At 46.3% G+C, this 144,179-nt stretch overlaps 3 protein-coding genes across 4 annotated transcripts in view; 1 reads left to right on the top strand and 2 right to left on the bottom strand.

Annotated features, from left to right (window-relative positions):
- Positions 1–16,735, bottom strand: part of ABCB8 (ATP binding cassette subfamily B member 8) — a 24,382-nt gene extending 7,647 nt beyond the window's left edge. The window contains exons 1-13 of the mRNA XM_040431373.1: positions 16,538–16,735; positions 15,583–15,892; positions 13,848–14,003; positions 11,860–11,954; positions 7,297–7,402; positions 7,019–7,180; positions 6,851–6,936; positions 6,635–6,732; positions 5,731–5,836; positions 4,499–4,532; positions 3,246–3,376; positions 2,650–2,744; positions 2,373–2,506 (exon numbers count right to left, since the gene is read on the bottom strand). Of these exons, the coding sequence (XP_040287307.1) occupies positions 2,373–2,506; positions 2,650–2,744; positions 3,246–3,376; positions 4,499–4,532; positions 5,731–5,836; positions 6,635–6,732; positions 6,851–6,936; positions 7,019–7,180; positions 7,297–7,402; positions 11,860–11,954; positions 13,848–14,003; positions 15,583–15,892; positions 16,538–16,590 (1,566 nt within the window). The 5' untranslated portion in view covers positions 16,591–16,735. The remainder of the gene's footprint in view (positions 1–2,372; positions 2,507–2,649; positions 2,745–3,245; positions 3,377–4,498; positions 4,533–5,730; positions 5,837–6,634; positions 6,733–6,850; positions 6,937–7,018; positions 7,181–7,296; positions 7,403–11,859; positions 11,955–13,847; positions 14,004–15,582; positions 15,893–16,537) is intronic.
- Positions 16,736–26,480: 9,745 nt separating this feature from the next.
- On the top strand, positions 26,481–43,996 carry LOC121000748 (autophagy-related protein 9A-like). Of its 2 annotated transcripts, XM_040431372.1 has the most exons (16): positions 26,481–26,644; positions 31,347–31,545; positions 33,017–33,153; positions 33,522–33,565; positions 33,898–33,962; positions 34,969–35,136; positions 36,203–36,344; positions 36,490–37,238; positions 37,440–37,593; positions 38,960–39,139; positions 39,444–39,689; positions 39,772–39,986; positions 40,281–40,389; positions 40,501–40,585; positions 40,730–40,868; positions 42,732–43,996. In XM_040431372.1, the coding sequence occupies exons 3-15, from the start codon at positions 33,045–33,047 to the stop codon at positions 40,852–40,854; spliced, it is 2,391 nt and encodes a 796-aa protein (XP_040287306.1). In that variant the 5' UTR covers positions 26,481–26,644; positions 31,347–31,545; positions 33,017–33,044; the 3' UTR covers positions 40,855–40,868; positions 42,732–43,996. The 2 variants fall into 2 exon arrangements, with proteins under 2 accessions (XP_040287306.1, XP_040287305.1); XM_040431371.1 differs by lacking the exon at positions 31,347–31,545.
- Positions 43,997–45,075: 1,079 nt separating this feature from the next.
- On the bottom strand, positions 45,076–140,189 carry NOS3 (nitric oxide synthase 3). The gene is given in 28 exon segments (XM_040431370.1): positions 45,076–45,220; positions 47,171–47,365; positions 49,832–49,980; positions 50,234–50,355; positions 55,437–55,524; positions 56,499–56,709; positions 57,143–57,324; positions 57,403–57,593; positions 59,890–59,968; positions 60,307–60,439; positions 61,714–61,888; positions 62,151–62,267; positions 77,410–77,477; positions 77,570–77,674; positions 78,246–78,390; positions 78,580–78,659; positions 79,326–79,520; positions 80,236–80,337; positions 87,104–87,278; positions 88,548–88,687; positions 88,781–88,922; positions 91,084–91,176; positions 91,288–91,449; positions 91,668–91,690; positions 91,693–91,772; positions 91,775–91,817; positions 92,448–92,545; positions 139,917–140,189. Coding segments are annotated over 27 exon segments (3,369 nt in total). The 5' UTR covers positions 92,520–92,545; positions 139,917–140,189; the 3' UTR covers positions 45,076–45,118.
- Between the last annotated feature and the right edge of the window lie 3,990 nt (positions 140,190–144,179).

Here is a 144,179-nt window from a genome sequence, read left to right as displayed (position 1 = left end):
AGTGATAGTGATGTCATGGTCCCGTCTGTGACAGGGACTAGAAGATCGAGGAGACTGGCTGCACGTGATTGACAGCCCTGTTTGGTTTCACTTTTCTGTGTTGTTGCTGGGGATGACCACACCTCTTGTCTCAGGTGTAGCTTAATTGGTCATTCCTTCTCCTCTATTTAGTCTGGCCTCACTCATCATGCTATGCGGTTGATAGCTCCTTGTTTGTCCTAGTCCTAGTGTTGGTGCTCTCTGAATTCCTGCTCGTCCGCATACTTCTGGAAGTTAAGTTTATCTTCTTTGTTGTTTTCCCCTACCTGCTGATATTAGGCCTGAGGGGTCTCCTACTCCTTCATCTGGGAAGGAATAGGCCATCCGTGTCCTGACACTATCTGCAGGGACCTGTTAGGGTGAGATTGGGCTTCGGTTTCTGCGTATGAAAATTCCTACCATCAAGGTCTGTTCTTACTGATAGCAGTCAAGGCTCGGCGTAGGGACTCACTAGGTGTGACCATTTCCCTTTTCCTAGGTTCCAGGCCTAATACCTTTTGCCTTCCCTTCTGTGTTCAGTGTGGAGTATATTTACCACACTGCGCTGTGACAAGTGAGCTCCTCTACCATGTGATTACAGAGAGGTGAGCTCCTTTACCGCCTTAGTACAGAGCAGTGAGCTCCTCTACCAGCTTATAACAGAGAGGTGAGCTCCTCTACCGCCTTATAATAGAGAGATGAGCCCTCTACAGCCTTATTACAGTGTGATGAGCTCCTGTACCTTCTTATTAAAGCGCGATGACCACCTCTACCCCCTTATTATAGAGCGGCGGGCTCCTTTATCTCCTTATTACAAAGCGGCGAGCTCCTCTACCTCCTTATTACAGAGAGGCGAGCTCCTCTAACTCCTTATTACAGAGCGGCGAGCTCCTCTAACTCCTTATTACAGAGCGGCGAGCTCCTCTAACTCCTTATTACAGAGCGGCGAGCTCCTCTAACTCCTTATTACAGAGCGGCGAGCTCCTCTAACTCCTTATTACAGAGCGGTGAGCTCCTCTAACTCCTTATTACAGAGCGGTGAGCTCCTCTAACTCCTTATTACAGAGCGGTGAGCTCCTCTAACTCCTTATTACAGAGCGGTGAGCTCCTCTAACTCCTTATTACAGAGCGGTGAGCTCCTCTAACTCCTTATTACAGAGCGGTGAGCTCCTCTACTGCCTTATTAGAGCGGTGAGCTCCTCTACTGCCTTATTAGAGCGGTGAGCTCCTCTACTGCCTTATTAGAGCGGTGAGCTCCTCTACTGCCTTATTAGAGCGGTGAGCTCCTCTACTGCCTTATTAGAGCGGTGAGCTCCTCTACTGCCTTATTAGAGCGGTGAGCTCCTCTACTGCCTTATTAGAGCGGTGAGCTCCTCTACTTCCTTATTAGAGCGGTGAGCTCCTCTACTGCCTTATTAGAGCGGTGAGCTCCTCTACTGCCTTATTAGAGCGATGAGCTCCTCTACTGCCTTATTAGAGCGATGAGCTCCTCTACTGCCTTATTAGAGCGGTGAGCTCCTCTACTGCCTTATTAGAGCGGTGAGCTTCTCTACTGCCTTATTAGAGCGGTGAGCTCCTCTACTGCCTTATTAGAGCGGTGAGCTCCTCTACTGCCTTATTAGAGCGGTGAGCTCCTCTACTGCCTTATTAGAGCGGTGAGCTCCTCTACTGCCTTATTAGAGCGATGAGCTCCTCTACTGCCTTATTAGAGCGGTGAGCTCCTCTACTGCCTTATTAGAGATCGGTCAGTTCCTCTACTGCCTTATTACAGAGCGGTGAGCTCCTCTACTGCCTTATTAGAGCGGTGAGCTCCTCTACTGCCTTATTAGAGCGGTGAGCTCCTCTACTGCCTTATTAGAGCGGTGAGCTCCTCTACTGCCTTATTAGAGCGGTCAGCTCCTCTACTGCCTTATTATAGAGAGATGAGCCCTCTACCTCCTTATTACATGAGCGGTGAGCTCCTTCACCGCCTTATTACGCCCTCTACCACCTTATTACAGAGCGGTGAGCTCCTCTACCGCCTTATTACAGACTGCGATCTCTTTTACTGCCTAAATCACAGAGGAGTGAGCTCCTCTACCACCTTATTATAAAGTGGCAAGCTTTTTTACCAAATTATTGAAGAGCGGTGAGCAACACTACTGCCTTATTACAAAGCGGTAAGCTCATTCCTTCCACATCTTATTACAGAGCAGTGATCTCCTCTAGTGCCTTATTACAGAGCGGAGAGCTCGTCTATCACCTTATTATAAAGTGACAAGCTTCCTTTACCTTATTACAGAGCAGGGCAGCTTCTTGGCCACCGTATTAAATATACTATTATGCCCTGCCCTTCACCCAGCATAGTCACTTACCTGGTTGATGAATCCGATGACCTCCCCTCTTAACCACGATGGGTCCAGTGAACGGATGTCAACTCCATCTAACTCCACTGTACCCTGGACGGGGTCGTAGAACCGCTCCACCAGCGCTGCAACCGTAGACTTTCCTGGACCCCCCCAAAAAACATGGTCAGTAAATAATGTACAGATGTCTATGAAGGAATGAAAACTAAGTGAAACTCATCTCCTTCCCTTCTTCTGGATCCACGCCTGCCCCCATTCCTGAGCTCACAGTATTGTATTTTCTTACCTCCCCCAGACTGTCCCACGATGGCCACTGTCTTCCCAGGGGGTATACGCAAGTCAAAACCCTTCAAGACTTCTTGACCCGGTCGAGTGGGGTAACTGAAGGAGCAGAATTATATGTATTAGTGTGCGGCCATGTCAGTCCGCTTACTGACCTCGCCAATAGAGGAAACAGTAGGGGGTCATTCAAGATAATCAAATCATAGCTTCTTCCAAAAACAGCGCCACCCCTGCCCACAGGTTGTGAGGGGATTGCAGCTCAGTCTGAATTACTTCAGTGTAACTGAGCCGCAATCCCAGACATAACCTGTGGACAGGGGCTGCGCTGTTTCTCTTTTACTTACTTGACATGACTTATGGGACCCTCAGATCTAGGGGCGGTGTACCCCAACACGCCAGGTGTAGAGTACAAAGGGGGCGTGGCTAAAAGGGGTCATAAAATGCGACTTTTTGGGGTTTCTACATACAGCAGCCATTAGATGGCATAGGAGCAGTGTGCGTCCATCCTGCGATGCATAATCTGTCATTGACACATTTTTGCGCTGTTTTGGCGAATTATCTATAAATCTCCCGAAGTGCAGGACGGTTTTCCGACCTCACCTGAAAGAGACGTCTCTGAAGCGTATTTCTCCTGTCAGCTGCGGAAGTTTCTTCCCTCCTCTCAGTGGGATCTCGGGCTGTAAACGCATAAACTCAAAGACGCGCCCCCCCGCGCTGAGACCCCGGACCACCTAAGGGACAGAATGAGGAAAGTATAACAGTTTTAATCACCACACTGCCCCCCACTGATCTGCTAAAGACGGCATGGAGGATCCCTGGGAGGGGGAAGGGGAGGCGCCAAGCTTTTAGGATCCATTCGATTAACGTGATCATAATAAACTATAAGACGATCCCTTTAAAGGCGTTGCTCGTCTTCTAGGGGTCTTTCAGCAGACTCCCCCCATGGAGGAAAGTGTATTCACCCGCTCCTTTTCTCTCCCGCCACCGCACCAATGTTTGGGTCCGTCGCGCTCAACATCCGGTTTGACACGTCTGCAGCCAACGACAACCCGCAGCGGCGACCTGCCTCCCACCGTGCGTCACATGACCAATTAAAGCATGCTTCCCTCTGCAGGTCCGGCCAAGACTGGCGGCTGCCGAACAGCCCCTTTAAATATGCAATTGTTTTGATTTTTAACCCTTTGTGCGAGGGCTTTTTTTTTTTTGACAGGGCGACCTGTTGTTTTCATTGTTACTATTCTGGCGACTTTTTGATCCTTTTTACTCAACCTTTTTGGGAGATGGTGGAGGGGGGAAAGTTCTCCAAAAACAGCAAATTGTCCATTTTTATTTTTCTGTTACTGCGTACGAGAAATAGTTTTATTTTTTAATCATTCAGATATTTTACTAATTATGGTTGTTTTTTTTTTCCATTGTTTATTTTTGTGTGTAAAATTGGGAAAAGAGGAGGGTTAGTGGAATATTAGTTTTCTTTTTTTTATTTCCTAAAAAGTTTTGTTATTTTTTTACTGTATTTCAGTTCCTTAGGGGACGTGAACGTGCAGCTCTCTGATCACTTGTACCACAGACAGCAATAGTATACTATAGCAGTCTATGGGTATTTCACTGGCTGCCGTGGGGATCCCCTCTGTAACCGCTCTGACGCCTTGGTCACGGCATCTGAGGTGTTAAATGACTGGGACTGGAGTTCTCTCAGCTATGGTGCCCGTGTGCTGCCAGTACACCCTAACAGCAGGTAATACGGTCCGACAGCCCACGAGTCCTTTAATGGCCGCCCGCGCTCGTCCTGACTTAGGGTTCAGAGATCCCCCTGCGTCAGGTCATTCCTACCAATCAGATCTCCCTGAGCTCACCTGTCCAAACAGCACCGAAGTGCTTGCCATAGACCTGTGTAGGATAAAAAAGACAGTTAGGAGCTACCACAGTCACTGCTCCTCCCCCACAGTCAGGAGCTACCACAGTCACCGTGCCTCCCCCACAGTCAGGAGCTACCACAGTCACTGCGCCTCCCCCACAGTCAGGAGCTACCACAGTTAAAGCGCCTCCCCCACAGTCAGGAGCTACCACAGTCACCGCGCCTCCCCCACAGTCAGGAGCTACCACAGTCATCTCGCCTCCCCCACAGTCAGAAGCTACCACAGTCACCGCGCCTCCCCCACAGTCAGGAGCTACCACAGTCACTGCTCCTCCCCCACAGTCAGGAGCTACCACAGTCACTGCTCCTCCCCCACAGTCAGGAGCTACCACAGTCACTGCGCCTCCCCCACAGTCAGGAGCTACCACAGTCACTGCTCCTCCCCCACAGTCGGGAGCTACCACAGTCACTGCTCCTCCCCCACAGTCAGGAGCTACCACAGTCACCGCTCCTCCCCCACAGTCAGGAGCTACCACAGTCACTGCTCCTCCCCCACAGTCAGGAGCTACCAGTCACTGCTCCTCCCCCACAGTCAGGAGCTACCACAGTTACCGCTCCTCCCCCACAGTCAGGAGCTACCACAGTCACTGCTCCTCCCCCACAGTCAGGAGCTACCACAGTCACTGCGCCTCCCTCACAGTCAGGAGCTACCAGTCACTGCGCCTCCCCCACAGTCAGGAGCTACCACAGTCACTGCTCCTCCCCCACAGTCAGGAGCTACCACAGTCACTGCTCCTCCCCCACAGTCAGAAGGTACCACAGTCACTGCTCCTCCCCCACAGTCAGGAGCTACCACAGTCACTGCTCCTCCCCCACAGTCAGAAGGTACCACAGTCACCGCGCCTCCCCCACAGTCAGAAGGTACCACAGTCTCCGCGCCTCCCCCACAGTCAGAAGGTACCACAGTCACTGCTCCTCCCCCACAGTCAGGAGCTACCACAGTCACTGCTCCTCCCCCACAGTCAGAAGGTACCACAGTCACCGCGCCTCCCCCACAGTCAGAAGCTACCACAGTCATCTCGCCTCCCCCACAGTCAGGAGCTACCACAGTCACCGCGCCTCCCCCACAGTCAGGAGCTACCACAGTCATCTTGCCTCCCCCACAGTCACCGCGCCTCCACCTTAATGACATGGAAATGTGGCAGTACAATAATCGCCGGGCAGGCAAACCTCTGTACGGTCTGAGAAGCCACCAAGAAGGACATGAGTTCCCCGGCCGAGAGTTCATTTCCTGCCACCAGAGATCCGCCAGCAAATATGGTTCCCAGGACAATACCTGCAGGAAAGGAAGAGAGGATCAGTATACGGTATAAACATCTACAGACCCTATAGACGGTACAGACAGAGGACCCTCGTAGTCAGAACCTCATCTACTATACAGTCCACAGAGCACTGAGGCCCCTACAGACAGAACCTCACGAATCTTACATCCAGCACAGCCCCGGCCCATATAGCCCTGCTGACCCTACAGACATGCACGTATACTGCACCGACGTCTTCTAGCAGAGACGACCCTTATAGTCAGAGGACTGAGGCCCCTATAGACAGAACCTCATATGTCCCTTACAGCACAGATACCCCTGTATCCAGAACCTGCCCCATACTGAGCCGACACCCTATAGACAGGAGATCATATATAGGACTTACTGCACTCCTCTCACCTATATTCAGTGCAGCACTCAGTACCCTATAGACAACCTATATACAGCCCAGGGCTCGGACAGAACTGCAGGCTGTAAGGGCATAATGGGAGTTGTAGTTTCTTATACAGGTGGGAATCATCATAGACACATGACATCCATGCACATTCCCTATAGACAGCCCATATATAGGGCTAGCAGGCTGTTGGGACATGATGGGAGTTGTAGTTTTGTAACAGTGGGGTTACACAGGCCTCCTGTACAGCCTCATGCACATTCCCTATAGACAACCCATATATAGGGCTAGCAGGCTGTTGGGACATGATGGGAGTTGTAGTTTTGTAACAGCGGGGTACAGCCTCATGCACATTCCCTGTAGACAGTATATGTTACTCTGGGCAGGCAGCGCTGATGACCCTCGCCCCATAGCTTACAGTTCAGAGCGATGTTGGAGAGACCCTGGAACACGGCGATTCCGATCCCCAGGACTTCGTTCACGTGAGCGGACTTGTCCACCTCGGCGGAGTACAGCCTGCATGGATGACAGACATGGCAGTCATATAGGACTCTGGGAAAGCTGGGTTACCGTCAAGATGGCCGCCTCAGAGCTGCGCCAGTCCTAGTGTAATGCTGCGCTCCCCAACACTCACTCCACCTCGCGGTCCTCCATGGCGAAAGCTCTCACCGTGCGCACATTTCCTATCGCCTCGTCGGCCACACCCGTCGCTTTGGCGATCTGCAAACGGGAAAACCAGATACATTGGAAATACGACCGGTCTCGCGGCTCGTGGTTACACCCACGGGGAAACTCTCGTTACCTGTTCCTGCGCCCGACGCGACAATCCGCGCAGGAAAGAGCCAATGACAGCACCGGCTCCCACCAGGACGGGCATCACCACCACCAGGAGGCCGGTCAGCTTCGGGGAGATGTAATAGAGCGACACGAAGCAGCCGAACGTCTGGGTGATGTTCCTGAGGCCCTGCAAGGTGTAACACAAGGAGTCGCCATTACAGCAGCCGTGGGCGATCCACCCAGCTTTCCCATGACCCTGAACGGCACACAGATCTGCATCATGTATTCCATTCGCCGACTCACCTGGGATATGACCTGCTTGAAGGCGGATTTGAACTCCTGGACGTCGGAGGTGAGACGATTCACCAAGAGCCCCGTCTTCTGAGCGTCAAAGAAAGCGACATCCTGGCTGTGAAGAGATGAAGAGGGTTTGTTACAATGTATCAGTACAGCTACAAGCAATCAGCCTAGAGTCTAAGACAGAGTGTGCAAAGTGTGCACGTTGTAACAAAACCCTCAGCTGTGGGAACAGGACTAGACCAAGAAGTCATTTTTAGCCTCTAAATGTCAAGAATGTTCCTTTGTTCACTGACAGCAAGCAGAGATCCTGAAAATGGTATAGAATTTAAATACAATGTACAACTTTCCATTATACACTGGCAAAGCTTTTTCCATAGGACTGAACGAGCCCTTTAAGGGGTTGATTCAGATCCAAAACAGCGCCACACCGGTCTGTGGGTTGTGTGCGGTATTGCAGCTCAGCTCTATTGTAATAAATGGGAATGACAGCCTGCGGACAGGTGGGGTGCTGCTTTGGAAGGCAGCGGCCATGTTTTGTTAAAAGGGTTTTCCAAGACTTCAAATAGTGATGTCCTATATCTGATATTGATGACCTCAGGACAAGTCATCAATATCACACTGGTGCTTGTGCGACGGCCAGGCACCCGCTCCGATCATCTGTTTGAGGGGCCCCTAATGCTAGGGCAAGTGCTGCAGCCTCTCCAGAATATACTAAGCACAGCGCCGTACATTGTGTAGTGGATGTGCTTGGTATTGCAGCTCAGCCCTAGTCACTGGGGACTGATGGACATGAAATCACACGCCGAGGAAGAGGCTGCGGCATTCACTCGAGCTTCAAGCAGCCGATCAGCGGGGGTGGCGGGACCCGGAGTCCCACCGATCTGATACTGATGACCTATTTAAGTCCTGGACAACCCCTTTAATACTGGATCTGCAGTCGCCGGGTTTGAGGTGGCCCGAAGGCTAAGCTGGGTCCCCCGGACACCGTTGAGGTGTCACCACGTGGTGCTGCTCTCCGGAAGGGATTGTAAGGCGTGGTGCACCCCAAAGGGAAATAAGTCCAGATAGTCAGGGTGCTTCTTTATTGGAGGAATTCAGGTACAACACAATACAGACAAGGCATAGGGCCGTCTTCTCCAGTCTCCTCTCTGGCAGAAGAAGGGTTTGATGCTGAGGAAAGGCCTGAGCTAACGGTCCCTCTATCAGAAGGCTGGTACCCTGGACAAAGGTCCATGGTTTGTAGCTCGTAAGTCCGAGTGGTTCCTTGGTCACAGGACTAGTGACGAATAGTCTGTAGCTCAGTAGTCCGGGTGGGTCCTTGGTCAATGGTTGGTGACCCATGGTCTGTAGCTCAGTAGTCCGGGTGGCTCCTTGGTCAATGATTGGTGACCCATAGTCTGTAGCTCAGTAGTCCGGGTGGCTTCTTGGTCAATGGTTGGTGACCCATGGTCTGTAGCTCAGTAGTCCGGGTGGCTCCTTGGTCAATGGTTGGTGACCCATGGTCTGTAGCTCAGTAGTCCGGGTGGTTCCTTGGTCACAGAGCTAGTGACCCATGGTCTGTGGCTCAGCGTCCCCATCTCAGCGTCTTCTTCTGGTCACTCAAGCAGACTGGCAGAGTCTTCCTCTCCAAGCCCTGGTCCCTACCTGCAGAACACTAGGGGCTCTGACTGCTCTCCTAATATACCATTTCTAGCTAGACTGGAACCTTCTAGAGGGAGGGGTGGAGTGGAGAAACTCAGCACAAACAGATACATTGTAACACTTTCCGTCTCTCATAGACTTTAATTACAGCTTCAATGATACTCAATGGCAATGACACAGCAGGTTTTCCGACAAAAACAAGTTTCCAGACATAACAACAGAGCTAAACCAGACAGTCACAAGGTCAGTCCGTCTGGTTTTGGTGGTAAATGACATCTGGCTTTTTCCCTCCAAAACATTCTCTTCTTTAAACTCTATGCCAGCTGTGGAAAATTACCAGCTTCTCATTCAAAGTCCCAAAAGTCTCTCAGTATTCATTAACCCTTTCCCTAAGCCTTGCAATTACAGTGATAATGAACAGGATATATATATCACAGCATATAAAATGCAGTTACACAGTATAAGTTAACCCTTTTCGAGAGAAATAAAGTAAGAAGTTTTAACTTTGCATAGAGGAAAGTGTCCACAAATGTCCAAACTTCACAGTACCCCTGTTCCAGGGCACTACAGATCCTTTAGAACAGGGGTGCACAACCTTTTTTGGTCTGAGGCCCGCAGTGCTCAATTTCAATTTCAAGGGGCCGCAAATAAAAAAAAAATTTAAAAGTTAATTGCCGCTCATTTGCATCAGCCTATAACACAGACCAATGTAAAGTCACTGGGGAGGAATGATCGCTATCAGAGTCATTCCTCCTTCATTTAGTTACATTGATTATCGGTAGGACATCCCCGATTACACAGAGAGATGTGCGGCACAATTATACCAGCCAGTATCAGGAATGAGCGCTCCTATGGAGACTTGTTCCCAGTAATTGACCTGAATATCTCAGTGTAATAGGGTCTTAAAGGGATTTCCCAGTAAAAATAAATTTTTAACAAGTTCTTGCAGCATGGCCCCTGAAACCGAAAAGTTATACTTACCCGCTCCGGTCCTCCGCACTGCCCCCGCTTCCCCCATCTTCCGGTCCCCGCTGTTTTTACTCGCCAGTGCATGGCTATGGTCACATGCACCTCTCCAGCCAATCACTGGCTTCAGCGGTGATGTGGCCACAAGCAGTGTGTCACTGCTGAAGCCAGTCATTGGCTGGAGCGGTGTATGTGACCATGGACTGCCAGGTGTAAAAGTGCAGGAACTGGAAGATGGAGGCAGAGGGGGCATGGAGCAGGGAGGCAGAGGGGGTAGGGCGGCATGAAGCAGGTAAGTACGCATCTACTGGTTCAGGGGCCACGCTGCAGGAACCTGATAAACATTATTTTTACAGGAAAAGTGGCGACATTTCCTTCCTGCCTCCTATTCATTAATCAGCGATTTCCTTCACTGCAGAGGCCGCGCTCCCTGGTTATTACCTCCTCCTGCCAGTTACAGGCGCCATGCAATAACCAGTAAGCATTTTCCCTTACTGGTGGGGAGAGCGCTGATTGGTTAACACTTTAATAACCAGGCCTGAAAAGACACTTTTTTTTTGTGATTTATCGCACCTGGTGGTTCGAACGGTTGTAACTTTTTTTTGTGTTGGGGCTACCAGAATAATTTTTGCAACAATTTTTCACTTGACGCATAGGGCCTTATAATTTATTTTTTTTGTTTTATTTGGGGGAAATTGTACAAAACATCTTTAAAAAGTTTATTTTTTTTCAAACTATAGCTCCTTATCCTTTAAATAGGCAAACTGAAAACCAAAATAAATGATTATAATTAGTTACCTATTTTGTGTCATTTTGTTATATAATATGTATCGTTTCACGTGAATTGGGCGATAATGGCAACGGTTTTGATTGGTGTATATATATATATATTTAATTATTATTTAATTTTTAATATATTTCTGCTACAAATAATATCCCCCAAGAGGTCAAAAAAAGACCTTTTGAGGGACACTGACCCTTTTTGTTAATTTTTCACTTTTTCCTTTTATTTGTATTTTATTAATATTTTATTGTATTTTTTTTATAATTGGTTTATTACTTATTATTTAAATATATTTTTGCTACATAATGTCCCCCCAAGGGATCATAAAAAGACTGTTAGGGGGCAGTGAACGCTTTTATTTTGCAAATTTTCCTTTTATTTGTACTTTATTTATTTTTTTTATAATTTTCTATTTTTTTGCCACATCATATTTTATTTCTTTTTTTTTCTTTTATTTGTGTTTTATTATATTTTCAAATTATTTTTTTAAATCATTTTTTTACTTATTTTTTTATATATTTTTTTCCACATAATTTGTCCCCAAGAGGTCACTGAAAGACCTTTGGGGACATAGACTTTTTTTGCACTATTTCCACTGTAACTGGAGCATCCAAAGGAGCCCCAGTTACAGGGGAATCCAGTCTGCTGTGGGGGCCTTGTACACAGGCAGAGCTGATCAGGGTCTCCTGCAGCTCTGCGCTCCTCTGCCCACAAGCGGGGTCCACCCTGCATAGCGCTCACCTGTGTGAGGAGAAGCTGTTACACTGCTTCTGCCTTCTCTTCAGCTCCCCCGCTGTCACTGACAGCCGAGGACCCGTCCTGCTTCTGCGCGGCGCTGCCGCCAGAAAACACAGCTGATCGCACGACCAGCGGTGTGTCTGTCCAGGAGGACGGGGGCCGCAAACCATGGCTCTGGGGTATGCACCCCTGCTTCAGGGTATGTGGATGCAGGGCTGGTGCTCGTGAGTCCTTGTCCTGCGCAGTCTATCTGCGTCCCCAGGGATGAATGGCTGAGAATGTGACACATGTGGTGCTGATGGCGAGCGCCCTGCCCGCCCGGGGACAGCACCGGCCTCAGCAGGAGCAGACGTGGGGGGCTGATGACAATATGAAGGAAGCCTAAGGGTGAGCAGGCAGGACACGGGACCAGTCATGGTGGCCCCTACAATACTCACTGCAGAAGGGATGTGAACAGAGCTTTCCTCATACTCCCGGCAACTCGCTCCCCGACCCGAGACAGCAGGATGATATAACCGCATGTCAGCAAGCCCTGGGTGATGCAAGCAACGCGTCAGTAATATTAAATTATTTATTATACTCACTTATATAGCGCTGACATATTCCGCAGCGCTGCACAGACATCAGCATCACGCTGTCCCCAGGAGCTCACAATCTAAGTTCCCCATCAGTCTGTCTTTGGAGTGTGGGAGGAAACCGGAGAACCCGGAGGAAACTCACACAAACACGTCATGCAGATGTTGTCCTTGGTCGGATTTGAACCTAGGACCCCGGCGCTAACCACCGAGCCATGCTATATATATTATATACTATAATACACAATCTCATAGAAACATTGCCCTCTACTGGTCAGAAAAGGAAGTGCCTGCGTTCTGCGCCACTAAACATAAAAACGAGACGTCTTCTTATCACTTACAGAATTGTCTGAATGAATACACGGATATCTGTGACATTCGTACATCTCATCATAATGCTGGCTCCAGCAGTACCGTCTCTGGCCACTAGAGGTCTCTATTCTACAGCACATTCTCTATATACAGCACATTCTCTCTATATACAGCACATTCTCTATATATACAGCACATTCTCTCTATATACAGCACATTCTCTCTATATACAGCACATTCTCTCTATATACAGCACATTCTCTATATATACAGCACATTCTCTCTATATACAGCACATTCTCTCTATATACAGCACATTCTCTCTATATACAGCACATTCTCTCTATATACAGCACATTCTCTCTATATACAGCACATTCTCTCTATATACAGCACATTCTCTATATATACAGCACATTCTCTATATATACAGCACATTCTCTATATATACAGCACATTCTCTCTATATACAGCACATTCTCTCTATATACAGCACATTCTCTATATATACAGCACATTCTCTCTATATACAGCACATTCTCTCTATATACAGCACATTCTCTCTATATACAGCACATTCTCTCTATATACAGCACATTCTCTCTATATACAGCACATTCTCTCTATATACAGCACATTCTCTATATATACAGCACATTCTCTATATATACAGCACATTCTCTCTATATACAGCACATTCTCTCTATATACAGCACATTCTCTATATATACAGCACATTCTCTCTATATACAGCACATTCTCTCTATATACAGCACATTCTCTCTATATACAGCACATTCTCTCTATATACAGCACATTCTCTCTATATACAGCACATTCTCTCTATATACAGCACATTCTCTCTCTATATACAGGGCATTCTCTCTATATACAGCACATTCTCTATATATATACAGCACATTCTCTCTATATACAGCACATTCTCTCTATATACAGCACATTCTCTATATATACAGCACATTCTCTCTATATAAAGCACGCTAGCCCTACAGACGTTCTGGAAATACCTGCGAGATTGTGTTATTTCCAACAGCTCCAGAAATGCTCTTGGCACATACACGATACTCAGATGTATGCAACGGAGTGTCACACAGCTGCATACTCTGCCCACTCAAATGCAGTAAAAAATAAAAAGTAAGCAAATAATATTTTTTAAACAATCCCACAATACGGGAATATTTCCTTACTCTGCATAGAAATAAAACCTGAAAAACGGTATCATCGCTGTAGCTAAATGCAAGGTTTTTATGCTGCTGCCTGTAATACTGCCACTAACCACTAGAGGTCACAAGCATGTGTCTATCTATACAGCCACAGGCTTCATGGACAGCGTATGGCGGAGCGTGGGCACAGCACAGTGATCGGCTGGCTGTGGTCTCCCATCTTATGGCTTCTTACACATAAAGGCATAGGGCCATGTGCAAGACCCTTAGATTGTAAGCTCTTCAGTCCTGGAAGGCTTTCCCTGAGCATTGGTCCTCACGTCCTCCGGTCCCTCATCGGTTGTCAGAACTTACCTGGGCGGCATACAACGAGAGCAGCTTCATGGCCGGGCCCCGGATTTCCTGCAGGTAGTCCCCGGCATGTTCCCTTGTGTAGTGAGACACCACATTCACCAGCTCCCCAAGAATGAGAGGGATCTGTATATTCAGCAACGCTGCGCCGAAAGCCAACTGCGGAAACAAGAGCGAGACGGGGGATAGGAGCCGGGGCGACCGGGTGACTGCATGACACCTGCTAATAATGGATCCAGCAGAGGAGGTCATAAGAGTAACGGAGGAAACCAGAACTGTCAGTTACATCCTGTATTATACTCCAGAGCTGCACTCACTATTCTGCTGGTGCAGTCACTGTGTACATACATTACTTATCCTGTACTGATCCTGAGTTACATCCTGTATTATACTCCAGAGCTGCACTCACTATTCTGCTGGTGCAGTCACTGTGTACATACATTACTTATCCTGTACTGATCCTGAGTTACATCCTGTATTATACTCCAGAGCTGCACTCACTATTCTGCTGGTGCATCACTGTGTACATACATTACTTATCCTGTACTGATCCTGAGTTACATCCTGTATTATACTCCAGAGCTGCACTCACTATTCTGCTAGTGGAGTCACTGTGTACATAAATTACTTATCCTGTACTGATCCTGAGTTACATCCTGTATTATACTCCAGAGCTGCACTCACTATTCTGCTGGTGCAGTCACTGTGTACATACATTACTTATCCTGTACTGATCCTGAGTTACATCCTGTATTATACTCCAGAGCTGCACTCACTATTCTGCTGGTGCAGTCACTGTGTACATACAATACTTATCCTGTACTGATCCTGAGTTACATCCTGTATTATACTCCAGAGCTGCACTCCCTATTCTGCTGGTGCAGTCACTCTGTACATACATTACTTATCCTGTACTGATCCTGAGTTACATCCTGTATTATACTCCAGAGCTGCACTCACTATTCTGCTGGTGCAGTCACTGTGTACATACATTACTTGTCCTGCACTGATCCTGAGTTACATCCTGTATTATACTCCAGAGCTGCACTCACTATTCTGCTGGTGGAGTCACTCTGTACATACATTACCTATCCTGTACTGACCCTGAGTTACATCCTGTATTATACTCCAGAGCTGCACTCACTATTCTGCTGGTGCAGTCACTGTGTACATACATTACATTACTTATCCTGTACTGATCCTGAGTTACATCCTGTATTATACTCCACAGCTGCACTCACTATTCTGCTGGTGCAGTCACTGTGTACATACATTACTTATCCTGTACTGATCCTGAGTTACATCCTGTATTATACTCCAGAGCTGCACTCACTATTCTGCTGGTGCAGTCACTGTGTACATACATTACTTATCCTGTACTGATCCTGAGTTACATCCTGTATTATACTCCAGAGCTGCACTCACTATTCTGCTGGTGCAGTCACTGTGTACATACATTACTTATCCTGTACTGATCCTGAGTTACATCCTGTATTATACTCCGGAGCTGCACTCACTATTCTGCTGGTGCAGTCACTGTGTACCTACATTACTTATCCTGTACTGATCCTGAGTTACATCCTGTATTATACTCCAGAGCTGCACTCACTATTCTGCTGGTGCAGTCACTGTGTACATACATTACTTATCCTGTACTGATCCTGAGTTACATCCTGTATTATACTCCAGAGCTGCGCTCACTATTCTGCCAGGTCAGTGTGTGATCAGTGCTGCTTACAATGACGGCTGACAGCAGTGCCAGGAGCTGCGGGCGCAGAAGCTTCCAGAACTCTCTCCAGCTGAACTCTGGTTCCGGACTCCTGGACACGGCGGGCGGCTGGCACTGCCCCTCCAGCTGGCACAGGGCGACCTTCCCACCCAAACCCAGAAAGGCCGGGCCCAGCAGGAGAGCCAGCGTCCGGCCCTTGGTGGCAGTTCTGCCAGTGCAGCGGGTGGAGTAGCGGGCAGCATCTCGGAGGCGGGCAGCGTACAGCTGCAGGCGCGGCGGTGCAGGGGGAGAGCGGGCGATGCTGGAGAGATGGAAGAGCCTGCAAGAGAAGGAGAGGAGTCACCCGCTCTGTCACACACATCCGCCCTATGTCCTGCACAGGTGTCAGTCTACACTGCCACTCTCTCATTCTATCCATGAACCAGCAAAGCCATTTCTATGTATGAAGTGACAACCAGCATTCCTGGCTAGATCTCTGCTTCCTGTCAGGGAATGGAGACATACATATATATATATATATATATATATATATATATATATATATATATTATTATTTTTTTTTACATGACTTTTCCATTCATTGACAGCAAGCAGATCTCTTCCTCATATATGCAGCAGCCATACTGAGAGTTGTAGTGCTTGTATAACCACTTCATTCTATTTTATTGAGAGTTGTAGTCTTCAAAGGACTGCCGGGTATGATGGGACTTGTAGTCCACACAAGACTCACAAACCGATCCTGAGACAAGGAGGTTATCCTGGGACTTATAGTCCACACAGTTCTCCTAATGCTGGGAGCTGTAGTTCCACACCCTTAGATACGACCTCTCAGTCTGGGTCACATGGAAGGACAGTAAGGACACTCCAGGCTCATCCTCCCCGGTGCATGCCGGGAGTTGTAGTCCGCCACTCGCCCACGAGACTACACTTCCCGGCAGGCTATGCGTGTGACGTCACTTCTTACCTGACGGGGCCCGGGCAGCGGCGGAGCCCGGCCTGGAAAAAGTGCAGCAGCATGACCGGCACAGTGTACCGGCGACCCTCCGCGCGGCCCCGCCCTCACTGGTCATAGTCCCACCCACTGCACGTGTGATGATTGGCTGAAGGTTCATCATATGACCCCCACCCAGGAAAGGAAGGCGGCGGTCATTGGCGGAATCAAGGGCTGGTGTGTCACGTGTCTAATACCGGGGAATAGTGAGCGAATTAGCGTGAGTCCAAGGGCCAAAGAGTCAAGTGTCCAGACCGGAGGAGCTCCAATCAGGAAGAGGAGGCTGGGTCATGTGATCTTACGTGTGACGTCACGGGGCGGGAATGTTATTTGTAGCGCCCTGACTGTGCGTGCGACAGCCGGCTGTGAGAGGCCATAGCGCTGCAGTACCGGGCCCAGCCACAGCGACATGTGCGGCGCTGTACCTGATGTAAACCTGAGTCAGAGCCCCCATCCGAGGATAGCCCAAAGACAGTATCACACAGGAAAGGATTAGATACACAGCTCAGCAGACTGTATCACAGGACAGGATTAGATACACAGCTCAGCAGAAAGTATCACACAGGATAGGATTAGAATCACAGCTCAGCAGACAGTATCACACAGGATAGGATTAGATACACAGCTCAGCAGACAGTATCACACAGGATAGGATTAGATACACAGCTCAGCAGGCAGTATCACACAGGATAGGATTAGATACACAGCTCAGCAGACAGTATCACACAGGATAGGATTAGATACACAGCTCAGCAGACAGTATCACACAGGATAGGATTAGATACACAGCTCAGCAGACTGTATCACACAGGATAGGATTAGATACACAGCTCAGCAGACAGTATCACACAGGATGGGATTAGATACACAGCTCAGCAGACTGTATCACACAGGACAGGATTAGATACACAGGTCAGTCAGCAGACAGTATCACACAGGAGAGGATTAGATACACAGCTCAGCAGGCAGTATCACACAGGATAGGATTAGAATCACAGCTCAGCAGACAGTATCACACAGGACAGGATTAGATACACAGCTCAGCAGACAGTATCACACAGGATAGGATTAGATACACAGCTCAGCAGACAGTATCACACAGGATAGGATTAGATACACAGCTCAGCAGACAGTATCACACAGGATAGGATTAGATACACAGCTCAGCAGACAGTATCACACAGGATAGGATTAGATACACAGCTCAGCAGACAGTATCACACAGGATAGGATTAGATACACAGCTCAGCAGACAGTATCACACAGGATAGGATTAGATACACAGCTCAGCAGACAGTATCACACAGGATAGGATTAGATACACAGCTCAGCAGACAGTATCACACAGGATAGGATTAGATACACAGCTCAGCAGACAGTATCACACAGGATAGGATTAGATACACAGCTCAGCAGACAGTATCACACAGGATAGGATTAGATACACAGCTCAGCAGACAGTATCACACAGGATAGGATTAGATACACAGCTCAGCAGACAGTATCACACAGGACAGGATTAGATACACAGCTCAGCAGACAGTATCACACAGGAGAGGATTAGATACACAGCTCAGCAGACAGTATCACACAGGATAGGATTAGATACACAGCTCAGCAGACAGTATCACACAGGATAGGATTAGATACACAGCTCAGCAGACAGTATCACACAGGATAGGATTAGATACACAGCTCAGCAGGCAGTATCACACAGGATAGGATTAGATACACAGCTCAGCAGACAGTATCACACAGGATTAGATACACAGCTCAGCAGGCAGTATCACACAGGATAGGATTAGATTCACAGCTCAGCAGACAGTATCACACAGGATAGGATTAGATACACAGCTCAGCAGACAGTATCACACAGGATAGGATTAGATACACTGCGCAGCAGACAGTATGACACAGGATAGGATTAGATACATAGCTCAGCAGACAGTATCACACAGGATAGGGTTAGATACACAGCTCAGCAGACAGTATCACACAGGGCAGGATTAGATACACTGCGCAGCAGACAGTATGACACAGGATAGGATTAGATACACAGCTCAGCAGACAGTATCACACAGGATAGGGTTAGATACACAGCTCAGCAGACAGTATCACACAGGATAGGATTAGATACACAGCTCAGCAGACAGTATCACACAGGATAGGATTAGATACACAGCTCAGCAGACAGTATCACACAGGACAGGATTAGATACACAGCTCAGCAGACAGTATCACACAGGATAGGATTAGATACACAGCTCAGCAGACAGTATCACACAGGATAGGATTAGATACACAGCTCAGCAGACAGTATCACACAGGATAGGATTAGATTCACAGCTCAGCAGACAGTATCACACAGGATAGGATTAGATACACTGCGCAGCAGACAGTATGACACAGGATAGGATTAGATACATAGCTCAGCAGACAGTATCACACAGGATAGGATTAGATACACAGCTTAGCAGACAGTATCACACAGGACAGGATTAGATACACAGCTCAGCAGACAGTATCACACAGGATAGGATTAGATACACAGCTCAGCAGGCAGTATCACACAGGATAGGATTAGATACACAGCTCAGCAGACAGTATCACACAGGATAGGATTAGATACACAGCTCAGCAGACAGTATCACACAGGATAGGATTAGATACACAGCTCAGCAGACAGTATCACACAGGAAAGGATTAGATACACAGCTCAGCAGACAGTATCACACAGGACAGGATTAGATACACAGCTCAGCAGACAGTATCACACAGGATAGGATTAGATACACAGCTCAGCAGACAGTATCACACTGGATAGGATTAGATACACAGCTCAGCAGACAGTATCACACTGGATAGGATTAGATACACAGCTCAGCAGACAGTATCACACAGGATAGGATTAGATACACAGCTCAGAGACAGTATCACACATAATAGGATTAGATACACAGCTCAGAGACAGTATCACACAGGATAGGATTAGATACACAGCTCAGCAGGCAGTATCACACAGGAGAGGATTAGATACACAGCTCAGCAGACAGTATCACACAGGATAGGATTAGATACACAGCTCAGCAGACAGTATGACACAGGATAGGATTAGATACACAGCTCAGCAGACAGTATCACACAGGATAGGATTAGATACACAGCTCAGCAGGCAGAATGACACAGGATAGGATTAGATACACAGCTCAGCAGGCAGTATCACACAGGAGAGGATTAGATACACAGCTCAGCAGACAGTATCACACAGGATAGGATTAGTTACACAGCTCAGCAGACAGTATCACACAGGATAGGATTAGATACACAGCTCAGCAGACAGTATCACACAGGATAGGATTAGATACACAGCTCAGCAGACAGTATCACACAGGACAGGATTAGATACACAGCTCAGCAGACAGTATCACACAGGACAGGATTAGATACACAGCTCAGCAGACAGTATCACACAGGACAGGATTAGATACACAGCTCAGCAGACAGTATCACACAGGACAGGATTAGATACACAGCTCAGCAGGCAGTATCACACAGGACAGGATTAGATACACAGCTCAGCAGACAGTATCACACAGGATAGGATTAGATACACAGCTCAGCAGACAGTATCACACAGGATAGGATTAGATACACAGCTCAGCAGACAGTATCACACAGGATAGGATTAGATACACAGCTCAGCAGACAGTATCACACAGGGTAGGATTAGATACACAGCTCAGCAGGTAGTATCACACAGGATAGGATTAGATACACAGCTCAGCAGGCAGTATCACATAGGATTAGATACACAGCTCAGCAGACAGTATCACACAGGATAGGATTAGATACACAGCTCAGCAGACAGTATCACACAGGACATGATTAGATACACAGCTCAGCAGACAGTATCACACAGGACAGGATTAGATACACAGCTCAGCAGACAGTATCACACAGGACAGGATTAGATACACAGCTCAGCAGACAGTATCACACAGGACAGGATTAGATACACAGCTCAGCAGACAGTATCACACAGGACAGGATTAGATACACAGCTCAGCAGACAGTATCACACAGGACAGGATTAGATACACAGCTCAGCAGGCAGTATCACACAGGACAGGATTAGATACACAGCTCAGCAGACAGTATCACACAGGGGAGGATTAGATACACAGCTCAGCAGACAGTATCACACAGGATAGGATTAGATACACAGCTCCGCAGACAGTATCACACAGGATAGGATTAGATACACAGCTCAGCAGACAGTATCACACAGGATAGGATTAGATACACAGCTCAGCAGACAGTATCACACAGGATAGGATTAGATACACCGCTCAGCAGACAGTATCACACAGGACAGGATTAGATACACAGCTCAGCAGACAGTATCACACAGGATAGGATTAGATACACAGCTCAGCAGACAGTATCACACAGGATAGGATTAGATACACTGCTCAGCAGACAATATCACACAGGATAGGATTAGATACACAGCTCAGCAGATAGTATCACACAGGATAGGTTTAGATACACAGCTCAGCAAGCAGTATCACACAGGACAGGATTATATACACAGCTTAGCAGGCAGTATCACACAGGACAGGATTAGATACACAGCTCAGCAGACAGTATCCCACAGGATAGGATTAGATACACTGCTCCGCAGGCAGTATGACACAGGATAGGATTAGATACACAGCTCAGTAGACAGTATCACACAGGATAGGATTAGATACACAGCTCAGCAGGCAGTATCACACAGGATAGGATTAGATACACAGCTCAGCAGGCAGTATCACACAGGAGAGAATTAGATACACAGCTCAGCAGACAGTATCACACAGGATAGGATTAGATACACAGCTCAGCAGACAGTATCACACAGGATAGGATTAGATACACAGCTCAGCAGACAGTATGACACAGGATAGGATTAGATACACAGCTCAGCAGACAGTATCACACAGGATAGGATTAGATACACAGCTCAGCAGACAGTATCACACAGGATAGGATTAGATACACAGCTCAGCAGGCAGTATGACACAGGATAGGATTAGATACACAGCTCAGCAGACAGTATCACACATGGTAGGATTAGATACACAGCTCAGCAGGCAGTATCACACAGGAGAGGATTAGATACACAGCTCAGCAGACAGTATCACACAGGACAGGATTAGATACACAGCTCAGCAGACAGTATCACACAGGATAGGATTAGATACACAGCTCAGCAGACAGTATCACACAGGATAGGATTAGATACACAGCTCAGCAGACAGTATCACACAGGATAGGATTAGATACACAGCTCAGCAGACAGTATCCCACAGGATAGGATTAGATACACAGCTCAGCAGACAGTATCACACAGGATAGGATTAGATACACAGCTCAGCAGACAGTATCACACAGGAGAGAATTAGATACACAGCTCAGCAGGCAGTATCACACAGGATAGGATTAGATACACAGCTCAGCAGACAGTATCACACAGGAGAGGATTAGATACACGGCTCAGCAGACAGTATCACACAGGATAGGATTAGATACACAGCTCAGCAGGCAGTATGACACAGGAGAGGATTAGATACACAGCTCAGCAGGCAGTATCACACAGGAGAGGATTAGATACACAGCTCAGCAGACAGTATCACACAGGACAGGATTAGATACACAGCTCAGCAGACAGTATCACACAGGATAGGATTAGATACACAGCTCAGCAGACAGTATCACACAGGATAGGATTAGATACACAGCTCAGCAGACAGTATCACACAGGATAGGATTAGATACACAGCTCAGCAGACAGTATCCCACAGGATAGGATTAGATACACAGCTCAGCAGACAGTATCACACAGGATAGGATTAGATACACAGCTCAGCAGACAGTATCACACAGGAGAGAATTAGATACACAGCTCAGCAGGCAGTATCACACAGGATAGGATTAGATACACAGCTCAGCAGACAGTATCACACAGGAGAGGATTAGATACACGGCTCAGCAGACAGTATCACACAGGATAGGATTAGATACACGGCTCAGCAGAGTGTATCACACAGGAGAGGATTAGATACACAGCTCAGCAGACAGTATCACACAGGAGAGGATTAGATACACAGCTCAGCAGACAGTATCACACAGGATAGGATTAGATACACAGCTCAGCAGACAGTATCACATAGGATAGGATTAGATACACAGCTCAGCAGGCAGTATCACACAGGATAGGATTAGATACACAGCTCAGCAGACAGTATCACACAGGATAGGATTAGATACACAGCTCAGCAGGCAGTATCACACAGGATAGGATTAGATACACAGCTCAGCAGACAGTATCACACAGGAAAGGATCAGATACACAGCTCAGCAGACAGCATCACACAGGACAGGATTAGATACACAGCTCAGCAGACAGTATCACACAGGAGAGGATTAGATACACAGCTCAGCAGACTGTATCACACAGGATAGGATTAGATACACAGCTCAGCAGACAGTATCACACAGGAGAGGATTAGATACACAGCTCAGCAGACAGTATCACACAGGAGAGGATTAGATACACAGCTCAGCAGACTGTATCACACAGGATAGGATTAGATACACAGCTCAGCAGACAGTATCACACAGGATAGGATTAGATACACAGCTCAGCAGGCAGTATCACACAGGATAGGATTAGATACACAGCTCAGCAGACAGTATCACACAGGATAGGATTAGATACATAGCTCAGCAGACAGTATCACACATGATAGGATTAGATACACAGCTCAGCAGACTGTATAACACAGGACAGGATTAGATACACAGCTCAGCAGACAGTATCACACAGGATAAGGTTAGATACACAGCTCAGCAGACAGTATCACACAGGATAGGATTAGATACACAGCTCAGCAGGCAGTATCACACAGGATAGGATTAGATACACAGCTCAGCAGACAGTATCACACAGGATTAGATACACAGCTCAGCAGACAGTATCACACAGGGCAGGATTAGATACACAGCTCAGCAGACAGTATCACACAGGATAGGATTAGATACACAGCTCAGCAGACATATCACACAGGACAGGATTAGATACACAGCTCAGCAGACAGTATCACACAGGACAGGATTAGATACACAGCTCAGCAGGCAGTATCACACAGGATAGGATTAGATACACAGCTCAGCAGACAGTATCACACAGGATTAGATACACAGCTCAGCAGACAGTATCACATAGGATTAGATACACAGCTCAGCAGACAGTATCACACAGGGCAGGATTAGATACACAGCTCAGCAGACAGTATCACACAGGATAGGATTAGATACACAGCTCAGCAGACAGTATCACACAGGATAGGATTAGATACACAGCTCAGCAGACAGTATCACACAGGACAGGATTAGATACACAGCTCAGCAGACAGTATCACACAGGATAGGATTAGATACACAGCTCAGCAGACAGTATCACACAGGATAGGATTAGATACACAGCTCAACAGACAGTTTCACACAGGATAGGATTAGATACACAGCTCAGCAGACAGTATCACACAGGATAGGATTAGATACACAGCTCAGCAGGGAGTATCACACAGGACAGGATTAGATACACAGCTCAGCAGGGAGTATCACACAGGATAGGATTAGATACACAGCTCAGCAGACAGTATCACACAGGATAGGATTAGATACACAGCTCAGCATACAGTATCACACAGGATAGGATTAGATACACATCTCAGCAGGGAGTATCACACAGGATAGGATTAGATACACATCTCAGCAGACAGTATCACACATGACAGGATTAGATACACAGCTCAGCAGACAGTATCACACATGACAGGATTAGATACACATCTCAGCAGACAGTATCACACAGGACAGGATTAGATACACAGCTCAGCAGACAGCATCACACAGGACAGGATTAGATACACAGCTCAGCAGACAGTATCACACAGGAGAGGATTAGATACACAGCTCAGCAGACTGTATCACACAGGATAGGATTAGATACACAGCTCAGCAGGCAGTATCACACAGGATAGGATTAGATACACAGATCAGCAGACAGTATCACACAGGATAGGATTAGATACACAGCTCAGCAGACAGTATCACACAGGAGAGGATTAGATACACAGCTCAGCAGACAGTATCACACAGGAGAGGATTAGATACACAGCTCAGCAGGGAGTATCACACAGGATAGGATTAGATACACAGCTCAGCAGACAGTATCACACAGGATAGGATTAGATATACAGCTCAGCAGGCAGTATCACACAGGATAGGATTAGATACACAGCTCAGCAGACAGTATCACACAGGATAGGATTAGATACATAGCTCAGCAGACAGTATCACACATGATAGGATTAGATACACAGCTCAGCAGACAGTATCACACAGGATGGGATTAGATACACAGCTCAGCAGACTGTATCACACAGGATAGGATTAGATACACAGCTCAGCAGACTGTATCACACAGGACAGGATTAGATACACAGCTCAGCAGACAGTATCACACAGGATAAGGTTAGATACACAGCTCAGCAGACAGTATCACACAGGATAGGATTAGATACACAGCTCAGCAGGCAGTATCACACAGGATAGGATTAGATACACAGCTCAGCAGACAGTATCACACAGGATTAGATACACAGCTCAGCAGACAGTATCACACAGGGCAGGATTAGATACACAGCTCAGCAGACAGTATCACACAGGATAGGATTAGATACACAGCTCAGCAGACATATCACACAGGACAGGATTAGATACACAGCTCAGCAGACAGTATCACACAGGACAGGATTAGATACACAGCTCAGCAGGCAGTATCACACAGGATAGGATTAGATACACAGCTCAGCAGACAGTATCACACAGGATTAGATACACAGCTCAGCAGACAGTATCACATAGGATTAGATACACAGCTCAGCAGACAGTATCACACAGGGCAGGATTAGATACACAGCTCAGCAGACAGTATCACACAGGATAGGATTAGATACACAGCTCAGCAGACAGTATCACACAGGATAGGATTAGATACACAGCTCAGCAGACAGTATCACACAGGATAGGATTAGATACACAGCTCAGCAGACAGTATCACACAGGACAGGATTAGATACACAGCTCAGCAGACAGTATCACACAGGATAGGATTAGATACACAGCTCAGCAGACAGTATCACACAGGATAGGATTAGATACACAGCTCAACAGACAGTTTCACACAGGATAGGATTAGATACACAGCTCAGCAGACAGTATCACACAGGATAGGATTAGATACACAGCTCAGCAGGGAGTATCACACAGGACAGGATTAGATACACAGCTCAGCAGGGAGTATCACACAGGATAGGATTAGATACACAGCTCAGCAGACAGTATCACACAGGATAGGATTAGATACACAGCTCAGCAGACAGTATCACACAGGACAGGATTAGATACACAGCTCAGCAGACAGTATCACACAGGATAGGATTAGATACACAGCTCAGCATACAGTATCACACAGGATAGGATTAGATACACATCTCAGCAGGGAGTATCACACAGGATAGGATTAGATACACATCTCAGCAGACAGTATCACACATGACAGGATTAGATACACAGCTCAGCAGACAGTATCACACAGGACAGGATTAGATACACAGCTCAGCAGACTGTATCACACAGGATAGGATTAGATACTTGGCTCAGCAGGAGCTGTGCTGGGTGACAGGTGTCACAGAGGAGGAGTGACAGGAGTCAGGTGTGGAGCGATGCTCTGCAGGCCTCAGTCTGCTGTGTGCAGCTCTCTGGCAGGGAGAGGGTTACAGGCAGGGGGCGGGGAGGCCTCAGATCCTGCCCCCTCCTAATCGCACTCAGCAGCTGGGACAGCACAAAGCAGCAGGGCCCAGCAACAACACAGCCGGCACAGGGCCCCGGGGCCCCCCACTGATCCAGGGACATAGGGCAGAATCTGCAGGATGTGATGAGGAGGAGCCCCCGACAGACTGGGACAAGGTGAGACAGGGGCCCCGCGGGGACATTACAGGGGCCTAACAGAAGGGACTGGAGCCCCGAAATCCCAGTGCACGGTGGGAATGTGGACTGGAGGTCAGCACAGGGCAAGCCCCGACATCTGCATACATGTATAACCATGCCCGACCCCCGCCCTGGTAATAACACTGTAGAGGCCGGGAGATCGCTGACCTCTGACCTGGTCATTATATCTATAGACCGTATAGAGGCCGGGAGGTCCCAGTCTACTGTTCAGCTTCACCCGCACCTACTGTGTCCTTCTCCCATACCATGTAGATTGTAAGCCTCGCGGACAGGGCCCTCTCTCCTTCTGTACCAGTCTGTACCCCTTCTTGTATATGATTAGTGCACTTGTCTGTATGTGCACCGCTTATCATATGTACAGCGCTATGGCATTAATGGAGCAATGGGGGGCGCTGTTAGGTGTGCGGAGGGTCAGTCAGCAACTGTTCTCTAATCAGGACTGCAGAGCGGGGGAGGGGGATAAGGCTCATCATCCAGGAGAGTCTAGAAGTCCATACACTGCACCCAACAGTGCAGAGCTGTATACATACATTACTTCCTGTATTCACAGCAGAATAGTGAGTGCAGCTCTGGAGTATAATACAGGATGTAACTCAGGATCAGTACAGGATAAGTAATGTATGTACACAGTGACTGCACCAGCAGAATAGGGAGTGCAGCTCTGGAGTATAATACAGGATGTAACTCAGGATCAGTACAGGAGAAGTAATGTATGTACACAGTGACTGCACCAGCAGAATAGGGAGTGCAGCTCTGGAGTATAATACAGGATGTAACTCAGGATTAGTACAGGATAAGCAATGTATGTACACAGTGACTGCACCAGCAGAATAGTGAGTGCAGCTCTGGAGTATAATACAGGATGTAACTCAGGATCAGTACAGGATAAGTAATGTATGTACACAGTGACTGCACCAGCAGAATAGTGAGTGCAGCTCTGGAGTATAATACAGGATGTAACTCAGGATCAGTACAGGATAAGTAATGTATGTACACAGTGACTCCACCAGCAGAATAGTGAGTGCAGCTCTGGAGTATAATACAGGATGTAACTCAGGATCAGTACAGGAGAAGTAATGTATGTACACAGTGACTGCACCAGCAGAATAGTGAGTGCAGCTCTGGAGTATAATACAGGATGTAACTCAGGATCAGTACAGGATAAGAAATGTATGTACACAGTGACTGCACCAGCAGAATAGTGAGTGCAGCTCTGGAGTATAATACAGGATGTAACTCCGGATCAGTACAGGATCAGTAATGTATGTACACAGTGACTGCCCCAGCAGAATAGTGAGTGCAGCTCTGGAGTATAATACAGGATGTGATTCTATATGTATTATTCCAGGGCTTTCTGTGGCTGGATCTGTCAGGTCGGTGTTGCTTGGACTTTGTGTCGGTATTATTAGTGCGCTGTGTGACTCGGTTCCTTAGTTATTGTGATACATGAACACTATATGTCGGTATTCTGGTTATTTGGCAGTATTATTACAATGTCAGGAGAGGCGCCTGGAAGGTGGTGAATGTCGTGTGTCACAGATCTCAGTCTATGAGGAATAATCAGCCGTGTGTCTAAGCCCATCATGTGTGATACCGTCTGTATCTAAGCCTGTGGCCGCTGGGTGAACCCTCCTCCTTCAGGCAGTCTCCTGATCCCGGGAAGCGGTGTAGAATTAGCGGCTCCAGTCGGGGGGCGCTCTTCGTTGGTGTGAGGTGTGACACGGCTCCTCCGTGCTGAGACTCCTGGGTGAGATCACGGGGTGATTCAGAGCTCAGCCTGGGGAGGCGGCAGGCAGAACGGGTCGGGTAGAGACATCACCGCCGCCAAACCTGCCGCTATTATGGTACCTGTTATTATTCCAGCCTCAGCATTTCCTCCGCTCCTGTTATAAATACCTGTGAAGGGCCACAGACCGGCGGCGGTGAGCGTGCCCCAATAGTATCCACCATAGTGGTGCCGCTGAGCCACATGAGCCCCCGTAGTGGTGCCGCTGAGCCACATGAGCCCCCGTAGTGGTGCCGCTGAGCCACATGAGCCCCCGTAGTGGTGCCGCTGAGCCACATGAGCCCCCGTAGTGGTGCCGCTGAGCCACATGAGCCCCCGTAGTGGTGCCGCTGAGCCACATGAGCCCCCGTAGTGGTGCCGCTGAGCCACATGAGCCCCCGTAGTGGTGCCGCTGAGCCACATGAGCCCCCGTAGTGGTGCCGCTGAGCCACATGAGCCCCCGTAGTGGTGCCGCTGAGCCACATGAGCCCCCGTAGTGGTGCCGCTGAGCCACATGAGCCCCCGTAGTGGTGCCGCTGAGCCACATGAGCCCCCGTAGTGGTGCCGCTGAGCCACATGAGCCCCCATAGAGGTACCACTGATCCACACCACCGCCATAGTGCTGCAAAGCTACGCAGCTGCCTTTGTACCACATGGACCCCCAAAGTGGTATCTCTGAACTACCAAGTCACCATGTCGTCGCTGCTAAGCTATGTGGCCCTTGGGCCCAATAGTGCTTCCACTGATCTACGTGGCCTCCATATCACTGAGCCATATTGGCCCCCATAGCATTGTTGCTAGACCATATGGGCCCCCGGGTTGTTTCTGCCAAGCCACACAGGCTCCTAGAGTGGGGTCCTGAAGCCCATGGCCGTGACCTTGAGCCATGTGGACCCCTATAGCTTCTCTTTGCTGCTTGGTGGGTGGTCACCCAGCTTCTCCTGACCGTCGGTTCGTATCCTATGAGATGTCACGCGGCGGTGTAGGACAGCTGGGTAGGTAGCTGTAAGTGTCCGCATAGCTCAGCTTCTCACCTCCTCCACCCTGTGTTTACAGCCTGTGGGTGACGCTGGGTGACTCAGGGGTGACTCCAGCCTCCTGGGACGTGGTGGTGGTGATGAAACGTGAGCTCTGGCCCATTTGCTGGGCTAGGGGTGGAGGACCACACCCGACCTTACATAACTGGGGGGGGGGCGGCCTCGTATCTGACTTCACTGCTGTTTACTCCTTCTGACCCCAGGGAACGGGGGAATATAAAGGCAAGAGGAGACCTCCTTTAAACTGGACGACCCCTTCCCGTAGCGCCCCCTCTGTAAACTAGAAGGAGGGCGGGGGGAAGCCATGGTATACTGGACCCCAAAACAACCTTAGTAAGGTTATGGGTCTACGCCTGGCCGCTGTGCAGGGAGCACCCCCTTTCCCAATAGGGCACCTTGTTGCAGAAGTGCCCCCAGTTATGGCCCCTTGTCACGGAAGTGCCCCCTCGGGGCCCATCACAGCGGAAGTGCCCCATGTCACTTAACCCTTCCACCTCCTCCCTCCCCCTTAGGGTGCCCTGTCGTCTTTCCACTAGCTTTACGGGTGGTTGTCTTGTGAACCCCAAACTCCTCTCCTTTTCCACTGGACCAGTTTGCAGACCATCCCTGAGCCCTGTGTGTGGGGCCCCTGTGTTTACTTGGGCTCCCTGATAAGATCTGTATAGACGGCCGCCGTCTCCGGTACGCAGCTCATTGAGTCACCTGCTAATTATCAGTGAAGTGCTCCCTCAGATATGTATGAATGCAGTCACCCCACATACCAGCGGGTGATAGCCTAGAGGGCGACACCAAAGTCACACGTGTGATCCAGGGGCCCGCTGTAACCATGACACCAGTCATATATAATCTATAGGGTCCACAGAATATTATTCGCTCTAGATTTGGGACTTTTTCAATATAACATTGTTCTGGCATTTGAGGGTAGCCTTGTGGTGGGATTCATCATTGTCTCAGAGGATAACCTTGTGGGAATCTCATCTGTGTCTCAGAGGATAGCCTTGTGGTGGGGGGGAGGGGGTCTCATTGTTGTCTCAGAGGATAGCCTTGTGGTGGGTTTCATCATTGTCTCTGGGGATAGTCTCGTGGTTGGTTTCATTGTTGTCCCAGAGGATAGTCTTGTGGTGGGATTCATCTGTCTCAGAGGATAGCCTTGTGGTGGGTTTCATCATTGTCTCAGGGGATAGCCTTGTGGTGGGTTCCATCATTGTCTCAGAGGATAGCCTTGTGGGAATCTCATCTGTGTCTCAGAGGATAGCCTTGTGGTAGATTTCATCGTTGTCTCAGGATAGCCTTGTTGTAGGTTCCATCGTTGTCTCGGGGGATAGCCTTGTGGTGGGATTCATCATTGTCTCAGAGGATAGCCTTGTGGTAGATTCATCGTTGTCTCAGAGGATAGCCTTGTGGTAGATTCATCGTTGTCTCAGAGGATAGCCTTGTGGTGGGTTTCATCGTTGTCTCTGGGGATAGTCTCGTGGTTGGTTTCATTGTTGTCTCAGAGGATAGCCTTGTGGTGGGATTCGATTTTGTCCCAGAGGATAGCCTTGTGGTGGGTTTCATCATTGTCTCAGAGGATAGCCTTGTGGGTGGTCTCATCGTTAACTCCAGGGATAGCCTTGTGGTGGGTTTCATCGTTGTCTGAGGATAGTCTTGTGGTGGGATTCATCTGTCTCAGAGGATAGCCTCGTGGTCGGTTCCATCGTTGTCTCAGAGGATAGCCTTGTACGTTTCTGGTTCCAGCACACGGCAGACATGCACTCTGACCTGTGGCGGTTCTGTAACGGGATGTTATTATGTGCTTGCTCTTCACGTATTGTGTGGTATGGCGGTGTTATTATACACACGTATACGTAATATACAGGGAATTCCAGCACGGATGACGCCGGATGTATAATTATTCCCACTGCTGTGATTGGCCGCTGTGCCCTGGGCGGAGCTTGTTGCTTGTTGTCCTCGGGCAGCACCTGAATCGTTGATTGTAATCACCCGGGCTCGGTGCAGACGGGTGACATCAGCGGGCGGCCTGACGGGCGGAGAACACGAGACGCAGAGACTGGCAGGTAACTCAGAGCTTCATGACCTATAGGTCTTATGTCGGTGCCCACCGCCGAGCGAGTGATCCCGCCCCATTGGTCAGCTTACTATGAGGGAATCGGAGCTCCGAATGGCATTGAGGATAAAACACTTACCTGCTAGATCGGGCAGTTTTGCCTGTTTCGGACCAGCACTGGTCAGATTTCGGAATATGGGAATTTTCTGGGTGAATATTTTATATATTTTTTTTAATTATTTTTTTTGCAGGTGCCCTCTTCAGGGCACAGTGGTGGCACCGTGGACCTGCTTCAGTGTGTGACTTTGTAAATTATAAGCTCTACTTACCTGGTACTGATCCTGATTTTTTTTTTTCATGTCTTCTACTCCAAACACATCCAAAGCTGCATTAAGAATCCTGCAAGTTTCCTGTTGCCAGCTCTGGATGTGACTAGAGAGAATACATGTGAAATGTTTTGAGGATGAGATCCATCCATGACGCTGCTCTCTGCCGTCTGTTCAGGAGTGTAGGAGAGTCGGGGGTCCCCCACTTTGGTAACGGTGGACATAACGGTCGTCGCCCAGTTTGTCCTAAATCTCATTCCTTTTGATATATGGGGAAATGTTCATTAAAAGAAGTGTAAATAAAGTTTATTGACGTGAACACCACACATGGGCCGCGGAGGGTCCTGATGGTGAACAAGTGGCGTGCTGTCTTCAATAAACCTTCTTTATACCATTGTGGAGCGCCCCTTTAAGGTCTGGGAGCCGGGGTGACACTTTCTACGTCACTTGTTTATCCGCAGACGCACGTGGCTCGTGTCACCAGGCTCCGGGCCAGGACACCATGTGCCTTCTGCCAGGGGAAGCTCTGCTCGCACATCTCCGGGAAAAGCTAAGAATAACCCTGTTTACGTCGGCTTATCTGCGGGATCGGGCCGCTCCGATGGTTCCGGTTCCTACAACCTGCACGTTGTCACGGGGTCACCACGCTACATCATGTCCTGTACTCCAGTCACATCCAGAGCTGCACTGACATCACATTTCCCTCAATCCTTTGCTGGTTTAATACAGATTTTAGGCTCCAGTCACATCCAGAGCTGCATCCAGTGTCTGTCCAGGCAGAAACCTCCAGCTGTTATGAAACTACAACTCCCAGCATGCTTCATTGACTCTTAGGAGCTTTCCAAGAACAGCTTAGCCGGCGTACATGCTGAGAGTTGTAGTTTCACGACCCCTGGGGTTCTGAAGGGTCGCTGACCAATGATTTAACTGGACTCCATCACATCCAGAGCTGCAATAAGAAACCCTCTGGCTTGTTTTTGGCCCCGTCCTCGCGTCTCCTGCTGGTCCGGGGTCCGTACTGGTGCATTGTGGGGGGTCTCAGCCGTAATTTGGTTTCTATGCACATTGGCACCCAGCAAACTGTGAATGCAGCTTTGGATGTGAGTGGAGCGCGATGGCTCTCTGGATAACCCCTGGTGATGTTTGTGTTCTCAGCTGATCCGGAGACGGCGATGTCTTGAGGATGGAGCCGCAGGAACAATACCGAGAGTATCAGAGGTTAGAAGACTTTGAGGAGGATTCGCCCCCGGGGGAGGAGGACCTACTGGTGCACGTCCCAGAAGCCGTCAAAGGTAGGTCCCTCCCGCAACTTCAATTATAGGTCCCCTCTGCTTCATTGATGACATCATAGAGTAGAGAGGACCCCTATAAACTCTTTTAAAGGAACACTCAATAGCTGCAATACCAGGCACAGCCTGTAGACAGGTGTGGCGCTGTTTCTAGAAGAAAGAGGCCATGTGCAGTGTAATCCTGGACATCCCCTCTAAGGCCCATAGGAATGCAATGAATTACACAATGGAAAAACCCGCAAAGAAAGAGATGCCAATTCTGGTGCTTAGGGGCCCAGAGTCCGTCAGCCACAGGGGACCGTCTGGTGGGGGGGCCCGGCGCAGGTTTGGTGTCGGATCCACTAATCTTTCTGTTCTTTCTCGGTTTCCAGACTCCTGGCATCACATTAAGAACTTGGATAACTTCTTCACCAAGATATCCTTTCCTGTGACACTGGTTACCACACAAGCTGCAGCTAATGTTTTGGTGACTGGGTTGTGGGTGGAGGATTGTAGGCAGAGGTTTCCCAGTAACATCTCGGTGAACATCAGCCTGGGACTAGATTCTAGAGGGGCGGTCAGTGGTCACCCATCTTTCCCAGGCTCCTGAGAGACAGATGGGTGACAGGTGGGGGAGGTGGTGACAATAAGACATGGCCGATAGAGGGGGCGACACCGCCACGTCCTCGTCATCATGTGCTGATGGAGCCGTAGTGTTGACGCCCCCTGCTGGCGGTCCTGGTACCTTTCCTTGACCACTCGCTGCACATCTACCACTTCCACCAGAAGAATGGCTTCACCTGCATGGTGCTCTCCGACTTCTTCGAACTTGTGTAAGTAGAAAGCATTCTGTGCCGATTATATCAGACCCTACGGTGTATCTAAGCCGCAGGATACTGTCTGCTGAGCAGTGTATCTAATCCGCGTGATACTGTCTGCTGAGCAGTGTATCTAATCCGCGTGATATTATGTATCTAATCCGCATGATTCTGTCTGCTGAGCTGTGTATCTAATCCTGTCCTGTGTGATACTGTCTGCTGAGCTGTGTATCTAATCCGCGTGATACTGTCTTCTGAGCAGTGTATCTAATCTGCGTGATACTGTCTGCTGAGCAATGTATCTAATCCGCGTGATATTATGTATCTAATCCGCATGATTCTGTCTGCTGAGCTGTGTATCTAATCCTATCCTGTGTGATACTGTCTGCTGACTGACCTGTGTATCTAATCCTGTCCTGTGTGATACTGTCTGCTGAGCTGTGTATCTAATCCTATCCTGTGTGATACTGTCTGCTGAGCTGTGTATCTAATCCTGTCCTGTGTGATACTGTCTGCTGAGCTGTGTATCTAATCCTGTCCTGTGTGATACTGTCTGCTGAGCTGTGTATCTAATCCTGTCCTGTGTGATACAGCCTGCTGAGCTGTGTATCTAATCCTATCCTGTGTGATACTGTCTGCTGACTGACCTGTGTATCTAATCCTGTCCTGTGTGATACTGTCTGCTGAGCTGTGTATCTAATCCTCTCCTGTGTGATACTGTCTGCTGAGCTGTGTATCTAATCCTGTCCTGTATGATACTGTCTGCTGAGCTGAGTATCTAATCCTATCCTGTGTGATACTGTCTGCTGAGCTGAGTATCTAATCCTATCCTGTGTGATACTGTCTGCTGAGCTGTGTATCTAATCCTGTCCTGTGTGGTACTGCCTGCTGAGCTGTGTATCTAATCCTCTCCTGTGTGGTACTGCTGGCTGTGGCCGTCTGATCCCCCATTAACCCCCTCCCTCCCTGACGTTCCCGGGCCCCCCCTGTATAACCGCTGCCCCCGTTTCCCTCCCTGCAGCCAGTTCCTGTTCGTCGTCACGTTCACCACCTTCCTCTTCCGCTGTGTGGAATATGACGTCCTCTTTGCCAATAAACCCGTCAACCACACGCACTCAGGGGTCAGTCCTGACCGAAACAAGGTGACCCTGGCCGACGCCATTCTGCCCGCCCAGCAGTGCGCCCTCAGGTAGGTGCTCGGCTCAGGACTCAGGCGCCGCTGCTCTCCACTAGTGGCCGCACAGTCCAGTAATGTAAACCCGCCGTCTTTACCACTGTTACTTTGCTCCCTGGAAACGGTCAACAAGCTGCTGCTGACTGATCTGATTGTGTCCTGCCGCTCTGGGCCTCATTGGCTCATTAACCCCTTAACACTCTGAGCACCCCATGCAGGTATTGGGCACGGCTCGGACAGTCGCTGTGCTGCTGGTTCACCCTCGGTGTACGTTTTTCATGTATAATTCAGCTTCTTCCTGGACAGTAACAAAATATCAGCAGCCCCATCATAAATAATTCTATACCATCTAGCGTTATCACCCAGAGCTGTATTTAAAGTGCTGCTGACTGCTAAATGGTCGGCAAGATGGGGTACGATAACTGTTCCCAGAATGCAGATCACTAGTAAGCACTGTACAGAAACTGAACAAGCTGGGAATGCTGAGAGATTTCAGCTCAAAAGCCTGCAGAATAGTGAGTACAGCTCTGGAGTATAACACAGGATCTAATGCAGGTCCAGTACAGGATAAGTAATGTATGTACACAGTGACTGCACCAGCAGAATAGTGAGTGCAGCCCTGGAGTATAATACAGGCTGTAACTCAGGATCAGTACAGGATAAGTAATGTATGTACACAGTGACTGCACCAGCAGAATAGTGAGTGCAGCTCTGGAGTATAATACAGGATGTAACTCAGGATCAGTGCAGGATAAGTAATGTATGTACACAGTGACTGCACCAGCAGAATAGTGAGTGCAGCTCTGGGGTATAATACAGGCTGTAACTCAGGATCAGTACAGGATAAGTAATGTATGTACACAGTGACTCCACCAGCAGAATAGTGAGTGCAGCTCTGGAGTATAATACAGGATGTAACTCAGGATCAGTACAGGATAAGTAATGTACGTATGTACACAGTGACTGCACCAGCAGAATAGTGAGTGCAGCTCTGGAGTATAATACAGGATAAGTAATGTATGTACACTGACTCTTATGATCATTATTTTCTGTCTGTCGTTTGTCCCCATTTTACACCCAGGATCCAGGAGAGCGGTTGGATCATTTTCCTGCTGGTCATGGCGGCCATATTTTGGCTTTACCGTCTCGTCAAGATGTTCTGTAATTTGCTGAGTTACTGGGAGATCCGAAAGTTCTACGTCCGAGCCCTAAAAATCCCCTCGGTGAGTAACATCTGGAGAAGATGATTGCAGCTGGGTCGGGGCTTGGTTGGGTTTTGGCAGACCTGCAGCGGTTGTTGTGAGGCCGGGTTCTCCTCGGCTCTGTTCTACGTTTCCTTCCCCTCATCAGCCCTGTTTTGTCTTGCAGGACGAGTTGTGTAACTTCTCCTGGCAGGAGGTCCAGGCTCGTCTCATCTCGCTGCAGAAAGAGCAGCCCATGTGCGTTCACAAGAAGGAGCTGACCGAGCTGGACATCTACCACCGCATCCTGCGCTTCAAGAACTACATGGTGGCCATGATCAACAAAAGCCTCCTGCCTGTTCGCTTCTGCCTTCCTCTGGTCGGGGAGGTCACGTTCCTCAGCCAGGGCCTCAAGTACAACCTGGAGCTTCTCTTCTTCTGGGGCCCGGGGTCTATCTTCCAGAACAAATGGAGCCTTCAGCCCAAGTACAAGCGTCCAGGGCAGAGGCTGGAGCTCGCCCAGGAGCTGAGCCGCACCATCCTCCTCCTCGGACTGGCCAACCTCTTTCTGTGCCCCTTCATACTGGTCTGGCAGATCCTCTATGCCTTTTTCAGCTACACTGAAGTCATTAAGAGGGAGCCGGGCAGTCTGGGCGCCAGGCGGTGGTCGCTCTACGGCCGACTCTACCTGCGGCATTTTAACGAGCTGACGCACGAGCTCCAGACGCGGCTGAGCCGCGGTTATAAGCCGGCCACAAAGTACATGAACTCCTTCGCTTCACCGCTGCTGGCCATTGCCGCCAAGAATGTGGGCTTCTTCGCGGGGTCCCTGCTGGCCGTCCTCATTGCGCTGACTGTGTACGATGAAGATGTGCTGACCGTCCAGCACATACTGACCGCCATTACCGTCCTCGGGGTGCTGGTGACTGTAGCCAGGTGAGTGGCCGTACAGGAGAGGATTGGTGGTAAATGGCCCAAAAATTATAGTCAGACAAGAATAGGCTTTGTTACAGTGGATCCCGTGACAATTGCGGGAAGCGCACAGACCGCATCCGTATTTTGTGGCTCCGTGATTTGTGGACCACAAAACGGATATGGTCATGGCAGGAGGCCTGACTAACATCCCTCTGCATGCAGGTCGTTTATCCCCGACGAGCACATGGTGTGGTGCCCGGAGCAGCTGCTGCAGTGTGTCCTCGCCCATATACACTACATGCCGGACCACTGGCAGGGGCATGCCCACAAGCTGGAAACCCGCGATGAGTTGGCACAGCTCTTCCAGTACAAGGCGGTAAGTAGACTTGTATTGGAAAGTGTGGGTCCAACAGACATATGTAGTGGCCTTATGTGGTGTAGTGTAGGTTCTGCAATCATATGTAGTGGTGCTCAGTAGGGTATTGTAGGGTCTGTAGTCTTGTCAGTTGGTGTAGTGTAGGTTCTGTAATCATGTGTAGGGTAGGTTCTGTAGTCTTGTGGTGTGGTGTAGGGTAGGGTAGGTTCTGTAGTCTTGTGTAGGGTAGGGTAGGTTCTGTAGTCTTGTGTAGGGTAGGGTAGGTTCTGTAGTCTTGTGTAGGGTAGGGTAGGTTCTGTAGTCTTGTGGTGTAGGGTAGGTTCTGTAGTCGTGTCGTGTGGTGTGGGGTAGGTTCTGTAGTCGTGTCGTGTGGTGTGGGGTAGGTTCTGTAGTCGCGTCGTGTGGGGTGGGGTAGGTTCTGTAGTCGCGTCGTGTGGGGTAGGTTCTGTAGTCGCGTCGTGTGGGGTAGGTTCTGTAGTCGCGTCGTGTGGGGTAGGTTCTGTAGTCGCGTCGTGTGGGGTAGGTTCTGTAGTCGCGTCGTGTGGGGTAGGTTCTGTAGTCGCGTCGTGTGGGGTAGGTTCTGTAGTCGCGTCGTGTGGGGTAGGTTCTGTAGTCGCGTCGTGTGGGGTAGGTTCTGTAGTCGCGTCGTGTGGGGTAGGTTCTGTAGTCGCGTCGTGTGGGGTAGGTTCTGTAGTCGCGTCGTGTGGGGTAGGTTCTGTAGTCGCGTCGTGTGGGGTAGGTTCTGTAGTCGCGTCGTGTGGGGTAGGTTCTGTAGTCGCGTCGTGTGGGGTAGGTTCTGTAGTCGCGTCGTGTGGGGTAGGTTCTGTAGTCGCGTCGTGTGGGGTAGGTTCGGTAGTCGCGTCGTGTGGGGTAGGTTCGGTAGTCGCGTCGTGTGGGGTAGGTTCTGTAGTCGCGTCGTGTGGGGTAGGTTCTGTAGTCGCGTCGTGTGGGGTAGGTTCTGTAGTCGCGTCGTGTGGGGTAGGTTCTGTAGTCGCGTCGTGTGGGGTAGGTTCTGTAGTCGCGTCGTGTGGGGTAGGTTCTGTAGTCGCGTCGTGTGGGGTAGGTTCTGTAGTCGCGTCGTGTGGGGTAGGTTCTGTAGTCGCGTCGTGTGGGGTAGGTTCTGTAGTCGCGTCGTGTGGGGTAGGTTCTGTAGTCGCGTCGTGTGGGGTAGGTTTTGTAGTCGCGTCGTGTGGGGTAGGTTTTGTAGTCGCGTCGTGTGGGGTAGGTTCTGTAGTCATATGTAGTGGTGTAGTATTAGGTTCTGCAGTGAGATGCTGTATATTTTAGTTATTATTGGATGGGTTTGGGGGGCCCTGGTTTATATTGGGGGCTTTATACCCTCCTCTTCCCGTCTCTGCTATTCCAGGTCTTCATCCTAGAAGAGCTCCTCAGCCCGATCATCACCCCGTTCATCCTGATCTTCTCCCTGCGTCACAAGTCCCTGGAGATCATCGACTTCTTCCGGAACTTTTCTGTGGAGGTCGTGGGGGTCGGGGATATCTGCTCTTTTGCCCAGATGGACATCAGAAAACATGGAAACCCACAGGTGACCAATCACGGGGCGAGGCGGAGCGGCTTCACTCTAAGGGATGTGAACACTTTTGCAACCCATTGTTTACAGCCTGTATACAAACCTATGTGTCTCCACGGTCTGATTTCCTGCTTCTGCCCTCTCTACCAGAAGACGGCTGACTCCAGGATCAGATTAGTTTTCATAGGAGCTGTATGCACAAAACGGGAGTCTTTTATTTATATATATATATTCTATTATATATATATTATTTTTAGATGCATGACAGCAATATGTTGGCCCATTTTATTCCCCTTGCGCCATTTTGTCTTGCCCACAGTGGATGTCGGAGGGGCAGACTCAGGCCTCCGTGTACCAGCAGGCGGAGAACGGGAAGACAGAGTTGTCCTTGATGCATTTTGCGATCACGAACCCGCAGTGGCACCCCCCGCTGGAGAGCTCCATGTTCATTGGCCACGTTAAGGAGAAGGTTCACCAAGACGCTGCCAATGCCCCCCCTGCCCAGCAGATTCTGTGTGAGGCCCCCATCTGCAGCTCCATCTTGTCTAATGAGTCTGGGACCGCGGTCAGTACTGTCCTCTTAGCTCCGCCCACAGCGCCATAAACTTCTCGGGTTTTGCTAATTCTGCTGTTTCACCCCACTTTAGCCTGATAATTTGCTGGCCAGTGTCCTGGTACATCCGGTCTTGACCGCCAGCGGGTTACCCACCCGAGACCGCCGCTTTGCCCAGCCCACCACTACAGCATCTGCTGCGGCAAGTGTCCTGGCATCTCTGTCCGCGTCGCAGATCTCCGGCCGCCCACATGGGATGCACTCTAATACTTCTCTGTACAACAGCGACCGGACTGTCCTGCAGCAGAGGTCAGTGACCCCACAGCCTATCCCCCGTAGAAGGGTACAATAAGAATATAAACGGTGTACGGTTGGAGCTGCGGGTTTTCTGTGGGGCGCAGTCCAGATGCAGGAAAGTGAGATCCTGTGCATGCAGCGCCACCTGGAGGCCAGGAGCTTGTACTGCGCTACCACAAGGAATACTGCAGCTGATGAGGCTTGGTTTCGGTTTGTCAGATGTTGGGGGTTGTAGTCCCTGTAATAATGACTTATTAATGATTATTTTCTCTGCACTGTAATTAACGATCCGGTCTTCCCTGTCAGCGTCATGTCTCCCAGCGACTCCGAGATCCAGAGCATCTCTCGCTCGTCCCTGCTGGCTTTAGAGTTTGCATCTGCGGAGATGAGCCTACATGCAATTTACATGCATGAGGTAAGACTACACGGCTCTTTACATACATGACCGGAGTCCATGCCTGGCTCCAGCCAGTGCCCCTCAGTGTCAGTAGGAGGCTGAGTAATGTCAGGATTATTGTGATTTCAGGTACATCAGAATCAAGGCTCGTCACAGCGCCCCCTAGGGATGTGGCAGGCAGCAGACATGTCACCGCATCAAAGACAACCCCCAGGTATATGTTATGTCTATATTTCATGTAATACTATAATGGGCTGGCGTCCCCCCCCCCCCCCCCCTCCCCTGCCTCCCCCCACCCATCACTCCTTCCCGATGCAGTTTTCAGCTCTATAGTAAATGTTCTTTTCCCACACTGCAGGCAGTCGGTCCGGGTATCGGGGTCTGCGTCTCGGTGGCTGGGTGGAGGAACAGGAGATAGAAGAGAGGACCCCTCTACAGGCGGCATCCGCCGGACACAGCACAAGCAGCAGTGCAAGCAGCTAGCGCACAGGACTCCTGTGAGTCGGGGGGTGGGGGATAAATACACAGCTCAGCAGGCAGTATCACACAGGATTAGATACACAGCTCAGCAGGCAGTATCACACAGGATGGGATTAGATACACAGCTCAGCAGGCAGTATCACACAGGATAGGATTAGATACACAGCTCAGCAGACAGTATCACACAGGATAGGATTAGATACACAGCTCAGCAGGGAGTATCACACAGGACAGGATTAGATACACAGCTCAGCAGACAGTATCACACAGGATAGGATTAGATACACAGCTCAGCAGACAGTATCACACAGGATAGGATTAGATACACAGCTCAGCAGACAGTATCACACAGGATAGGATTAGATACACAGCTCAGCAGACAGTATCACACAGGAGAGGATTAGATACACAGCATCACACAGGATAGGATTAGATACACAGCTCAGCAGGCAGTATCACACAGGATAGGATTAGATACACAGCTCAGCAGACTGTATCACACAGGGTAGGATTAGATACACTGCTCAGCAGACAGTATCACATAGGACAGGATTAGATACACAGCTCAGCAGACAGTATCACACAGGATAGGATTAGATACACAGCTCAGCAGGCAGTATCACACAGGATAGGATTAGATACACAGCTCAGCAGGCAGTATCACACAGGATAGGATTAGATACACAGCTCAGCAGACTGTATCACACAGGGTAGGATTAGATACACAGATCAGCAGACAGTATCACACAGGATAGGATTAGATACACAGCTCAGCAGACAGTATCACACAGGATAGGATTAGATACACAGCTCAGCAGACAGTATCACACAGGATAGGATTAGATACACAGCTCAGCAGGCAGTATCACACAGGACAGGATTAGATACACAGCTCAGCAGACAGTATCACACAGGATAGGATTAGATACACAGCTCAGCAGACAGTATCACACAGGATTAGATACACAGCTCAGCAGACTGTATCACACAGGATAGGATTAGATACACAGCTCAGCAGACAGTATCACACAGGATAGGATTAGATACACAGCTCAGCCGACAGTATCACACAGGATAGGATTAGATACACAGCTCAGCAGGCAGTATCACATAGGACAGGATTAGATACACAGCTCAGCAGACAGTATCACACAGGATAGGATTAGATACACAGCTCAGCAGACAGTATCACACAGGACAGGATTAGATACACAGCTCAGCAGACAGTATCACACAGGATAGGATTAGATACACAGCTCAGCAGACAGTATCACACAGGATAGGATTAGATACACAGCTCAGCAGACAGTATCACACAGGAGAGGATTAGATACACAGCATCACACAGGATAGGATTAGATACACAGCTCAGCAGGCAGTATCACACAGGATAGGATTAGATACACAGCTCAGCAGACTGTATCACACAGGGTAGGATTAGATACACTGCTCAGCAGACAGTATCACATAGGACAGGATTAGATACACAGCTCAGCAGACAGTATCACACAGGATAGGATTAGATACACAGCTCAGCAGGCAGTATCACACAGGATAGGATTAGATACACAGCTCAGCAGACTGTATCACACAGGGTAGGATTAGATACACAGATCAGCAGACTGTATCACACAGGATAGGATTAGATACACAGCTCAGCAGACTGTATCACACAGGGTAGGATTAGATACACAGCTCAGCAGGCAGTATCACACAGGATAGGATTAGATACACAGCTCAGCAGACTGTATCACACAGGGTAGGATTAGATACACAGATCAGCAGACTGTATCACACAGGAGAGGATTAGATACACAGCTCAGCAGACTGTATCACACGACCGGATCAGCAGCACATCCCTCATATATATTTTTTTGCAGGTCCCTGTTCACATTTGTACCTGGGCTGCAGTATTGGGGTCCCTTCCCCCCGTCAGTGATTTCAGAAGATATTGGTGTGTGCTTGGCTTTGATGACAGTGGCCGGGGGGACGTTTTGTGATACTCGCTGTACTCTACGGGGTCCTGTGTGCACATCCTCCTCTTTAAAGGGGCAGCGTCTGTATTTGTCAGTGACTTGAATAAGCTACTCGCCGCGTGTATCCGGAGATTTCTTACAGTGTTATTATCTATTGTCCCCGAGAACCTCGACCCCCAGGACGTGGCCCTTCAGAGCCTCCCGCCCACTGCTTCGTGGGAACCTCCTGCTGCTTAGTGATGATTTCACCACCATCATTGCCATAACACGACCCCTCATTGAAGGTGTGCAGAGCCCCCCGCCATCAACGACGACATCATCACGGCTGCCGGGTGGTGCTAAATCTCAATGGCGGACGCCAGGACGTGCGTTTCAGAAGTGCCTTTTGTACCGGGGTGGGGAGCTGCCCGTCGACGGCAGAGGAACCGCATTCATATCTCGGCAATGCTGCGCCAAACACATTTCACATGCTGCTCTAGGGGGCGCCATCACATGCTCCATGGACACTATGAAGAACAGCACCCGCAGACCGATCCATGGTGTCCATATTCACTACAGATGGACGTGATCCTCCTCTTTCTGAATGTTTGTTGTTTTTTCTTAAAAGGGGTCTCCACGAGGCCAGACGGTGGCCGACCCCCGCCTCCACGTACTCTGCGCCGCCTGCCTATTTGAGAAACGTGTACATTTTATCTCCTCAGGACTTAAAGGTACAAACGTCAGTACAGGATCCGGAGCGTCCTGTAATAACACTATTATACTGCGCCCCTGGGGGGGGGGGGTCACTGCTGCTCAGGAAGAGAGGTGTGCGGAGGGAAATGGCGGCAGGTGACGTACTCTGTAATCTGCCCGTACAGTGTCGTGGACGTGGCGACCATCCTCTGTGAGGCTGGAGCCCCGCTCAGAGCATTGGTGCTTTAGGGGATATTTGATGCACTGGGTCTGCTCCATCTGTATATAGCAAGTGACTACATCCATATCCTCCATGCTGTGTGCACTCACCTCAGAAAGGCTCCTGTCCCCATCTGCTAACCGTGCCAAGCTGTGCCCATCGACGACGACGAGGCGGCTTTGTGCCCAGCGGAGCTGACCTTCCCCCCCCAACCCCATGCACTGCAGACGCAGGCTACAGCATGGCTCATTTTGCAATAAATGTTTACATCCTTGTAGATAGTAATGGCGTCTGGGTGTGTTTTTCGTCATGTAGATGGGGGCTTTTATTTATTTTTTGCCTAGGGGCACTGGTACCAGGTCGGCATCATTAAATGGGTAATATCCCTGGTACTATCATTGTGGATAATCTCCTTGGGGGTGGAAGTGACTTGCTCCGCCCCTGAGGATCCTTGATTCACCCAACTGTGTCCATGCAGAAGTCCAGGGCCAGAACCGCCACTGCTGCACGGACAGATTTGCGTCAGCTGATGAGTATGTGAACCGCCAGAAGACGACAGTGCCATGTGATCCATAATAATCGCCACTCCACGTAAACTAACTCCGCCCACAGGAGCCGCGTTTCTGCTGATAATTGACATTTGCTCTTTATTAATGATTGTAAGACAAAACAATGTAAATCTGCAGCATCGTCGTTAGAGATGAGCGAATTTCAGGCTATGAAATTCGTTCACTCTTCGTTTACTGGTAAAAGGTGAATTGCGTTTGTTTACTGGTAAAAGGTGAATTGCGTTATGGATTCCGTTAACACGGACCATAGCGCAATTCTATGCCGGAATGCAGAACGGAAACGGGCCGGATCCGTTTTGCAGCCCGTAGACTTCTACTGTGACGGAATGAATAACGTAATGCCTCTACAGACATTCCGTTATGCATTCCGTCATAGAATTGCGTTACGGTCCGTGGTAACGGAATCCATAACGCAATTCACCTTTTACCAGTAAACGAAGCGTGAAGGAATTTCATGACCTGAGATTCGCTCATCTCTAATCGTCATCATCACACATGTATCTACTGTACATAACATGGACTGGTAATGGCGGGAGGCATGAGGTACAAGGCGCCTCTTGTATCCTTGTTACCCATAGCAGCCAATCAGCATCCATATTTTAGAAAATGAGAGCAAAGCTGTGATTGGCTACGGAGAAGAAGGCTGCCTTATCTCTGAGACGCAGCTATCTGCCTGCAGGGTCTAGTGCAATGTATGGCCGATCTGTGACTGGCCAGCGACCCCTGGTCGCTCTATGCCCCCATCATGCGATCAGTTGTATGTAATAAGCGTGTGTAGTGTCTGCTTATCTCCCAGTGTGAACACGTCTTATGTGCGGCCATCACGTCCCTCACTTCTCCTGCAGGGACATGGACTGCACGCGCACACGAGACGTCACCTCCTGCGTCCTCAGCGTGATGCCGAAAATGTCCTCGTGGTATCGGTTCTGGTCCTGCAGACAAAGAAACAAGATTATGACGTTGTCCATCTCCAATCTGATCTCACCCAACACATTGCAGATCCACCACCAATCTAATCTCACAGATCACCGTACACCTGCCACCAATCTCATCCTACCAACCATAGGACAGACCCAATAAGAACAATTCTCCAATCTGATCTGACAAATGTGCCCTCAATAAACATCTAATGTGCCCGCTGTAGTCTGATTCTGCCAGGCGGCGGCGGGTGCTGCTGCTTTCTTCTCCAATCTGTTCTCACCAATTTCTTTGAATATATTAGTAAGATCAGTGGAAGATGAAAGTGGAAGGTGTTTATTGACATCAGATTTGGAGATAGATACAAAAAACATCCACCACCAATCTGATCCCACCAATCACTATATATCCACCACCAATCTGATCCTACCAATCACTATACATCCACCACCAATCTGATCCCGCCAATCACTATACATCCACACCAATCTGATCCTACCAATCACTATACATCCACACCAATCTGATCCTACCAATCACTATACATCCACACCAATCTGATCCTACCAATCACTATATATCCACCACCAATCTGATCCTACCAATCACTATACATCCACCACCAATCTGATCCCACCAATCACTATACATCCACCACCAATCTGATCCTACCAATCACTATACATCCACCACCAATCTGATCCTACCAATCACTATACATCCACACCAATCTGATCCTACCAATCACTATACATCCACACCAATCTGATCCTACCAATCACTATACATCCACCACCAATCTGATCCTACCAATCACTATACATCCACCACCAATCTGATCCTACCAATCACTATACATCCACCACCAATCTGATCCTACCAATCACTATACATCCACCACCAATCAGATTCTACCCATCACTATACATCCATCGCCAATCTGATCCCACCAATCACAATAAATCCACCACCAATCTGATCCCACCAATTGTCATACATCCACCAACAATCTGATCCCACCAATCATAATACATCCACCACCAATCTGATCCCACCAATCATACATCCACCACCAATCTGATCCCACCAATTGTCATACATCCACCACCAATCTGATCCGACCAATTACAGCACATCCACTAACAATCTGATCCCACCAATCATAATACATCCACCGCCAATCTGATCCTACCAATCCCTATACATCTATCAACAATCAGAATTCGACCAATCAGTATACAATCTCATCCCCTGGGCACCTCCATCTTCTATCTGAGGCCTACTGCACATGACCGTATGGCTTTTTTCAGTGTTTTGCGGTCCATTTTTCACGGATCCGTTTTTTGTTTCCGTTTCTGTTCCATTTTTCCGTTCCGTTTTTCCGTATGGCATATACAGTAATTACATAGAAAAAATTGGGCTGGGCATAACATTTTCAATAGATGGTTCCGCAAAGACGGAACGGATACGGAAGACATACGGATGCATTTCCGTATGTGTTCCATTTTTTTTTTTTTGCGGACCCATTGACTTGAATGGAGCCACGGAACAGGATTTTCGGGCAATAATAGGACATGTTCTATCTTTCAATGGAACGGAAATACGGAAACGGAATGTATATGGAGTACATTCCGTTTTTTTTTTTGCGGACCCATCGAAATGAATGGCTCCGTATACGGAACGCAAAAAACAGGCCCGTAAACAGAAAAAAAAACGGTCGTGTGCATGAGGCCTGATACATACAATCAGTTGTAGCTTTAACATTTATGGATTTACATCATATCTTATACTCTAATCACATCCAGAGCTGCATTCACAGCTCTTTCAGTTACTGCTTGCAGTGCATATGTGGTACATCTGCACTCTGCAGCCAACCTGTAGAATGCTAAATGCAGCTTTAGAGGTGACTGGAGTATAATGCATTATAGAGCAGAAGCCCAGCACTAGGTCTGTAAGTCTCGTACCCTCAGCTCCCCAATGTAGTCTCCAGCTTCAACAATGCTCATATCCCCCTGAGACACGAGAATGAGCTGAACTGTCTGCAGGACGTCGGTGGCCATGGTCACGTCCCCACATATGTACATGTGTCCGTTGTTGTGACGCAGCACCTCATATACGTGACTCGCCAGCTGAGTACGCAGGATGTCCTGTACATAGGTCTGAAAGACAAGATAGTGACAGACAATGGGCCTCCATTAACAGTGCCATCACAGTGCCCCCTACAGGTTCTGTAAATAGGTCTAGATTTTGATCATTTCATACAAGCAGGGCTCAGGTCTGGTGACACAGAGCTCCAAACCCTCTCCTGCCATTATCACAGCCACAGAGCTACATAATAAAATTCTGGACACCTGCAGTCACCACAAGGGGGAGCTCAATGTATTGTCATTGGTATTGAGTTCAATGAGATCTGTATAAAGCACACATACAGTGAACTCCCTCTAGTGGTAGTTTCCAACTATAACAGAGGAAATAAGTGTATTTGCCAATCATTCAGTGAGAGCAGGGGAAGCAGGACTCACAGGCTTTGTCTATGAATGGGCAGGAAAAGCAGGACTCACAGGCTTTCTCTATGAATGGGCAGGTAAAGCAGGACTCACAGGCTTTGTCTATGAATGGGCAGGTAAAGCAGGACTCACAGGCTTTGTCTATGAATGGGCAGGTAAAGCAGGACTCACAGGCTTTGTCTATGAATGGGCAGGTAAAGCAGGACTCACAGGCTTTGTCTATGAATGGGCAGGTAAAGCAGGACTCACAGGCTTTGTCTATGAATGGGCAGGTAAAGCAGGACTCACAGGCTTTGTCTATGAATGGGCAGGTAAAGCAGGACTCACAGGCTTTCTCTATAACTGGGTGGGGGAAGCAGGACTCACAGGCTCTCTCTATGAATGGGCAGGTAAAGCAGGACTCACAGGCTTTCTCTATGACTGGGTGGGGGAAGCAGGACTCACAGGCTTTCTCTATGAATGGGAAGGTAAAGCAGGACTCACAGGCTTTCTCTATGAATGGGCAGGTAAAGCAGGACTCACAGGCTTTGTCTATGACTGGGCAGGTAAAGCAGGACTCACAGGCTTTGTCTATGACTGGGCAGGTAAAGCAGGACTCACAGGCTTTGTCTATGAATGGGCAGGTAAAGCAGGACTCACAGGCTTTCTCTATGACTGGGTGGGGGAAGCAGGACTCACAGGCTCTCTCTATGAATGGGCAGGTAAAGCAGGACTCACAGGCTTTGTCTATGAATGGGCAGGTAAAGCAGGACTCACAGGCTTTGTCTATGAATGGGCAGGTAAAGCAGGACTCACAGGCTTTGTCTATGAATGGGCAGGTAAAGCAGGACTCACAGGCTTTGTCTATGAATGGGCAGGTAAAGCAGGACTCACAGGCTTTGTCTATGAATGGGCAGGTAAAGCAGGACTCACAGGCTTTGTCTATGAATGGGCAGGTAAAGCAGGACTCACAGGCTTTCTCTATAACTGGGTGGGGGAAGCAGGACTCACAGGCTCTCTCTATGAATGGGCAGGTAAAGCAGGACTCACAGGCTTTCTCTATGACTGGGTGGGGGAAGCAGGACTCACAGGCTTTCTCTATGAATGGGAAGGTAAAGCAGGACTCACAGGCTTTCTCTATGAATGGGCAGGTAAAGCAGGACTCACAGGCTTTGTCTATGACTGGGCAGGTAAAGCAGGACTCACAGGCTTTGTCTATGACTGGGCAGGTAAAGCAGGACTCACAGGCTTTGTCTATGAATGGGCAGGTAAAGCAGGACTCACAGGCTTTCTCTATGACTGGGTGGGGGAAGCAGGACTCACAGGCTCTCTCTATGAATGGGCAGGTAAAGCAGGACTCACAGGCTTTCTCTATGACTGGGTGGGGGAAGCAGGACTCACAGGCTTTCTCTATGAATGGGAAGGTAAAGCAGGACTCACAGGCTTTCTCTATGAATGGGCAGGTAAAGCAGGACTCACAGGCTTTGTCTATGACTGGGCAGGTAAAGCAGGACTCACAGGCTTTGTCTATGACTGGGCAGGTAAAGCAGGACTCACAGGCTTTGTCTATGAATGGGCAGGTAAAGCAGGACTCACAGGCTTTCTCTATGACTGGGTGGGGGAAGCAGGACTCACAGGCTTTCTCTATGAATGGGCAGGGGAAGCAGGACTCACAGGCTTTCTCTATGACTGGGCAGGTAAAGCAGGACTCACAGGCTTTGTCTATGAATGGGCAGGTAAAGCAGGACTCACAGGCTTTCTCTATGACTGGGCAGGTAAAGCAGGACTCACAGGCTTTCTCTATGACTGGGCAGGTAAAGCAGGACTCACAGGCTTTCTCTATGACTGGGCAGGTAAAGCAGGACTCGCAGGCTTTGTCTATGACTGGGTGGGGGAAGTAGGACTCACAGGCTTTCTCTATGACTGGGTGGGGGAAGCAGGACTCACAGCTTTTCTCAGGCAGAAAAGTGATAGCATCCAGTAACTTGAATCTCAGTACCCAACTGTATAATGTGCCAGTTATTAAAGCAATATATATTCTGGCAGATGACCACTAGATGGAGTGTGTGCTCCATGGTGCTGAGATCAGCCCAATTGTAATTACCAGTTAACTCTTTCCTGTGTAGGATCACCCCTCACCTTTGGGTGGTCTGGCTGGCGTGAGAAGGCTGTGTAGATCTGGCTGAGGGCGCCCCTCTTCTGGGCATCGATCGTTTCCTCCTTATGTATATGGTCAAGTTCTGCACATCTGCATCCAAATAGCAAAGTCATTTCACCAGGATTTAGACCTGCAAGAGAGAAAAGATCCAAGGAGGGAGGGAATGTGGATAATGGGCCCCTGGGTCAGGGGCCACTCATTCTACCTAAGCTGCTTAAACAGGAGACCTGTTCATCCTTATAAGATTTATCTGGACTGAAATGTAAAGAAAGCATCAACCTGCGGTGCCTCACATTGGAGGAGACTGACTACTTACTGACCACTAATGACAACTTCCCTACAAGGTTGTCAGAGTCTGTGACAGAGTGAGGGCTATTTCTTACCTTTATTTTCAATGTCATAAAGTCTCTGCTGCCAGAAGCCCCTGAAGGGCGCAATACCGGTCCCCGGCCCCACCAGAATACAGGGCGCCGAAATATCAGACGGTAGATTGAAGGTAGGAGCCCTGCACAAGATATATAATATCAGCAGGAGTATTCTTACACATAGGGGTAGTATTACAGTATTTATCTCATAGTAGACAGAAAGCAGTATTAAAGGGCTTCTACCACCAGAAATACCGTTATGTAGCTGACTGATATAGCGATGCGCCAATGTCAGCACTACATAACAGTATGTTTCTAACGTTAGTCCCTGCAGCACTTTTATTATACCCTAATGAGCCTCTAGGTGCTATGTGGGCGTAAAATCAGCACCTAGAGGCTCCGTCCACTCACCCATTATGCCGCCCAGGTCCAGTGTTGTGCCCGCCCAGCTCCTCTTGATTGATGGCACGGTCCGCCGCATCGCTGTCGAAATCCTGCGCCTGCGCCGGTCACTTCTGTCTTCGGCGCAGTGAGTGAAGGCTGCTCTCCTGATGCCGGCTTCCTGACTGTGACGTAGTCGGCGCAGGCGCAGTGAGGAATCCGGCACCAGGATCGCATCATTCACTCACTGAAGACAGAAGTAAACGGCGCAGGCGCGGAATTTCGGCAGCGATGCGGCGGACCGTGCCATCAATCAAGAGGAGCTGGGCGGCATAATGGGTGAGTGGACGGAGCCTCTAGGTGCTGATTTTACGCCCACATAGCACCTAGAGGCTCATTAGCATATAATAAAAGTACTTTTTCTTGTACATAGGAGCAGTATTATAGTAGTTATATTCCTGTACATAGGAGCAGTATTATAGTAGTTATATTCCTGTACATAGGAGATAGTATTATAGTAGTTATATTCCTGTACATAGGAGCAGTATTATAGTAGTTATATTCTTGTACATAGGAGCAGTATTATAGTAGTTATATTCTTGTACATAGGAGGCAGTATTATAGTAGTTATATTCTTGTACATAGGAGCAGTATTATAGTAGTTATATTCCTGTACATAGGAGGCAGTATTATAGTAGTTATATTCTTGTACATAGGAGCAGTATTATAGTAGTTATATTCTTGTACATAGGAGCAGTATTATAGTAGTTATATTATTGTACATAGGAGCAGTATTATAGTAGTTATATTCTTGTACATAGGAGCAGTATTATAGTAGTTATATTCTTGTACATATGAGGTAGTATTATAGTAGTTATATTCTTATGTACATAGGAGCAGTATTATAGTAGTTATATTCTTATGTACATAGGTGCAGTATTATAGTAGTTATATTCTTGTACATAGGAGGCAGTATTATAGTAGTTATATTCTTGTACATAGGAGCAGTATTATAGTAGTTATATTCTTGTACATAGGAGCAGTATTATAGTAATTATATTCTTGTACATAGGAGCAGTATTATAGTAGTTATATTCTTGTACATAGGGGCAGTATTATAGTAGTTATATTCTTGTACATAGGAGGCAGTATTATAGTAGTTATATTCTTGTACATAGGAGGCAGTATTATAGTAGTTATATTCTTGTACATAGGAGCAGTATTATAGTAGTTATATTCTTGTACATAGGAGGCAGTATTATAGTAGATATATTCTTGTACATAGGAGGCAGTATTATAGTAGTTATATTCTTGTACATAGGAGCAGTATTATAGTAGTTATATTCTTGTACATAGGAGGCAGTATTATAGTAGTTATATTCTTGTACATAGGAGCAGTATTATAGTAGTTATATTCCTGTACATAGGAGCAGTATTATAGTAGTTATATTCTTGTACATGGGAGCAGTATTATAGTAGTTATATTCTTGTACATAGGAGCAGTATTATAGTAGTTATATTCTTGTACATAGGAGCAGTATTATAGTAGTTATATTCTTGTACATAGGGGCAGTATTATAGTAGTTATATTCTTGTACATAGGAGCAGTATTATAGTAGTTATATTCTTGTACATAGGAGGCAGTATTATAGTAGTTATATTTTTGTACATAGGAGCAGTATTATAGTAGTTATATTCTTGTACATAGGAGCAGTATTATAGTAGTTATATTCTTGTACATAGGAGCAGTATTATAGTAGTTATATTCTTGTACATAAGAGGCAGTATTATAGTAGTTATATTTTTGTACATAGGAGGCAGTATTATAGTAGTTATATTCTTGTACATAGGAGCAGTATTATAGTAGTTATATTCTTGTACATAGGAGCAGTATTATAGTAGTTATATTTTTGTACATAGGAGCAGTATTATAGTAGTTATATTCTTGTACATAGGAGCAGTATTATAGTAGTTATATTCTTGTACATAGGAGCAGTATTATAGTAGTTATATTCTTGTACATAGGAGCAGTATTATAGTAGTTATATTCTTGTACATAGGAGGCAGTATTATAGTAGTTATATTCTTGTACATAGGAGGCAGTATTATAGTAGTTATATTCTTGTACATAGGAGCAGTATTATAGTAGTTATATTCTTGTACATAGGAGGCAGTATTATAGTAGTTATATTCTTGTACATAGGAGCAGTATTATAGTAGTTATATTCCTGTACATAGGAGCAGTATTATAGTGGTTATATTTTTGTACATAGGAGGCAGTATTATAGTAGTTATATTCTTGTACATAGGAGGCAGTATTATAGTAGTTATATTCTTGTACATAGGAGCAGTATTATAGTAGTTATATTCTTGTACATAGGAGCAGTATTATAGTAGTTATATTCTTGTACATAAGAGGCAGTATTATAGTAGTTATATTCTTGTACATAGGAGCAGTATTATATTAGTTATGTTCTTGTACATAGGAGGCAGTATTATAGTAGTTATATTCTTGTACATAGGAGCAGTATTATAGTAGTGTAAGAAGGTACAAGGAATCATCCTGGATGATAGGTAGGTGTCACCGAGGTTCCTGGCCTCGGTGGAGTAAGAGCCGTTCTTTATGTGTCTGCAGCAGTTGCTGTCTGATGCCTTGATACTTAGTATGGCTGTAATAGCTGACCCGGGATGGCTCTTACTGGGAGTAGTCAAAGTGCTGGGTGGGTGACTACTCCCCATGTTCCAGGCCGGGTTTTGCAAGGCATAAAAAACAGCCAGCAGTGCCAGGTGGAGAGGATTACCTCCATCTGACAGTGGAGCTCAGGAGGTCTCTGTGCTGGGATCTGAGGCTTTGTGCCGTGATGGAGGGCTGAGAGCCGCATGCTGGAGAAACAGGCCCCCTAAAGCCTGCTGTGGACTACGGGAGGGAGAACTGCCAGCAAGGTGACTTGTGTTATATGAACTTTCCATTGTGTGTGAATTAACACCAAGACTGCAAAGTTACTGCTGTTTTGTGCAATTGCCTCAAGTGTGAATAAATACTGATGTTTTGAGTTAAGAACTTGTATTTTGCCTCTATACTGCGCCCGCTTACCCTGTCTACCAGATCAAAACCCCACAATTGGTGGAGGATGCGGGCAAGCACAGAGAGGAGTGGCGTGAAGGCCAAAATATTTTTGTTTTTTCTTACATCAAACCAGCGAGATTACAACCCGTGTCCCTTGACAAAATGGAAGCTGTCATGAAAGCCCTCGTGGAGGCTAACCTGCAGCAGCGGGAGGCTAATAAGCAGCAGCAAGAAACAAACCAGCTGCTGTTACAACATGTGATGGCTTTACAGGCGGCAGAAGCATCCCAGAGCGTCCACGATGCCTGGAAAGTGGTCCATGCGGCGATCCCCAAGATGACCCCCTCGGATGACGTCGAAACCTATCTGGCGGTGTACGAATGGTGGCCATGAGGGAGAAGTTACCCCAAGATCAATGGGCTGAGGTCGTCACTCCGTTTCTGGCATCTGGACCCCAGCAGGTGTATTTCGACTTACCGGACGATCAAGCAGCCGATTACCCGACAGTAAAGGGTGAGATTCTGGGGGTGAATTTGTTGGTCCGGGCCCAGCGGGTACACCAGTGGGAGTTTAACCCGGCTGAACCCGCAAGACCTCAGTATTAAGATCTATTACACCTGTTGCAAAAATGGCTGCAGCCTGACGTGCTGAGTTCCACTGCTATGCTGGAACGTCTGTTGGCTGATGTATTCTGGAGGGCTTTGCCATACCCTCTCCAGCACTGGATCGGCTAGGTGTCTCCATGTCCTTGAGATGGTGGACCTGGTGGAACGCTATGAGGCTACCAGGAATCTACAGGGAAGTTCTTTTGGGAGGGGGCAGTCAAACCCAGGAAATCTCCACCCCAGGCCCGGCGACTTGTGCCAACAAAACCCGCCCGGGATGTACCCCCTACGGACCCGGCTCTAATAGTCTGCTGGCGGTGCCAGTAGCCTGGCCACGTAAGGGCTGACTGTCCCCGACGGGGTGAGCACTTGGACACTAACTATGGCTACCGCCACTCATTATATGCGAGGAAGCTGTGTGCCTCCGGTACCCCAGAGACTATAGACAACAACCACTTGTGCCAGGTAGAAGTAGGAAACACTCTGGCGGTGGCGTTACTGGACTCAGGGAGTCTGGTGTCCCTGGTAAGGGCTACACTGGTACGGCCCGCTGAGTATACTGGCCGGAAAGTCGGGGTAATGTGTATTCAAGGGCCAGCGGTAGGGTGACCGCCACTTCGGTGGAAGAGGGGGAGACGTGGAGGACTTGCCGCAGGGTCCTAAATTGCTGATCCGGGATGGCTCTTACTGGGAGTAGTCAAAGTGCTGGGTGGGTGACTACTCCCCATGTTCCAGGCCAGGTTTTGCCAAGCATAAAAACCAGCCAGCACTGCCAGGTTGAGAGGATTACCTCCGTCTGACAGTGGAGCTCAGGAGGTCTCTGTGTTGGGATCTGAGGTTTTGTGCCGGACTGGAGGGCTGAGACCCGTGTGCAGGGGGAACAGGCCCCCTAAAGCCTGCTGTGGACTACTGGAGGCAGAACTGTCAGCAAGGTGACTTAACACCAAAGACTGCAAAGTGACGTGTTGTTTTATGCAACTGCCGCAAGTGTGAATAAAGACTGAAGTTTGAGTTAAGAACTTGTATTTTGCCTCTGTACTGCGTCCGCTCACCCTATCTACCAGAGCGAAACCCCACAGTAGTTTTTTATATACTCATACATAGGGGGCAGTATTGTAATAGTTATATTCTTGTATGTAGGGGCAGTATTATAACAATTTCATCTTACCCTCTCACAAAACAAGGCACGTGTGATCCAGGGGTCAGCTGGTCCAGCCATGTTGAGCAAACGCCGTAATGAAGAGGACCTTTGTTTTCTACAGAACATGATGAGATCGAGGTTAAGATTATTATAATAGACACGTAGAAGTTCTTGTATTGATTATCGCTCAGGAGATTTGGGTATACAGTGTATTTATTCATGAAGCAATTTTTTTCACAAATTTACATTTTAAAGTGACGGTGACTAGGCAGTGTGAACACTTTGCCATATTCATTATTAGTGTTGATCACGAATATTCGAATTTCGAATTTTTATCGCGAATATAGGTACTTCGAAAATTCGCGAAAATTTCGAATATAGTTATATATATTCGTAATTTCGAATATGAAATTTTTTTTTTTTTTAGATTTTTTTTTTTTTATCATTACACATGATCCCTCCCTGCTTCTAGCTTGTGGGCCAATAAGAAGGCTGCAATATACTTGACTTTAGGAGTAGTAGTGTTTGCGAATTTTGCTCTATATTAGTTTTTTTTTGAATATTCGCTATATTGCTATATATTCTTGTTTTAGAATATTCAGAATATTCGAAAAAACAAAGTTATAGCAATATAGAGAATATTCAAAAAAATAGAATAGAGCAATTTAGCTAATATAGTGCTAAAATCTTCTTTGTCTAATAGTTGTAAGTTGAAAAATTCGCAATAAAAAATTCAAATCCGAAAATTCGAATTCCGAAAATTTGCATATTACACAATCATTACCTTTCCGATTTTTCGAGTAAAAAAAAAATCGTGAATTTTCGCATTTTCGACGAATATTCTACAAAATATTCGCGAAATATCGCGAATTCGAATATGACCCCTGCCGCTCATCACTATTCATTATCCTTTTAGTTCAGTTAAGTGCCCCCACTCCCCAAAATTGTTGTAGATTTGTGACAGAATTCACCCATCATACAGGTAAGTGTTTGGCTCTCAGCAGCCACCATTTTTAACCCCACTGCAGCAGAAACGTAATACTGTTACTAAGACATCCCCCACCTTTCCCCCTTCCAGTAGATGCTCACCCTGCGTGTGATACGACACCAAAGCCACCGTCAGGTGGATCTGGTCGGGGTAGGCCTCCAAGGAGGAGCTGATGGAGTAATATCGTGGCTGGAGGAGTGGAAGCTGTGTGAGCAGAAGTGAGCTGGGGACACTGATGGACCGGAATTCGTCCAGCACCTCCACTATAGTCGGGCACCGGTACCACTTCCACTCTTCGTACTGACGGGCATCCTGTGAAAGGTCGAAATAGTATCCTGGTTATCATATTCTTTCTCATACGTTTGTCAGATAAGTCCAAGTGCTTAATTTGGTGGGAATCATGTTCTGGGGCATATGAAGGCTCAGCTCTGTATAATAGACTGGAGGTTTCTCATGAGCCCATATTTCGAGGGGTTATGTATAGGAGCCCATACTGATAAGGAGACAAGAGGCATATATGGAAGTCAAAGGTGTATGTACTATAGAGGCAGCCATTACATCAGCTTTCTGCCTACTGAGAGGGTGGGGCCAAAGCAATGACAGCCCCACCCTCTGCTCCTCATGGGCGGTATTAACTTGAGCAGCTTCCTCTGTTCCTAAGCACCATGATTTATGTAAACATGGAAGAGGGGTGGCTTGAGTATGAATTTATTAAGTACTTAATCTACCACAGTCCGAGTCGTACCTGGCTCAGGGTCTCCAACTTCTGTCGTTCATCCGGATCCTCGCATAGGACGCTAAGCAGCTGCAGGAACTGGGGTGTCGGGGGCGTAGTAATGTCCAGATAATTAGTCAGTGCTTGATGCAGTGTACAAGGTGGTATTCTGGTCTCAGAGACCCAGTTATTGTTACTACTGCTGACCAGGCCTGTGAGGAGAAGAATACAGAGCCTTAGATAGTGACTGCAGCAGTAAGGACGCTCAGGCCGGGGCAGCTCCTACTTACTTTGGCCCAAGTCTTTGGCCATGATTTGCACTTGTACAGTGTCATTAGAGGCTGGAGGATCTTCCACACGTTCCAGCAAAGCCAGCACCAGTTCCTCTCGGTTACATGGGAACACACCCAGGTGGTCTCCAGGAGAATATTTTAGTTCACTCTGGCCCTCTGTGTTTAGCTTGACCAAGATGGTTGAACGGCTGTGGTTAGGAAAGATGAAGAAGATGAAGGACATATGATGGAGATCTAAAGCCCACCTATTACCAGTACTCACTCACAGATATCTCATAAAGGGGACAGGGGAGTCTGGAGAGAACAGAGGGGTTTGAAAGGAACAGAGGGGTCTGAACGGGCACAGAAAAGTCTGGAGGTGGGCACAGATATCTGGAGGGGGACAGAGGAGTCTGGCGGTGGGCGCAGATATCTGGAGGGGGACAGAGGAGTCTGGCAGTGAGCACAGATATCTGGAGGGGGACAGAGGAGTCTGGCGGTGGGCGCAGATATCTGGAGGGGGACAGAGGAGTCTGGAGGTGGGCGCAGATATCTGGAGGGGGACAGAGGAGTCTGGAGGTGGGCGCAGATATCTGGAGGGGGACAGAGGAGTCTGGCGGTGAGCACAGATATCTGGAGGGGGACAGAGGAGTCTGGAGGTGGGCGCAGATATCTGGAGGGGGACAGAGGAGTCTGGAGGTGGGCGCAGATATCTGGAGGGGGACAGAGGAGTTTGGAGGTGGGCGCAGATATCTGGAGGGGGACAGAGGAGTCTGGAGGTGGGTGCAGATATCTGGAGGGGGACAGAGGAGTTTGGAGGTGGGCGCAGATATCTGGAGGGGGACAGAGGAGTCTGGAGGTGGGCGCAGATATCTGGAGGGGGACAGAGGAGTCTGGAGGTGGGCGCAGATATCTGGAGGGGGACAGAGGAGTCTGGAGGTGGGCACAGATATCTGGAGGGGGACAGAGGAGTCTGGAGGTGGGCGCAGATATCTGGAGGGGGACAGAGGAGTCTGGAGGTGGGCACAGATATCTGGAGGGGGACAGAGGAGTTTGGAGGTGGGTGCAGATATCTGGAGGGGGACAGAGGAGTCTGGAGGTGGGCGCAGATATCTGGAGGGGGACAGAGGAGTTTGGAGGTGGGTGCAGATATCTGGAGGGGGAGAGAGGAGTCTGGCGGTGGGCGCAGATATCTGGAGGGGGACAGAGGAGTCTGGCGGTGGGCGCAGATATCTGGAGGGGGACAGAGGAGTTTGGAAGGGCACAGAGGAGTCGGGAGAGGACTGAGGAGTCTGGAGGGGGCGGAGGGATCTGGGAGGGCATAGAGGAGTCAGAGCTATCTAGGGGGAGACAGATGTGTCTGGAGAAAACAAAGGGGTATGGAAGGGCACAGAGGAGTTTGGAGGGGGACAGAGGAGACTGAAGGGAGAGGAATCTCGAGAGGACAGAGGTGTCTGGAAGAGGACGGAGGAATGTAGAGGGGACATAAGTGTCTGGAGGGGACTGAGGAGTCTGGAGAGGATAGAGGAGTCTGAAAAGGACTGAGGAGTCTAGAGGGTGTCAGAGGTATCTGGAGGGAGAGGACTGAGGAGTCGAGAGGGTGTCAGAGGTATCTGGAGGGAGACACAGGAATTTGCAGGGACAGAGGCATCTGGAGGGGATAGAGGAGTCCGGGGAAGACATAGGAGTGTGAAGGAAGACAGAGAAATGTAGAGGGGACAGAGGTATCTGGAGGGCACAGAGGTATCTGGAAGGGCACAGAGGAATATGGAAGGGCACAGAGGAGTTTGGAGGGGAACAGAGGAGTTTGGAAGGGCACAGAGGAGTTTGGAGGGGCACAGAGGAGTTTGGAAGGGCACAGAGGAGTTTGGAGGGGCACAGAGGAGTTTGGAAGGGTACAGAGGAATATGGAAGGGCACAGAGGAGTTTGGAGGGGAACAGAGGAGTTTGGAAGGGCACAGAGGAGTTTGGAGGGGCACAGAGGAGTTTGGAGGGGCACAGAGGAGTTTGAAGGGGCACAGAGGAGCTTGGAAGGGCACAGAAGATTTTGGAGGGGCACAGAGAAGTTTGGAAGGACACAGAGGAGTTTGGAGGGACACAGAGGAGTTTGGAGGGACACAGAGGAGTTTGGCAGCGGTTTACTCCCCTCTACTCATTAAAAACATTTTCAACTTCAGAAACCCCCTTCATACAGATTTAATCAAGCCTACAGAGAGTATTGTATGTCAGATAAAAATTCTCCATGAAGTGAGCTCGTGGTGGGCTTCTGCTTTTACACAGAAGCCAATCTGATGAAATGGAGCTTCATTTTGAAGAAGATGATATCAGACCACCGCAGACTCCACTAGAAAAAGGAGCTAAGCTGCAGTCACTGATCATAGCTGTGTCTTAAAGGAGCAAAGATTAAAAAAAAAACAGCCAACACAACGGTGACACATCCTGTCTCCTGTCCACCCGCCCTATGCCATCCTGTCCACACACATGAGCCATCGTGCTGCTCCTCACCCGGACTTCTCATTCTGTAAATTCTCCTTTGAAATGAATGTCGTCTCATAGACCTTCCTTCTGTGCACCTGACAAAGACCTGAGGGAAGAGCAAATGAAAGAAAAACCCTCAGATCAGATTCAAAAAATTCTGAAATACGAAAAAAGTTAAAGAAGAAAAAGTTCGGCGTCTAAAGTTTGGCTTCCGGTTAGCGGAGAATCCCGATATGGATTCCGAATTCCGTTGTGGTCCGTGGTAGCGGAATCAATAATGGCCGATTATTGATTTCGCTACCACGGACCACAACGGAATTCGGAATCCATATCGGGATTCTCCGCTAACCGGAAGCCGAACTTTAGACGCCGAACTTAAAACAGAAGTTCGCTCAACACTACTCAAGACCAGAGTGAGATAAATCTAAAATAAATGGTGATTACCGGTAACCAGGTCCGGAGAGGAGGCCTGGATGGACAAGCGGTACTTGGACCTCTGCCAGCTGCCCTTTGCTTCGAAAAAGTCAGGGACATTCAAGTTGTTCTCATCGCCAACGCAGAATGTGTCACAGGCGGCCTGAGGAGAAGGAGAAATACCGAGATCAGCCCATCTACCTACGCAGTCCAGGCTTAAGAGACAATTCGGCTCTGCTACATGTGTTCTCAATTTTCGGTTGCAGTGAACAGGTTAATGACCCCGCACTGGGCAGGTGGACGACGGGGGAGTGCAGGACAAGCATGACTCCATGTGGGTCCCTCCCTCCTTATCGCTCTCCATTTCCCCCTCTCAGTGGCAGGAAAGGAAAGCGATTGTGATAGAGGGGCCGCAGTGTTTATCCAACATGGCTCAGGACAGACCCTCCCTAATACGAGGCCAGGAGGAAACCGCGTGTCACAGCCTAGACCTGAGGCCTGAGCAGAAGAAAAAAGAACCAAGCCACCATGTAAATACCGCAGTCATCATCTCTTATCTTCTACTCCACTTACAACCAAAGCTGCGTTCACAATTCTGCTTATTCCCTGTAACGAATGCCTTTCGAGGAGCACAGACGATAATTAAATGTTAGTTCTAATTTGTTAGGCCACAAGTATGATGCAAAACCCAACCAGTAGAATACTGAATGCAGCTCTGAGTGTGACTGGAGGAGAAGTTATTGAGCAGATGGACATTTTTTCTTCTCTTCGGTGACGTCATTTCTCATCCACCCCTCTGAGGGGATGACTGGACCCCATTGTCTGTCTTATCTCCTTGTAGATAAGGATGGGTGGTCTATGTCTAGGTGACTAATGACTTCCATACTCACTCTCTGCGAGGACCAGATTGTGAAATGTGTAAACGGGACAGTGGATTTTTTTTTCTTCTTTATGCTCTTTTAAGATTTTTTTGCCATATGTCTTTTTTTTTTTTTTTCATAGGGGACAGGTTTCCATGTAAAATGCACTGAGATGTACTGCAGTTTTTAGACTGTCCACTAGGTGTCAGCACAACACATTACAATCCAGGCTAGAAAGGAACACCATCTTACTTTACAACCTGCTGTAAAAGAAATGTGATTGCCTTAAGGCAACTTTAACTTACAGATCCAGGTAATCAAAGGCAGATTGGTTTCTGGGGACTCGCTGCTTGACAACCTCAAACAACAGGATGTTAAATTGCTTCCATATCAACCAGACTGTCAAAGTCGCTAACAGCAGAGAAAAGCTGGCATTCTTCATCTCAGCCTGCCCTATTAATCAGATTTATTTTAAGGTGGAGGGGCGCTGTGTATGAAGCCACAGTCTGGCAGTGACTTCATTACCAAATGCACATTCCCTTTAAATCCTGAGCTGCTATATCAAATGTTTTCTTACCTTGAACACTGCCTTGGCCCAGGCACGGAAGGAGTCCTCTTGTCCACAGAGGTCATCACCCTCCCCCATCTGCAAGATACGCTCTCCACCCAGCTCCTCCAGTCGGGTGTCCACTGCATGTCCAAAGGCACAGAAATGGGGGTAGGCTCGAGAACCCAGGCCGAACACGGAGAACCTGGAGGTCACGGATGGAGCTTTTTAATTTTCAAATAGTAACAATACATTTACCACAATGCAATGCGACCATTCAGGGGCCCAAGTAAACTGATCCTCAAAATTACCAGAGTTCTACATACAAATGGCAAATTAATCGGCTTTCATATGAAAACTGAAGTTTACAAAATGTGACAAAGCAAATTGCAACGTTTATCTTAATATTGGAAAATGCAACTTCCTTTATTAATTACTGGACAAGACCCCGGATTCCGGAATATTACCTGAGCGTCCCCAGGGGCCCCGCGCTGTCAGTGTTACTAGACTCTTTGCGTTTGTTCTTCCAGGTTGCAACGAGTTGATCCGTCTGGGACACACTGTTAAAACGCGTCTTGTAGCTTCTGCACAATTAGAAATAAGAAGAAATTGGAACATGGTAATTATTATCTATAGGAAAGGAGGAGAAGAGCCCCAGAAAAAGCTATTTCCTCAAATAACTACTATAATACTGCTCCTATGTACAAGAATATAACTACTATAATACTGCTCCTATGTACAAGAATATAACTACTATAATACTGCCCCCTATGTACAAGAATATAACTACTATAATACTGCTCCTATGTACAAGAATATAACTACTATAATACTGCTCCTATGTACAAGAATATAACTACTATAATACTGCTCCTGTGTACAAGAATATTACTACTATAATACTGCTCCTATGTACAAGAATATAACTACTATAATACTGCTCCTATGTACAAGAATATAACTAATATAATACTGCCTCCTATGTACAAGTATATAACTACTATAATACTGCTCCTATGTACAGGAATATAACTACTATAATACTGCTCCTATGTACAAGAATATAACTACTATAATACTGCCTCCTATGTACAAGTATATAACTACTATAATACTGCTCCTATGTACAAGAATATAACTACTATAATACTGCTCCTATGTACAAGAATATAACTACTATAATACTGCTCCTATGTACAAGAATATAACTACTATAATACTGCTCCTGTGTACAAGAATATTACTACTATAATACTGCTCCTATGTACAAGAATATAACTACTATAATACTGCTCCTATGTACAAGAATATAACTACTATAATACTGCTCCTATGTACAAGAATATAACTACTATAATACTGCTCCTATGTACAAGAATATAACTACTATAATACTGCTCGTATGTACAAGAATATAACTACTATAATACTGCTCCTATGTACAAGAATATAACTACTATAATACTGCCTCCTATGTACAAGAATATAACTAATATAATACTGCCTCCTATGTACAAGTATATAACTACTATAATACTGCTCCTATGTACAGGAATATAACTACTATAATACTGCTCCTATGTACAAGAATATAACTACTATAATACTGCCTCCTATGTACAAGTATATAACTACTATAATACTGCTCCTATGTACAAGAATATAACTACTATAATACTGCTCCTATGTACAAGAATATAACTACTATAATACTGCTCCTATGTACAAGAATATAACTACTATAATACTGCTCCTGTGTACAAGAATATTACTACTATAATACTGCTCCTATGTACAAGAATATAACTACTATAATACTGCTCCTATGTACAAGAATATAACTAATATAATACTGCCTCCTATGTACAAGTATATAACTACTATAATACTGCTCCTATGTACAGGAATATAACTACTATAATACTGCTCCTATGTACAAGAATATAACTACTATAATACTGCCTCCTATGTACAAGTATATAACTACTATAATACTGCTCCTATGTACAAGAATATAACTACTATAATACTGCTCCTATGTACAAGAATATAACTACTATAATACTGCTCCTATGTACAAGAATATAACTACTATAATACTGCTCCTGTGTACAAGAATATTACTACTATAATACTGCTCCTATGTACAAGAATATAACTACTATAATACTGCTCCTATGTACAAGAATATAACTACTATAATACTGCTCCTATGTACAAGAATATAACTACTATAATACTGCTCCTATGTACAAGAATATAACTACTATAATACTGCTCCTATGTACAAGAATATAACTACTATAATACTGCTCCTATGTACAAGAATATAACTACTATAATACTGCTCGTATGTACAAGAATATAACTACTATAATACTGCTCCTATGTACAAGAATACAACTACTATAATACTGCTCCTATGTACAAGAATATAACTACTATAATACTGCTCCTATGTACAGGAATATAACTACTATAATACTGCTCTTATGTACAAGAATATAACTACTATAATACTGCTCCTATGTACAAGAATATAACTACTATAATACTACCTTTATGTACAAGAATATAACTACTATAATACTGCTCCTATGTACAAGAATATAACTACTATAATACTACCTTTATGTACAAGAATATAACTACTATAATACTGCTCCTATGTACAGGAATATAACTACTATAATACTGCTCCTATGTACAAGAATATAACTACTATAATACTGCTCCTATGTACAAGGATATAACTACTATAAATATCTCTTGTCCACAAGCAGTGATTAATGATCTTAAGCGTGCTACTCCATTCACTTGGGCCTCCAGAGACATTGTGTATTTAGGAACTCATGTATCGGCTAATGTCCAGGATCTGGCTTCCCTTAACTACATGCCGCTCCTTCAAACGGTCCGGACACATCTTCAAAACCTGAAACTCCCATTTGTCTCCTGGGTGGGACGGAAAAATTACATCAAGACCTTTATCCTTCCCAAATTTCTGTATTTGCTACAATCTCTCCCTATTTGGCTTCCAAATTCATATTTTACTGAAATACGTAGGGTATTCACACGCTTTCTTTGGAATGGCAAGTCACCACGTATTGCTTACTCTGTCCTCACAAGGGATAGGAGGTTCGGAGGCTTTGGGATGCCAGATGTGAAGCTTTATTATACTGCTGTGCAACTAGGCAGATGTGTAACTATTATGTCTCGCCAATCTAGCTCTCTTTGCTCTCGTCTTGAAAATGCACTATTGTCTAACCAAGAATTGCTTACTTTATGGGGTATTAGACCTATCTCTGCTAATCATTGTTATACGTCCCCGATTTGGAAAGGCATGTTGGTGGAATGGTCCAAAATGGTTCAGTCCCGTGTCTTTAACTTCCCTAACACTCGTATGCCGCTTAAACTACTACAAAGCCACATCCATCCAACGGTGTTAAACCCCTCCGGGATTTGGTCTAAGCTCGCTGATATTCCTCTGCGGGATGTCCTTCTCCCGGATGGCTGTTTAAAATGGGATTCAGTAATGGACCTCCCTGAGGTCAAAACAGCACCCTTTTTTCACCTAGCAAATTTCCAGAGAGATACCAAATTGTGTACCGGGCCATTTTCTGATAGTAGTTCGCCCTCCTGGCTTGAAAAGAAGGTCTTGGCTACCAAACCCCCCTTTAGACCATTATCTCAGATGTATAAAGAAATGCTTTCCTCCCTGACCCCGGAGCTTCGTTTTGTGGTCTCATGGGAACGGGAGCTCTCCATATCCCTTACGGAGCCAGAGAAAGCGTTCATACTAGCTCACTCACACGGCTTTAATCGTTGTGTGAGGATTCAGGAGAATTCCTTTAAACTCTTGTGTAGATGGTACAAAACACCTGAGTTCTTGCATAAACTGAACCCAGAAATTTCCGAAAAATGTTGGAGATGTGGCCTGGACACTGGCTCCTTGTCACATATTTGGTGGCTCTGCCAAAAGATTCAACCTTTCTGGACCTTAATTGAGGCTTTAGTTAATCAAATATGTAATACTAAGATATCACTGGATGCTAAGCTTATCTTGCTATGGTGTCCGAACAAATCCCTCACACCCACCAAACATGACCTTCCAACGATGCTGCTCACAGCAGCTAAATTACTTATCCCCTTTTTGTGGAAGAATGACTCCCCACCTACTCTCCTTATGTGGACTGATAAAGTAGACCAGATCTACCGTTTTGAGGAGCTAGCGCACTGGGAAAATAACTCACGCCCTCGCTTCTTAAAATTGTGGTCCCCATGGAAAGTCTATAGAAACTTTACATAATAGAGCAGAAGTTTATCACTTCCATGTTTCCCTCCCCTCCTTCCCTTCCTGATCCCCCCCCTACCCCTTCTTTTCTTTTCTTGGATATCACTCTGAGATCAATGATAATGACTGTTTTGTATTGCTTACACTTGACATGTATGCTGGATAACTATTTTGTACCATATTGTTGTCAATGTACTGTCTTGTGTGGGTCATGGCCCTGATTCTTTTTCTTTCAATAAAAAGAAATATGGTTAAGAATATAACTACTATAATACTGCCTCCTATGTACAGGAATATAACTACTATAATACTGCCTCCTATGTACAAGAATATAACTACTATAATACTGCTCCTATGTACAAGAATATAACTACTATAATACTGCCTCCTATGTACAAGACTATAACTATTATAATACTGCTCCTATGTACAAGAATATAACTACTATAATACTGCTCCTATGTAAAATAATATAACTACTATAATACTGCTCCTATGTACAAGAATATAACTATTATAATACTGCTCCTATGTACAAGAATATAACTACTATAATACTGCCTCCTATGTACAAGAATATAACTACTATAATACTGCTCCTATGTACAAGACTATAACTACTATAATACTGCTCCTATGTACAAGAATATAACTACTATAATACTGCTCCTATGTACAAGAATATAACTACTATAATACTGCCTCCTATGTACAAGAATATAACTAATATAATACTGCCTCCTATGTACAAGTATATAACTACTATAATACTGCTCCTATGTACAGGAATATAACTACTATAATACTGCTCCTATGTACAAGAATATAACTACTATAATACTGCCTCCTATGTACAAGAATATAACTACTATAATACTGCTCCTATGTACAAGACTATAACTACTATAATACTGCTCCTATGTACAAGAATATAACTACTATAATACTGCTCCTATGTACAAGAATATAACTACTATAATACTGCCTCCTATGTACAAGAATATAACTAATATAATACTGCCTCCTATGTACAAGTATATAACTACTATAATACTGCTCCTATGTACAGGAATATAACTACTATAATACTGCTCCTATGTACAAGAATATAACTACTATAATACTGCCTCTTATGTACAAGTATATAACTACTATAATACTGCTCCTATGTACAAGAATATAACTACTATAATACTGCTCCTATGTACAAGAATATAACTACTATAATACTGCTCCTATGTACAAGAATATAACTACTATAATACTGCTCCTGTGTACAAGAATATTACTACTATAATACTGCTCCTATGTACAAGAATATAACTACTATAATACTGCTCCTATGTACAAGAATATAACTACTATAATACTGCTCCTATGTACAAGAATATAACTACTATAATACTGCTCCTATGTACAAGAATATAACTACTATAATACTGCTCGTATGTACAAGAATATAACTACTATAATACTGCTCCTATGTACAAGAATATAACTACTATAATACTGCCTCCTGTGTACAAGAATACAACTACTATAATACTGCTCCTATGTACAAGAATATAACTACTATAATACTGCTCCTATGTACAGGAATATAACTACTATAATACTGCCTCCTATGTACAAGAATATAACTACTATAATACTGCTCCTATGTACAAGAATATAACTACTATAATACTGCCTCCTATGTACAGGAATATAACTACTATAATACTGCCTCCTATGTACAAGAATATAACTACTATAATACTGCTCCTACGTACAAGAATATAACTACTATAATACTGCCTCCTATGTACAAGAATATAACTACTATAATACTGCTCCTATGTACAAGACTATAACTACTATAATACTGCTCCTATGTACAAGACTATAACTACTATAATACTGCTCCTATGTACAAGAATATAACTACTATAATACTGCTCCTATGTACAAGAATATAACTACTATAATACTGCCTCCTATGTACAAGAATATAACTACTATAATACTGCTCCTATGTACAAGAATATAACTACTATAATACTGCCTCCTATGTACAGGAATATAACTACTATAATACTGCTCCTATGTACAAGAATATAACTACAATAATACTGCTCCTATGTACAAGAATATAACTACTATAATACTGCTCCTATGTACAAGAATATAACTACAATAATACTGCTCCTATGTACAAGAATATAACTACTATAATACTGCTTCTATGTACAAGAATATAACTACTATAATACTGCTCCTATGTACAAGAATATAACTACTATAATGCTGCTCCTATGTACAAGAATATAACTACTATAATACTGCTCCTATGTACAAGAATATAACTACTATAATACTGCTCCTATGTACAGGAATATAACTACTATAATACTGCTCCTATGTACAGGAATATAACTACTATAATACTGCTCCTATGTACAAGAATATAACTACTATAATACTGCTCCTATGTACAAGAATATAACTACTGTAATACTGATCCTATGTACAAGAATAGAACTACTATAATACTGCTCCTATGTACAAGAATATAACTACTATAATACTGCCTCCTATGTACAAGAATATAACTACTATAATACTGCCTCCTATGTACAAGAATATAACTACTATAATACTGCCTCCTATGTACACGAATATAACTACCTGATAGAACCATGTGTTTCCTATAGTGAACCTGGTATTACTCTATAGCACTAGATGTTACATGTGATCTTATACATTAGGACACGTGGGCTCGGTATAACACGTGTAGTGTGCGCGGTATGTGGTCGTTGTGACGTGTTCACTTTTTTAGTCACAACATGAATAATATGAGAACACAACTGGGCTCTAAAATTAATCTGAAGCGCTTCCTTCCCGAGGATCCTGTTTCCTGCTGGACGGGGAGAGCGTCATATAATAAACGATTTGTGCTGCTCGTGTTCTCAACAAATCTGGGAATTAACTCTCCCTGACTGGAGGGGGCGTCACCTCCTGTATGATGTCCACGGCGGGACTGATCTCACAGCGTTCACGTGTCCTGTGTTATATTAGTCACTGCCGCACATGTCCTATATTTTCTCACCCAGTGTTCCTAGTCTTAGTACTGACCACCCCTGGTTGTCACCCAGCTTTCCTAGTCTTAGTAATGACCACGCCAGTGGTTGTTACCCAGCTTTCCTAGTCTTAGTAATGACCACGCCAGTGGTTGTCACCCAGCTTTCCTAGTATTAGTAATGACCGCTCCTGGTTGTCACCCAGCTTTCCTAGTCTTAGTAATGACCGCCCCTGGTTGTCACCCAGTGTTCCTAGTCTTAGTAATGACCGCCCCTGGTTGTCACCCAGCTTTCCTAGTCTTAGTAATGACCACCAGTGGTTGTCACCCAGCTTTCCTAGTCTTATTAATGACCACCAGTGGTTGTCACCCAGCTTTCCTAGTCTTAGTAATGACCGCCCCTGGTTGTCACCCAACTTTCCTAGTCTTAGTAATGACCACCCCTGGTTGTCACCCAGCTTTCCTAGTCTTAGTAATGACCACCAGTGGTTGTCACCCAGCTTTCCTAGTCTTAGTAATGACCACCAGTGGTTGTCACCCAGCTTTCCTAGTCTTAGTAATGACCGCCCCTGGTTGTCACCCAGCTTTCCTAGTCTTAGTAATGACCGCCCCTGGTTGTCACCCAACTTTCCTAGTCTTAGTAATGACCACCCCTGGTTGTCACCCAGCTTTCCTAGTCTTAGTAATGACCACCAGTGGTTGTCACCCAGCTTTCCTAGTCTTAGTAATGACCACCAGTGGTTGTCACCCAGCTTTCCTAGTCTTAGTAATGACCGCCCCTGGTTGTCACCCAGCTTTCCTAGTCTTAGTAATGACCGCCCCTGGTTGTCACCCAGCTTTCCTAGTCTTAGTAATGACCACCAGTGGATTTCACCCAGTGTTCCTAGTCTTAGTAATGACCGTCCATGGTTGTCACCCATCTTGACCAGGTCAGTGTGTGTAAATATGAAGCAGAACGATGAGTTGATGTCTGAATAGTCAGGAGATCAGACTCTGCTTTTCAGCCTGTTGTCCGGTTTCCCCAAATAATTACATGGGGTTTTAAAAACACATAGCAGACCTGGATAAATGGCGTGGCCCCCAGTGTGTTCTGGGGCCCTAAGGTCCACCTGTACAATTTAATATCAATAAAAATAAAATGGTGAGTCAGTAGGTGGATCTAAGAAGATGGGGTAGAGAGGGGGCGCACAGTGAAAGAAAACTGTATACAGTTGTATAAATAACAGTACTATATAGTGCCGCCACCATCACACACTGCCATCATTATAATTTGCAAAAATGATATACTGTACAATACCTAGCAGTGTCACACAGTGCCTAATACTAACAGCGCTCAAATAATACCACCACCATCTTGGTCGTTTCAATGCATCTTTCAAGTGCAACTCTTTAAGTGCACATACCGAATTATACCAAAATGTAATATTATGGATATGGAATCCACTTTGTCATCACTGTCTACTGACCATCACAAAATTCTCTCCTCTCCAGCTATGTCTGCATTGAACCTAACAGCTGCACCCAACTTTTCCAGGGTCTGATATTGTCCACACTCCTCATCTTTCCTTCTCATCCCTGGTCTGTCTGCATTGAACTTTGAATGTCTCTTTCCCTGCTGGATTTATTGAGTATTTGTTTACACCCCTGTATCTGGTCCTCCCTTGATTAGGCCATATGTAGCCCCCTCCCCTCTTGGTCACACCTGATTGAACACTGAGTGGTACAAATCTAAGTTTCTAGGCCTTTCAGACCTTGGTCTTTTCAATGCAACATCTTTTAAGAGCAACTTTTTAAGTGCACATACCGTATTATACCAGAATGTAACCAGAAGGGGACCACAGGTAATTACAGAAATAGTTAATGCAATGTTACATGTTTTCATCTTACTCTTCCCACTTTTCCACAAGCTCCTGAAATACCCCCACATCTGTTCATCCAGCAAGGAACTATTCCTCTCTTCCTCCATCTTACCTTCTCATCTGACCGCTTGCACAAACCTGTTTGGCAACGTAAAACACTTCCTTCCCAAACACACACAGATACCTCCTGCCCTCTCTTATTCTCATCTATTAACACTTTCTCTGCTTCTCCTTACTGCTGGTGATATCTCTCCAAATCCAGCCCCCCCTTAGCAAATCCCCACTATCACCTCTACGTCCTACTACAAATCTCCTTCTACAAGTTTCTGCAACCCCTTAAACCTAATAACCATCCCTCTGACCCCTGCTCCTTTGGTTCCTCTTGCAGGAGCATTATGGAACGCACGCTCCGTCTGTAACAAACTCTACTACATTCATGACCTCTTCATCTCGAAAACTTTCCTTTCTGGGTCTCATAGAAACATGGCTGACACCCTCTGACACCTCCTCCCCTGCTGCACTCTCATATAGTGGATTTCATTTCACTCACACCCCCCGCCCCGGCTGCAAACATGGTGGAGGAGTTGGTCTTCTCCTATCAGACACCGGCTCCTACAGCCCAACTCCACTGCCATCCTCCCTTACACTCACTTCATTTGAAGTACACTCTGTTCACATCTACTCTCCCTCCAACCTTCAAGTAGCCGTCATTTACCGCCCCCCAAGCCCAACCACCATCTTTCTTGAATACTTTAACACCTGGCTCCTACACTTTCTTTCTGCCGACATCCCCACTATCATCATGGGTGACTTCAACATCCCTATTGACACCTGCCATTCAGCCGCCTCTAAACTCTGATCACTCTCTTCCTCCTTCGGCCTATCACAGTGGTCCTCCGCTCCCACCCACAGAGATGGTCACACTCTGGATCTTATCTTTACCCGCCTCTGCTCCCTATCTAACCTTTGTAATTCGCCTCTCCCCCTATCTGACCACAACCTACTCACCTTCTCTTCAGTTTTCTCGTCTGCTGCTCCCCCGGTCCACACACTAGCACACCCTCGCAGGAACCTTAAACATTTCAACTTTCGGTTGCTTTCTGACTCTCTTCTGCCACTCTCTATCATTTGTTCCCTCCAAGACCTAGATACAGCCACCACCCTGTATAACACCACAATAAGCAATTTTGCGGAACAGGTGCGGACCCATTCATTTTCAACGGGGCCGGAATGTGCTGTCCGCATCCACATATGCGGATCCGCACTTCCATTCCGCAAAAAATAGAACATGTCCTATTCTTGTCCGCAATTACCGACAAGAAAAGGCATTTTCTATGAGAGTGCCGGCGATGTGCGGTCCGCAAAATGTAGAACGCACATTGCCGGTGTCCGTGTTTTGAGAATCCGCAATTTGAGGATCCGCAAAACACATACGGACATGTAAATAAACCCTAAGGCTGGTTTCACACGGGCGTGACGGATTGGCTCAGGATGCGTTCAGGGTGCGTTCAGTGAAACTCGCACTATTTTGCAAGCAAGTTCAGTCAGTTTTGTCTGTGATTGCGTTTAGTTGTTCCGTTTTTTCCGCACGGGTGCAATGCGTTTTGATGCGTTTTTCACGCGCGTGATAAAAAACTGAAGGTTTACAAACAACATCTCTTAGCAACCATCAGTGAAAAACGCATCGCACCCGCACTTGCTTGCGGATGCAATGCGTTTTTCACGCAGCCCCATTCACTTCTATGGGGCCTGTCCTGCGTAACAAACGCAGAATATAGAACATGCTACGATTTTAAAGCATTGCAGAAGTGATGCGTGAAAAAAAACGCTCATGTACACAGACCCATTGAAATGAATGGTGCCGGATTCAGTGCGGGTGCAATACGTTCACCTACCGCATTGCACCCGCGCGGAAATCTCGCCCGTGTGAACTCAGCCTAAGGATCACTTCACCACATACAAGAAATCCCTCCTCATATTTAAATCCTCACTCGCTGATGCAAAACAGGCGACTTCTCATCTCTTATATCTTCCTTGTCCCACAGCCCTAAACAACTTTTTAACTCCCTTCTCCGTCCCCCAGCGCCCCCACCCTCTCCTCTCTTCTCAGCTGAGGACTTTGCCACATTCTTCAAAAAAAAGATGGTCAACATCAGAGAAAGCTTCAGTACACAGTCCCCACAGACCCTCTACACAACTGCTCGGTCCTCTTCTCCCAAAACCCGCTTCTCCACCATTACAGAAGAAAAACTCTCTACTCTACTCTCCAGATCACATCTGACCACCTGTGCACTTGACCCAATCCCATCCCACCTCATCTCTAACCTCACCACAGTGTTTATCCCAGCCCTAACTCATCTCTTCAACCTATCACTAACCTCTGGTGTCTTCCCCTCTGCTTTTAAACATGCTACCATTACACCCATCCTCAAAAAGCCTTCACTTGACCCATCTTCCTTGTCCAGTTATCGCCGCATATCACTTCTTCCGTATGCCTCAAAGCTACTTGAGCAACATGTCCATTCTGAACTGTCCTCTCACCTCTCCTCCTGCTCCCTTTTTGACTGGCTACAATCTGGCTTCTGACCCCACCACTCGACTGAGACTGCCCTTAACAAAGTCCCCAATGACCTACTAACAGCCAAAACCAAAAAACAATACTCTGTCCTCCTTCTCCTTGACCTGTCCTCTGCCTTCGACACTGTTGACCACTCCCTTCTGTTACAAACTCTCACATCTCTTGGCATCACTGACCTGGCCCTCTCCTGGATCACATCATACCTCAGAGACCGGCGTCTACCACTCCCGCACCACCTCCTCGTCTCATTCCCTCTCTGTTGGTGTCCCGCAAGGCTCTGTCCTAGGACCCCTGCTCTTCTCTGTCTACACCCTCGGCCTGGGACAGCTCATAGAGTCCCATGACTTTCAGTATCACTCCTACACTGACGACACACAAATCTACCTCTCTGGTCCAGACATCACCACCTTATTATCCAGAATCCCACAATGTCTATCTTCTATATCCTCCTTCTTCTCCTCTCGCTTTTTGAAACTTAACATGGATAAAACAGAATTCATCATCTTTCCCCCATCTTGCTCAACCCTCCAACAGACCTATCTATCACAATCAATGGCTGCATACTCTCCCCAGTCAACAAAGCCCGCTGCCTTGGAGTGACCTTGTATTCTGCCCTCTCCTTCCGACCGCACATCCAAGCCCTTTCCACCACCTGCCGCCTCCAACTGAAAAACATCTCCCGCATCTGCGCTTTCCTTAACTTTGAGTCTGCAAAAATGCTTGTACAAACCAGATTTCAAAAAAGTTGGGGCACTAAACAAATTGTGAATAAAAACTGAATGCAATGATGTGGAGATGGCAAATGTCAATATTTTATTTGTAATAGAACGTAGATGACAGATCAAACGTTTAATCCGAGTAAATGTATCATTTTAAAGGAAAAATACGTTGATTCCAATTTTCACGGTGTCAACAAATCCCACAAAAATTGGGACAAGTAGCAATAAGAGGCTGGAAAAAGTAAATTTGAGCATAACGAAGAGCTGGAAGACCAATTAACACTAATTAGGTCAATTGGCAACATGATTGGGTATAAAAAGAGCTTCTCAGAGTGGCAGTGTCTCTCAGAAGCCAAGATGGGTAGAGGATCACCAATTCCCACAATGTTGCGCAGAAAGATAGTGGAGCAATATCAGAAAGGTGTTACCCAGCGAAACATTGCAAAGACTTTGCATCTATCATCATCAACTGTGCATAACATCATCCGAAGATTCAGAGAATCTGGAACAATCTCTGTGCGTAAGGGTCAAGGCCGTAAAACCATACTGGATGCCCGTGATCTCCGGGCCCTTAAACGACACTGCACCACAAACAGGAATGCTACTGTAAAGGAAATCACAGAATGGGCTCAGGAATACTTCCAGAAACCATTGTCAGTGAACACAATCCACCGTGCCATCCGCCGTTGCCAGCTGAAACTCTACAGTGCAAAGAAGAAGCCATTTCTAAGCAAGATCCACAAGCTCAGGCGTTTTCACTGGGCCAGGGAGCATTTAAAATGGAGTGTGGCAAAATGGAAGACTGTTCTGTGGTCAGACGAGTCACGATTCGAAGTTCTTTTTGGAAATCTGGGACGCCATGTCATCCGGACCAAAGAGGACAAGGACAACCCAAGTTGTTATCAACGCTCAGTTCAGAAGCCTGCATCTCTGATGGTATGGGGTTGCATGAGTGCGTGTGGCATGGGCAGCTTGCATGTCTGGAAAGGCACCATCAATGCAGAAAAATATATTCAGGTTCTAGAACAACATATGCTCCCATCCAGACGTCATCTCTTTCAGGGAAGACCCTGCATTTTTCAACAAGATAATGCCAGACCACATTCTGCATCAATCACAACATCATGGCTGCGTAGGAGAAGGATCCGGGTACTGAAATGGCCAGTCTGCAGTCCAGATCTTTCACCTATAGAGAACATTTGGCGCATCATAAAGAGGAAGGTGCAACAAAGAAGGCCCAAGACGATTGAACAGTTAGAGGCCTGTATTAGACAAGAATGGGAGAGCATTCCTATTTCTAAACTTGAGAAACTGGTCTCCTCGGTCCCCAGACATCTGTTGAGTGTTGTAAGAAGGGGAGATGCCACACAGTGGTGAAAATGGCCTTGTCCCAACTTTTTTGGGATTTGTTGACACCATGAAATTCTGATTTAACATATTTTTTCCTTAAAATGGTACATTTTCTCCGTTTAAACTTTTGTTCCGTGATTTATGTTCTATTCTGAATAAAATATTAGAAGTTGGCACCTCCACATCATTGCATTCAGTTTTTATTCACGATTTGTATAGTGTCCCAACTTTTTTGGAATCCGGTTTGTACATGCCCTCATCATCTCCCGCCTAGACTACTGCAACACTCTCCTCTGTGGCCTTCCATCTAGCACTCTCGCACCCCTCCAATCTATCCTCAACTCTGCTGCCCGACTAATCCACCTCTCACCCTGTTACTCCTCTGCCTCTCCCCTCTGCCAATCCCTTCACTGGCTCCCATTGCCCAGCGAATTCAGTTCAAAATACTAACAAATACATACAAGGCCGTCCACAACCTGTCCCCTCCCTACACCTCTGAGCTACTTTCCCGATACATCCCCACACGCACTCTCCGATCCTCACAAGAGCTTCTTCTCTCCTCTCCTCTTATCACCTCTTCCCACAATCGACTCCAAGATTTCTCCCGTGCTTCCCCCATACTGTGGAACTCTCTACCCCAACATATCAGACTCTCACCTACAGTGGAATCCTTTAAAAGAAACCTGAAAACCCACCTCTTCAGACAAGCCTACAACCAGTGACCCTGCTGCCTCTATACCGCCATGACCATATTCACCCGCACCTACTGTGTCCTTCTCCCATACCATGTAGATTGTAAGCCTCACGGGCAGGGCCCTCTCTCCTTCTGTACCTCGTCTTTAACCCGTCTTGTTTATGCTTCGTGCAATTGTCTGTATTATGTATGTGCACCGCTTATCATATGTACAGCGCTATGGGATGAATGGCGCTTTAATAATAAATAATAATATTAATAAATAATAATAATAATTTAGTGCTGTTCTAATATCTTTATACAGTTCTCAAATAATACCACCATATAGTGGTCATTTAATGCCTCTATACAGTGGTCATATAATACTCTCACCTACAATACAGTACTTAAACAATATCACCCTACAGTGTTCAAATAATCAGAAGAAAAGAGGGGGGGACCCCGGGTGTCCGAGAGAAGGGGAAGGACAGTGCCCACCCAGTGTAATCACAAGAGACACCCGTAGGGAATAACTCGGTACAAGATCCCAAATACAATAGCGAAAAGACAAGAGAAATGGAGCTCAAAGTACCAAAAAATAATTTATTTTATTACATGATGTCAAAGCATGATTTTAATCATGCTTTGACATCATGTAATAAAATAAATTATTTTTTGGTACTTTGAGCTCCATTTCTCTTGTCTTTTCGCTAGTGTTCAAATAATACCACTATACAGTACTCATATAATACCTCCACGCACTACTGAAAAATACCACCATATAGTGCTCATATATTACCTTCATACAGTACTCAAATTATACCTTCATACAAGTGGCCATATAATACCTCCATACAGTACCCAAATAATACCACCCTACAGTGCTCAAATAATATAACTATACAGTGCTCACATAACACCCAGTGCTCAAATAATACCACCATACAGTGGTCAAATAAAACTACAATACGGTGCTCAAATAGTACCAACATAGAATTTCAGAAATAATACCTCCATACAGCTTATACTGTATAATACTGTTATTATGGTGGTTTCAGACCTTGAGTGCCAAGACAACTGTGGTGCCCCCTTCACCCTGCAGCAGGGAAGGCTAAGGCACTCTATGCAAGTGCACGTATTGCACACCCCCTAAGGCCGGGTCAGCAGATCAGCACCCTCCTCTCCCATATGTACTCACTTCTGTTGCTCCGGCTGGAGGGCAGCTACATGAGGTGAGGTCATCTCCATGAGCTCCCGGGAAAATGCCTGTGGAATGTAAAGACCAGACAGAGGACTTATGATGCAGGTATCAGAGGCATTAGTGGTTGTACCCGGTAGGATATTATAGATTTATTTACCTCACCGTTCTCTGGTGGGTCACCATTACCAAATGTACTTGTCACTACCAGAACGAGGGTCTCGTGCTCCAGGTTGACCGTATCATATTGATCCATACAGATCACCTAAACAGAACAGATGACGAAGCTGATGACTGGAGGGAATCATGGGGCATTAAAAAAACAAAAACACAACATGACATGACCACCACAAACATGGTAGGACATCATGGCGACTACACAAAGCCTGACTGATCCCATCCCGTCACTTTCCACAGCTTGATTTTGACTGCTATGAGCACCTATATACCTTGGCTGCACCCACCTGCACTTGACTTATCTTCTAAATTAGTCATTTTTTTCAACTAGCTTCCATATGTAAACCAAAATGACTAAAGAGCCCTCAATAATACAGTCCAACCCCACACCAAGTCGCCTAATTTCCATTCTCAATGAAAGGTACCGAGGAGCACTCCTTTACAAAAACATCTATCACTGACAACTTGGGAGAGACTGGTAGGAATTTTCAAAAAAAAACTAAAACAAATGCCCCTTTATTCATGGCAGTCCCCAAATCTCCGTGTTTTTTGGAAAAAGTCCTTTGACTAGAAGCAGGGTGCTGATATAAACTCCCAAGATCCCCGACTCAACATTTTCCATCCTCCCAGCCTGCCGTTTGTTGAAGACCTCTTCTTACCTTGGGATCGAAGGCATATGAGAAGATGTTGCAGAGGTTCTGAGCATAGGTTTCTGAGCGACCAGTCTCGGTGGCGTAGAGAATGGTGGCCTTTACCCTCCGAGCCATGGCTTGTCCCATCAGTTTAGCAGAAAACTTCACTGCACTAGAAAACCAAGAAGAATCTTGTTGATTCCTTTTAGGGTGTAGTTTTGGGACATATCTACCTGACATGTGGAAATTGACATGATATCCTAGCTGGGGAACTGGAAGTATTCTAGACTCCCCCTTCCCCCAGTCCGATGACCCATTTTATTCACACATGTTAAGGTCCTGCATAACCTTATTGACTTACTTTGCCACTTCCTTAAAGGTTCTCTTCCGAGTGATGGTGCTCTGAGATCCCTTCCAGATGTGGTATTTCCAGGGGTCCGGCTGCAATATCAAGGTTGTTGTTGAGAGGGTTCAACGAGTCAGAGAACTTGATGACAGATAATTTCTTAGGTGGTCATGCATGGTGCAGTTGATCCATTGCCACCACCTAAATACTGGTGGTGGTACCGGTGACGAAAAGGTTCTAAGAATAAGGAAATGTCTCACCAACCATAGGTTGAAACACCTGACCATGTATGGCCAACAATTGATGTAAGGACAGAAATCACAGGAGACACAGAGGAATCATAAAAAGAAAACTCTTAGGTTGTGAAGAAAGTCGGGGTTGTCCAGTGGGGCAAAATGTTCAGAAAATTGCGTAAAAGAATCAATACCGATCCCCTGCTGCTGCTGTTGGATGCTTTCTTTTGGTCTCCATTTCCTGGTCCTAGCTTGATGCACTGGAAGAGTCATTGACTGACAGGGCCATTCCCATTCTCGCATTCCCAGTATATCAAGACAAGACCAGGAAGGAGAGACCAGTGGGAAACTGTAAAGTTCTAGAATAGGAGCAGCAGGGTGAGTATGGCTCCTTTTTTTTCTTTAAGCACTTTGAGCAATTTTGCCCGGCTGGAGAATCCCTTATGTGTGTACATATAATGGAAAACTCTGGTCCCGGAGGTTATGGAGTAAAAACGAAGACAGGAGTCTCAGAAAGTTCTCAGGCACCTGGTAGAGGTAGGAAGGAGAAAGGTGGTAGTTGACCATCTCTTGATGGAATACAGGAGTCAGACTGCCAGACATCGGTGGCACAATCCAGACCCAGTCTGCTGGGCAACCTCCTCGTAAGCGGGTCTCATGTTCCAAGTGTTTCATGAAAGACTCTGTGGCTGAATGGTGGTCCACCATGGTGACCTTATCAGCCTGAAATAAATCAAACAGCATTGATATACCAAGATAGAAGACTGTATAGACAACAGTGATGGCCAGTTCGCATGGTTCGCCCGCAAACATATGTGGGCTGCCATCTTTTTTCACAAGTCCGGCGAGGCACAGGTAAGCCCTTACCTGTGCCTGTGCGCGAGCCGGTCAGAAAACAAATGCAGTCAGCGGGAGCAGGCAGTTCGGAGAACAGCCACCGGGGGCCTTCATCGGGCTGTTTATGGAACTGCATGCTCCCGGTGACCGCATTTGTTTTCAGACCGGCTCGCGGCGCAGGCACAGGTAAGGGCTTACCTGTGCCTCGCCGGACTTGTGAAAAAAGATGGCAGCCCGCATATGTTCGCCGGCGAACAATGCGAACTGGCCATCACTGATAGACAATATGCCCCTGTCGAATCTATGTATATTTTGCTTCTTACAGACCTCGCCACTCCCTTTTGGATACAAGCTGTGTCCCAGGTTGCCTAGCTCTCACTTGTCTGACCACTGCTTGAGTACCCATAGTATAACTAGTATTATTACAAATTATGGAGGCTCTGTGGCTATTTCTCCTATAGGAGGTTATTTATGTTTTTATGTTGCCTAGCAACCACCGATTTTCAGAGTGAGTGACCACTATTTGAATATATGTATCATACACTTGGTCAGAGGTACAATAAAGTATTCCTTGATGCTGTAAGTTGTCATGTAGGGTTACCTGGTAGCTATATAGAACCGCGATGTTAACCTCCAGAGCAGCCCTGTCCTTCCACAGGGATGAGGTTTTTTTGGTGTCCAAACCGAGCCTCTTGGCCACATCCTGTAAAGATTGTCATTGTATCAATCAAACAGATGACATACGGCTGAATATAAAATATTTCTGGGCAGGACTGTGAACGACAGGTTTCAAATCCTGCCGGCTACGCCAAAAACAATATACAAATTCTAAATTTGTATATTAAACAGTGCTTAGTGTAAACACAATGCACCACAGAAGAAAACACTCCTTTCTAGTAATTTATAATGTTAGGCAGCAGGTTATGTACAGTGCCTTGAAAAAGTATTCATACCCCTTGAACTTTTCAAAAATTTTTGACGTTACACCAACAAACTTAAATGTATTTTATTGGGATTTTATGTGATAGACTAACACAAAGTACGTGTGAAGTGAAAAGAAAATGATACATGATTTTAAAAATTTTCAGAAATGAAAATCTGAAAAGTGTGACGTGCATTTGTATTCAGCCCCCTGTACTGTGATATCCCTAAATAAAATCCAGCGTGACCAACTGCCTTCAGAAGTCACCTAATTAATAAACAGAGCCCATCTGTGTGTAATCTATTCTCAGTATAACTCCATCTGTTCTGTGAAGGCCTCAGAGGTTTGTTAGAGAACATTAGTGATCAAACAGTATCATAAAAACCAAGGAACACACCAGACAGGTCAGGGATAAAGTTGTGGAGAAGTGTAAAGCGGGATTAAGCTAAACTGACAGCCCAGGCAGGGATAGCTCTAATTAGAGAAGCAGCCAAGAGGTCCATGGTCACTCTGGAGTTGCTGCAGAGATCCACAGCACAGGTGGGAGAATCTGTCCAGAGGACAAATATTAGCTGTGAAATCCACAAATCTGGCCTTTATGGAAGAGTGACAAGAAAAAAGCCATAAGAAGACATGTTTGCAGTTTTCCACAAGCCATGTAGGAGGCACAGCAAACATGTGGAAGAAGGTGCTCTGGTCAGATGAGACCAAAGGTGAACTTTTTGGCCTAAATGCAAAACATGTGTGGTGGAAAACTAACCCTGCGCATCACCCTGAACACATCACCCCCTACGTGACACATGGTGGTGGCAGCATCATGCTGGGGAAGTTGGTCAGAGGTGATGGGAAGATGGATGGAGCTAAATACCTGGAGGAAAACCTGGTAGAGGCTGCAAACGACTTGAGACTGGGGCAGAGGTTCACCTTCCAGCAGGACAACAACCCTCAACATCTAGCCAGAGCTACAATGGAAGGGTTTACATCAAAGCATCTTCATGTGTTACAATGGCCATTGAGAAAGTGGTAAGACCTGAAAATTGCTGTTCACAGACGCTCTCCATCCAATCTGACTGAGCGCGAGCTCTTCTGCAAAGAAGCTGATAGAGACATACCCCAAAAGACCTGCAGGCGTATTTGCAGCAAAAGGTGGTCCTACAAAGTAATGACTCGGGGGGCTGAATACAAATGTATGCCGCACTTTTCAGATTTGTATTTATTCATTTTCTTCTCACTTCACACATACTTGCACTTTGTGTTGGTCGATCACATAAAATCCCAATAAAATACATTTAGTTTTGTGGGTGTAACGTGAAAAAATGTTTAAAAGTTCAAGTGGTATGAATACTTTTTCAAGGCAGTGTATGTGACTGGCAGATGTTGTATTTGTACAGGGTATAGTGTGTGTGGCACATCTCCAGGGGGTCCTCAGTGTTTCCTGCAGACTATTCCACAATACATAACACATATTGCACCCTGTATCTTTGGGATCTGTGACAGCCTCTTGTGGTGCGATTCTCACGTTTCGTTAATCTTCGTGGTAACCTCTGCACGTAGCGATGTGTTGGCTTTTATATACAACAGTCATGTTCAGCATTTACTTGGCTAGAAGATGTAAGACGTGGCTGTATGTTCAATCCACGCAATCCAAACCAGGGCAAAATATTCCAGTTGTTATCAGACATGTTCCTTGTAATGTGTCCGTTTTTATGTAACCTTATTCTTTCTTAGCCTTTACAGCAGCTGCCTGACTCTTTTTGATTCACTGTTCCTAGGTTCTCTTCCATCTCAAGTTCTCTCAACCCTTAAAGGGGTTTTCCGGAAATTTTGAATTGATGACCACTCCTCAGGAAAGGTCATCAATGTCAGATCGGTGGGGGTCTGACGCCCGGCACCCCCGCCAATCAGCTGGTTGAAGAGAAGGCCGTTCTCCGTGCTACCGCAGCCTTTCCTTCATTGTTTACCTGCTCGCCATCGACATCGCAGCGGTCAGCAATCTGCAATCTGTAATCTACAAGAAGCCTTCCAGTAGACTGGGCCATAAGTATTTCTATGCAAGGGCGTTGCTAGATTAAAACATTCAGGGCCAGACCCCCGGATGTTTTGTCCCAGGCCGCGAATGTGCTGGCCGCCAGAGATATACCACTGTATTGTCATCCTCAAGACCGTGCAGCGGGACATGGAAGCCAACTGAGGCCTATGAGAAGTAGTGTGGGTATTAGGCGGTATGATGCAGTCTAGATGCATGCGCTGCATTGACACTGATGCGAGCGCCTGAGAAGGCGGGAAATCATTGCTGCTTCACTGATAGCGGTCGGAGGTCAGGTGAGCATCTTATTTCTTCTTGTCTGTTTGGCAGCATGGGGGGCACTATAAGGACTGTGAACACTACAGGGGGGCACTATAAGGACTGTGAACACTACAGGGGGGCACTATAAGGACTGTAAACACTACAGGGGGCCCGGGGGGCACTATAAGGACTGTGAACACTACAGGGAGGGGCACTATAAGGACTGTGAACACTACAGGGGGGCACTATAAGGACTGTAAACACTACAGGGACCCGGGGGGCACTATAAGGACTGTGAACACTACAGGGGGGCACTATCAGGACCGTAAACACTACAGGGGGCCCGGGGGGCACTATGAGGACTGTGAACACTACAGGGGGGCACTATAAGGACTGTGAACACTACAGGGACCCGGGGGGCACTATAAGGACTGTGAACACTACAGGGGGGCACTATAAGGACTGTAAACACTACAGGGGGCCCGGGGGCACTATAAGGACTGTGAACACTACAGGGGGGCACTATAAGGACTGTGAACACTACAGGGGGGGCACTATAAGGACTGTGAACACTACAGGGGGGCACTATAAGGACTGTGAACACTACAGGGGGGCACTATCAGGACCGTAAACACTACAGGGGGGGCACTATAAGGACTGTGAACACTACAGGGGGGCACTATAAGGACTGCGAACATTACAGTGACCCGGGGGGCACTATAAGGACTGTGAACACTACAGGGGGGCACTATAATGACTGTAAACACTACAGGGGGCCCGGGGGGCACTATAAGGACTGTGAACACTACAGGGGGCACTATAAGGACTGTGAACACTACAGGGGGCACTATAAGCACTGTGAACACTACAGGGGGGCATTATAAGGATGGTGAACACTACAGGGGGGCACTATAAGGATGGTGAACACTACAGGGGGCACTATAAGGACTGTGAACACTACAGGGGGCACTATAAGCACTGTGAGCACTACAGGGGGGCACTATAAGGACTGTGAACACTACAGGGAGGGGCACTATAAGGACTGTGAACACTACAGGGAGGGGCACTATAAGGACTGTGAACACTACAGGGGGGCACTATAAGGACTGTGAACACTACAGGGAGGGGCACTATAAGCACTGTGAACACTACAGGGGGGGCACTATAAGCACTGTGAACACTACAGGGGGGCACTATAAGGACTGTGAACACTACAGGGGGCACTATAAGCACTGTGAACACTACAGGGGGGCACTATAAGGACTGTGAACACTACAGGGAGGGGCACTATAAGGACTGTGAACACTACAGGGAGGGGCACTATAAGGACTGTGAACACTACAGGGAGGGGCACTATAAGGACTGTGAACACTACAGGGGGGCACTATAAGCACTGTGAACACTACAGGGGGGCACTATAAGGATGGTGAACACTACAGGGGGCACTATAAGGACTGTGAACACTACAGGGAGGGGCACTATAAGGACTGTGAACACTACAGGGAGGGGCACTATAAGGACTGTGAACACTACAGGGAGGGGCACTATAAGGACTGTAAACACTACAGGGACCCGGGGGGCACTATAAGGACTGTGAACACTACAGGGGGGCACTATCAGGACCGTAAACACTACAGGGGGCCCAGGGGGCACTATAAGGACTGTGAACACTACAGGGAGGGGCACTATAAGGACTGTGAACACTACAGGGAGGGGCACTATAAGGACTGTTGGCACTACAGAGAGGCACAATTAGATAAGGACTGGGGGGCACTACGGGGGAGACTATAAGGTCTGGAGGCATTATGGGGGCAGTTTAAGGACTAGGGACACTACAGCGGGGCACCATAAGGATTGTGGGCACCACAGCGGGGTACTATAAGGTCTGGGGGCGCTATGGGGTGCAGTTTAAAGACTAGGTAACTACAGGGGGACACTATGAGGTCTGGGGCACTATGGGGGGGAAAGGTTGTAAGGACTGGAGGCAATATAGGGTACATTTTAACTACTGAGGGCTCTATGAAGGGACTTACTACTACTGGGAGCTCTATAGGGTGCCTTATTAATATAAGGGGTCCTATATTATTTGGCACAATATAGGAGCACTACTAATGGGCACACTTGGAGAGTATTATCATTATTGGGGGCACTGTTACTAATAAGGGCACTTTGGGAGAGAATTATTGCGATTGGTGGGGCTTTTATTTTACTATAGGGGACTATCTTTATGGCAGTATAATTTCTGCAGTATAGTATTTGGGGACATTAGGGAGCTCAGCGGGCACAGTATTGTGGCGGGGGGGGGGGGAAGGGGCAGCAGGGTGACATTGTTGTGGCATCAGGGTCGGGAGGATAATGATAGAAAAGTGAGGAACCTAAGATCTCTGTGTGGCACTGTGCAGAGACGAGGCGGCTGAGAGAAGTTGTCTGGGTTGAATGGAGAAGATGAAACTGGACGAAATAGGTATGTGGTGCAGCAAGTAAAATATGTCTATAGTGCTAGAGCGTGGGGGGCGATATAGGCCATATACAGTTGCAAGAAAAAGTATGTGAACCCTTTGGAATGATATGGATTTCTGCACAAATTGGTCATAAAATGTGATCTGATCTTCATCTAAGTCACAACAATAGACAATCACAGTCTGCTTAAACTAATAACACACAAAGAATTAAATGTTTTTATTGAACACACCATGTATACATTCACAGTGCAGGTGGAAAAAGTATGTGAACCCTTGGATTTAATAACTGGTTGAACCTCCTTTGGCAGCAATAACTTCAACCAAAGGTTTCCTGTAGTTGCAGATCAGACGTGCACAACGGTCAGGAGTAATTCTTGATTATTCCTCTTTACAGAACTGTTTCAGTTCAGCAATATTCTTGGGATGTCTGGTGTGAATCGCTTTCTTGAGGTCATGCCACAGCATCTCCATCGGGTTGAGGTCAGGACTCTGACTGGGCCACTCCAGAAGGAGTATTTTCTTCTGTTTAAGCCATTCTTCTATGCTTTGGGTCGTTGTCCTGTTGCAACACCCATCTTCTGTTGAGCTTCAGCTGGTGGACAGATGGCCTTAAGTTCTCCTGCAAAATGTCTTGATAAACTTGGGAATTCATTTTTCCTTCGATGATAGCAATCCGTCCAGGCCCTGACGCAGCAAAGCAGCCCCAAACCATGATGCCCCCCCCCCACCATACTTCACAGTTGGGATGAGGTTTTGATGTTTGTGTGCTGTGCCTCTTTTTCTCCACACATAGTGTTGTGTGTTTCTTCCAAACAACTCAACTTTGGTTTCATCTGTCCACAGAATATTTTGCCAGTTCTGCTGTGGAACATCCAGGTGCTCTTGTGCAAACTGTAAACGTGCAGCAATGTTTTTTTGGACAGCAGTGGCTTCCTCTGTGGTATCCTCCCATGAAATCCATTCTTGTTTAGTGTTTTACATATCGTAGATTCGCTAACAGGGATGTTAGCATATGCCAGAGACTTTTGTAAGTCTTTAGCTGACACTCTAGGATTCTTCTTCACCTCATTGAGCAGTCTGCGCTGTGCTCTTGCAGTCATCTTTACAGGACGGCCACTCCTAGGGAGAGTAGCAGCAGTGCTGAACTTTCTCCAATTATAGACAATTTGTCTTACTGTGGACTGATGAACAGCAAGGCTTTTGGAGATACTTTTATAACCCTTTCCAGCTTTATGCAAGTCAACAATTCTTAATCGTAGGTCTTCCGAGAGCTCTTTTGTGCAAGGCATCATTCACATCAGGCAATGCTTCTTGTGAAAAGCAAACCCAGAACTGGTGTGTGTTTTTTATAGGGCAGGGCAGCTGTAACCAACACCTCCAATCTCATCTCATTGATTGGACTGCAGTTGGCTGACACCTCACTCCAATTAGCTCTTGGAGATGTCATTAGTCTAGGGGTTCACATACTTTTTCCACCTGCACTGTGAATGTTTACATGGTGTGTTCAATAAAAACATGGTAACATTTAATTCTTTGTCTGTTATTAGTTTAAGCCGACTGTGATTGTCTATTGTTGTGACTTAGATGAAGATCAGATCACATTTTATGACCAATTTGTGCAGAAATCCATATCATTCCAAAAGGTTCACATACTTTTTCTTGCAACTGTACATTGGGGCTTGGGCCCTTTGGGTCTTTTGAGACCTTAGCAATGCCCCTGCTTCTATGGTCCATCAGTTCTATATGGACAGTGCAAACCTGGGCTGCGATCTGCTACAATATAACTCTATACACTTACCTCACATATATTATATCGATAAGTGTCACATAGGTTCCTCATCCCAATCTCGGTGTTCATGTACCAGCCATTAAATGGCACCGCTGGGAACTCCAACCCTCCGATCTCCAGGAGCAAGCTGCTGACGGCAGGCAATGCGTACCACTTTAATCCCAAATCTGCAAACCACTCATAGCTAGAAAGCAAGAGAAGTAAACGCAGCCAATTAATAAGGACCATGAACATGTTTCTGAATCATAGTGCCATCGCTCCTGAATCCCTAAAGCATGTGCAGTCACTGTGTGCAGTCTCATCTCGTCTGTGTGCAGTCTCGTCCTCTTGTAAGCTGGCTGTCTAAAACCTATCATTGTCCTCCAAATTAGTTAATGGTAACTTCCCTGATGGTCTACGGTAACAAAGGGTTTAATGGAGAGATCCATGGTGGTCTAGGCTAGTAAAGGTGCAAATGGAAAATTAAATCCCTATGGGTCTAGAATGGTGTATTATAAATGCAGTGCAGGTGGTTGACATAATTGGTGGTCAGCAGTGGTAAAACAGTTAAAAGAGACGTCACTGATGGTCTAGGGCAGTGACAGAGAATAATAGTAAAAGCCCTAATCTAGGGTGCTAAAGGGCTAAGGAAAACATCTCTGATTATTTAGAGTAGTGAAGGTGTTATTGGTGACATCCTTGGTGGTCCAGGGTAGTGAAGGGGTAAATGATGTCATCCCTATTTGTACAGAGTGGTAAAAAGGTTAATAGAGAAGTCCCTAATTGTCTAGGGCAATGAGGGAGATTAATAGTAAAATCCTTGATTTAGGGTGCTGAAGGAGTTAAGGGAGACATCCCTGATAGTCTACAGTCATGAAGGTGTTCATGGTAAAGGGTTTAATGGTCACATTCCTGGTGGTGTATCGTGGCAAGGGGCTTATTAATGAATCATTGATGGTCTGGAGTGGTAAAAAGGTTAATAAAGATGTCTCTGGTGGTCTAGAGTAGTGAGGGAGGTTATTAGTAAAATTCCTCATCTAGGGTGCTAAAGGGGATAAGGAGATATCACTGGTGGTCCACAGCATTAAAGCAGTTATTGATGACATCCCTAAGGTTTAGGGATGGTAAAAAAAGGTTAATAAAGATGTCTCTGATGGTCTAGGGCAGTGAGGGAGATTAATAGTAAAATCCCTGATCTAGGGTGCTAAAGGTGAAAGTTTTAATTATGACATTTCTGGTGGTCCAGGGCAGTACATTGATTAATGATAACATCCCTGGTGGTCAAGGGCATTGAATGGGTTAATGGTTAAATCCCTGATTGCCTAAGGGCAGCATGCCTAAGGATAGCATATTTTGTTGGAAACATGAGTCTTCAGAAAAACCACTAATAATTTAATTTCCACAGGTAAGGATGCTACACGGTGATGGCCACCAACTCATCCGGAAGAACGGGATGGAGAACGTTGTTGCTTACTTTGGGTGTCTGATGGGCACCTCTAAGACAAGTTCAGGTGGAATTTCAAAGACTTTTGGATCATCTCCGTTGGCTTGTAAGAGAAGAGGCAACACATCGAATCGGCCACCTCTTGGTTTCCAGCCCAGCTGGACACATAGCTGTAAGATGGAAAGTGGTGGGACATTTATCAGTAGGTGCAGCCTAAGATGCTTTGGTGCAGATGAAGAGCATAACTGATGACAAAATCTCACATCTGTCAACTCCACATTGGATGGATCTCCCACCACAGTGTCATCCGCTTGTCTGTATCCCGCATAGCGGATAAGCTGGCTGTTCCAGATCCTGAAATCAGTCGCCCCATCTTTTCTCTGAGGGAAGATGGTAATAGCTGACCTGTGCATGGAAAGAAATGATGTGAAAACCCCCAAGGTGATGGAGTCTCCTACCAAGAATGGTCAAGTTAAATGAATGCCGACAAATTCCCATACATGCTCTTCCTGTTGGATATTCTACAGTTATCAAGGGAACCTTAAAGGGAGTCTGTCGGTTGCCAAAACCAATAATACTGCGAGTAGGGCACATCAACACAGTCATACTTTTTTGCCCATCATTTGACCCATTATTGTAGAAAAAATGAGCTTATGCAAATGAGTTGGCATGTGCCCTGAGGGTGGACCCAAGAACTTCAAGTGCTCTGGGTCTGCTGAGTAGACCACTGTCAACACTGTCCCCGTGGTCTTGATTGAGAGCTCCTCCTTGTGTCAGTGTGATCTGCACTGACATCTCGTGCATGCACCATGCGGTCCCGGAGGGAAGAAAGGAAATTTACCAGAATTGCACACTTTGCACCCACTTGAATAGAGGTTGGCTGAACGATACAGTTGGTCTCTTCCGGGTGTACGTTATAAGGAGGCCATGCATGCACAGTGGACCACGCCATCGAGAGTACTGGGCATGCACCAGCCTGGGACGACATGATGGATTGGCGAGCACAATGGCGCCACAGGAAGGAGGAGCTGCTAATGAAGTCCACGAGGGAAGTGCTGGGAGAGATTTACTTAGAAGATCCCAAGCACTGGCGGTTATTTGGTCAGTCCTCGTGGCACTTGCCAACTCATTTGTGTAATTGATTTACATACATTCACTGAGTTGATCAGTGGGTACAAAGTTATACTTGTACCTATGTTGATGTTTATGGTTGGGGCCATGGCGGACAAAAAAATAAGATCTCCAGGGAGGCAACTATCTTTGAATTTGGGGATAAATATGGGAAGCTTTTGGCTTATCTAGCCCGGTCTGAGCAGCCATGTGCTTACATCTTCTGTCACGTCTAGCAAGGGTTCCTCTTGTACTGATCCTTTGGAGATTAACTTGTTTTTTTCGCTCTTTTATGAGGACCTCTATTGGTTCCAGGTGGCCCAGCAGATGCAACTACGGCCAACAATTTTCTTTAATACCCCTCCCTCTACCACGGCTAACTGTAGCACAGGCAGCCTCGCTGGATGCCCCCGTTACCGTGGATGATGTTGTGGAGGTCATTGGCACTCTTCCTTTGGAAATACCCCAGGCTTAGATGGTATCACTGGAGACTGGTACAGGCCAACTCTGAAAGTCCCCCGGCTGAGTGAGATGTAAAACATTACATTTTCCCAGGATTCCCTACCAGATTCCCTCAGACAGGCTCTGGTGGTGGTTCTGCTTAGACCAGGGAAGGACCCTCTGATGCCTGATTCCTATCGCCCTATTTCACTCCTCAAAATACTAGCAAAAATACTCACTATGAGGCTGAATAAAGTGATCTTGTCCTTAATCCATTGTGACCAGACTGGCTTCATCCCGGGAAGGCCACCGATATAAACATCCAATGGCTTGGAGTCCCCCGGATTTGTATTAGCCTTAGATAGCTGCAAAGCTTTTGACTATTGAGTGGACTTATCTCTGGGGATTATTAGGAAGATTCAATATTGGACCTCATTTCTGTAAATGGGTTCAACTGCTCTATGACTCTCCCCGGGTGCGAATTAGAACAAACCTTGATGTCTCTAGCCCTTTCCCCTTGAAGTGGGGCACACGTCAGGGATACCCTCTGTCCCCTTTACTATTTGCTCTGGACATTGAGCCGCTATTCGTAACTCCCTGGATATCAAGGGCATTCCCCCTGGAAAGGTGTCCCATGTACGCGGATGACACAATGGTATATCTGGCAGATGTGGGTCCTGCCCTGGAGGCTCTTTTACACCTCCTTGGAGACATTTATGTCCTTTATTGACCTTAGGGTGAACTGGAACAAATATGCCCTCCTTCCATGTCCCCCAACGTACCTACCCCCATTTCTCGACGTTTCCAGTTACCGTGCCGTTGTGACTTCCATTAAGTACCTAGGAGTCATAATACAGCCAGAGGTGCATAACTTTATGGCATTAAATTTAGATCCATGTTCTGCACATGATGGCTCCAGAATTGTGTTGAAGACCCCCTCTGAGACAACTATACAAACGTTTTGAGAAGACCCAGTTGACAGATGGTCCATCTCTGCCCACCAGTCACACAATACCTGATATTGCCTTTGTTAGTGGCGGATTTGATATGGTTGAGAACGTGGGTGAACATCTCATGGGATGACCTGCAGTCCTCTGGCGTCAAACACCTACAGAGAGACAGAGCAAAGCATCTACAGCTCGTAACAAGACATATGATCCATATTAGAAGCCTTGTAGATGCCCTGTGCTGCATCTTCACATAGCGATCTCCCAAGTACCTGAAGCTTCGACACTGTATCCTGCCCACACATCGGGCGGCATTCCTCCACCCCTGCTTGGCCCCAAAGATCAGCTCCGTCTCCTTGAGTTGGTAGGTTCCTGTGGTCAGAATCTCCTGCTCCACCTCCTTCATCCGCTCCAAGTGAGCTTTAGACTGGGCTCTAAAGGAGATGAAAGGTGTATAAGGAAGAAGACCCCAAAATCCAAATAGAGTGATAGGAAACACCTGCCATGATCTTACCTCCATCCCTGGAGTACCTATGTAGATCCGACTGAACCATCTCGGCCATGCCGCAACCCTTACCCATAATGACCATTACGGTGTCCAAAGAAGACGTGCTTCCCCCAAGAAACAGGCACAGTCATTATGATCACTTACCTTTTGATGGAGGTGAAGTAGCTGGTTGATTAAACACCATGGCCTTGGCAAGAAGTTCCTCTGTGGATATAGGTCCATGTGGTTGAGGACAGGTCATCTGGGGTGAAACATGACAGAGCCCAGGCACCGAGCCTTTGTGCAGGGCACATCCTGTGTGCAGGAATTAATAACATCATGCTAGCAAAATTCTCATGGTTGCCACTGGAAACAGTCATGGGTCATATAGCTCCACGCACACTGTGTCAGACGTGATATAACAGCTCAGATCTAGGGGTATCTGTCTGGCTACAGGGAAATCTGCAGAGTTTAGCTTTAGGCACTGAACGGAGAAGAAATATTCATACAAATCAACAGCAGTATGCGATAAGGATTTTCTGACCGTGCGGTTACACTAACTGCCCAGGTAAAGTACCAGTATTAGTGGAAAACACCCTTTAAATGTAGCTGGTGATTATGGAATATAATATTCCAGCTAGGACCCTGGATGCACTGGAAAGTGTTGATAGGGGATCTTACCACCAGGTAGCGCTGCACACATTATCCATCACCCTACTGGCTGTCCCATTGCAAGTTTTCCCCCCTATGGGATAAGTGTCTGATTGGTGCGGCTCTGGCTGCTGAGACCCCCTATTGATCACCAGAACAGGGGTCCGTGCTCCCCATTTGAATGGAGCAGCAGATGTGTGACCACCACTCCATTCAACTCTATGGGGCTGCCAGAGACAGAGGAGCACAAGAGCTTACAGTCTGTCTGTTTCGGGTACACAGCTGTTCCTGTACCTGCTCGGCCTGCATGTGCAGCATGTCGTAAGGACAGGCTCTGGTTTCCCCCAGTTCTTTATGCGGAGACATTTTGGTTCTGACTTCCGTTAGCCTGACTGAAGGAAACACAAAGGTCAGTAAATGTGAAATCATCTCACAAGTTCCAATCATCATTAAAGATTACATATATAATTCATCTGCATAAATAACTGAGTCACTGTGTACATACATTGCTTATCATGTATTTACTCCAGAGCTGCACTCACTATTCTGCTGATGCAGTCACTGTGTACATACATTATTTTCCTGTAATGATCCTGAGTTACATCCTGTATTATACTCCAGAGCTGTACTCACTATCTGCTGGTGCAGTCACTGTGTACATACATTACATTACTTATCCTCTACTGATCCTGAGTTACATCCTGTATTATACTCCAGAGAGGCACTCACATATTCTGCTGGTGCAGGTCACTGTGTACATACATTACATTACTTATCCTGTACTGTTTCCTGAGTTACATCCTGTATTATACTCCAGAGCTGCACTCACGTATTCGGCTGTGGGCAAGTCACTGTGTACATACATTACTTATCCTGTACTGACCCTGAGTTACATCCTATATTATAGCCCAGAGCTGCACTCACTATTCTGCTGGTGCAGTCACGGTGTACATACACTACTTATCCTGTACTGACCCTGAGTTACATCTATATTATAGCCCGAGCTGCACTCACTATTCTGCTGGTGGAGTCACTGTGTACATTATTACTTATCCAGGTACTGATCCTGAGTTACATCCTGTATTATACCCCAGAGCTGCACTCACTATTCTGCTGTGCAGTCACTGTGTACATACATTATTTTTCCTGTACTGATCCTGAGTTACATCCTGTATTTATACTCCAGAGCTGCAGCTCACTATTCTGCTGGTGCAGTCACTGTGTACATACATTATTTTTCCTGTACTGATCCTGAGTGACATCCTGTATTATACTCCAGAGCTGCACTCACTATTCTGCTGGTGGAGTCGCTGTGTACATACATTACATTACTTATCCTGTACTGACCCTGAGTTACATCCTGTATTATACTCCAGAGCTGCACTCACTATTCTGCTGGTGCAGTCACTGTGTACATACATTACTTATCCTGTACTGACCCTGAGTTACATCCTGTATTATACTCCGGAGCTGCACTCACTATTCTGCTGGTGCAGTCACTGTGTACATACATTACTTATCCTGTACTGACCCTGAGTTACATCCTGTATTATACTCCAGAGCTGAACTCACTATTCTGCTGGTGCAATCACTGTGTACATACATTACTTATCCTGTACTGATCCTGAGTTACATCCTGTATTATACTCCTGAGCTGCACTCACTATTCTGGTGCAGTCACTGTGTACATACATTACTTATCCTGTACTGATCCTCAGTTACATTATGTATTATACTCCAGAGCTGCACTCACTATTTTGCTGGTGGGAGTCACTGTGTACATACATTACTTATCCTGACTGACCTCAGGTACATTCTGTATTATACTCCAGAGCTGCACTCACTATTCTGCTGGTGGAGGTCACTGTGTACATACATTACTTATCCTGTACTGATCCTGAGTTACATCCTGTATTATACTCCAGAGCTGAACTCACTATTCTGCTGGTGCAATCACTGTGTACATACATTACTTATCCTGTACTGATCCTCAGTACATTATGTATTATACTCCAGAGCTGCACTCACTATTGTGCTGGTGGAGTCACTGTGTACATTACATTATTATCCTGTACTGATCCTGGTTATATCCTGTATTATACTCCAGAGCTGCACTCCACTATTCTGCTGGTGCAGTCACTAGTGTACATACATTACTTATCCTGTACTGATCCTGAGTTACATCCTGTATTATACTCCAGAGCTGCACTCACTATTCTGCTGGTGCAGTCACTGTGTAATACATTACTTATCCTGTACTGATCCTCAGTTACATTCTGTATATACTCCAGAGCTGCACTCACTATTCTGCTGGTGCAGTCACTGTGTACATACATTACTTATCCTGTACTGATCCTGAGTTACATCTTGTATTATACTGCGAGCTGCACTCACTATTCTGCTGGCGCAGTCACTGAGCTGTGATCTACCTGCATTCCCTGCTGGTTCAGGGTCTGCACACCTTGCTCTGGTGCTCTTTACTCCAGGCTCTGTAGTCACCTGATGCCACCATGCATTATTGGAAACTCTACAACACTTTTAGGGCTCATGCACATGATCGTGATCCTCCGGGGCTGAACTGACTGTAAATTAGTGTTCTGTGACACAGTCACTTCATACTGAAGCTTTCTTACTATTCTTAAAGTCACATTTGCCTACTTATCTAGAAGACCATTATTTTCGGTCTGTACCAATCCAGTGAATGAAGGGTGGGGGGAAGTGGTGGTGGTTGGGGCGAGTCAGTTGAGTAGCTGTCTCCCAGCAGGAGGACGCTGTGTGACCACAGAGGTGAAGAAACGGATTATAACACCATCTGCACACTGTCATCATTGCTGCAACTTCCGAACATTTGGCTTCTACGATTGTGTAATAAAAGGGGTAATCCCACAAAGAGCAGTCCTACAATGATCAGCTATCCTGTGACTAGGTAATGAGGTCCATGGGTTAACCCATAACAGTTTTGACAACAGCAACTTGTTGACGATCTCCATGTAGTAAGAGTTGTTCTCCTCTTATGTTTTGGATGTTCATGGGTTAACGAGAAGAGCCAATGGGGATGTAACCGATGACGTCCACAGTCCATTCACAGCAGGACAACAAAGCCTAAACAGCGACACATACGAAAGGTCCACCACCAGCAGCTTGTTGACAGTTTCCAGTTGGCAGTGGTACAGGATAAAATTAAAAATAATTAGCAAAAATGGCACAGACTGGGTGAAGTGCTCAGCAGGACACAAGGCACGTGGAGCTGGACATGGAAAAGTTGACCTTGCACACCAGCTGACGTCACTTTCCTGAGAAGAACAATGGAGATCCTGGCACCTTTCACTGGAGCGCCGCTGGCCCCGATATGATGGGAAATGAGATGTTATCCCTGGAACTGGGCTCGTCCTTCCTACACACTGGTGTGGACACCTGGGAAAAGTGTTAGATCTTGGGACAGGAGAATCAACGTGACCTCTGAGTCTTCACCTCGGCCCTTTATGTCCTCCTCCAATATGAAGAAAACTCTCGAAGTGACCAAGTAAAGGGTTAAGAAAGCATTTCACACATAGCCGACCAGAACCAATCATGGTGCTGGTGAAGTCCAAGGTCCTAAGATTACCTCTATAAGTGAGGCACCTATAGGTGATAGGGACAATTATCTACCTAGGTGAGGGAGAAGTATTCACATCCCAGGTAAGGCCTCATGCACACGACCGTTTTTTTTTTGCGGGCCGCAAAAACGGGTTCCGTAGTTCCGTAATCCGTTTTTTCTTCCATGGGTCTTCCTTGATTTTTGGAAGATCCACGGACATGAAGAAAAGTAAAAAAAAAAAGTCGTTTTGGTGTCCGCCTGGCCGTGCGGAGCCAAACGGATCCGTCCTGACTTACAATGCAAGTCAATGGGGACGGATCCGTTTGACTTTGACACAATATGGTGCAATTGCAAACGGATCCGTCCCCCATTAACTTTCAATGTAAAGTCAGGAGTACCCTATTATACCATCGGATCAGAGTTTTCTCCAATCCGATGGTATATTTTAACTTGAAGCGTCCCCATCACCGTGGGAACGCCTCTATGTTAAAATATACCATCGGATTTGAGTTATATCGTGAAAACTCAGATCCGACAGTATATTCTAACACAGAGGCGTTCCCATAGTGATGGGGACGCTTCAAGTTAGAATATACTAAGAACTGTGTACATGACTGCCCCCTGCTGCCTGGCAGCACCCGATCTCTTACAGGGGGCTGTTATCCGCGCAATTAACCACGCAGGTGCCGCACCTAAGGGGTTAATTGTGCGTATCATAGCCCCCTGTAAGAGATCAGGTGTGCCAGGCAGGAGGGGGCAGACCCCCCGCCCTCCCCAGTTTTAAATTCATTGGTGGCCAGTGCGGCCCCCCCTCCCTCCCCTGTATTTCATTCATTGGTGGCTAGTGCGGCCCCCCCCCCCTCCCTCCCCCAGTATTACATTCATTGGTGGCCAGTGCGGCCTCCCCTCTCCCCCCTCCTAATTAAACCCCCCCCCCCATCATTGGTGGCAGCGGAGAGTTCCGATCGGAGTCCCAGTTTAATCGCTGGGACTCCAATCGGTAACCATGGCAACCAGGACGCTACTGCAGTCCTGGCTGCCATGGTTACTTAGCAATTTTAGAAGCATTATACTTACCTTCGCTGTCTGTGGCTGGCCGGGCGCTCTTCCTACTGGTAAGTGAAAGGTCTGTGCGGCGCATTGCTTATAGCACAGACCTGTCACTTACCAGACCTGTCACTTGGACTTAGTATTAACCAATAGACCTGACAGAACTACAGATGTGCAGGTCGGGGGACACCTGGGAAATACTGACCATAAAGTAATAACCTTCCAATTGTCATTCAAAAGAGCGTTTCTACAGGGAGGAACAAAAATACCAAACTTCAAAAAAGCTAAATTTAGCCAACTAAGAGCGGCCATAGGCCTAACTAACAGGGACAAAGTCCTCAAAAATTAAAATACAGCCACAAAATGGGATATCTTTAAAAGCATCCTAAAATCTCATTGTGAGAGGTACATACCTTATGGGAATAAAAGGTTAAGGAACAAAACTGTAAAGAAAGCAATAAATGACAAAAAGAAAGCATATAAATCACTACAACAGGAGGGTAGCACGGAAGCACTGAAAAACTATAAGGAAAAAAATAGAACATGTAAAAAACTAATAAAAGAGGCCAAACTAGAGACCGAGAGATTAATTGCCAAAGAGAGTAAAACTAACCCTAAAATGTTCTTCAATTATATAAATGTTAAAAAGTATAAATCTGAAGGTGTCGGCCCTTTAATGAGTAATGAGGGGGGAGTCGCAGAGAGCGACGAGGAGAAAGCAAAGCTGTTAAATATTTTTTTCTCCAATGTATTCACTGAGGAAAATAAACTGTCAGATGAAATGCTGAATGTTGAAATAAATTCCCCATTAAAAGTGTCCTGTCTGACCCAGGAAGAAGTACAACAGCGACTTAAAAAGATTAAAATAGACAAATCGCCAGGACCAGATGGCATACACCCCCGTATCCTAAGGGAATTAAGTAATGTCATAGCCAGACCCTTATTTCTGATATTTGCGGACTCTATACTGACAGGGAATGTCCCACAGGATTGGCGCATGGCAAATGTGGTGCCAATATTCAAAAAGGGTCCAAAACAAAGCCTGGAAACTATAGGCCGGTAAGTTTAACATCTGTTGTGGGTAAACTGTTTGAAGGTTTTCTGAGAGATGCTATCTTAGAGCATCTTAACGGAAATAAGCAAATAACGCCATATCAGCATGGCATCATGAGGGATCGGTCATGTCAAACTAATTTAATCAGTTTCTATGAGGAGGTAAGTTCTAGACTTGACAGCGGCGAATCAATGGATGTCGTATATCTGGACTTCTCCAAAGCATTTGACACTGTACCACATAAAAGGTTAGTATATAAAATGAGAATGGTTGGACTGGGAGAAAACGTCTGTATGTGGGTAAGTAACTGGCTGAGGGATAGAAAACAGAGGGTGGTTATTAACGGTACACACTCAGATTGGGTCACTGTCACTAGTGGGGTACCTCAGGGGTCAGTATTGGAGGGGTCACTGTCACTAGTGGGGTACCTCAGGGGTCAGTATTGGGCCCTATTCTCTTCAATATATTTATTAATGATCTCGTAGAAGGCTTGCACAGTAAAATATCAATTTTCGCAGATGACACTAAACAGTGTAAAGTAATTTACACTGAAGAGGACAGTATACTGTATATATATACTACAGAGGACAGTATACTGTATATATACTACAGAGGACAGTATACTGTATGTATACTACAGAGGACAGTACACTGTATATATATACTACAGAGGTCAGTATACTGTATATATACTACAGAGGACAGTATACTACTACAGAGGGATCTGGATAGACTGGAGGCTTGGGCAGATAAGTGGCAGATGAGGTTCAACACTGACAAATGTAAGGTTATGCACATGGGAAGGAATAATGCAAGTCACCCGTACATACTAAATGGTAAAACACTCGGTAACACTGACATGGAAAAGGATCTAGGAATTTTAATAAACAGCAAACTAAGCTGCGAAAACCAGTGTCCGGCAGCTGCTGCCAAGGCCAATAAGATAATGGGTTGCATCAGAAGGCGCATAGATGCCGGTGATGAGAACATAGTCCTACCACTTTACAAATCACTAGTCAGACCACACATGGAGGACTGTGTACAGTTCTGGGCTCCAGTGAACAAGGCAGACATAGCAGAGCTGGAGAGGGTCCAGAGGAGGGCAACTAAAGTAATAACTGGAATGGGGCAACTACAGTACCCTGAAAGATTATCAACATTAGGGTTATTCACTTTAGAAAAAAAACGACTGAGGGGAGATCTAATTACTATGTATAAATATATCAGGGGTCAGTACAGAGATCTCTCCCATCATCTATTTATCCCCAGGACTGTGACGAGGGGACATCCTCTGAGTCTGGAGGAAAGAAGGTTTGTACACAAACATAGAAGAGGATTCTTTACGGTAAGAGCAGTGAGACTATGGAGCTCTCTGCCTGAGGAGGTGGTGATGGTGAGTACAATAAAGCAGTTCAAGAGGGGCCTGGATGTATTTCTGGAGCGTAATGATATTACAGGCTATAGCTACTAGAGAGGGGTCGTTGGTCCAGGGAGTTATTCTGATTGTCTGATTGGAGTCGCAAAGGAATTTTTTATTCCCCTAAAGTGGGGGAAATTGGCTTCTACCTCACAGGGTTTTTTTTTTTGCCTTCCTCTGGATCAACTTGCAGGATAACAGGCCGAACTGGATGGACAAATGTCTTTTTTCGGCCTTATGTACTATGTTACTATGTTACTATGTTACCTAAGGGTGGACTTTATGCAGATCTACACAAAGTGGATGAATCTCAAAGGCTCTGGACAGACTGGAACCTGGCATAAACATGCCCTCACAAATATCGTGAAGGATGTATTTAATGCTGACTGCTGTTAGGTTCCTTCCTTCCACAGGTTGAGAACCACGGTCCTAGAGTAGTCTATAGGCTGTAGCACTTTGTGTTGCTTGGCCACCCCCCCTAACATCCTGTCTGGGTGACCAACATTTGAGCATAAGCTGCATAGCTACATGTACTAAAGTGGTCATAGGAAGTTCTGTTTGCTGTACACTAGACTGCCTCTAGATGCTGCACTGACTTGTTTTAGGTTCCTTCCACTCAAGAGGTCGGGGAGCCAATGGTTGGAAACAACAGTCCTAGAAAAGTCTTCTAGGTTGTAGCTCATGATGTTGTCCTGTAACCACTAACTTTCTATCTGGGTGGTCATCTATCGATTATGTCTGCTGTACAATAGACTGCATCTCTAGGCTGCAGTGACTTGTTCCTTACACTTAAGAACCTGGGAAGCCACATCGAGACCACAGAGTATTTCAAAGGTTGCAGGATTTCACATCGCCTAGAAGATCCCCAACTTGTCGTCTGGTTGGTCACCGGTTGAGCAAACATACCCATTCTGTCTGCTGTACACTAGACTGCCTCCAGATACTGCATTGACTTGCTTTAGGTTCCTTCCACTGAAGAGGCCGAGGAACCACAGGTTGGAGACCACAGCCCTGGAGTATTCTGTAGGTTGTAGCACATAATATTGCCATGTAGCCCCTCTGGGTGGCCACTGGTTGAGCACAAGTACTCATTCTGTCTGCTGTACAATAGACTGCCTCTCCACACTGCACTGACTTGTTTCAGGTTCCTTCCTCTCAGGAAGCATTAGAAGCATTGCAGAAGGAGAGGAGATTTTAGGTTTAATCCCCGGAAGAATCCACATCTCAAGCTCTCAAGGAACACACACCTATCGTGTGGGTTCCGCAGTGTGTAGTAGTCCCCAGTCCTAGACTGTGGCCCCTGGGTGGAGGGTGGATTGATGGCTCTGGATAGAAGGGAGATGCAGCTGCCAGCATATAACACAATGTCCTGCAGCCTACGATATCACATGATCCGCCATTAAACCCGCAATATCACATGACCTCAGAAACACGCCGCCAAAAATAACCAGAGGACAAATACGGGACAGATTCTATCATCACTCAGTGCTGGTTCTGATAGTCTGCAGAATACGTCAGGAGGTAGTGGGAAGGAGCAACGTTCTGTAGAGAGATCAGTGGTGTAATAATCTGCAGGATATATCACTATGTATCTGTCAGGAGGCAGAGAGGACCAAGCGATGTTCTGTAGATCTCTAGAGGTCAGTGGTGTAATAATCTGCAGGATATATCACTATGTATCTCTCAGGAGGCAAAGAAGACAGAGCGATGTTCTGCAGATCTCTAGAGAGGTCAGAGGTGTAATAATCTGCAGGATATATCACTATGTATCTGTCAGGAGGTAGAGAAGACAAAGCGATGTTCTGCAGATCTCTAGAGAGGTCAGTGGTGTAATAATCTGCAGGATAGATCACTATGTATCTGGTAGGAGGTAGAGAAGACAAAGTGATGTTCTGCAGATCTCTAGAGGTCAGAGGTGTAATAATCTGCAGGATATATCATAATGTATCTGTCAGGAGATGGAGAGGACAGAGCGATGTTGTGCAGATCTCTGGAGAGGTCAGTGGAGTAATAATCTGCAGGATATATAACTGTGTATCTGTCAGGAGGTGGAGAGGACAGAGAGATGTTCTGCAGATCTCTAGAGAGACAAGTGGTGTAATAATCTGCAGGATATATCACTATGTATATGTCAGGAGATGGAGAGGACAGAGCAATGTTCTGCAGATCTCTAGAGGTCAGTGGTGTAATAATCTGCAGGATATATCACTATGTATCTGTCAGAAGGTAGAGAGGACAGAGCGATGTTCTGCAGATCTCTAGAGGGGTCGGTGGTGTAATAATCTGCAGGATATATATCACTATGTATCTGTCAGAAGGTAGAGAGGACAGCGTGATGTTCTGCAGATCTCTAGAGATCAGTGGTGTAATAATCTGCAGGATATATCACTATGTATCTGTCAGGAGGTAGAGAGGACAGCGCGATGTTCTGCAGTTCTCTAGAGGGATGACTGGATCCAATAAGCCCAGCACTATGAGACCAGTTTGAGTATACAGGGTACAGGGTTTCCAGGGCTGGTATTTACCTCTCTGGTTGCAGCGTTTGGCTCCAGGACATTCTGATCAGGAATCCGACAATTCACCTGGGGGTCTGGGGGTCACCTGGCTGCAGGGAAGAGACATCGCTGGCACCCCCCGAAATATCATTCATCCTTTCCAGGAATGCGAAACCTCAACATAAGTCAATATAACCATTTACGGGTCAGCAGACCTGTGCTCGGAGCACTTACTCACCAGTACACCGGGCCTTACTAATATCAGAGCACTTACTCACCAATACACAGAGCCTTACTAATATTAGAGCACTTACTCACCACTACACAGAGCCTTACTAATATTAGAGCACTTACTCACCACTACACAGAGCCTTACTAATATCAGAGCACTTACTCACTAATCCAGAGAGCCTTACTAATACCAGAGCACTTACTCACTAATCCAGAGAGCCTTACTAATACCAGAGCACTTACTCACCAATACACTGAGCCTTACTAATATCAGAGCATTTACTCACCACTACACAGAGCCTTACTAATATCAGAGCACTTACTCACCAAAACACAGAGCAATCAACACACTAATACTCAGAACATTTACTAATATCAGAGCACTTACTCACTAATCCACAGAGTCTTACTAATATCAGAGCACTTACTAATATCAGAGCACTTACTCACCAACACACAGAGCCTTACTTATATCAGAGCAAGTACTCACCACTACAGAGCCTTACTAATATCATAGCACTTACTCACCACTACACAATACCTTACTAATATTAGAGCACTTACTCGCCACTACACAGAGCCTAACTAATATTAGAGCACTTACTCACCACTACACAATACCTTACTAATATTAGAGCATTTACTCACCACTACACAGAGCCTTACTAATATTAGAGCACTTACTCACCACTAGACAGAGCCTTACTAATATTAGAACACTTACTCACCACTACACAGAGCCTTACTAATATTAGAACACTTACTCACCACTACACAGAGCCTTACTAATATCAGAGCACTCACCACTCACCACTACACAGAGCCTTACTAATATTAGAGCACTTACTCACCACTACACAGAGCCTTACTAATATTAGAGCACTTACTCACCACTACACAATACCTTACTAATATTAGAGCACTTACTCACCACTACACAGAGCCTAACTAATATTAGAGCACTTACTCACCACTACACAGAGCCTTACTAATATCAGAGCACTCACCACTCACCACTACACAGAGCCTTACTAATATTAGAGCACTTACTCACCACTACACAGAGCCTTACTAATATTAGAGCACTTACTCACCACTACACAGAGCTTTACTAATATTAGAGCACTTACTCACCACTACACAGAGCCTTACTAATATTAGAGCACTTACTCACCACTACACAGAGCTTTACTAATATTAGAGCACGTACTCACCACTACACAGAGCTTTACTAATATTAGAGCACTTACTCACCACTACACAGAGCTTTACTAATATTAGAGCACTTACTCACCACTACACAGAGCTTTACTAATATTAGAGCACTTACTCACCACTACACAGAGCCTTACTAATATTAGAGCACTTACTCACCACTACACAGAGCCTTACTAATATCAGAGCACTTACTCACCACTAAACAGAGCCTTACTAATATTAGAGCACTTACTCACCACTACACAGAGCCTTACTAATATTAGAGCACTTACTCACCACTACACAGAGCCTTACTAATATCAGAGCACTTACTCACTAATCCACAGAGCCTTACTAATACCTGAGCACTTACTCACCAATACACTGAGCCTTACTAATATCAGAGCATTTAATCACCACTACACAGAGCCTTACTAATATCAGAGCACTTACTCACCAAAACACAGAGCAATCAACACACTAATACTCAGAACATTTACTAATATCAGAGCACTTAGTCACTAATCCACAGAGTCTTACTAATATCAGAGCACTTATTTACTAATCCACAGAGCCTTACTAATATCAGAGCACTTACTCACTAACCCACAGAGCCTTACAAATATCAGAGCACTTACTCACCAACACACAGAGCCTTACTAAAATCAGAGCAAGTACTCACCACTACAGAGCCTTACTAATATCAGAGCACTTACTCGCCACTACACCGAGCCTAACTAATATTAGAGCACTTACTCACCACTACACAATACCTTACTAATATTAGAGCATTTACTCACCACTACATAGAGCCTTACTAATATTAGAGCACTTACTCACCACTACACAGAGCCTTACTAATATTAGAGCACTTACTCACCACTACACAGAGCCTTACTAATATTAGAGCACTTACTCACCAGTACACAGAGCCTTACTAATATAAGAGCACTTACTCACCAATACACAGAGCTTTACTAATATTAGAGCACTTACTCACCAGTACACAGAGCCTTACTAATATAAGAGCACTTACTCACCACTACACAGAGCTTTACTAATATTAGAGCACTTACTCACCACTACACAGAACCTTACTAATAATAGAGCACTTACTCACCACTGAACAGAGCCTTACTAATATTAGAACACTTACTCACCACTACACAGAGCCTTACTAATATCAGAGCACTTACTCACCACTACACAGAGCCTTACTAATATAAGAGCACTTACTCACCACTACACAGAGCCTTACTAATATTAGAGCACTTACTCACCACTACACAGAACCTTACTAATAATAGAGCACTTACTCACCACTGAACAGAGCCTTACTAATATTAGAACACTTACTCACCACTACACAGAGCCTTACTAATATTAGAGAACTTACTCACCACTACACAGAGCCTTACTAATATTAGAGAACTTACTCACCACTACACAGAGCCTAACTAATATTAGAGCACTTACTCACCACTACACAGAGCCTTACTAATATTAGAGCACTTACTCACCACTACACAGAGCCTTACTAATATCAGAACACTTACTCACTAATCCACAGAGGCTTACTAATATCAGAGCACTTACACACCAATACACAGATCAATCAGCACAGTAATACTCAGAGCACTTACTAGTATCAGATCACTTACTCACTAATCCACAGTGCCTTACTAATACTCAGAGCACTTACTAGTATCAGATCACTTACTCACTAATCCACAGTGCCTTACTAATACTCAGGGAACCTACTCAACAATACACAGAGGTATCGGCAGGCTAGGGGTATGTTCAGAAGGAGGATTTTAAAACCCTCTGTGTATCCCATGGCAGGAACTGCTGCGCTGTGCGGTGACTCCTGCCGTGGGTTTTCATGCTCTAGGTTTAGCGCCATTGAATGGAGGCTCCCGCTGCGGCTTTGTGAGTGATCCGCCCGGTAACTGGTACAGGTCCATTCTTGGTCTTGAAGACCGCGCAGCAAAAATCCTTTGCTGTATGAGGCCTAATCCAAAGAGCAATCAGCACAATGTTATCAGAGCACTTACCCACTGATCCACAGAGCAATTAGCACACTGCTATCAGAGCACTTACTCACTAATTGCGGAAGCACGGAACGGAACCCCAGAAAGCCCTCCGTAGTGCTTCTGTAGTGTTCCGTTCCGCATCTTCAGATTTGAGGACCCATTAATAAATAAATGGGTCCGCATCCGCGATGGAATGGCCACGGAACGGTGCCTGTGTATTGCGGATCTGCAAAAGCGGTCCGCAATACGGCAACGGGCAGCACACGCTCGTGTGAACGAGCCCTAATTCACAGAGCAATCAGTACACTAATACTCAGAGCACTTACTCACTAATCCACAGAGCAATCAGATACTCAGAGCAATAACTCACTAATCCACAGAGCAATCAGCACACTGATATCCGACCACTTACTCACTAATCCACAGAGCAATCAGCACACAGATATCCGACCACTTACTCACTAATCCAGAGAGCAATCAGCACACTGAGATCAGAGCATTTACTCACTGATAGACTTCTTTAGAAACCATTTGTCACTAGTACTAAGAACACTTATTCACTGATACAGTATTTCTAGCTAACTTACTCACACAGTCGCTCACTAATTCCTAAACCACTTACTCACTGATCCCTGTTGGCTCAGGAGCTCATTAATTTATTTATTTTATGCACTTATATAGCGCTACTATATTCCGCAGAGCTTTACAGACATTAGCATCCAACTGCACTGCTATAGATTCTGTGCCCTCCTCAGTAGACAGCTAACACACTGTTCGCACATTTCCACACTCACAATGGTGCACTTACTCACTGTTCACCCTCGCGCAGCGTACTCACTGATCCCTGAGCTCCTGCCTTCATGCTCTCACTTTTCCAGTCGCCACGTCTGCTCCGTCACTGACCTTTCCTATGAGTGAGGCGCGTGGAGCCGAGCATGGACACCTGATCCGGGCACAGGCAGCGTCCTGAGCTATATCCAGAGTGATCAACACCTCCACTGGTCCCCAAACTGCAGAGTATTACACCCAGACCGGCTGCAGAGCATTACACCCAGACAGGCTGCAGAGTATTACACCCAGACAGGCTGCAGAGTATTACACCCAGACAGAATGCTGAGCATTACACCCAGACCGGCTGCAGAGCATTACACCCAGACAGGCTGCAGAGTATTACACCCAGACAGGCTGCAGAGTATTACACCCAGACCATAAACAGGCTGCAGAGTATTACACCCAGACAGGCCGCAGAGTATTACACCCAGACAGGCTGCAGAGTATTACACCCAGACAGAATGCTGAGTATTACACCCAGACAGGCTGCAGAGTATTACACCCAGACAGGCTGCAGAGTATAACACCCAGACCCCCAGACAGGCTGCAGAGTAGTACACCCAGACAGACTGCCGAGTATTACACCCAGACAGGAAGCAGAGTATTACACCCAGACCATAAACAGGCTGCAGAGGATTACACCCAGACAGGCTGCAGAGTATTACACCCAGACCCCCAGACAGGCTGCAGAGTATTACACCCAGACAGGCTGCAGAGTATTACACCCAGACAGGCTGCAGAGTATTACACCCTGGCAGGCTGCAGAATATTAGACCCAGACAGGCTGCAGAATATTGCACCCAGACAGGCTGCAGAGTATTACACCCAGACCCTTAGACAGGCTGCAGAGTATTACACCCAGACCCCCAGATAGACTGCAGAGTATTACACCCAGACCCCCATACAGGATGCACAGTATTACACCCAGACAGGCTGCAGAGTATTACACCCAGATAGGCTGCAGAGTATTACACCCAGACCCCAGACAGGCTGCAGAATATTGCACCCAGACAGGCTGCAGAGTATTACACCTAGACCCCCAGACAGGCTGCAGAGTATTACACCCAGACCCCCAGACAGACTGCAGAGTATTACACCCAGACCCCCAGACAGGCTACAGAATATTACACCATTCAACTTGAATTGGTCCGTGATCCGTCCGCACGACCAAAAAAATAGACTTTTTTTTTTTGCGGTGCGGAGGCACAGACAGAAAACCATGGAAGTGTTATGCAGAGCTTCCGTGAGGTTCCGTGCCTCTGTTCTGCACCGCACCTCATTTCCAGACTGCGGACCCATTCAAGTGAAGGGGTACGTCATCCGTGATGCGGTGCACACACGGCGGGTGCCCATTTATTGCGGACCCGCTGTTTGCTTAGGGCTCATGCACATGACCGTTGTCAGCCAGTGCCCGTATTGCAAGCCGTTTGCGCGCCGCATCATGGATGTGGACCCATTCACTTCAACATGTTCTATTTTTGAAGTTTGCAGTTTTTCCAAGTTGAATGAATCGGCATCTGTCTGCACCAGCCACATGACCGTATGTATTTTGGGGTCCGCAAAACACGGACATGCAAAAAAAAAAAGCGGAATGGACACGGACAAAAAATATGTTCGTGTGCATGAGCTCTTAATTTAAGACCAGTTTTCGATCGGTATATTCCAGTCGTATTAGGCGTCCGTATTATGAATTTGTTTTCCAGCACAGCCGGGGGCCACCGCCCCAAGCTCACCGCATCATAGAGCATAGCTCGGTCAGCCGCAGCACGTGTCTGTAACATGGAGGCATAAACACGCCTGGAATATGCTTGTCTGAGACTGGCCTGGGGGTAATGCTCTGCAGTCTTAGGGCTCGTTCACACGAACGTGTGCTGCCCGTTGCCATATTGCTGACCGCATTTGCAGATCCACAATACACGGGCACCATTCCGTGGCCATTCAGCATCACGGATGCGGACCCATTCATTTCAATGGGTCCGCAAATCCGGAGATGAGGACCGGTGTGGAACGGAAGAACGTTATTCCGCATCGCAAAAAGATAAAACTTGCTCTATCTTTTTTCAGTTTATGTTCAGTTTTTTGCGTTCAGTATACGGAACCATACATTTTAATAGATCCGCAAAAAAATGGAAGGTATTCCGTATTCCTTCCGTTTCCATATTTTCGTTCCGTTCAAAGATAGAACATGTCTTATTATTCTCCGCATAACAGACAAGGATCGTACTGTTCTATCAGGGGTCAGCTGTTCCGTTTACGCAAAAAATGGAATGCACTCGGACGTCATCCGTATTTTTGCAGACTGCAAAATACTGAAAAAGCCATATGGTCGTGTGCAAGGGGCCTTTTTCAGTGTTTTGCAGTCTGTTTTTCACGGATCCGTTGTTTCTGTTCCGTTTTTCCGTATGGCATATACAGTATACAGTAATTACATAGAAAAAATTTGGGCTGGGCATAAAATTTTCAATAGATGGTTCCGCAAAAATGGAACGGATACGGAAGACATACGGATGCATTTCCGTATGTGTTCCTTTTTTTTGCGGACCCATTGACTTGAATGGAGCCATGGAACGTGATTTGGGGGCAATAATAGGACATGTTCTATCTTTCAATGGAACAGAAAAATGGAAATATGGAATGCATACGGAGTAAATTCCGTTTTTTTGCGGAACCATTGAAATGAATGGTTCCGTATACGGAACGCAAAAAAAATTGTGTGAACGAGCCCTTAATGTGGGTTTTCAGTGTAATACTCTGCAGCCTGCCTGGGGGTCTAGGTGCAATGCTTTGCGACAGCAGACAGTTTTCCCCCAAAATGTGGCCACTTTTTAATTCTACAATCATAAGATATCCCACGGAGCGGTGAGTAACTAACCAGGCTGCCATCCCCTGTCGCCGCCCGCTTACCCGTAGACGTCAGTGTAACTTCTGTTAAAAGAGCTTGAAAGGGGGTTGGATCCAGAATGGTCCTCTCTCTGCGCTCTGTGACACTCTCGAGGCCTTGCTCGGTAATATCTAGAGGTCATCTCTTGCCTAATGTGGTCTCCCCAGCTGACCCAGTAAGCGGCGTCTCCCCAGGTCCCACATTACACCCTCCTGCCAACGCTTACTGATGGACATGACCACCAGCATTGTGGTGCACAATGCAGATGTCCTCGTCAGCCTCAGGCTCCTTCTGACAATGTCTGGGGGGCATTTATTAAGCATGTTGCGCCAGAATTATGGCATAAAATGCGCCAAAAAGAATGGCATTTTCATCTGCCCCAAAAATATCAAACGTTTTCTCCACAACTTTCACCATAAAGAATGCATCACGCCAGAAATGAGTTATAAATGTCAAAGTGGGCTATCAAATTGGCGCACGTTACGTCTCATTTATCATCCTCTTATCGGCAGAAATTGCTCAAATTGTTGCAGATAATTAAGTCGGCTTATGTGGTGGCGTTTGTGTAAAAAGTCGCATTTAGGAAAAGAAAAACCTCACGGAAACAAGTGATCGGTGAGTTTAAAAACAGGAGGCGTTTATTTTTCTCTAATATAAATGAGCTAAACAGCCGGTTCTGTCAGTAAAGTGACATCCAACAAAAACAATAACAAAAACGTCCCGAGTCTGAGACAAAAGTTGCAATTTACAAGTGGAAATGTCGCAAATGTGTTTCAAAAGTCGCAAGGGCGGTCTGGACAGGGGGGTGGCTGAAAGGGCGCATTTCAGTTTAGAAAAAGTGCGCCTTTTGATATATGTGATAAACAATTCAGCACTTTTGATTTGTAACGTTAGTATTTTTTTTGGCGCAAATTACGCCATTATTGATAAATGTTCCCCACCGTCTCTTCAAGTAGAACAAGTAGTCTTTTCCTGACAAGGCGAATACACGTTTACCCTCCTTACATCGAACCAAAGACGGAACTGCACCAAATGTAAAATATACACCAGCCTCGGAGGTTGCACAGAGCCATAATAAAGAAACCCGCGCCCAGTGCTACATGGAGAGCCCCAACTAAACCCCAACAAATTAGGTGAATGGCCTCTGAACCCACTGCTTTTGGTGGGATCAACCAACGATGGAATATGGAGGTGGGTGTTTCAAGTCTCTGCTGATTGCAGTTGTTGGGGACAGGTTAAGACCAGGCAGTTAGATTTCCATATTCCTGATCCTTTTCTTCTCATGGGAAATAAGCAATCGCCAGGGGAGTCTAGAGGGACATGGGGGATCTGGATGAGGACAGGGGAGTCTAAAGGGGGGACAGAGGAGTCTGGAGGGGGGGCAGAGGAGTCTAGAGGGGGGGCAGAGGAGTCTAGAGGGACATGGGGGGTCTGGAGGGGGACAGGGGAGTCTAGAGGGACATGGGGGATCTGGATGAGGACAGGGGAGTCTAAAGGAGGGACAGAGGAGTCTGGAGGGGGGGCAGAGAAGTCTAGAGGGACAGAGGAGTCTGGAGGGGGACAGAAGAGTCTAGAGGGGGGACAGAGGAGTCTAGAGGGACATGGGGGATCTGGAGGGGGACAGGGGAGTCTAGAGGGGGGACAGAGGAGTCTGGAGGGGGACAGAAGAGTCTAGAGGGGGGACAGAGGAGTCTAGAGGGACATGGGGGATCTGGAGGGGGACAGGGGAGTCTAGAGGGGGGACAGAGGAGTCTGGAGGGGGACAGAGGAGTCTGGTGGGGGACAGAGGAGTCTGGAGGGGGACAGAGGAGTCTGGAGGGGGGACAGAGGAGTCTAGAGGGGGGACAGAGGAGTCTAGAGGGACAGAGGAGTCTGGAGGGGGGCAGAGGAGTCTAGAGGGGGGACAGAGGAGTCTAGAGGGACATGGGGGGTCTGGAGGGGGACAGGGGAGTCTAGAGGGGGGACAGAGGAGTCTGGAGGGGGACATGGGGGGTCTGGAGGGGGACAGGGGAGTCTAGAGGGGGGACAGAGGAGTCTGGTGGGGGACAGAGGAGTCTGGAGGGGGACAGAGGAGTCTAGAGGGACATGGGGGTCTGGGTGAGGACAGGGGAGTCTAGAGGGGGGACAGAGGAGTCTGGAGGTGGACAGGGGAGTGTAGAGGAGGGACAGAGGAGTCTGAAGGGGGACAGGGGAGTCTAGAGGGGGACAGAGGAGTCTAGAGGGACATGGAGGGTCTGGAGGGGGACAGGGGAGTCTAGAGGGACATGGGGGATCTGGATGAGGACAGGGGAGTCTAAATGGGGACAGAGGAGTCTGGAGGGGGGCAGAGGAGTCTAGAGGGACAGAGGAGTCTGGAGGGGGACAGAGGAGTCTAGAGGGGGGACAGAGGAGTCTAGAGGGACATGGGGGACCTGGAGGGAGTCAGGGGAGTCTAGAGGGGGGGACAGAGGAGTCTAGAGGGACATGGGGGGTCTGGAGGGGGACAGGGGAGTTTAAAGGGGGGACAGAGGAGTCTGGTGGGGGACAGAGGAGTCTGAAGGGGGACAGAGGAGTCTAGAGGGGGGACAGAGGAGTCTAGAGGGGGGACAGGGGAGTGTAGAGGAGGGACAGAGGAATCTGGAGGGGGACAGGGGAGTCTAGAGGGGGGACAGAGGAGTCTAGAGCGACATGGGGGGTCTGGAGGGGGACAGGGGAGTCTAGAGGGACATGGGGGATCTGGATGAGGAAAGGGGGGACAGAGGAGTCTGAAGGGGGACAGAGGAGTCTAGAGGGGGGGCAGAGGAGTCTAGAGGGGGGACAGAGAAGTCTAGAGGGACAGAGGAGTCTGGAGAAGGACAGAGTAGTCTAGAGGGGGGACAGAGGAGTCTAGAGGGACATGGGGGGTCTGGAGGGGGACAGGGGAGTCTAGAGGGGGGGACAGAGGAGTCTGGTGGGGGACAGAGGAGTCTGGAGGGGGACAGAGGAGTCTAGAGGGGGACAGAGGAGTTTGGAGGGGGACAGGGGAGTCTGGATGGGGACAGAGGAGTCTTGAGGTGGACAGGGGAGTGTAGAGGAGGGACAGAGGAGTCTGGAGGGGGACATGGGAGTCTAGAGGGGGGACAGAGGAGTCTGGAGGGGGACAGGGGAGTCTAGAGGGGGGACATAGGAGTCTGGAGGGGGACAGGGGAGTCTGGAGGGGGACAGAGGAGTCTAGAGGGACATGGGGGGTCTGGATGAGGACAGGGGAGTCTAAAGGGGGACAGAGGAGTCTGGTGGGGGGGGACAGAGGAGTCTGGTGGGGGACAGAGGAGTCTGTAGGGGGACAGAGGAGTCTAGAGGGACATGGGGGGTCTGGAGGGGGACAGGGGAGTCTAGAGGGGGGAGAGAGGAGTTTGGAGGGGGACAGGGGAGTCTGGATGGGGACAAAGGAGTCTAGAGGGACATGGGGGGTCTGGGTGAGGACAGGGGAGTCTAGAGGGGGGACAGAGGAGTCTTGAGGTGGACAGGGGAGTGTAGAGGAGGGACAGAGGAGTCTGGAGGGGGACAGGGGAGTCTAGAGGGGGGACAGAGGAGTCTGGAGGGGGACAGGGGAGTCTAGAGGGGGGACAGAGGAGTCTGGAGGGGGACAGGGGAGTCTGGAGGGGGACAGAGGAGTCTAGAGGGACATGGGGGGTCTGGATGAGGACAGGGGAGTCTAGAGGGGGACAGAGGAGTCTGGTGGGGGACATGGGAGTCTGGAGGGGGACAGAGGAGTCTAGAGGGACATGGGGGGTCTGGAGGGGGACAGGGGAGTCTAGAGGGGGGACAGAGGAGTCTGGAGGGGGACAGAGGAGTCTGGAGGGGGGACAGAGGGGTCTGGAGGGGGACAGAGGAGTCTAGAGGGACATGGGGGGTCTGGATGAGGACAGGGGAGTCTAGAGGGGGACAGAGGAGTCTGGTGGGGGACAGGGGAGTCTGGAGGGGGACAGAGGAGTCTAGAGGGACATGGGGGGTCTGGAGGGGGACAGGGGAGTCTAGAGGGGGGACAGAGGAGTCTGGAGGGGGACAGAGGAGTCTGGAGGGGGGACAGAGGAGTCTGGAGGGGGACAGAGGAGTCTAGAGGGACATGGGGGGTCTGGATGAGGACAGGGGAGTCTAGAGGGGGACAGAGGAGTCTGGTGGGGGACATGGGAGTCTGGAGGGGGACAGAGGAGTCTAGAGGGACATGGGGGGTCTGGAGGGGGACAGGGGAGTCTAGAGGGGGGACAGAGGAGTCTGGAGGTGGACAGAGGAGTCTGGAGGTGGACAGAGGAGTCTAGAGGGGGGACAGAGGAGTCTGGAGGGGGGCAGAGGAGTCTGGAGGGGGGACAGAGGAGTCTGGAGGGGGGACAGAGGAGTCTAGAGGGACATGGGGGGTCTGGATGAGGACAGGGGAGTCTAGAGGGGGACAGAGAAGTCTGGTGGGGGACAGGGGAGTCTGAAGGGGGACAGAGGAGTCTAGAGGGACATGGGGGGTCTGGAGGGGGACAGGGGAGTCTAGAGGGGGGACAGAGGAGTCTGGAGGGGGACAGAGGAGTCTAGAGGGGGGGACAGAGGAGTCTGGAGGGGGAGAGAGGAGTCTGGAGGGGACAGGGGAGTCTAGAGGGGGGACAGAGGAGTATGGATGTAAATGAACCCAAAGGGTCTGTCCGGAGTAGGAAAAAGGCTCTTTTTCCCCCTAAAACAGCACCCCTCTTGTACATGGCCGTGCCTGGAACTACAATTTAATACCAACACAGTCTATGGACATGAGAGATGTGTCTTTCGAATCCTGAAAAAACTAAATAATAAAAGCCCCTACTAAGCCTTAGTGAGTGTTCACACAGATTTGTGGCAGAAATGTATGGCGCTCTCCCTTTTATCAGCAGAATCAACCCTATGCTGCAGAGCCGTCCCCGTACACATGTAGGCAAATCTACAGTATGGGTGCTCTAGTATAAATCCTCGCACCCTGCCTGGGGTCCTACCCATCTTGCTGTGCCTCATGTCTCTATTTCATCCTATGGTCTATGGCTGGCTGACTTAAAATGTTTCTTAAAGGGTTAACCCAGCTGAAGTCCATTCCTTGTGAGAAATGATCAAGTGTCTGGCAGGGCCGGCTACCATCATTGTTCCATTTCCCAGCAGGATACAATGAAGGGAACATGACACGGTGCTGCCTGCACGGGATAGTGTCAGGTACAAGGCCGGGGTTGTCAGACCGACCCCCGGGAGGCGTTCAGATATCATCACCTGCACCCGTGCACTCTGCAGATCTTATAGCCCCTAGCACTTGGCTGCAGAGCTTGCAATTATCATGGTGAAGACGAGGTACGAATCCCGAGATCTGGACATTAAACTCAGACACATTCCAAGCAACTTGTCACACCTACACCTTCATAGGGGGTCATTTATTAAGACCGGTCATTTATACGCCGGCCTTAATTCCCTTGCGCTGGCCGCGGATGCGCCAAAGTTATGTAGAGGCGCAGGCCTCTACATAGCTTTGGCGCTTGGTTTCGCCGGCTCCTTTGGTGGCATAGTTTAAGACCATTTCCCACGCCATAAACTGGGGTAGAAAATGGTAAATGAGACCACCCACCCACGCCATGCCCCCTTTTTCCACCACCTTGAGCGGGGAAATCCCTTTGCAACAAAATCTGCGCCTTAAATATGCCAAAAAGTGGTATATATTTCCTAATAAATGACCCCCATAAAGCTTATAGCTTTTCTAATAGATTGTTTTTATTGTTTTATACTTGCTATTTTCAAGCTTTGATTGCTGTCAGTGAATGAAAACACTGTCATTTTCATTCATAGTCAGTAATCCTGTACAGAGCGGGTGAATACAATACACCAGGGACCAGCAGCCTCCGGCACGCCAGCTGTTCTGAAACCACAACTCCCAGAGTCCTCCTCTCACTTCTATGGGAATTACAAGCACCACAGAGCAAGTGTGCATGCTGGGAGTTGTAGTTTCACAGCAGCTGGCCCCTGGTCTAGACAATACTCTGTGGAGCACATTTATTAAAAAAGACTGGAATATTTGATACCCCCGTCTTCATTGCCTTAAATTTATGATCCCTTAATAAATCAGCTTAAGGCCTCATGCACACCAACGTATTTCCTTTCCGTGTCCGATCCGTTTTTTTCTGCGGACCGTATACTGAACCATTCATTTCAATGGGTCTGCAAAAAAAATGGAAGTTACTACATGTGCATTCTGTTTCCATATGTCCGTATTTCGGTTCTGCAAAAAAATAGAGCATGTCCTATTATTGTCCGCATTACGGACAAGGATAGGACTGTTCTATCAGGGGCCGGCTGTTCCGTTCCGCAAAATACAGGATGCACTTGGACGTCATCCGTATCCATTTTTTGCAGACCGCAAAATACATACGGTCGTGTGCATGAGGCCTAATCGTGTTTGGTTCAAGTCTGACCTCTAGTGGTTGTTTTCGTGTAAAACGGGTTCATATTCACTATAACCTGTCTCATTGGTCTCTGCATGAAAAAATTGCGCAAATGACCGGAAAAAAGTCGCAACTCTAAGGGGCCATTTACTAAGCTCGCCTTTCTTTTAAATAAAAAAATAAAAAACTGTCTGTCTTCAACTTGCGCCTCATTTATTAACCCTTAATAAATCTGGGCTGTATTTTTTGTTTAAGGCCTCTTGCACACAAACATTTTTTTTTCCGTTTCCGTTCCGTTTTTGCAGATTCTGTTTGCGGTCCGTATGCAAAACCATTCATTACAATGGTTCCGGGAAAAAACGGAATGTACTCCGTATGCATTCCGTTTCCGTATTTCCGCTCTGCTGAAAGATAGAACTTGTCCTATTATTGCCCGCAAATAACGTTCCGCGACTAGTGTTGAGCGAACTTGTGTTTTAAGTTCGGCGTCTAAAGTTCGGGTTATCGAAGAATCCCGTTATGGATTCCGCTACCACGGACCATAACGGAATTTAGAATCCATAACGGGATTCTTCGATAACCCGAACTTTAGACGCCGAACTTAAAACACAAGTTCGCTCAACACTATCCGTGACTCCTATCAATTCAATGGGTCCTCAAAAAAAACGGAATGCATCCGGAATGCATCCGTATGTCTTCCGTATCCGTACCGTTTTTGCGGAACCATCTATTGAACATTTTATAATCACCCCAATTTTTTTATGCACTTACTGTTTAAACATTATTGTATGCTTTTGTTTACTTTTGCGATCTCTCAAAATCGGAAACCAAACAGAAAAATGGAACAGCAAAACGGAACGGAAGCGGAAAGATGCGATGCGTTATTCACGGATGGTTGCTAAGAGATGTTGTTTGTATACCTTCAGTTTTTTAATCACGCGAGTGAAAAACGCATCAAAACGCATTGCACCGCGCGATAAAAACTGAACACCTGAATGCGATCGCAGACAAAACTGAATGACTTTTGCGTGCGAAATGAACGCATCCGCAACGCATCCGGACCTAATCCGGACGCGCTCGTCTTCAATGGGCCTTAGGCACAAAAGTTAGAAAACGTCTTAATTTGTCTTTAGAGGCGCAAAAGCCTCTAAAACAGGCAGATTTGTAAAAAAAAAATGTGGTAGAAGAAAAAGATAAGACCGTCGTAAACAGCCTTTCTATTCATGGAAACAGGCGAATCCACAATAGTAAATGTGCCCTTATCGCTTTCAATGCCAAAAATTGCACAAGTTCCCCCTCAAAACATATAGGAAAAATACGCCTGGTCAGGAGTGGAGTAGAAATAAGGCTGTTTAGGTGCAAAAAAAGGCACACAACATAAATACATAGAAAATAAGGCACAAAACGACTCAAAAAATTTGTCTCAAAATAAGAATTGGACGAACAAAGTGCAAACACCTAAACAGGTGCAATACCCAATTGGTCCATGAGACTTAAAAAAGAAGACAGCTTTTTTACCTCTGAAAATAGGCTATACTATACTTTACTATAGTGAATGCGCCCCATCACCTGCGCCCGCGCCCGCTGCAGATCGGATAGCCCCTAGCACTTGGTGATGACGAGGCACCAACCCCGAGATCCAGACATAAAACTCAGACCTTTTCCTATTTTATAAGCAGGTTCATAAAGCTTATACAAAAGGCATTTTTCTAATAGATCACTATTGTCAAGCTTTGATTGCTGTCAGTGAATGAAAACATTGCAGTTTCCATTCAGAGGCAGTAAACCTGTACAGAGCAGGTCCTGCTGGATACAATGCTCTGTGACTCCAGACTGATACATTGTAGCAAACTGGAGAGCTCTGCGGCTGCTGGTGGGTCAGTTCACATTACCGTTGTGTTGTCAAACAGAGGAACAGGTTGCTTTCATCCCTATAATCGCCTAGCAACCATGCCTGAAAATCACACCGCATCCGCACTTGCTTGCGATTTCTTTACGCAGACCCGCTCATTTCTATGGGGCCTGCGTTGCGTGAAAATCACCGCTCATGTGCACAGCCCCATAGAAGTGAATGGGTCCAGAATCAGTGCGGGTGCAATGCGTTCACCTCACGTATTGCACCCGCGCGGAATTCTCGCCCGTGTGAAAGGGGCCTTAAGGCTGGTGCTACTAGGGGTTCTTGGCCGCAACACCCATTGCGTGACTATAGTTTGCTGTGTAGCGGTGCAGCCATTGAATTGTATGGGGTCGCACTTGCACTTGCAACTCTGACCTCAGAATCACCAAAGATTTCAGCACTGCTGGATTTCCTGTGGTTGGGGGTGACATGCGAGTCGCGCTGCCACTGTATTCGGTTCAATGCTAAACAGTGATCTTTGGTCACGTGATAGGTTTTGCGACCATGATCGCCGTGCAGCCCCAGCCTAAGGCTACTTTCGCACTGGCGTTTTGGTTTCCGTTTCTCAGATCCGTTCAGGGCTGTCACACGCGGTCCAAAACGGATCAGTTTCCGTCTCCATTCCGCTATGGAAGCTGCTAGCAGCATTTTGGTGACCGCCTGACGATGCAGAGGCAAACGGATCCGTCAAGTCAATGGGGATGGATCCGTTTTCATTGACACAATATGGCACAATAGAAAACGGATCCGCCCCCCATTGACTTTGAATGATGTTCAAGACATATCCGTTTTGGCTACGTTACAGATAATACAAACGGATCCGTTCAGAACGGATGCGGACGGTTGTATTATCTGAACGGATCCGTCTGTGCAGATCCATGACTGATCCGCACCAAACGCGAGTGTGAAAGTAGCCAAAGGTCTCTTTCTGACACCAGGGTATCGCGGACGTGGCTCTCCATGGACAGCACACGTACCCACTGACTTCAATGCGGTTTTCCACGGACCGTTGTCCATGGCGACACAACGGAAGCACGCCCGATTCCATCATTACGTATCCCTCATGTACATTATGGTCTAAGAAAACCACAGAAAACCACAGAACAACACGGATGTCATCCGTGTTTAGGGCTCATGCGCATGACCTTATATTATTTCAGCATCCGATTCGTATTTTTTGCGGGTCGGATGCGGACCCATTCACTTCGATTGTGCCGCAAAAGACGCAGACAGCGCTCTGTGTGCCGCCCGCATCCATATTTCCGTTCCGCGGCCCTGCAAAAAAAGATAGAACATTTCATATTCTTGTCCATATTACGGACAAGGATAGGACAGTTCTATAATGGGCCGGACGTTCTGATCCGCAAAATGCAGAGCGCACGCAGCCGCTATCCACGGTTTGCGGACCACAAAACATGTTACAGTTATGTGCATGAGCCCTTAGTCTGTGACGGACCATTGGCAGGAGATACTCAGAGGCTCATGAAACTAATTTTCAGCCTGGCTGTGTCCGTGGAATACAGATGACACAAAGAGGGCAAAAAACGGACACGCGAACAAAACACAGATACTTCACGGACATCTTCAGTGAACCACTGACCATCTTGTCACAGATGTCATCATGGACAGTTTTCTTGCTCCAGTTACCCCACTCACCACCCACTCTTCATCTAGAGTAAGTGGAATAACAATGCAAAATGCACAAATAAGTCCAAAAAGTCGCAAAACCCAAAGTGGCGACTTTCAGAAGCCGGGATTACGGAGCGCTGCCCCATCCATCCCCTATGTCTAAGCACAGGTTTGTAGCTGCTTCCATCCTCTACCTGCCGGACTGTGCTCCCTTCAGAGACCACTCACCTGGGGGTCCCCTCCTTGGTCAGCGGCACCTCTTCCTCGGTCAATTCCTCCTCCTTGCAGCAGCAGAAGATTAAGGAGAAAGGAGACGGCAGGTTCTTGAGGCGGCTGGCGGAGTTCCCCATTTATAAATGGGTAAATCTCACTCCTAGAACTCGGCAGAGTAAGACTCTCAGACAGGAAGTGTCTTTTCCTTTTCCCCCCAAATAACAATGCCTAGGAGCAGCCCTTCCCAAACGAGGTAGACCCCCGCCACCACGAGACTGCCCTCCTGACCGGAGAAGTGGTGCCCGGGGGTGGGGGCACCTGGTGTAATGTCAGACTGATGCTCCATGAGATTTCCTCACCCAATTATTACAAAATGTCACCAGAGTGTCTCAACGATTAACCCCTGTCATGCCAGAAAAGCACGGGGCCAAGAGTATCATACATAATAAGCTTAGATACACAGCTCCGCAGATAGTATCACTTATGTTTATTATCCCTGTACTGTGACATCACTGTGTGTATTATCCCTGTACTGTGACATCACTGTGTTTATTATCTCTGTACTGTGACATCACTGTGTTTATTATCTATGTACTGTGACATCACTGTGTGTATTATCTCTGTATTGTGACATCACTGTGTTTATTATCCCTGTACTGTGACATCACTGTTTATTATCCCTGTACTGTGACATCACTGTGTTTATTATCCCTGTACTGTGACATCACTGTGTGTATTATCCCTGTACTGTGACATCACTGTGTTTATTATCCCTGTACTGTGACATCACTGTGTTTATTATCCCTGTACTGTGACATCACTGTGTTTATTATCCCTGTACTGTGACATCACTGTGTTTATTATCTCTGTACTGTGACATCACTGTGTTTATTACCTCTGTACTGTGACATCACTGTGTTTATTATCTCTGTACTGTGACATCACTGTGTTTATTATCTCTGTACTGTGACATCACTGTGTTTATTATCTCTGTACTGTGACATCACTGTGTTTATTATCTCTGTACTGTGACATCACTGTGTTTATTATCTCTGTATTGTGACATCACTGTGTTTATTATCTCTGTACTGTGACATCACTGTGTTTATTATCTCTGTACTGTGACATCACTGTGTTTATTATCCCTGTACTGTGACATCACTGTGTTTATTATCTCTGTACTGTGACATCACTGTGTTTATTATCCCTGTACTGTGACATCACTGTGTTTATTATCTCTGTACTGTGACATCACTGTGTTTATTACCTCTGTACTGTGACATCACTGTGTTTATTACCTCTGTACTGTGACATCACTGTATTATCTCTGTACTGTGACATCACTGTGTTTATTATCCCTGTACTGTGACATCACTGTGTTTATTACCCCTGTACTGTGACATCACTGTGCTTATTATCCCTGTACTGTGACATCACTGTGTTTATTATCTCTGTACTGTGACATCACTGTGTTTATTACCTCTGTACTGTGACATCACCGTGTTTATTATCTCTGTACTGTGACATCACTGTGTTTATTATCCCTGTACTGTGACATCACTGTGTTTATTATCTCTGTACTGTGACATCACTGTGTTTATTACCTCTGTACTGTGACATCACTGTGTTTATTACCTCTGTACTGTGACATCACTGTGTTTATTATCTCTGTACTGTGACATCACTGTGTTTATTATCTCTGTACTGTGACATCACTGTGTTTATTATCTCTGTACTGTGACATCACTGTGTTTATTATCTCTGTATTGTGACATCACTGTGTTTATTATCTCTGTACTGTGACATCACTGTGTTTATTATCCCTGTACTGTGACATCACTGTGTTTATTATCCCTGTACTGTGACATCACTGTGTTTATTATCTCTGTACTGTGACATCACTGTGTTTATTATCCCTGTACTGTGACATCACTGTGTTTATTATCTCTGTACTGTGACATCACTGTGTTTATTACCTCTGTACTGTGACATCACTGTGTTTATTACCTCTGTACTGTGACATCACTGTATTATCTCTGTACTGTGACATCACTGTGTTTATTATCCCTGTACTGTGACATCACTGTGTTTATTACCCCTGTACTGTGACATCACTGTGTTTATTATCCCTGTACTGTGACATCACTGTGTTTATTATCTCTGTACTGTGACATCACTGTGTTTATTACCTCTGTACTGTGACATCACCGTGTTTATTATCTCTGTACTGTGACATCACTGTGTTTATTATCCCTGTACTGTGACATCACGGTATTTATTATCCCTGTACTGTGACATCACTGTGTTTATTATCTCTGTACTGTGACATCACTGTGTTTATTATCTCTGTACTGTGACATCACTGTTTATTATCTCTGTACTGTGACATCACTGTGTTTATTACCTCTGTACTGTGACATCACTGTGTGTATTATCTCTGTACTGTGACATCACTGTTTTTATTATCCCTGTACTGTGACATCACTGTGTATATTATCTCTGTGCTGAGACATCACTGTGTGTTTATTATTTCTGTATTGTGACATCACTGTGTTTATTATCCCTGTACTGTGACATCACTGTGTTTATTATCTCTGTACTGTGACATCACTGTGTTTATTATCGCTGTACTGTGACATCACTGTGTTTATTATCCCTGTACTGTGACATCACTGTGTTTATCTCTGTACTGTGACATCACTGTATTTATTATCCCTGTACTCTGACATCACTGTATTTATTATCCCTGTACTGTGACATGACTGTATTTATTATCTCTGTACTGTGACATCAATGTGTATATTATCCCTGTGCTGTGACATCACTGTGTTTATCTCTGTACTGTGACATCACTGTGTATATTATCTCTGTACTGTGACATCACTGTATTTATCAGTGGCATAACTACCGGGGAAGCGGCTGCTTCGGGGCCCGGGCTGCCAAGGGGCCCGGCGCCCCGGCAGCGTGTGTGACAGTTTATTTTCAAGTTAGTTAAATATGATCGATTCACAGCAGCAGCGGACCAGGCCCCCTCGCTAATGTGATCTTAATCTTACTGTCTCCTGAAGTCTCCTGATGTGTCTGGGATTCAAACCCACAACCTTCATGTATCAGAGGCAAAGCATTTACCCACACAGCAATAAGGGCTGCATTTCAACTGATTGAAAAAATATGAGACTTCTACTGTTGTAGCTGGCTAAGTGTACATCTATACACATAACAGCTGCCCCAACACACCCAGCACTGCTATATCTCTATATATGATAGCTGCCCCAGCACACCCAGCTCTGCTACATCTAATACACATGACAGCTGCACCAGCACACTCAGCTCTACTATATCTCTATATACGACAGCTGCCCCGGCAAACCCAGCTCTGCTACATCTATACACATGCCAGCTGCCCCAGCACACTCAGCTTTGCTATATCTCTATATATTTATCTACTGTATAGCAATACTTATATAGCAATATATATACTGTATAGCAATAGATATATAGATGTAGCAGAGCTGGGTGTGCTGAGGCAGCTGTCATATATAGAGATATAGTAGAGCTGAGTGTGCTGGTGCAGCTGTCATGTGTATTAGATGTAGCAGAGCTGGGTGTGCTGGGGCAGCTATCATATATAGAGATATAGCAGAGCTGAGTGTGCTGGGACAGCTGTCATATAGAGATATAGCAGTGATGGGTGTGTTGGGGCAGCTGTCATGTATATAGATGTACACTTAGCCAGCTATAACAGTAGAAGTCTCATATTTTTTCAGTCATTGGCAAGGCAGCTCTTATGGTTGTGTGGTTAAGTGCTTTGCCTTTGATACAGAAGGGCGTGGGTTCGAATCCAAGCAGAAACTTTTCTGAAATACAAGCACTGACTCCATATATGGACATACAGGGCGGGACACAGGAAGAGGCTGCATCGCATCGCTGACATGGAGGTAAGTATAAATGTTTAATTATTTTTTTAATACCCGACTGTTACTGCCATGGGGGGAGCGGGAGGCACTTGATACTGGCACATGGGGGGAGGGGGGTTGGCACCTGATACTGGCACATGGGGGGGAGGGGGGTTGGCACCTGATACTGGCACATGGGGGGGAGGGGGGTTGGCACCTGATACTGGCACATGGGGGGGGGGGTGAGAGAGGGACTTGATACTGGCACTTTTTTTTGGGGGGGGGAGATGGCACTATGATGCTGGGACATGGGGGGAGGAGAGAGGCACTTGATACTGGCACGTAGGAGGGGAGGTTTGGCACTTGATACTGGCACATGGGTGGGGGGGAGAGAGGCACTTGATACTTGCACGTGGGAGGGGGGTTTGGCATTTGATACTGGCATGTGGAAGGGGGGGGTTTGGCACTATGATACTGGCACATGGGGGGGAGAGAGACACTTAATACTGGCACTTTTTTTGGGGGGGGAGATGGCACTATGATACTGGGACATAGGGGGGAGAGAGAGGCACTTGATACTGGCACATGGGGGGAGAGAGGCACTTGATACTGGCATGTGGGGGGGGGGGTTGGCACTTGATACTGGCACATGGGTGGGTTTGGCACTATGATACTGGCACATGGGGGGGAGGCACTTGATACTGCCACTTTTATGGGGGGGGAGATGGCACTATGATACTGGGACATGGGGGGGAAGAGAGAGGCACTTGATACTGGCACATGGGGGGGTTTGGCACTATGATACTGGCACATGGGGGGGTGGGAAGGAGAGAGGCACTTGATACTGGCACATAATGGGGGGCATCTATGGGGACACTTACTGGCACATTATTGGGGGGCATTATGGGGGACACTAGGCCGGCAGCCTATCAGAGGCCGGACACTGAGGGGCATCTACTGGGGCACTATATATGGGGGCATTTTATACTGGTACATTATGGGGGGCACTAGCAGGAAGGGGGGAGAGGAGCACTATGGGGCCACTATATAGGGGTATTTTATACTGGGACATTATGGGGGCACTATGGGGACATTAGCTCAACTGGGAGCATTACAAGGGGGTATTTTTGCACTGTCACATTATAAGGAGAATTATTTCTACTGGGGGGGCATTATGGTGGGCTTTATTACTCCCCCATGGTATGACCCCCTAGTAGCAGCACCAGCCTCTCCCTGCCCTGCTATTCCTCTGCCCCTTCTCCAAATCCTTATTATGAAATCTTTCTCATTAGGATAAAGCACAACATCAGCTCCGCCGAGCCCCCGGCCAAAGTGTGGAAGTGGTGTCCGAGATCCCCAAGGGCCAAGCCAAGTAACTGTAAGTTTTCATATGAAATATGTTTATGTTATACACATATAGCGTACACTGTGCCCCACAATATACAGTATACTGCTACACTGTGCCAAACAATGTACAGTATACCGCTACACTGTGCCACACAATATACAGTATACCTCTACACTGTGCCACACAATGTACAGTATACCGCTACACTATGCCACACAATATACAGTATACCGCTACACTGTGCCACACAATATACAGTATACCTCTACACTGTGCCACACAATATACAGTATACCTCTACACTGTGCCACACAATGTACAGTATACCTCTACACTGTGCCACACAATATACAGTATACCGCTACACTGTGCCCCACAATATACAGTATACCGCTACACTGTGCCCCACAATATACAGTATACCGCGCCAAAGGAGTGGGGTTTACACAGGAGGAGGGAGGTGCGAAGCGCGCTGGGGGGGCCCTTACAAATATTTGCTGTGGGGCCCATTCACTTCTAGTTACACCCCTGGTATTTATTATCTCTGTACTGTGACATCACTATGTATATTATCTCTGTACTGTGACATCACTGTGTTTATTATCCCTGTACTGTGACATCACTGTGTATATTATCTCTGTACTGTGACATCACTGTACCGTGCGGAGCCAAACGGATCCATCCTGACTTACAATGCAAGTCAATGTGGACGGATCCGTTTGACGTTGACACAATATGGTGCAATTGCAAACGGATCCGTCCCCCATTGACTTTCAATGTAAAGTCAGGAGTTAATATACCATAGGATCGGAGTTTTCTCCAATCCGATGGTATATTTTAACTTGAAGCGTCCCCATCACCATGGGAACGCCTCTATGTTAGAATATACCATCGGATTTGAGTTACATCGTGAAAACTCATATCCAACAGTATATTCTAACACAGAGGCGTTCCCATGGTGATGGGGACGCTTCAAGTTAGAATATACTACGAACTGTGTACATGACTGCCCCCTGCTGCCTGGCAGCACCCGATCTCTTACAGGGGGCTGTGATCAGCACAATTAACCCCTCAGGTGCCGCACCTGAAGGGGTTAATTGTGCGTATAATAGCCCCCTGTAAGAGATCAGGGGCTGCCAGGCAGCAGGGGGCAGACCCCCCTCCCTCCGCAGTTTGAATATCATTGGTGGCCAGTGTGCGCCCCCCCCCCCCCCGGCCCCCTCTCCCTCCCTCTATTGTATTATCATTGGTGGCCAGTGTGCGGCCCCCCCCCTCCCTCCCTCTATTGTATTATCATTGGTGGCCAGTGTGCGCCCCCCCCGGCCCCCCCTCTATTGTATTAATATCATTGGTGGCCAGTGTGCGGCCTCCCCCCCCCCCTCCCCACTCGATCATTGGTGGCAGCGGAGAGTTCCGATCGGAGACCCAGTTTAATCGTTGGGGCTCCGTTCGGTAACCATGGCAACCAGGACGCTACTGCAGTCCTGGTTGCCATGGTTACTTAGCAATATTAGAAGCATCATACTTACCTGCTGCGCTGTCTGTGACCGGCCGGGAGCTCCTCCTACTGGTAAGTGACAGGTCTGTGCGGCGCATTGCTTAATGATCTGTCACTTACCAGTAGGAGGAGCGCCCGGCCGGTCACAGACAGCGCAGCAGGTAAGTATGATGCTTCTAATATTGCTAAGTAACCATGGCAACCAGGACTGCAGTAGCGCCCTGGTTGCCATGGTTACCGATCGGAGCCCCAGCGATTAAACTGGGTCTCCGATCGGAACTCTCCGCTGCCACCAATGATCGGGGGGGGGCACACACTGGCCACCAATGATATTAATACAATAGAGGGGGGCCGGGGGGGGGGCGCACACTGGCCACCAATGATAATACAATAGAGGGGGGGCCGGGGGGGGGCGCACACGGGCTACCAATGATAATACAATAAAGGGAGGGAGGGGGAGCCGCACTGGCCACCAATGATATTAATACAATAGAGGGAGGGGGGGCCGCACTGGCCACCAATGAAATTAAAACTGGGGAGGGAGGGGGGTCTGCCCCCTGCTGCCTGGCAGCCTCTGATCTCTTACAGGGGGCTATGATACGCACAATTAACCTCTTCAGGTGCGGCACCTGAGGGGTTAATTGTGCGGATCACAGCCCCCTGTAAGAGATCGGGTGCTGCCAGGCAGCAGGGGGCAGTCATGTACACAGTTCGTAGTATATTCTAACTAGAAGCGTCCCCATCACTATGGGAACGCCTCTGTGTTAGAATATACTGTCGGATTTGAGTTTTCACAAAGTGAAAACTCAGCTCTGAAAAAGCTTTTATGCAGACGGATCTTCGGATCCGTCTGTATGAAAGTAGGCTACGGATACGGATCACTGATGCCAATCTTCTGTGCATCCGTGTTTTTTCACGGACCCGATGACTTGAATGGGTCCGTGAACCGTTGTCCGTCAAAAAAATAGGACAGGTCATATTTTTTTGACGGACAGGATACACGGATGACGGAGGCGGATGACAAACGGTGTATTTTCCAAGTTTTCAACTGACCCATTGAAAGTCACACAACGGTCGTGTGCATGAGGCCTAACTCTCACAACCGGCCATAGGGCAGGGAAACCTGGAAAGTCTCTCCCTATTATGAGTTCATAGTGGAGATTTGTGGCGACTGCCACTTCGTTGGTCCATCTGCCGGCCACCATGGTTGGAGACACCAGCGCGGTGGGTAGTCTTTCAAGTCTCCATGAATGCACATCACCCCAACTTTCCAGCCAGTATACTCAGCGGACTGCACCAGGGTAGCCCTTACCAAGGTCACCAAGCTCCCTGAGTCCAGCAGCGCCTCCGCTTGAGTTTCTCCCACTTCTACCTGGAACAAGTGGTCTAGAGCTTCTGAGGTACCTGTGGCACACAGTTTCCTAGCATATAGTGATTGTCTGTAATTAGTGTCCATGGGCTCAACCCAATGAGGACACTAGCCCTGGTGTGGCCAGGCTCCTGACACCGCCAGCAGATTAACTGGGTCCGGCCCATAGGGGAAAACTCCCGGGGGGGTTTCATTGGCTCATACCGGTGACCTGGGGTGGGGAGTTCTGTAGTTTGCCTGCCCTCCTCCCAAAAGAAACCCCCCTTGAGATTCTTGGTGGCCTCATAGCGTTCCACCAGGTCCACCATTTCCAGGGAATTTCCAGGAGATACCTGGCTGATCCAATGCTGGAGAGGGGGTGACAGCGCCCTTCAGAATATGTCGGCCAATAGTCTATTCAGCATAGTCTTGGGACTCAGCACATCAGGCTGTAGCCACTTTGCTCAGCCGGCTTAAACCCCCACTGATGTACCCGCTGGGCCCGGACCAACACATTCACCCCCAGTGTTGCCAAAATCTCACCTTTTACCTTCGGGTAGTCGACCGCTTGATCATCCGGCAAGTCGAAATACACCTGCTGGGACTCTGATGCCAGGAAAGGAGTGACGACCTCAGCCCACTGGTCTCGGGGCAGCTTTTCCCTGGTGGCCACTTTCTCGTACATCGCCAGGTAGGTTTCGATGTCATCTGCGGGGGTCAACTTAGGGATCGCTGCACGGACTGCTTTCCGGGCATCGTGGACGCTTGGGGTTGCTCCTGCTGTCTGCAAAGCCATCACGTGTTGTAGCAGCAACTGGTTGGTCTCTTGCTGCCGCTTATTAGCCTCCTGTTGGTGTAGGTTGGTCTCTCGCTGCTGCAAATTAGCCTCCATGAGGGCCATCACAACATACAATTGTGCCCAAAAATGCAACCCCAAAAATATCAGTTCACAGCACACAGACTCCTGAGCTCCACTGTCAGAGGGAGGTAAATCCACCACACCTGGCAGTGCTGGCTGATTTTTATGCCTGGCAAAACCTGGCCTGGAACATGGGGAGTAGTCACCCACCCAGCACTTTGACTACTCCCAGAAAGAGCCGTCCTGGATCAGCTATAACAGCCATGCTAAATCTTTAGGTGTCAATTAGCAATAGCTGCTGCAGACACATAAAATACCGGCTCTTACTTCACCGAGGCCAGGAACCTCAGTGACACATACCTTCCATCCATGATGATTCCAGGTACCTTCTCACACCCTGTACTGTGACATCACTGGGTTTGTTATCTATTTACTGTGACATCACTGTGTTTATTATCCCTGTACTGTGACATCACTGTGTTTATTATCTCTGTACTGTGACATCACTGTTTATTATCCCTGTGCTGTGACATCACTGTGTTTATTATCCCTGTACTGTGACATCACTGTTTATTATCCTGTACTGTGACATCACTGTGTTTATTATCTCTGTACTGTGACATCATTGTGTTTATTATCCCTGTACTGTGACATCACTGTGTGTATTATCCCTGTGCTGTGACATCACTGTGTTTATTATCCCTGTGCTGTGACATCACTGTGTTTATTATCCCTGTACTGTGACATCACTGTTTATTATCCTGTACTGTGACATCACTGTGTTTATTATCTCTGTACTGTGACATCATTGTGTTTATTATCCCTGTACTGTGACATCACTGTGTGTATTATCTCTGTACTGTGACATCATTGTGTTTATTATCTCTGTACTGTGACATCACTGTGTGTATTATCCCTGTACTGTGACATCACTGTGTTTATTATCTCTGTACTGTGACATCACTGTGTTTATTATCCCTGTACTGTGACATCACTGTGTGTATTATCTCTGTACTGTGACATCACTGTGTTTATTATCCCTGTACTGTGACATCACTGTGTTTATTATCCCTGTACTGTGACATCACTGTGTTTATTATTTCTGTACTGTGACATCACTGGGTTTATTATCTATTTACTGTGACATCACTGTTTATTATCCCTGTGCTGTGATATCGCTGTGTTTATTATGCCTGTACTGTGACATCACTGTGTTTATTATCCCTGTACTGTGACATCACTGTGTTTATTATCCCTGTACTGTGACATCACTGTGTGTATTATCTCTGTACTGTGACATCACTGTGTGTATAATCCCTGTACTGTGACATCACTGTGTTTATTATCTCTGTACTGTGACATCACTGTGTGTATTATCTCTGTACTGTGACATCACATAGAAACATAGAAACATAGAAACATAGAATGTGTCGGCAGATAAGAACCATTTGGCCCATCTAGTCTGCCCAATATACTGAGTACTATGGATAGCCCCCGGCCCTATCTTATATGAAGGATGGCCTTATGCCTATCCCATGCATGCTTAAACCCCTTCACTGTATTTGCAGCTACCACTTCTGCAGGAAGGCTATTCCATGCATCCACTACTCTCTCAGTAAAGTAATACTTCCTTATATTACTTTTAAACCTTTGCCCCTCTAATTTAAAACTGTGTCCTCTTGTGGTAGTTTTTCTTCTTTTAAATATGCTCTCTTCCTTTACCGAGTTGATTCCCTTTATGTATTTAAAAGTTTCTATCATATCCCCTCTGTCTCTTCTTTCTTCCAAGCTATACATATTAAGGTCCTTTAACCTTTCCTGGTAAGTTTTATCCTGCAATCCATGTACTAGTTTAGTAGCTCTTCTCTGAACTCTCTCTAGAGTATCTATATCCTTCTGGAGATATGGCCTCCAGTACTGCGCACAATACTCCAAGTGAGGTCTCACCAGTGTTCTGTACAGCGGCATAAGCACTTCACTCTTTCTACTGCTTATACCTCTCCCTATACATCCAAGCATTCTGCTGGCATTTCGTGCTGCTCTATTACATTGTCTTCCCACCTTTAAGTCTTCTGAAATAATTACTCCTAAATCCCTTTCCTCAGATACTGAGGTCAGGACTGTGTCAAATATTATATATTCTGCCCTTGGGTTTTTACGCCCCAGGTGCATTATCTTGCACTTATCCACATTAAATTTCAGTTTCCAGAGTTCTGACCATTCTTCTAGTTTTCCTAAATCCTTTTCCATTTGGCGTTTCCCTCCAGGAACATCAACCCTGTTACATATCTTTGTGTCATCAGCAAAAAGACAAACCTTACCAGCGAGGCCTTTTGCAATATCACTTATGAAGATATTAAACAAAATCGGTCCCAGTACAGATCCCTGTGGAACCCCACTGGTAACATTACCTTGTTTTGAATGTTCTCCATTGACTACAACCCTCTGTTGTCTGTCACTCAGCCACTGCCTAATCCACTCAACAATATGGGAGTCCATGCTCAATGACTGCAGTTTATTGATAAGTCTTCTATGTGGGACAGTGTCAAAAGCCTTACTAAAATCTAGATATGCGATGTCTACTGCACCTCCACCGTCTATTATTTTATTCACCCAGTCAAAAAAATCTATAAGATTTGTTTGACATGATCTCCCTGAAGTAAACCCATGTTGTTTTTCATCTTGCAATCCATGGGATTTTAGATGTTCCACAATCCTATCCTTTAATAGGGTTTCCATTAATTTGCCTACTATTGATGTCAGACTCACTGGTCTATAGTTGCTCGATTCCTCCCTACTACCTTTCTTGTGAATGGGCACGACATTTGCCAATTTCCAATCTTCCGGGACGACTCCTGTTACTAATGATTGGTTAAATAAATCTGTTATCGGTTTTGCCAGCTCACCACTAAGCTCTTTTAATAATTTTGGGTGTATCTCATCAGGCCCCTGTGACTTATCTGTCTTCACCTTAGACAGCAAACTTAGAACATCTTCCTCTGTAAAGATACATGCATCAAACAATTTAATAGTCATTCTTTCTAGTGGAGGTCCTTCTCCTTTTTCTTTTGTAAAAACTGAACAGAAGTATTCATTAAGGCAGTCGGCTAGCCCTTTATTCTCTTCTACATACCTTCCGTCCTTTGTTTTTAATTTAGTTATTCCTTGTTTTAATTTCCTTTTTTCATTTATATATCTGAAGAATGTCTTATCCCCTTTTTTCATAGACTGAGCTAGTTTTTCTTCTGCCTGCGCTTTAGAAGTTCTTATAACTTGCTTGGCCTCTCTCTGCCTAATCTTGTAGATTTCCTTATCTTCATTGCTCTGGGTTTTTTTATAATTACAAAATGCTAGCTTTTTATTTTTAATGATTTGGGCCACTTCTGCTGAGTACCACATTGGTCTCCTCCTTTTTTTGCTTTTACTGACGAGTCTAATGCAATTTTCTGTTGCCTTCAATAATGCACCTTTTAAGTAGTCCCATTTCTCCTGGACTCCATGTAATCCGTTCCAGTCTGATAAGGACTCATTTATGACTAATTTCATTTTTGAAAAGTCTGTTTTTCTAAAATCTAAAACTTTTGTTTTTGTGTGGTGGGACTCTTTCACAGTTCTTATATTAAACCACACTGACTGGTGATCACTAGATCCCAAGGTTTCGCCTACAATGACATCATATACCGAATCCCCGTTTGTGAATACCAAATCCAAAATGGCCTCCCTCCGGGTTGGCTCCTCAACCACTTGTTGTAGAGATAACCCCAGTAGGGAATTTAGAATATCTGTACTCCTGGTAGAACTTGCTATTTTGGTTTTCCAGTTTATATCTGGAAGATTGAAATCTCCCATAATGATAACTTCTCCTTTCATTGTCATTTTAGCTATTTCTTCAACTAGTAGATCATCTAGTTCTTTAACTTGACCAGGTGGTCTATATATCACACCTACACGAGTTACTGCATGGTTAGCAAACTGCAACGTAACCCAAACTGACTCTATGTTGGCCTCACCAACTTGTATTAGGTTAGATTTAATGCTATCTTTCACATACAGGGCCACTCCTCCTCCTTTCTTGCCTTCTCTGTCTCTTCTGTATAAAGAGTACCCTGGTATGGTTATGTCCCAGTCATTTCTTTCATTAAACCATGTCTCCGTAACAGCCACTAAATCTACATTCTCAGATGCCATTATTGACCCAAGTTCATTGATTTTTTTACCTAAACTGCGAGCATTTGTAGACAGGACTCTGAGCTTATCTTTTCTTAACCTCTGTGCTTCTGACCTGTTCTGGCATTGTTTCGGGGGGCAATTGGACTCTTTTATTTTCACTCTTTTGCCCCCCCTTCCTAGTTTAAATACTCTTTCGCAAATTCTTGGAGTTGTTCACTAAGTACATTTGTTCCTTTGAGAGAAAGATGCAAACCATCTTTTTTGTACAGTTCCTTTCTATTCCAAGTAGAGCTATCATGAGAAACAAAGCCAAATCCTTGCTCTTGACACCATTTACCAAGCCATATGTTGAACTCCTTTATGCGCCTCTGCCTATCATTCTGAACATTATGCACAGGCAGAACTTCAGAAAATGAAATGGTGGATGCAAAATCCTGTACGTCATTACCAAGTGTGATAAAAGATTTTTTCACCTCTGACACTTCATTGCAAGCCAGGTCATTTGTCCCTAGATGGACAAGAACATCCACGTCCCCTTCCTGCTTTGCTTGCTTAACAATATTAATAATACGTCTTCTATCTCTTCTAGCAGTAGCCCCAGGGAGACATCTCACAAAACCATTTTCTTTAAGCTCCACACTTCTTATGATTGAATCACCCAGCAACAGCTGCATCCTTTGAGACTTCACTTTATCTTTTTTGTTGCATACATTAGACATAGGAGTCGATGGTTTCTCACCCTCTGTGCTTGAGTCCATATCCATGTTGTCCTTACATTCTGAGAGTGCTGCAAATGAATTATGGAGAACCACCGACTGTGGGACATGTCTTCTATCCACCACTCTAAGACTTCCAGAACCTACATTAACCCATCTGCCATTTCTGGGGGTCCTCTGTGGCAGTGGCATTGCAGCAGTCCTAGCTGGAGTTTGTTTAACAGATAATTTAAATATTTCAGCTTTCAAAAATGCAATTTCCTGCTGCAGTAAGGAGAACTGTCTACAGATCTGACAGCATCCGAATCTCCAAAGAGTGGAACATGAAATAAATGCACAACAATTCCTGCACTGAACCAAGTCTGCCATTTTAAAGAGGAGAAATAAATAAAAAAATAAATTTGTAACTTTAAATCAAACAAATCTTACCTTTTTTTTTTTTGTATTGTTTCCACCTTCCAGCCTACCTCCTGACTATCTCCTGCAATATCTCTTTACTAGTACTTAATGTAGTACTTGAAGCTAGTACTTTCAGCTAATGAATTAGGCCAGCTAATGAGTCTGTCTCTATATATACACACACTCCTTCCCAAACTCCTCCCCCAGCAACAAATGTAACACCTTAGTGAGCTAGGCTCATTAGCAAACGCACAATAGCAAACAGCTGACCGAATTCCTTACCTCTTCTCAATCAATGATCAGCAAAAACAACACAGATGAGCCAGTTGGAGACTCTAAGCCAATCTCTTGCAGTATCTCTTGAATCTCTTCAGTCTGCTGCAATATCTCTTTACTAGTACTTAATGTAGTACTTGAAGCTAGTACTTTCAGCTAATGAATTAGGCCAGCTAATGAGTCTGTCTCTATATATACACACACTCCCTCCCAAACTCCTCCCCCAGCAACAAATGTAACACCTTAGTGAGCTAGGCTCATTAGCAAACGCACAATAGCAAACAGCTGACCGAATTCCTTACCTCTTCTCAATCAATGATCAGCAAAAACAACACAGATGAGCCAGTTGGAGACTCTAAGCCAATCTCTTGCAGTATCTCTTGAATCTCTTCAGTCTGCTGCAATATCTCTTTACTAGTACTTAATGTAGTACTTGAAGCTAGTACTTTCAGCTAATGAATTAGGCCAGCTAATGAGTCTGTCTCTATATATACACACACTCCCTCCCAAACTCCTCCCCCAGCAACAAATGTAACACCTTAGTGAGCTAGGCTCATTAGCAAACGCACAATAGCAAACAGCTGACCGAATTCCTTACCTCTTCTCAATCAATGATCAGCAAAAACAACACAGATGAGCCAGTTGGAGACTCTAAGCCAATCTCTTGCAGTATCTCTTGAATCTCTTCAGTCTGCTGCAATATCTCTTTACTAGTACTTAATGTAGTACTTGAAGCTAGTACTTTCAGCTAATGAATTAGGCCAGCTAATGAGTCTGTCTCTATATATACACACACTCCTTCCCAAACTCCTCCCCCAGCAACAAATGTAACACCTTAGTGAGCTAGGCTCATTAGCAAACGCACAATAGCAAACAGCTGACCGAATTCCTTACCTCTTCTCAATCAATGATCAGCAAAAACAACACAGATGAGCCAGTTGGAGACTCTAAGCCAATCTCTTGCAGTATCTCTTGAATCTCTTCAGTCTGCTGCAATATCTCTTTACTAGTACTTAATGTAGTACTTGAAGCTAGTACTTTCAGCTAATGAATTAGGCCAGCTAATGAGTCTGTCTCTATATATACACACACTCCTTCCCAAACTCCTCCCCCAGCAACAAATGTAACACCTTAGTGAGCTAGGCTCATTAGCAAACGCACAATAGCAAACAGCTGACCGAATTCCTTACCTCTTCTCAATCAATGATCAGCAAAAACAACACAGATGAGCCAGTTGGAGACTCTAAGCCAATCTCTTGCAGTATCTCTTGAATCTCTTCAGTCTGCTGCAATATCTCTTTACTAGTACTTAATGTAGTACTTGAAGCTAGTACTTTCAGCTAGTGTTTATTATCCCTGTACTGTGACATTTCTGTGTTTATTATATCTTTACTGTGACATCACTGTTTATTATCCCTGTCCTGTGACATCACTGTGTGTACAGGGAGTGCAGAATTATTAGGCAAGTTGTATTTTTGAGGATTAATTTTATTATTGAACAACAACCATGTTCTCAATGAACCCAAAAAACTCATTAATATCAAAGCTGAATATTTTTGGAAGTAGTTTTTAGTTTGTTTTTAGTTTTAGCTATTTTAGGGGGATATCTGTGTGTGCAGGTGACTATTACTGTGCATAATTATTAGGCAACTTAAGAAAAAACAAATATATACCCATTTCAATTATTTATTTTTACCAGTGAAACCAATATAACATCTCAACATTCACAAATATACATTTCTGACATTCAAAAACAAAACAAAAACAAATCAGTGACCAATATAGCCACCTTTCTTTGCAAGGACACTCAAAAGCCTGCCATCCATGGATTCTGTCAGTGTTTTGATCTGTTCACCATCAACATTGCGTGCAGCAGCAACCACAGCCTCCCAGACACTGTTCAGAGAGGTGTACTGTTTTCCCTCCTTGTAAATCTCACATTTGATGATGGACCACAGGTTCTCAATGGGGTTCAGATCAGGTGAACAAGGAGGCCATGTCATTAGATTTTCTTCTTTTATACCCTTTCTTGCCAGCCACGCTGTGGAGTACTTGGACGCGTGTGATGGAGCATTGTCCTGCATGAAAATCATGTTTTTCTTGAAGGATGCAGACTTCTTCCTGTACCACTGCTTGAAGAAGTTGTCTTCCAGAAACTGGCAGTAGGACTGGGAGTTGAGCTTGACTCCATCCTCAACCCGAAAAGGCCCCACAAGCTCATCTTTGATGATACCAGCCCAAACCAGTACTCCACCTCCACCTTGCTGGCGTCTGAGTCGGACTGGAGCTCTCTGCCCTTTACCAATCCAGCCACGGGCCCATCCATCTGGCCCATCAAGACTCACTCTCATTTCATCAGTCCATAAAACCTTATAAAAATCAGTCTTGAGATATTTCTTGGCCCAGTCTTGACGTTTCAGCTTGTGTGTCTTGTTCAGTGGTGGTCGTCTTTCAGCCTTTCTTACCTTGGCCATGTCTCTGAGTATTGCACACCTTGTGCTTTTGGGCACTCCAGTGATGTTGCAGCTCTGAAATATGGCCAAACTGGTGGCAAGTGGCATCTTGGCAGCTGCACGCTTGACTTTTCTCAGTTCATGGGCAGTTATTTTGCGCCTTGGTTTTTCCACACGCTTCTTGCGACCCTGTTGACTATTTTGAATGAAACGCTTGATTGTTCGATGATCACGCTTCAGAAGCTTTGCAATTTTAAGAGTGCTGCATCCCTCTGCAAGATATCTCACTATTTTTGACTTTTCTGAGCCTGTCAAGTCCTTCTTTTGACCCATTTTGCCAAAGGAAAGGAAGTTGCCTAATAATTATGCACACCTGATATAGGGTGTTGATGTCATTAGACCACACCCCTTCTCATTACAGAGATACACATCACCTAATATGCTTAATTGGTAGTAGGCTTTCGAGCCTATACAGCTTGGAGTAAGACAACATGCATAAAGAGGATGATGTGGTCAAAATACTCATTTGCCTAATAATTCTGCACGCAGTGTATTATCTCTGTACTGTGACATCACTGGGTTTATTATCTCTTTACTGTGACATCACTGTTTATTATCTCTGTACTGTGACATCACTGTGTTTATTATCCCTGTACTGTGACATCATTGTGTTTATTATCCCTGTACTGTGACATCACTTTGGGCATTATCTCTGTACTGTGACATCACTGTGTGTATTATCTCTGTACTGTGACATCACTGTGTTTATTTTCTCTGTACTGTGACATCACTGTGTTTATTATCTCTGTATTTATGACATCACTGTGTTTATTATCTCTGTACTGTGACATCACTGTGTGTATTATCCCTGTACTCTGACATCACTGTGGTTATTATCCCTGTACTGTGACATCACTGTGTTTATTATCCCTGTACTGTGACATCACTGTGTTTATTATCCTTGTACTGTGACATCACTGTGTTTACTATCCCTGTACTGTGACATCACTGTGTTTATTATCTCTGTACTGTGACATCACCGTTTATTATCCTGTACTGTGACATCACTGTGTGTATTATCCCTGTACTGTGACATCACTGTGTTTATTATCCTGTACTGTGACATCACTGTGTTTATTATCCCTGTACTGTGACATCACTGTGTGTATTATCCCTGTACTGTGACATTACTGTGTTTATTATCCCTGTACTGTGACATCACTGTGTTTATTATCCTGTACTGTGACATCACTGTGTTTATTATCCCTGTACTGTGACATCACTGTTTGTATTATCCCTGTACTGTGACATCACTGTGTTTATTATCCTGTACTGTGACATCACTGTGTTTATTATCCCTGTACTGTGACATCACTGTGTTTATTATCCCTGTACTGTGACATCACTGTGTTTATTATCTCTGTACTGTGACATCACTGTGTTTATTATCCCTGTACTGTGACATCACTGTGTTTATTATCTCTGTACTGTGACATCACTGTGTTTATTATCCCTGTACTGTGACATCACTGTATTTATTATCCCTGTACTGTGACATCACTGTGTTTATTATCCCTGTACTGTGACATCACTGTGTTTATTATCCCTGTACTGTGACATCACTGTGTTTATTATCTCTGTACTGTGACATCACTGTGTGTATTATCCCTGTACTGTGACATCACTGTGTTTATTATCCCTGTACTGTGACATCACTGTGTTTATTATCTCTGTACTGTGACATCACTGTTTATTATCCCTGTACTGTGACATCACTGTGTTTATTATCCTGTACTGTGACATCACTGTGTGTATAATCCCTGTACTGTGACATCAATGTGTTTATCATCCCTGTACTGTGACATCACTGTGTAAATTCCATAGTAGAATGTCTTTGTAGTACCGGAGAAAACCTACACAAACACAGGGAGAACATACGAACTCCATTCAGATGTTGTCCTTGGTCGGATTCAAACCCAGAACCCCAGTGCTAACCACTGAGCCACCATGCTGTGACATCACTCTGAGCATTATACTGGTAAAGTGACATCACCTATGAATGGTGGACCTAGAGTCATCTATACAGAGGTTATATTTGTGCTTATAACCCTGCCTGTGATGATAATGATAATATTGTACTGGTATTGTACTGGTATTACTCAGACCTCATAATTACATGACTCAGGCCGAAAACATCAGGAAACAGAGGTGTACACTATGGGAGGGGAACCATATGAAAGGAACCCCAATCATGTGATCGAAAGAATCGCACACATAGACGACATGTTTAGATTCAATTGATAGTAATTACCACAGGGACAATACTCTGGTACTGACCAACCGTAGTATAAATAATTAATTAATAAGAAATCAAAATGAAATTAAAATGTATGCATTTAAAAATAAATATGATATAAAAAAATAAAATATTCCGTGAGATCTGTGTCTACATACAATACGCACAATAACTGGTTGTGTGTGAATATAGATAATCACGAGATTTTGCCTACATATCCCATATCCACATGAATATAAGTATAAAGAAAAAATATATACATACAAATCATCAATTAATTTCAAAAGCTCCATTAAGACCAAAAGGATTTCTCGTCTTCTTATTGTGGACCATTACGTTGATGTACCGGTATCTGCTCAATAGGGATAATTTGAAAACCTAGGTAGGAACCTTCGTGTTTCTCAGCTGCGTGTCTCCATACACTGTGCTTGAGAATATTTTTGCATGGTTGTGGTTGTAAGTAGTAATGAAATTCAAATTGAATATAGTGGCTTCTTTTTTTGATCTCAAGCTGTTTTGGATTGAGACATTTTGCCTGTGTCTATTCTGATGCCCTTCACATGCTGACCGCACTGCGAGGGTATCCCTTGCTTAAGAATCTCATCCTTAGGACCTCGCTTTGTTCATGGAAGTCGCTATCTTCTTGATCTTTTGAATTGGCTATAGGGAGTGTTAACCCTCCATTTCTTGATGTGGCTATCCACCTTCTTAAAAAACATGCGGGTTATAATAGAAGGGCCCTCATTGGACAATTCTAAATCTAAATATTCTATTCTGGGTTGGTTGTGAGTACTGGCAAAGGAGAGTCCCCAAATGTCGTCATTCAGATACCCAGTGAATTGTTCCACCGTTCCTGTATCTCCATCCCAAATAAAAATTAGATCATCTATATACCGTTGGTAAAACACTATATTGTCTTCCCAATACTTAGATTTGTAAATGTATTAGGTCCCCAAAATTTCCCCATGAACAGATTTGTGAAGCTGGGTGCGAGTCTTGTACCCATGGCGGTCCCCCGGATCTGTTGATAGGTTTGATCCAAAAATGAGAAAACTTTGTGGGTCAATATGAATCTGATCCCTTACAAAAATGAAATCCCCTTGATCTAATGGCATAAGTGGATCTTCATTGAGAAATTGAGAAATAAAAATGGATACCAAGATCATGGGGAATATTCGAATAGGGGGATGATACACCCAGGGTTAACCATCAATAGTTTTCTTTCCACTCTATAGTCTTCAGAATATTAATGAGAGATGTTGAATCTTTTAGATATGAATCTAAATTTAACACATATTTTTGTAAGAAGATGTCTATATGATGGGATAAATTGCATGTAAGAGATGATGATGAGATGACTAGTGACAAGTTACCTGCACATAACATAGACTAGGCCTACTTGTCAATGCATTTTTTTTTTGTAAAGAATATGATAAATTTGATAAAAAGGAACTAATTATAGTCTTGCACAGGCGTAATGCACCTCCTGCGGTGATGGAACTACAAGTCTCATCATGCCTTGTAGTCTGCAGTCAGTGCATCCTGGGGATTGTAGTGGAGAGCAGATGAAGGGGTTCTGCCTGGGAGGAAGGAATTGTTCTTGCACTTACCGTTTTTGGAGCTGAGGTTCAGTCTGGGGAGATGGGGTGCCCATGGCTGTGTGCTGGCAGGAGAAGACAGGCTCGGACTCTGTGGCGTGAAGGTTCCCGGTGTTTCTGCTTCTAAGTGCGTACGGATAGGTTGGGGAGGTGTTTATAGGTATTCAGCAGAGTCACGGGCAGGTTTAGCAGAGCGACACAGTGTGTAGTGAGAGGTTGTGAGAGATCCACAGGACTCTCCTTGCACTGACTGAGAGCAAGGACTACTACTCCTGTCAGCTCCTTCTGCCTCCTATATATACTGTCAGTTTATAAAGGGTAAGAAAAACTCCCCTCCCCACAATCACCTTTTCCTGTGAAAGGTGACAATGTGGTTCTTCAGCTTTCCAATAATGTATGAATAGACATTTCCCATACATTATGTATGACCTTAGGGAGGTATGCCCATGACAGCCGTTCCTGGCTTTCCTCTGCTAGTTCAGAGTTGTCATAGGGGCATGGTGTGCAATCCTCCTCCTCTCATCCTCCACAGCAATGATTACATCCTGATGGGCATACATGGTGGTATTAACACACTGCACAACACTGGACTGCCAGGAAGTGTTGTCAGGGGGACACATTATTAAAGGAGCCGAAATGACTGTAAAATCAACCAATGCTCTTTCTACAGAGAAATAAAGCAGTGGACTGTCAGAGGACCGGATACAACTGTAGCAAAGGTGTCAGAAGCCGCGGATGGGTTTCAGCATCTAAACAGCAATGTTCCCATTCACTGATGGCAAGCAGAGGTGTAGATATTGAAATGAGTTGTCACTTTGCCTCTGCTCAGGCCACACTGTCCACTTCCTGTCAGTTTTCAGCATGTGCTGCGTACACCGGTGGCGGGGCCAGCACTCTGTGACGGGGATCACACCACTGACAACAGGTTATAGGGGCGGCTCAGCTCTTCTTCCCATGTCCGGCATAAATAGGGACTGCTGTGAATAACGACAATATGTCGGCGCTATTCACTGCCAATCAACGAGCCGTTCCAGGCCGGTTTCAACCAATTAGAGCGACCCTATGGAGAACACATCAGGATGGATCTCCTACAAGAACTGTGTTGCATTTTAAGCACATTGCTCAGAAGGGGGCGACAACGAGCTCAGAATACAGATCTTCCCAGAGGAAGGAGAATATGGAATCCGAGCTGCACAACGAGAAGGAGATTCAGAGCAGAAATAAAGTGATTTAGTAAAGGCTAATTTATTAAACAAATGCCCCGTGTGACATAGGACGGATACCTGCCCTGCGGTGTTAGTATCACAGGTGACTGGAATTGCCCTTTAAGAACCTCAGCCAGAACCTCTCAAATCTGGGACTGACACCAGGGTGTCCCTCCCGTCCTCACCCTGTGTCATTGTTCTGTATAAACACTCAGTTTTGGCAGCACACCCGCCGGGTGGTGATCTATCACTTCTGCCCCCCCGCCTTTCCTCGCCTCAGGAGGGAGGGGACCTGATCTCTTCTTCTGGATTCCTGCCATTATTATTGGCGATCCAGGCAGTACCTGGCACTTAAGTGAAGTTCAGAGGCAGTCAGCCCTGCAAGAAAGGAGATGAATACACTCAATGCTTTCAGCTCTGAGCACCGGGGCCATGCTCACTAAGCAGCGCTATTCCCAAGGACTCAACCTAAGGTTCAGGAGCACATACCGCGTTTCAGGGTCATCCTCATCAAAGGGGGGGCAAAGCACACGATGGATTTCAGAATGGGTCTCGGGCCGTATTAAAAGTTCACACTGCACTGAGCACCAAGTCTGAATACACGGCCAACGATTCTCATGATTTTTTCATTTCTGGGCGATCGTAATGAGAATTGGTCGGTGCTAGAAAATGACCAATAAGACTATAGTTTTATCACTGATTTGTGGGGCCCAAAAACAATCACTGGTGGCCACAGACGGACTGACCATAGACCATACAGAGAAATGTCCCCATGGGGCCACCAGAGCCTTTCTCTTGCCTCCAGCTAGGTATATCACAATCAGATGCTCTCAGCATTAATGAATGCTCGGAGCACCAGGGAAAAAGGCCCAGATGACCTCCTGAATTCAACTGTATTGCTGTCCTCAGGAAGGTGATGCAGTTGAATACTGAGGTGAGGGCGGAAGCATTTTGTGCTGTACTGGGGTATACCGTTCTACTGGAGCAGTATTTTGTGCTGCACAAAAGTATTGCTGGCCCTTGTGTTGCCCCACCTTTTGTCAGTTTGGATTTGCCTACAACATGGGACCTCTTTTAGTTTATTTTGTCCACGGCCACTTTGAGTTCCCAGTCTGCCCCTGGGTGGCATGAATGATAAAAGCAAATACTGCTCTTAGTGACTGTCAAAGTGCGGTTAAATGTGACACTTGCTGCTGGCTGCAGGCACTCTGCATACTGGCTGCAGGTTGTTTTCCATGTAGGCTGGTTGCCTGGGTGCTGTCTGCAGCCTTCTGTCTGTGAACGGTGGTCTGTGAATGCGTTCTCTCCGTGTCCATATCACGGTGTAGTTCCTGACACTTGTGTTGTGCAGGCTGCCTGCAGGCGCTCTGCATACTGGCTGCGGGTTGTTTTCCATATAGGCTGGTTGCCTGGGTGCTGTGTGCTGCCTGCGGCTTTCTGTCTGTGAACGGTGGTCTGTGAATGTGTTCTCTCCGTGTCCATATCACGGTGTAGTTCCTGACACTCGTGTTGTGCAGGCTGGCTGCAGGCGCTCTGCATACTGGCTGCAGGTTGTTTTCCATGTAGGCTGGTTGCCTGGGTGCTGTCTGCGGCCTTCTGTCTGTGAACGGTGGTCTGTGAATGTGTTCTCTCCGTGTCCATATCACGGTGTAGTTCCTGACACTCGTGTTGTGCAGGCTGGCTGCAGGCGCTCTGCATACTGGCTGCGGGTTGTTTTCCATGTAGGCTGGTTGCCTGGGTGCTGTCTGCGGCCTTCTGTCTGTGAACGGTGGTCTGTGAATGTGTTCTCTCCGTGTCCATATCACGGTGTAGTTCCTGACACTCGTGTTGTGCAGGCTGGCTGCAGGCGCTCTGCATACTGGCTGCGGGTTGTTTTCCATGTAGGCTGGTTGCCTGGGTGCTGTCTGCGGCCTTCTGTCTGTGAACGGTGGTCTGTGAATGTGTTCTCTCCGTGTCCATATCACGGTGTAGTTCCTGACACTCATGTTGTGCAGGCTGGCTGCAGGCGCTCTGCATACTGGCTGCGGGTTGTTTTCCATGTAGGCTGGTTGCCTGGGTGCTGTGTGCTGCCTGTGGCCTTCTGTCTGTGAACGGTGGTCTGTGAATGTGTTCTCTCCGTGTCCATATCACTGTGTAGTTCCTGACACTCGTGTTGTGCAGGCTGTCTGCAGGCGCTCTGCATACTGGCTGAGGGTTGTTTTCCATGTAGGCTGGTTGCCTGGGTGCTGTCTGCAGCCTTCTGTCTGTGAACGGTGGTCTGTGAATGTGTTCTCTCCGTGTCCATATCACTGTGTAGTTCCTGACACTCGTGTCGTGCAGGCTGGCTGCAGGCGCTCTGCATACTGGCTGCGGGTTGTTTTCCATATAGGCTGGTTGCCTGGGTGCTGTCTGCGGCCTTCTGTCTGTGAACGGTGGTCTGTGAATGTGTTCTCTCCGTGTCCATATCAAGGTGTCGTTCCTGACACTCGTGTTGTGCAGGCTGCCTGCAGGCGCTCTGCATACTGGCTACGGGTTGTTTTCCATGTAGGCTGGTTGCCTGGGTGCTGTGTGCGGCCTTCTGTCTGTGAACGGTGGTCTGTGAATGTGTTCTCTCCGTGTCCATATCACGGTGTAGTTCCTGACACTCGTATTGTGCAGGCTGGCTGCAGGCGCTCTGCAAACTGGCTGCAGGTGGTTCCTTTCTGTGATGCATGCTGGCTGTAGACTGTGTATATGGATGCTCTCTGTGTTTTGTAGAGCGGCGCAGTTCACGGTCACGCTTTGTTACTGTGTAGGCTGGCTGCTGTACTCTCGTCCTGGCTGCAGTTGTCTTCTGTGCATGCTGGTTGTTTGTCTTGGGCGTGCTGGCTGTAGTGTTTTGTGACTTTGTGTGAACTGTCTCCTGTGATTTCTATGTTACTTGCTTGTTCTTGGTTCATGTGCTGCCACTATGGCAGAATTTGAAGCTACCTGAGATATACAAGCTATCTGATTTTGAATTCTGGCCGCAGCATGGCATTAAGTATGTTGCCTAATTGTATTCAGACGGGTTTTTTAGAACCTTCCTGGATTTAAAGGAAGAATTCCAGCT

The sequence above is a fragment of the Bufo bufo genome, chromosome 5, assembly GCF_905171765.1.
Source record: "Bufo bufo chromosome 5, aBufBuf1.1, whole genome shotgun sequence".
Lineage (NCBI taxonomy): Eukaryota > Metazoa > Chordata > Amphibia > Anura > Bufonidae > Bufo > Bufo bufo.
The sequence above is the reverse complement of the archived record's forward strand: the minus strand, read 5'-3'. Positions and strand labels throughout refer to the sequence as shown.

What these genes read in the sequence shown, in the direction of transcription:
- LOC121000748 (XM_040431371.1), top strand. Translation starts at nt 33,045, where the DNA reads ATGGAGCCGCAGGAACAATACCGAGAGTATCAGAGGTTAGAAGACTTT. An exon ending in GCCCAGCAGTGCGCCCTCAG is followed by an intron (nt 35,137 to 36,202) that starts GTAGGTGCTCGG and finishes TTTTACACCCAG; the next exon opens with GATCCAGGAGAGCGGTTGGA. An exon ending in CTAATGAGTCTGGGACCGCG is followed by an intron (nt 39,690 to 39,771) that starts GTCAGTACTGTC and finishes ACCCCACTTTAG; the next exon opens with CCTGATAATTTGCTGGCCAG.